Source organism: Plecotus auritus (genome assembly GCF_963455305.1).
Source record: "Plecotus auritus genome assembly, chromosome: 1".
Lineage (NCBI taxonomy): Eukaryota > Metazoa > Chordata > Mammalia > Chiroptera > Vespertilionidae > Plecotus > Plecotus auritus.
In genome coordinates, this window is record NC_137770.1 from 216,459,323 (window position 1) to 216,591,560 (window position 132,238).

Sequence of the window (132,238 nt, forward strand, 5' to 3'; positions counted from 1 at the left end):
ACCTCCCTCCTAACTTCCAGACTCACATTCTGAACCCCAATGCCCAAATTCACATAGATCCTCCTGAGACCTAAAATTCATTATTTTCCTTCACAATTATGATTTCCCATATTCTTTTTATTGGTCAGTAATATCATGACATCCATGCAGCAAGACTGGTTAAAATTTTTTACTTATCTCTGACTCCTCTTTTTTTTTTTTTTAAATATGTTCTCCCATGCAGTGGGCTTTCTTGTTGTTGTTTTTTTTTTCTTCTTCTTTTTTTAAAAATATATATTTTATTCATTTTTTTACAGAGAGGAAGGGAGAAGGATAGAGAGTTAGAAATATCGATGAGAGAGAAACATCAATCAGCTGCCTCCTGCACATCCCCTACTGGGGATGTGCCCGCAACCAAGGTACACGCCCTTGACCGGAATCGAACCTGGGACCCTTCAGTCCACAGGCCGATGCTCTATCCCCTAAGCCAAACCGGTTAGGGTGACTCCTCTTTTCTATCCTATATCTGAGCAGCCTCTAAGCTCTATACTGTGGAAGTTCTGTATGTTGGATACAAGGGGGCATTTAGTATGGCAATCTGGAAGGGGCCAGCCAGTTTATGTTGGACCAGTGTTTGCATAGTAGATTAAGATAGAAGGTGATTGAGTTTGTGGGAAAGGCCTTAAGCATTCCCCAGTCCAACTGTTGGCATCACCACTAGTCTTACAGGATCTAGCTCCTCAGTAACCCTACTCTTCACCCCAAATAAGGCACATTCCTCACCTAACATCTAGATTATTTTAAGGGCTCTTTGTGAGCTTTAGTACTCTCCTCCCCTTCACTCAATCTTATATCCTATTCATCTCTCCACAACTCAAAAACCTTTGGTTGTTCCCCATTGCCTCTATGAAGATCAAATTCCATAGACACCTCCTACCTTTCCAACTTTATCTCACGACATTATCACTTCACCACACATTTTTATTCTGGTTTACATCATTTATGCCAATCATTTATTTCACTTATTTCCCCAAGATTTTGAGGCCTTCATTGGTCCCTGATCAATTCCCCACTCCATTCAAAATTACTATTTTGAGATTTCCTGTCCTTGAACTTTCACTGAGAAAATTTAGACTCTCAGAAAGAAACTGCCTCACTCCCTACCCCATAGCAGTACATGTTTTCCTAGTCATACCTATACTCACTCCTTCCCTCCAGTCCAAGAAGAAGTCAGAGTTATGAGGTCAAGGTTAGGCCCTCCCGTCTGCTCTTGGTGCAGTCCTGGCATGAATCTACTCATGTTTCCCATTCCTGCACTTCCAAGCCTTCCCAATCTAATGGCTCCTTCCCACAGGCTAAAAGCAGGCTCAAGTCCCTTCAATATTAAAATGAAAGAAAACACCACCCTGTAGCTCCCTCAGAATATCACCTTCTTCCCTCTTTATAGCTAGCATCTCACGGAATGGCCAGTGACTCGTTGGCTCTTCGGGGCATTGTGGCCAGGCTTCAGCTCAACTCTCCTGTGCCAGGAGACGTCACCAGCAATCTCTACTTGCCACATACGGTGGCCTTCAAGGTAACCTCTGCCGCATTTGTCACTGTAGATCACTCCCACTTGACACCCTGTTCCTGTGGTTTTGTGATATGACTATAAAGGTGGGGATCCCAGGAGGACACAGAAGGCAAGGACCAGGGATGGCTAGAGAGAGTTGAATGAAGGAACCACTTGGGAAGATCTGAGCAGGATTAAAACTAGCAAGGGAAGGGGAAGGACCTAAGGGCGCGCAACAGGGAAAGTCTTTCCCACCCTTAGGCCCAAAAAGGCAAAAGAAATTGCAGCTACGGCGCACAGCAGGAACTGTGGTCTTTGGTGGAAGAATGTAGCCACGAAAGATCTGCAGCCCAGCATGAGGAAACCCAGAGAATCATCACCCGGCCTCTCTTTCTCTCACCCTCCAGTCTTTCTACAGCGCCCCCCAGTGGCCAAGCCCTGGAAGCCAACAGGGAAGTCCACAGAGGTGGGCCTCCAGGCCACAGAGCTGGGCGGAGAAGGGTAGAAAGTAGACTTGGAGGGGCAAATAGAGCCCATGTGGCACATGCTTTCTTTTGATTCTTCTGCTTCTCTGGTCATCCTTCCTCGGGCTCCATTTCCACCGTTTCTTTCTATGTTCGCGTCTTACATATCTGTGTTCCCCAGGGCCTGGTCCAGGAACCTCTTGCCTTTTTACTCAGTTCACGTTCGTTGTGTGAGCCATCAATTGTCAAGGCTTCCACCTCTACCTAAAAGCTGATGTTTTCCGTATCTGTAACTCCAGCTTTGAAATCTTTCTGGCACGTTCCCCTCCCATCCAGCTGCCTGCTGGGTATCTCTACAGGCACTTCAAGTTCAGTGAGTCCAAAAAGAAACTCATTGCTCCCCCTAGCCCTCCCCACCCGCCAAATCCGAGCCTCTGCATCCCAGTCCACTGCGCACCCATGGCTCCGTCCAGAAACCTGGGAGTCATCCTTTTGACTCCCCTCTCCTCACTTTCCACATCTAATTCTGGTCCCTAAGCATTCTAGCCCCCAAATAGCTGTCAAACCTGTTCCCTCCTCTCTATCCACACTATCACCCCTATAGTGCTCACCTTGACACTCCCACCAGGACTATGGTAACAGCACACCTACTGGCTCTTTACCTCCGTCCTATGTGCCTGTATGATTCCCATACAACAGTGGGGTGTGGGGGCGGGGGGGTGTTCTGAAATGCAAATATGATCGTGTGGCACCCTAGTTAGAGCCCACGCGTAGGCTACAGGCTTCTCTGTTTCTCCAAAGCTGCACATAACCTTTGCTCATGGCACTGGCCTGAAATGTTCTTTCCAACCCACTCAACAGCCCTCCGCCAAACAAGCCCTCCTCCAGCTCCTACTGAGTTCTCAGGTGAATCCCACTGCCTCCGGGAACTCGCTTGGACTCCAGACTGTGTTAGATTTCCCCATTACACCCTCCCACAACACAAGCACTCTCCTTCACAGAGGAGAGCTTTCACCGGTAAATTAAATAATGACGTGTGTGAATTTTTGTTAAATTCTGACCCCTTTTTATATGAGAAGCACCATGAGGACAAAATAAAAAGTGCCTTGCCATCCCAGAGCCTTCACCACATAGCTCGTTTTTGTCTGTGGGCTGTCTTCCCCCGAGCCCTTGTCTGTCAAGTCCCATGCATGCCCTCAGCCGAGCGGGCATCCTACCCAAGACGGTGACCGGGTGTACTCTGTCCAGGCTCTTTATTGAGCTTTATTGATTCCAGATCAACTTTTACATCAGTTTCACAGCTTGTGGTAAAGGTCTGAGAGCAGAGAGAGTGAGGTCCCTGCAGAGACCACTGCTGTAAAGTGGGCCTTTGCCCGAGAAGGGGGAGGGGACACAGAAAGGAAAGGACCAACCGGTGAGACAAGGTTAGGATCCACCGTGCTGATTGGCGAACCCAGTGCCTGTCACAGAGGGAGGCTAGTCCTCCTCCACCAGCACCTCTTTCCCAGCCATCGATTTGCTAAAGGTCCAGGGTGCTTGTCCTGCAGAGTGGCCTACATCCTGGGCCTGGCAGCTTGCTTCCTCCCTGTGTCATTTGTATTCCATCTAGTATTGGATCTCGTGCTGCTCCTGTGTCCAGGAATCGAGTCTCCCCATTACATGCCTGGGGATATCCACCCACGTTCAGGCCCAGGCTCAGAAGCGGCCACCACCTTCCTCTCTCTGGGCTCTCTCTTCACCTTGGACTTCTGTTTGGCCTTTACTTCATTCTGCTTTGAACCACATCGTTGTCTGGCATAGCTGAGTCTTGGCAGAGGTCCTGGATAGTTTCCTTTGGGAGCCTGCTCTTCGCCTAAAACACCAAGACTTCACCCTTGCTTTCTTTAGGCATCAGATGTCCTCAAACGTCTTGAGACAAAGAGCTGGCTGGTGAAACCTGGTTATTAACTAGAAGTTTAAATTTAGGCCCCCAAATTATGTATGAAATGTATGCCTGGGACTAACTTTTTGCCATAGCTTTTGAATAGGAAGGAGTGGCGGGGGGCGGCGGGGGGGGGGGGGGGGGACTGGCGATTGTACCAGGGCAGCCCAGGCCCTTGAAGCTGGCCTTTCTTGATATGGGTCAGGACTACACCACTGACCCTATGCTGGAAGCCAGTTCCAGCATGTCATAATTGCAAGAGTTTCATGGAAAGGTTGATGGAACTTGGGGACTCAACAAGAGCTGAGTCACATATGTTATCACCTGCTGGAATGGCTAAAAGCATTTCCCCAAACCTAAAAAGGATGCATTAAATTGATTGTTAGCTGCCAGAGAGCTCAGGGCATCTTAATCTACATGTTATTGCCTCCTACTGGCCAAACACCTGAACAGCCGTAGGCTATTCCCCAATCTGACAATGGATTCTGTATGAAACCCTACCCTATGAAGTGTATATCTCCACCTTGCCTTAGGACAATTTGTGTTAACAAAAAGCAAGGGGTCCTGAGACAAGGAGAACTTGGTTTCTTTAGCCAGGCTCCTCTGCCTACCCCAATATGCCTTTCAAAATTATGTTTCGTCTCTGGACTCTTATTTAATCTACGCACAGCCCTTTCTCCAGATTGCTGAACCCTTCTAGATGCCAGATCAAGACCACCAGTGTTAAATGTCGCCCAACGTCAGGCAACCCTATATACAAGGAGGGCCTTCTGGCTTTCTCCACGGGGAGCCCAGGCAACGGGGCAAGCCCTGGGTACCACAGGAGACTTCTGGCTGTCAGAACAACTCCTCCTCCCTCTCCTCTCTGACACATGCTGTGTGCCACCCAGAGGAGCTGGAGAGGCATCAGAGCTCATGTTGCTCATACCTCGTGGGGCAGCATAAAGATCCACACTTCATAGAAAAAACAACAAACAAAAAAACCTGTTTCTCATTTTGTCCTCAGAACTAGAAAGTCAGTCCTTAGACTAACGTAATCTGTAAGCTCATTGAGAGCTAGAGTCATATTTTGACATACCTCCCACCCCTATATTCCAGTTCCAAATATTGAACAGAGCTTACTTCAGGAAAAGCCACATTTCAAATAATCCTGATGTGGAGAATTATTTTATCAAAATAAAATAAACAGAGTTGACTCCTCAGCTTTAATTTAAAAAGTAGCTGCATGTAGCTAACAAACAAGGAGAACTGGCAGAGCCAATTTTGCATGGAGCTTTGTAACCCATTCAGTACAGATGTAGCTGCAAGGAGGGGCCCACTCCTGCAAGTGTTACCTAGAATCTGCTGTAGAAATTAAAAATGTTTTTTTTAATCCTCGCCTGAGGATATGTATTTACAGATTTTATAGAGAGAGAGGGAGAGAGAGAAACATCAATTGGTTGCCTCCTGTAGGTGCCCCTAACCAGGGATTGAACCTGCAACCTTTTGGTATATGGGACAACACTCTAATCAACTGAGCCATCCAGCCAAGGCAGACATGCTTTTCAAATTAAATGTAAAGTTCTAAAATGAACAAAACTGAAAATAACCCCTCAGTGGCATTCATGTAAAAATCAAGTCTTTCTCTATACCTAATGCCCTTAATAACTAGTATAAATATTGCAGTCATTTCTTATATCTCATTGACTTAATAGCTCATTTCCCATTCAAATGGCATGCTTTGGCCACTTAAATAGCAGTTACCGAGACTTAGATAACTCCTAGAGTTACATACACTTTCTTTGACTATTTTTAGATTCACTAATTAACGTTATTGCCATGTTTGCTTTTTGGCACTCCCTCTATGTAAACATATATACATTTGTGTATGAATGTATAGCTACAGGGTGTGCAAAAGTAGATTTACAGTTGCAAGTACAAAAAACACAGTTTATTCTTGTGTTATATTTATTATGTTCCATACAAACAGCTGTAAAACTACTTTTGCCCACCCCTGTATGCGTATATACAATATATATGTATATAGTGTAAACAACATTTTATCTGATGTGTAATAATTTTATATGTAAAAAATCAGGTAACTATACAAGGTGTCCATAACATCCAGAAACATAGGTTAATATACATAATGTTGTTACCAATATCTTCAACCTGAGAAAAAGCAGTGTTATCTGTTTTCAGATTCTATGTGCACCTTGTTGATATCACTATAGATATGTCTATGTTTTTCTTCAGCATCAATTTACGAATGTTTATAGCATTCCCTGAACGCCATCCACACACCCATCAGTAAGAAGAATGCCCGTCGGAGGCGGGATGCTGAGAAATAATGCTGACAATTATGCAGGGAATAATAAATCTGGCTTCCCCCTCCCCCCCCGCTCCCCCCTCCCCCCTGGGCAACTTGTCATTCTGCTCTCTCGTGGATGATACAGGTACCGGGGAGGCATTGTTGCAGTTGGGAGCCGTTTCCAGAGCAATGAGATCCGAGCTGGAAGGCCCACCATCTAGCCCAGCCTTGACCTGCAAATGGGAAGCTGAAGCACAGATCAATGCATTGGCGTGCCCAGGTCACCCAGCTCCTTGTTCCTGACCAGAATGCATTGCCAGGCAGCTGGGACATCTATGGCACAGCCCCCTCAGTGAGCCTGCTGGTGGCCTCCCTCTGGCTGGCTGGTCTGATGAGGAGGCCCTGCCACCCAGGAGATTTAGGAAACATTCTTTCTAGGATGTCACAGCAGCTTCAGACACTCCTTCCCAAGAAAACGGGCCGCCTGCAGCCAACACCTTGCCGCCCTGCGCCAAGCCGTGGTCCTCACTGCTCCGGACGGGCGGTACTGCTGGCTTCCCACCGTCCCAGCCTGAACTTCCCCTTCTTGCCATCTGTGCTGGGCTCTAGGCGCCAGCTTTGAGGGGCAGGGTTGCCACGCTCTCGCTTTCCCTCGCTCCCTCCGACCAAGGGGTGCCCTGCCACCTCCCTCTCCCACCCCCGCCCCCAAAGCCTGCCCCCCCCGCCCCAGGTTGCCTTGGTGCCTGCTGCCAGGCAGCTGGGACATCTATGGCCACCAGCGACCTCGATTCCTTCTCCTACTTCATTTATTACTTTATTTTGTTTTATTTTATTTATTGTATTATTATTATTATTATTGTTATTATTATTATTTTCCACATTTCAGCAGCTGGGGTGTTGTTCATTCTGGACCTGTTCTGCTGTGGACAGCCCTGTCCCAGCGGGTGCGGCCCCAGTTCCCTCTAAGACCAGCCTCCTCCCAGCACCACACAGGGCTGCAGGCTGGAAGCCTCGCTCCCCCTAGGAGGGGAATTGGGGGTAAGGGGGGGCGGACAACTGGGCACAGCCCAAGACCTTAAAGAAAAGAGAAATGTTCCACTCAACGTCTCCCCATTTACAGAGGGACAGTGCCAGCTGGCGGTGCTGGCTGGCACTGTGAGTTCAGTTAGGGCTGCCAGATTTAGCCAATAAAAGCACGGGACACCCAATTGAGTGTGCCTTGCAGGTAAACAACACTTTCTTAATATTTAAGTATGCCCCAGGCAATATTGGGGGTTTATTTATAGTAAAATGCTATTTGTTGCTTATCTGAAATTCAGATTCAACTGGGTAACCTGTATGTCCCCTGGCAACCCCATTTTAGTGTTCAAATACTAAAATGAGCTGGAAAATCTTCCACGGAGGGACTGAAAGGGCCCGCCACTGGAGCAAACACGGCTGGGCTCCATTTGTTGCGGCAGAGAAGTGATTAGATGTCTGGCATGGTCTGCATTAGGCATCAAGCACGTGCCATCCATGCCTGCAAAAGCGCCTCCCTCAGAGCCTGGGAAATGATTTACAAAGCAGTAAACATGGAAATTCACTCACACCCAAATCCAGGAGCAAGAACACCCAGAACAGCAAGTCCTGCCTGCAGTTGCCAAGGAAAATCAAAATAAACTGTGACAAACCAAAGAGTGCGAAAGTGGTTTTGCACGGAAGCAGAGTTACTCGGAGGGAGAGAGGATGACCTAAAGCCGCGTTGTTGTAAGGAGAGGGTCCTGAGAGCCTTGCGCTCTGTAAGCGACCACCCTGCTCACACGCACACTCCACCCAGGCCCCATCTCACGGCTTTAACATGCACCAGCTTTGCTTTGGCTGACTCGGCAGCCTGGAGTGAGTTACTTCCAGTTAACTCGGGAGCACATTTAAAAATCCTGTAAGTACTCCTGGCCGGAGGCTCAGTGAGGTGGGCATTGCCCTGGGCACTGAAAGGTTGCTGGTTCAATTCCTGGTCAGGGCACATGCCTGGGTTTCAGGCTCGATCCCAGGTTGGGAGCATGCAGGAGGCTGCTGATTGATGTTTTGCTATCATATCAATGTTTCACTCTCAAAAAAACCAATACACAATCTTTTCAAAAAATACTGTAAGTACCACCTTGGCTAGCTAAATTGTACATGTATATGCCCAGAAACATTCTTTTATTTACCACTCAATTGAACTGAATGCCTCATGAGCAAACTGCTGTGCAGCTAAGGGGTGAGGGTGGGATGTGGGGTGTGAAGGAGCATGGGGGTGTGGGCTGGACCACACAGTACTGCCCTCAGAGCGCTTAGACTCCAGAGAGAAAGACTCACAAGGAGAAGCTTCCGACACCAGAGGTACCTACAACTGTCTAGAGCAGTGGTCGGCAAACTCATTCGTCAACAGAGCCAAATATCAACAGTACAACGATTGAAATTTCTTTTGAGAGCCAAATTTTTTAAACTTAAACTTCTTCTAACGCCACTTCTTCAAAATAGACTCGCCCAGGCCATGGTATTTTGTGGAAGAGCCACACTCAAGGGGCCAAAGAGCCGCATGTGGCTTGCGAGCCGCAGTTTGCCGACCACGGGTCCAGAGGAATCAGCTCCATGGTTGGGAAGGGAATGGTGCAGGCGAGGGGGTAGGAGTGAGAAGCTAGGGAGATGGGAAATATGCATATCATATCAAATATGCAAATGTCCATATCATAAAGTAATTTATGGAGGAGTGCAGAGGGAATGTCATGTATTATTTAGACCACATATCTAAATAATGGATTTACATTGAATCCAAAAGTACTAAAATGTAATGGGCTAGAGCCCTATGTGGGTCAGCAGAGGAAAAATACAATTTATAAATGCATGAGCAAGATTCAATTTACATTTTATGATGAAGGCCCAACCATTTTGGATGGTCTAAATCCGGAAGAACGTAGAAATTTTGTCTTTGAGTCCATAATGCTATGAACTGCAGTATGTAAGCAAAATTCCACAACCTGAAAGAAATGCTAACAATGCTAAATGCTAATAAATACTATGACCATTAAACAAAACATGATTTGTTTCTTTCATAAACAAAATGTGAACCCTGACCCAGAAGTGAATGCATAGTTTGCTCTTCTGTTATTCTCCATGGAAACATAGTTGGGACATACACAGTTCCCACCTGGTAGCCAGATCACATCGCTGTCCTGTTGAAAACCTTCTAAATCATCTCCATTCTCGGCCCACACCACCCGGGTGTCACCTACGCTGCCTCCCTCCCCAACAACCTCCATACCTGCTAGTCTCCTGGTTGGCTTCTCTCAGCGCCAGAACACACCACTCGTGATCGCGCCATGGAGCCTTTCTTCATGCTGCTTCCTCTGCATGAAATGTGCCTCTGTAATAAAGATCTCAGCTCAGCTCTCACCTCTGCAGATAGGCCTTCTCATCTCCTCCTGTCCAAAGTGGCACTGACACCCAGCCATAGTGGCTCGGTTGGTTGAGTGTTGTCCTGTACACTGAAAGGTTGCCAATTCCATTCCTGATCAGGATACATACCTGGGTTGGAGGTTCAATCCCCGGTGTGGCACTTACAGAAGGGAACCAATTGATATCTCTCTCTCTCTCTCTCTCTCTCCCCCCCAACCCTCCCTTTCTCTCTCTAAGCATGTCCTCAGGTAAGGATTTAAAAAATAATCCTATCTAATAAAAGAGTAATATGCAAATTAACCATCACTCCGCTACACCCACAAGCCATGCCCACAAGCCACGCCCATCAGCCAATCAGGAGCATGTATGCAAATTAACCCAACCAAGATGGCCGCAGCCATGGAGAGAGCAGGAGAGAGGCTTGGGTTTCCCTGGTGATGGAGGAATCCAAGCTTTCTGCACACCCTGGCCAGCCTAGGCCTCCGCTTAAGGCTACAAAGTTTCAATTATAGAAGATAAATAAATCCCAACAGAAATGGCTGCCGCCATGGAGCAAGCAGAAGGCTTGGCTCCACTCCAGGCTACAAAGTTTCAATTGTAGAAGATAAATAAACCCCAGATACCAGGGCCTCCACTTGGGTTGCCAGGGGACGTGGCCAGCCTGCAAACCACCACAGGCCCCTCGCCCAGGCTGCCCCACGCCCCAAGGGAACCCCCACCCTGATCCGGGACACCCTTCAGGGCAAACCAGCTGGCCCCCACCCATGCACCAGGCCTCTATCCTATCTAATAAAAGAGTAATATGCAGATTGACCGTCACTCCAACACACAAGATGGCTGCCCCCATGTGGTCAAAGATCCTGCCCCCATGTGGACACAAGATGGCCACCACAAGATGGCCTGCAGGGGAGGGCAGTTAGGAGTGACCAGGCCAGCAGAGGAGGGAAGTTGGGGACAAACAGGCTGGCAGGGGAGCAGTTTGACATCAATCAGGTTGGCAGGGGAGTGGTTAGGGGGTGATCAGTCTGGCAGGCAGAAGCAGTTAGGGGCAATCAGGAAGGCAGGCAAGCAAGCAGTTGGGAGCCAGCAGTCCTGGATTGTGAGGGGGATGTCTGACTGCCCGTTTAGCCCCGATCCTGGCAGTTGGACATCCCTCAAGGGGTCCCAGATTGGAGAGGGTGCAGGCTGGGCTGAGGGACACCCCCCCCCCCACCCGGCACAAATTTCATGCACTGGGCCTCTAGTAATAACAATAAAATAAAATTTAAAGTGACACGCACCCAACCAAAGCATTCTTTATCACATTTTGGTGCTGTCTTCATACCCTTTAAATTAACTATAAAATTATTTTTTACTTAAATGTTTCCTTGTGTTATTGTCTGTCTTCCCAATAGGGGAAAAATCTCATTTTTCCTGGTCACTAGAGATCCCTGGGCCAGTGCCTGGCACAGAGACAGCGCCTGGCACAGAGTGGGTGCTCAATCAACAGAAATACATTTCAACTCCAGATAGACCAGAAGCAGCCCTTTTTAACATACTTATATTAGAAAGGACACACATATTAGTGATGGGAAAGAAGTCCCAGACTGTGCACTTTTCAGAAATTACTAACAAAAAAATCATTTAATCTCTTCTAATAATGACCACATGTGATTTCCTGGAAAGCATCCCCATAAAACTTAAAACATTTTCACCACATTTCAATAGATAAAGCTACCAGGTTCTGGCTCTCTGACAATTTTCACCATTGGAAGATGGCTGCTTTGACCCAATTTTTTAATGCTTTGGTGAAAGGAAGCTCATCTGTAAGTGTATTTTTTAAACTATATTTTTATTGATTTCAGAGAGGAAGGGAGAGAGAGAGAGAGGTAGAAACGTCAATGATGAGAATCATTGATCCTCTGCCTCCTGCACACCCCACACTGGGATTGAGCCTGCAACCCAGGCATGTGCCCTGACCAGGAATCGAACCATGACTTCCTGGTTCACAGGTCAATGCTCAACCACTGAGCCACACCTGCCAGGTGGGCTATAAGTATATTTTTACCAAACTGGAACAGTGGGTCCAGGCCCCTACCATGGGCCTCCCTGCAGCTAATTGTGTGCTTCTGTCTTGTCACCTTGAAAAGTCTTTTCAAGGGCATGTATACAACACTGTGATAAGTCAGTTCATCTTAAACACTTTGATCGGAAGGACAGCTAATAGCGTCATCTTCCCCCAACTGATGGGTTGGCACACATGACAAATCACCCATCAGATGATCTGGAGCCAGGAAACCAGCAAATAGCTGCTTGTTTCTGGAAACAGCCAGCTGCTGGCTTTGACCTATGCAGGCTCCACAGCAGCCCTCCCACCCCAAGTCCTGCCATGGCCTCACCGGTGCTCACAGGAAACGCTGGGGAAGGTGAGAATGCTGTGTCATGGCCAAGGAGCACTGCGTTTAGGGACTCACCTCTTGTACAGCAAGCCTGCTCTTTGTCTGGGGAAGGTGGTACCTCACCCCTCAGTCTGCTCCCTACAGACACAACCCTGACAAGTGGCCAGAAAAAGGGGCGAGAGCCTTCATGGCTGGCACACCCAGTAGGAACTTGCAGGGACCCACATCCCCGCTCCAACAAGGTCAAGAACCAGGCTCTGGGGACCCAGCCCAGGGGTTCTTCCCTGAATAGGACTTGGACTTGAGGGCTGGAGGTTGTGAACTAGTGGAAGGGAAAGGTAGGAACCTGCCCCTCCTGGTCTTGAGGGATTGTAGGAGGTGACAGGAGGAAGCAGGAAGGGAGGAGTATACTCGGGGTCCATGTGATCAGGAGAATGCTGAGTGCATCAGGGACTCTGGGAGGGGATCACCTGAGATGCTCCCCCCAGGAACTGCCCTGGGACCCCCAGAGCCAAGCAGACTCCATGGTGTGGCCCAGTTAGGAGATGGGGCTGGAAGCCAGCTTTCCAGAGCTGCTCTTTGCACCATTGTGGAGTGGCTCAGACCCAGGCAACCTCACAATGACCCAGAAGGGGGTGAACTGGCCCTCATTTATCTGCCTCTGCAGATTCCCTTGGCCACGTGCTCCTGGGCCGCCGTGGGGTTGCTGCCATGAGCTAGCAGCACATCACTGCCGGTAAGCCTTGGTTTCTTCATCCGTGTAATAGGGGCAAGAATAGCATCTATCCCATTAGCTCACTTAACTGCCCATTGCCTCATGTGCAAAATGAAGCTATACCTACTCCTTTTTCCCGGTTTGACTGAGAAATAATTGACATAAAGAAACGTATAAGTTTAATGTGTACAGCATAATGACTTGACTTACATATATTGTGAAATGATTACCACAATAAGTTTTGTTAGCATTCATCGTCTGACATAATATTACCTATTTCAAATGACTGCTGTAAGGATGACACGATTTAACACATGTAAAGCGCTTCAAACAGCGTCTGGCACTAAGAAGTCCCATCTAAATGTTTGTTATTCGATGTCCAAGTTCAATTTGCTCCATCAAGCTTTCTTTGTGAAGCATCAGACTTAGGAAATAAAAATATTTAAGTGCCACAGAATTGCAGCCTTTTACGACTGGAGCGGATTTTTGAGAATTAAGCCCAGCCCTTTTGTGTTGTAAGTGACAAGCACAGGCTCCGAGCAGCAGACCCACGATGGCAGGGCTGGGACTGGCAGACACTGCCGCGCTCCTTGCAACCCGCCTCACCGTGCTCGGTGCTCATCAAACTCCGCACCCCGTGCCCATGCCACGAGCAAGCCAGCGCCTTTACTGCGGCCCTCAAGCTGCAGTAACACAGGCAACACAGAAGCATAATGAACTGATTTGGAAATGACCTCACCACCACCACCATCCCACTGTCTTTGGCTTTGCAGCACCTCTAGGAGCCTGACTCCAGGCCCACTCCCTCCAGAGCGGTCGTAGAGCCCGACCTCTGTGTGTCCCACCCCCTGTGTGTCCCACCCCCGGCCCTGACTGGAGTTCCAGGGATTCCCCAGGAAAGTCCTTTCTGTTCTTTCCCAGTGAACTCTGCCTCTACCACCTCTGAATTCTCCCTAAGAAGTCTGTTGTCCACAGGGAGTGTGTGTAACTGTCTGCTGAGGCCAAAGCGCTTGCTCTTTCAGTGGCTGGACATTAATTGGTCATTGGTTTTTGAGCTCTGGCTTTCAGACTGCTGGGCTGAAAAAAAAAAGGAAAAGCATTCATTCTTTCTCTTTTCCTTGCTGGGTGACTTCACACCCAGGTGCTATGGTGAAGAGGATAGTTTTGGGGTGAGGACGAGGTTGCATTAATGTGCAGGGAGGTGCTGTGGGGGGAAGTTACTTAACGCCTCTAACCTGAGACTCGAAAGAGCTGGCTCCACACAGGAGTGAACTGTGTGCACCTCTTCCCAAATCTGTGTTCGGTGACGTCAGGTTGATAGTGTGAAATCAGCCATGGCGAAGTTTTACACCATGGAAATGGGCCAACACCGCAAATTGTCATCCCTCTCCCTCCCCAGGCTGCATGCTACCCACTCACCAGCACATCACTGCCTCCCAGCCTTAGTTTCCTCATCCAGGTAATAGGGATGACAACAGTCCTCCATCAGAGGGTTGTTGTGAGTTAAATAAGACAAAGCATGTAAATGCCCAGAAAGCCTCAGGCACGGAGTGCTCTTCGCTGTTACCATCCCCTAGTCTAGTAGCTCCAAGCTACTTCCTTCTAACCCATTGCGTACTTACTCACTCAACCAATATTATTGTCAGCCCAGCCATGGTCCAGGTAAACCCTTCTACATCATTTTCCCATTCTTTCCTACTGTCTATGTTAATTTCCCCCAATCCCAACTACTAGTATATGGCTGACTTGTGCTGGATCCTAGGTTCTGAGAATAGGGGGAGAGGAGGACAGGGGATGTAAGAGGAGGAAAAATATAGAGTAAATATAGCACTGAATTCCTGCTTCCCTGCTTCAGGGACTGGATTTTATTCCTGGATCTTCCACTAATTCTTTGTTATCCTGGAAATGTAACATTCTCTCCATGCCTTTGTTTATGCGTCAGCAAAACCTGGGCAGACATACCTGTGTGTGCACACACACCACCCCGCCCCAACCCCCACCCCCACGTTAGTGTGGGAGGGCTCTGAGCTTTAAATAGTGATGGACAAACTTTCCCAATGGATGGTACCACCTGCCACTCAATTCCTCAGGGATGCCCTCCGGGGACTGTGCTGTCTTTTCTATGTCCTGCTTGGCTTTCAGGTGCTCTTGTCTGTCAACATCATCACCTCGTGGATGGTGATGGAGGAAAAGGAAGTTCACTGAGACTGTGCCCACAAAATGCCAAAAAGCTATGGAGCCTGAATGTGTACCAAGCTAACTTCTTCCAGAACTCACTTGCTAGGTATTGGTCTGCTGGCTTCGGAAAATCTGCTCTGTGATTCGCTCTGAGCGCCAACGAAGTAGTGGGAGGAAGAAGAAACTATGAAGTGTCCTTACGTTTAGAGTTTGCAGGGTTAATTATTTAGTCAGGGTTCTGCACACTCCCTTGAAAAATGGGAAGGGAGAGGTGTTTTTCCACTACTCTTTCCAGCTGCTCCTTTCTGCCCACATCCTTACCACCGCCCTGATTTGCTAGCTGGCCTGCGGCTACCATCCCTCTTCCCTGACCCTCTCACAAGCCCACACACCAGGTCTAGGCCACTTTGCTTCCCCTTGCTAGTTTGCACCAGATGCAGACAAATCTCCTATTCAGTTCAGTACCGCACAGTTGGAGTGTTTTTACTTTAAGAACCTAAAGGGCATTGAGCTGGCATTCACCAGTATGATCCTCCTGATTATTAAGATATTGAAACATTGCAAATGACATGATCTTCTATATTAAACAAAAAAACCTGTTAAAAATAATAAATAAAATCAACATACAAAAATCAGAAGCATTTCTATAATTTAAAAAACCATTTAAAAAAGAAATTAAGACAACAATTCCATTTACAACAGCATCAATAGTAATAAAATACTTAGGAATAAATTTAGTCAAGGAGGTGAAATATCGGTACACTGAAAACCATAGAACACGGATGAAAGAAATGCAAGATGACACAGGTAAATGGAAAAATATCCTGTACGTATGGATTGGTATTTTAATATTGTTAAAATGCCCGTACTGCCCAAAGTGATCTACAGATTCAAAGCAATTCCTACCAAAATTCCAATGGCATTTTTCACAGAAATGGAAAAACAATCCTAAAGTTCATATAGAACCAAAAGACCCCCAAATAGCCAAATCAATCTTAAGCAAAAGAAACGAAGGTGGAGGCACACACTTCCTGATTTCAAACAGTATGGCACTGGCATAAGAACAGACCTGTGTTCCAGCCCAAACCTGGGCTCCCTCCCAGCTGCATGAGGCCTCCTGGCCCAGTGATTCTCAAATGGCCACTGAGGATTAGTGCCCATCTGATGGGGAGAAGAATGAAGGCTTCTCTTATTTTACTTTTTACAAATTCCTACACAGGTGAGTCCCTTGGCCTGGCCGGCAATCGAGGCCTATCAGGGGGCTGGCCAGCTGGAGGGGGAGGGACCGCAGGAGGTTGGCCCGCCATGGGAGATTGGCTGTGGGAGCACACTGACCACCAGGGGGCAGCTCCTGCATTGAGCATCTGCCCCCTGGTGGTCAGTACGTGTCTTAGCGACTGGTCAACCGGTCATTCCGGTCATTCCAGTCATTTGGTTGGAACAGTCACTTAGGCTTTTATATATATAGATTGTGATGAAAAACATGTAACAAAATTTTCCATATTTTTTTCAATTATAGTTTACATTCAATATTATTCTGTATCAGTTTCAGGTGTACAACATACTGGTTAGACAATCATATTCTTTACAGAGTGGTCCCCCTGATATTTCAAGTACCCCCCTGGCTCATACAGAGTTATTACAATATTATTGACTATATTCCCTATGCTGTACTTTACATTCCCATGACTGTTCTGTAACGACCAATTTGTACTCCTTAATCCCTTTACCTTTTACACCCAGCCCATCAACCCCTTTCCCCTCTGGTAACCATCAGTCTGTTCTCTGTTATCTATGAGTCTATTTCTATGTTGTTTATTTCATTATTTAGATTCCACATGTAAGTGAAATCATAGGGTATTTGTCTTTCTCTGACTTATATCACTTAGCAGAATACCCTCTAGGTCCATCCATGCTGTTGCAAAAGGTAAGATTACACTCTTTCTTTTTTTTTTTTAATATATATTTTATTGATATTTTACAGAGAGGAAGGGAGAGGGATAGAGAGCTAGAAACATCGATGAGAGAGAAACATCGATCAGCTGCCTCCTGCACACCTCCCACTGGGGATGTGCCCGCAACCAAGGTACATGCCCTTGACCGGAATCGAACCCGGGACCCTTTAGTCCGCAGGCCGACGCTCTATCCACTGAGCCAAACCAGTTTCGGCTAAGATTACACTCTTTCTATGGACAAGTAGTATTCCCAAGTATCCATCAACAGATGAGTGGATAACAAAATTTTTCATCTTAACCATCTTTATCTTTAAGCGTGCAGTTCAGTAGTGTTTAATATATTCACACTAGAGGCCCAGTGCATGAATTCATGCACAGGTGGGGTCTGGCTGGCCCGCCCCCAATGGGACCCATCGGGGCCAGGCCAGTTCGGGGAGGGTTGCAGGAGGTTGGCTGGTCAGCCCCACCCCCGATCAGGGTATTGGGGGCCAATCAGGGGCCTGGCCGGCTGAGGCGGGAGGGGGCAATCGGGGCCCGGATCAGGGTGGTTGGCTGCCACAGTGTGCATCGTAGCCATGGGTCATTCTGGTCGTCCTGCCATTCTGGTTGCTGGGCTTTCATATAGATATAGATTGCTGTGTAACACATGCCCAGAACTGTCTCATGCAAAACTGAAACTCTGTACCAGTTAAACAACAACTCCCCACCTGCCTCTTACCCCGTTCCCGGTAAGTTCCACTCCACCTGTTTCTATGAGTTGGACTACTCTCAGCATCTCATGTAAGTGAATCAGACAGATTTGTCTTTTTGTGACTGGCCTATTTTACTTAGCATAATGCCCTCAAGGTTCATTTATGTTGTTCATTCCTTTTTAATATGTGCAGGGTAGGGGAAAGTAGGTTAACAGTTGTTCATATGGAAAATAATACAATCATAATAACTAATCCAAGAATAAACTTTGTGTTTCATGTATTCACAACTGTAAACCCACTTTTGCCCCACCTGTATATGATGTGGATTATCTATAATATTAAAAGTGTAATATGCAAATCGACTGAACGACCGAACAGCAGAACAACCATCAGGACAACCTTCCAGAAGACTGTGCTATGACATGCACTCCAAGGCAGGTGTGATGTGATTGGTTGGGGGACTCCACCATTGCCCCACAATTACCCCGCAGAGGGAGGCCCAGGCCACCTTCTGCATGGCAATCGATCACGGATCCCTGGCCGGGTGGGTGGAGCCTTACTCTGTGGGGTGATCGATTGTGGGGCTCCAAAGGGGGAGGACCAGGCTACCTGGCTGGCGGTGCTGTGGCAGGTGTACGGGGCCAGCCAACGATCACCCCGCAGAGGGAGGCCCAGACCAGCCAAGCAATGGCATCCATGCCTGTTGCCCTCAGAGGGAGGCGACTGGTGGCGGGGGAGGGGGACAGCGCTGCACCAATGGCAAGCAGTGGCAACAGCAGGGGTGGGGCCAGCTGCTGGCAGCCAGGGAAAGGAAAGTCCCAATAGGCCCTGATCACCGACCAAGCCTAGGGACCCTACCCGAGGGGTCCCGGATTATGAGAGGGTGTAGGCAAGCTGAGGGACAACCCCCATGCACGAATTTTGTGCACCGGGCCTCTAGTTTGATATAATATGTACCACCTTTGGTTTTTCCACTTATCTGTTAATGGACATTTAGCCTGCTGCCACTGTTTGACTATTGCAAATAATGCTGCTAGGAATATGGGTGTACAAATATCTCTTCACACCTTGCTTTCCATTCTTCTGGGTATATATCCAGGAGTAGAAAAGCTGGATCATAAGGCAGTTCTGTTTTTAACTTGTTGAGGAGCCATTCTATTGTTTTGCACCAACAGTGCACAAGGTTTCCAATACCTCCACCACCTCATCAAAGCCTGTTATTTTCTTTTTTCCATAGTAGCTATTCTAGTGGGTGTGATCATGTATGGTGAGAAAAGATAAGTCTATTCCATTGTCCTTTATTATAGAACTAGTGACCTGGTGCACGAAACTTGTGCACGGGGAGGGGGGGGGGTGTCCCTCAGCCTGGCCTGCACCCTCTCCAATCTGGGACCCCTCGAAGGATGTCCTACTGCTGGTTTACACGGATCGGGCCTAAACTGGCAGTCGGACATCCCTCTCGCAATCTGGGACTGCTGGCTCCTAACCGCTCACCTGCCTGCCTGCCTGATTACCCCTAACCACTCTGCCTGCTGGCCTGCTCATCCCCAACTGCCCCCCCTGCTTGCCTGCTCACTCCAAACTGACACCCCCACTGTCCTGATCACCTCCAACTGACCCCCACTGATGGCCTGCTCACCCCCAACGGCCCCCCTGCTGGTCTGCTTACCCCAAACAGCATGATTACCCACAACTGCTGTCTCATCCTGGCCTGATCACCCACAACTGCCCACCCCTCTTGGCCTCTAACCGCCTCTACCTCGGCCCCACCACCATGGCTTCGTCCAGAAGAATGTCCGGAAGGTCTCCTGGAAGGTCTCCCAGTCTAATTAGCATATTACCCTTTTATTAGTATAGATAGAAGCCTGGTGCACAGGTGGGAACCGGCTATTTGCCCTGAAGGGTGTCCCGGATCAGGGTGGGAGTTCCCTTGGGTCATGGGGCGGCCTGAGCAAGGGGCCTGTGGTGGTTTGCAGGCCAGCCATGCCCCCATGGGGTGAGGGTCCCCGCTGGGGGGTGTGTGGCCAGCCTGGATGAGGGGCTGAGGGCTATTTTCAAGCTGGCCACACCCCCTTCAGGGTGGGGGTCCCCACTGGGGTGCCTGGCCAGCCTGGGCGAGGGGCTGATGGCTATTTGCAGGCTGCCCAAGCCCCCCAGCAGGGACCCTCACCCCATGGGGGTGTGGCCAGCCTGGGTGAGGGGCTGAGGGCCATTTACAGGCTGGCCACACCCCCTTCAGGGTGGGGGTCCCCACTGGGGGGCTTGACCAGCCTGCAAACAGCCACCAGCCCCTCACCCAGACTGGCCAGGCACCCCAGTGGGGACCCCCACCCTGAAGGGGCTGTGGCCAGCCTGAAAACGGCCCTCAGCCCCTTACCCAGGCTGGCCACCCCCCCATGAAGTAAGAGTCCCCGCTGAGGGGCGAGGCCAGCCTGCAAAGAGCCATCAGCCCCTCACCCAGGCTGGTCAGGCACCCCAGCGGGGACTCCCCCACCCATGGGGGTGTGGCCAGCCTGGGTCAGGGGCTGAGGGCCATTTTCAGGCTGGCCATGCCCCCCGGCGACCCAGGCTCCCAGCCCCTCTTTTTTTTCTTTTTTTTTCAGCGCTTCCTTGAGCAGAGGCCAGGGCCGACTGGAAGCAGATATCTGGGATTTATTTATCTTCTATAATTGAAACTTCGTAGCCTTGAGCAGGCTAGGACAGGCAGGAAGCTTGGCTTCCTCCATCGCCGGGGGGCAACCCAAGCCTCCTGCTCACTCCAGCTCCGTGGCTGCCACCATCTTTGTTGGGTCAATTTGCATACTTGCTCCTGATTGGCTGTGGGTGTAGTGGAGGTACGGTCAATTTGCATCTTTCTCTTTTATTAATGTAGATTATTATTTTCAATCTCAAAGGTTAAAATCTACTTTCTTTCATCAAATGATGGCCATCACAGATGCTTACTTTGTTTTAAATATTCTTTACATGGAAAAATTATAAGTTGACATCGCTGTGTCTGTCCCTGCAATGAAAAGAAAATGTTCAGACCATGCAATCCAAGTCTAGAAACCTACTGGGCAGGAAAGAGCAGTAAAAGCACCAATGCCTGCTTGGGGTAAGAAGAGAATGTGTTTAAAAAACAAAAAGAAAAAAAAATAGATCATATCACATGTGCAACACAGTTCCTAACAGCTCGCCCACCTAGCTCAAAGCCAATGCCACAAGCTCTAATCTAAGTGGGACAGCAGATGGATATCAGAAGCTGCAGAGTAGCACTTGCCTCACCCACCCCATTCCGGGGAGGGGGGGGGGGGACTGGTTTTATATGGCAGAATTTACAAGGGATTATATCCCAGCATGGATCAAAATATCCAACCCAGGTAAAATGATATAAAGCCTTATATTAGAGGCTGGCTTTTTAACTAATATATTAAATGTGAAAAGATGAATTGGTGTGTCCTTTTAAATGCTATTACCTTGAAGACCATATATGTATTTTAATGATTTTTGGACACATTCTTTTGAATGATTCCCCAGGCAGTAATCGCCATGCATTCAGAATGGACATGATTCCTGGAAATAACTCGAAGTGATTCAGAGCCGCATCTGGTGAAGATGATTGGCATCACGCGGGGAAATGCTAGCGTCATCAACAAAAAGAGATATGGCCTCAAAATAATAGAGCCGATATGTAAACTGTCTGAAGGCAATTCCAAAAGAGGAATTCCGAAAATATTTTGAGCAATGGTAAAAGTGTGTAGGTGTCCAACTTGACTCTTCTGAAGGAAAACCTGCGAGTTTAAATTCTGCCATGAATATTTTGGGGAAAATAAAACAGAGGCAAAAACATTGCTTTCCAAGGTCACCTCATTCTCTTGGAATGCCCAACACAAGCTAGTCACTCGCAGGCCATGTCTTGGACCACACTTTGGTTTTCTCCACCTTGCAGAGTCTTTTCTTAATACTCTGGGGTATTGCCCTGGCAGGTATGGATCTGTGGTTAGAGTTTCGGCCTGCAAACCAAAGGGTTGCATGTTTGATTCTCTGTCTGGGCACATACCTGGGTTGCAGGTTTGATCCCTTGCCCCAGTTGGGGCATGTATGGGAGGCAACCAGTCGATATGTCTCTTTCACATTGATGTTTCTCTCTCTCACTCTCTCTCTCTCCCTCTCCCTCCCTTTCACTCTCTCTATAAATCAATGGAAAATATATCCTCAGGTGAGGATTGACAACAAAAATTACCCTGAATATTTACATTGGGAGATTTAAATATTTTTAAATCTCAATTTCTGACCAATCATGGACAATCAGCAGAATTGTGCTGTCATTCTCGGGCATGCTCTGCAGCCAGATTGCCTGAGTCTGAACCCCGCTCAGCCACTTACTTGTTTGACCCTCAATTTACTGACCTCAGGACCTTAGCACTCAGAGCAACTCATTTTCCTCATGTGAAGCAGGGATAGTGACAGTCCCTCCAGCACAGGTTATTGTGAGCCTGAAATGAAATAATTGATTTGTCTCATCTGGGAACACTGCACCCTCTCCTCTGCGGCAGCTGAGCCGTGGGTGCCCAGATTAGGGGCAAACATTCTCCACTTTAACACAGTTCCCACCTGAGCCACAGTAGTGCTTCCCACTGTCTGTCCGTCCAGGGCCATTTCTAGTGTTCCTTGGACTGTCCCTGTAATCTTGGCAAAGGCTCTTCCCCTCTCACTCCAGTAAGAATCACTCACTCACACGGCACGCAGCCTTGCAGAGCAAATGGAATTTCTTTCAGCTATAACTGATATTCTTCCCAGGAGAGCAGAAAAATATTTCTCTCTCTTCCAATCTGGGCCCTTCTTGCTGTTTAGGGTTTCAGTCTGTTGAAAATTAACTGAATTCTACCAGGACTGGTTTAAGGAGTTTTCTTGGAATGACTTCACATCTCTGATTCTGGTCTCATCTCCATTCTGCTCCTCGGGTAGGTGTCTGGGTGTGTGAGGGCCACACTCTGTCTTTGAGGCTTTGGGGAGAGAGTCCTGAGATCGGGCTTTGCGGGGGGTGCTCCTAGACTGCCCAGGGGCTGCTCATTGTCATTGTCTGGCTGTCACTTGTCTTGATGACCCGCCCGAACTGACCCACCCTACCTGGGCTCTCACAAGCACGGGGTCTGACTGACGCCCCTGCACACCCATTCCTATAGCCCTGCTGAGGGCCGCCCTGTCCCCTCTCTATGATCCTTTTTGACAAGGTCCCCGGGCAATCCTTCAGCTAACCTCCATACCTGCTGCCTGAGCCCGGGTCCCTGGGAAGACTGTCCGCAGTAAAATGTAAAAGTCAGTGTATGATGGGTAGAGGGATGGGAAGGAGCAATGCCAGGGGAGTTCGAGGTAAAGGTACCTGCAGTAGGGGGCGAGGGAAGGCAAATACACCAGGACGCACAGGGAATGACTGGTGGCTCTGGCACAGGGACACCCCCCGAGAGGCTGCATGGAATCACTGAGTCTTAGAAGAGGCAGGAGGCGGGAGGCGGGAGGTGGGGTTGAGGGAAGGGGAGGAAGGGGAGGAAATGTTTCTGCTCGTTTCTTCCTAGTTCCTGTCTCTCTCTGTTCAAACATCACCCCACCAACCAACTCTTCTGTACTTCTGGGCCGTGTTCCCTGTCCCTCCCAGCGACACTGGGAGAAGCCCAATCCATCCCGTGGCCCCGCATCTGAACTTGAAGATCCTGGGCTCTGGCTTCAGCAGCAATATTTCCCTTAGGGCCACACTGCGGACAGTTAGAGGGTGAGGTCACCAGCACAGCCTGGGCAAGGGGCATGCTGCAGACCGGCCAAGTCGTCACAGTTATTGTCCAAAGTGCCTACAGTGAGTCAAGAGCAGCAGCAACCCCATCACCGGGCCCAGGAGCACGTGGCCAAAGGAATCTGCAGAGGCAGATAAATGAGGGCCAGTTCACCCCCTTCTGGGTCATTGCGAGGTTGCCTGGGTCTGAGCCACTCCACAATGGTGCAAAGAGCAGCTCTGGAAAGCTAGCTTCCAGCCCCACCTCCTAACTGGGCCACGCCACCGAGTCTGCTTGGCTCTGGGGGTCCCAGGGCAGTGCCTGGGGGGAGCATCTCAGGTGATCCCCTCCCAGAGTCCCTGATGCACTCAGCATTCTCCTGGTCACATGGACCCCGAGTATACTCCTCCCTTCCTGCTTCCTCCTGTCACCTCCTACAATCCCTCAAGACCAGGAGGGGCAGGTTCCTACCTTTCCCTTCCACTAGTTCACAACCTCCAGCCCTCAAGTCCATGGGCAGAAAGGGGGTCTTCCCTATTCAGGGAAGAACCCCTGGGCTGGGTCCCCAGAGCCTGGTTCTTGACCTTGTTGGAGCGGGGATGTGGGTCCCTGCAAGTTCCTACTGGGTGTGCCAGCCATGAAGGCTCTCGCCCCTTTTTCTGGCCACTTGTCAGGGTTGTGTCTGTAGGGAGCAGACTGAGGGGTGAGGTACCACCTTCCCCAGACAAAGAGCAGGCTTGCTGTACAAGAGGTGAGTCCCTAAACGCAGTGCTCCTTGGCCATGACACAGCATTCTCACCTTCCCCAGCGTTTCCTGTGAGCACCGGTGAGGCCAGGGAAGAACCTACAAAGGGAGCAAATTGTAGGGCTTCATGGGGTTCTGTACTCTTAGGTTAGTCACACTCAGCCTTCAACAATTCATTAAAAATTTTGGTTGAATTCTTCTTACCAACCTGCAGGGCATGTAGAGGCATCTACCCTGGCCAAGCAAGTGAATGCTCACAGCCCATTCCTCCTTGGATGTTCCTGGCTTCCCTGGACTTTGGGTTAGTTGGTTACATGCAATCTCAGCTCTCCAACAGGTTCAAGAAAAGTTGGGAATTTGCAGCTCTTTTGGCAGATTATCACTTATTTGATTGAGGGGGAAAATGATGAACTAACTGAAGACAATGACTCAGCAGTAAACAGATAAGCTGGAAAGCAAACAATCCAATAACAAGAGAATTCTCTTGGACATTAAAAATACAGTAAGGCGTGACCTGAGCTGGGACCGAGTACTGCAGATGACTGCTGATCTTCATTAGAATCCTCTCTGAGTTAAGCAATTCACAACCACGGCCATGTGTGGCTTTGAGAAAAAATATTTTTAAAGCTACACAATCTTGTTGACCGCTAAGTCGTGAGCAGTAAGCGAAGCATCCCAAGTGTATGTGGTTGGTTGTTGCTCTAGTTTGGGGACACATCAAAACCACAGAACCCAAATCTGTCCCACTGAGAGAATTTGAATCAGCTCCTCTCCAAGAAACAGAAATTAAAGTTTGGGGAGCCCTGGCTCATGGTAAAGTTGGCGTTTCTATGACTTGTCTTCTTCAGTGACTAAAGAAAATTTGAGTTGCTTGTAGCACCAAGTCGGCAACCAAGAGTGTCCTTAAAATTAGTATCAGATAATCCAACTGCACGTGAGGAGCCGGGCAGAGCAGGCCTCACATGCTGAGGTCACCGCCCAGACAAGCCGAGACACTGCAGTGGCTGCAATTCAACTTGGCTTCAGCCGAGCTTCATTCCAGTGAACAAGCCCGCTGCCGTCTGCTGACACCCACAGTTGCCTGGGTTGGGACCACAGCGTTCCCAGACAGCCTGGCACCCCAACACAAGCTGAGCCAAGTCAGGGTTCTCCTCCTTGTCTTCTTCTGAAGCTCTTGCTTTCACCAAGGATTTCCAGAATCACGTTTACGGAAAAGAAATGAGTCATGGGAAATGATGTGTCATGTTTTAGCTGCTAGTGAATTCCTTGGGCCCCTTCCATTTAGTGGCTTAGAACCCAATTTGAAGAAGTAACTGGCTTCCGCTTACTATAAGATGAAGTCGGGTCAAGCGGAAATGGAAAGTTTGTGTTCTCAACAGCTTAAAGGAGGGAGAGGGAGGTGTCAAAATCTGTGTGGCCTGGTTCCCACATGGGCCCAGTTGCTCATCAGAGAAACAAATAATAAATTCATATACGTTCATGTACCTTCAAATCAACAGATAAATAAAAACCAAGAAGCTCTGACCCCTCCTCCCCAAATACCGAATGGGGTCCCAGAGAAAAGAACTTGGTATTACAGTATGATACGCAGTCGATAATCTTCCTTCTTCCTGGGGAACTCATGTTGGAACCTGGCAGGGTGTTGAGCAGAACAGGGCTTTGCAGAGAGAGGACTCCTTCTGCTTCCAAAAATGGGGAGCTCCTCAGTGTCTGCGCCAAGCCTCCCAAGCTCAGAAGCATCTTCTCCTTGGTCAGCAGCCCCCCTCCCTCTAAGCTGCCCCCAGGACTAGGAGCAGTTCTCTTTTGCAAAGCTGCCAAAGCAAGGCCTCTTCGCACGCAGAGCGTTTCTAACCACAGCCAGCGGAGCCAAACAATGTATTTTCTTTGGGTGGGAAGAGCATTCCTCCCGAGCATAAAGAATAGTGTTTTCTGTGCCATCATTGAGCCACATGTGCCGGAGCCGTTTGGAAAGCTGCTGATGAGCCTTAAAGCTGTGAGGATAGAAGTGAAGAAGCTGGGAAATTTCATGCCTGTTAATTCCCTGTGAGCACGTATTAAAATTTGATTTTCTGTTTTTAAAAAAAGGGGCGGGTGGGGGGGGGGGGGGCGGAAGAGTATGGACTCTGTGGCCAGATGGCCTGGGTTCAAATCTTGCCTCTTCACTTTTTAACTGTGTGGCCCGGGGAGAAATGCGTAACCAGTCTGTGCCTCTGCTATTTTCACCTGTGTGATGAGAATAATAAGGTTATAATGAGGACTAAGTAAGTTGTCTGCAAAGAGCTTAGGATGGGCCTGCCTCATAGAAAGCACTGAGATCTTACCTACGATTATTTTGGTGGCAAACTTTCCACGTCGCAGTTGTGATCCATGAGGCGCCCTCTACGGGTCAGCAGAGGAGGAACATCTGAGAGGTCGCGCGGGTTGTTGATTCACTGAGCCTTCTTTGAAACTCTCCCCATGCCTTCTTCTATGCATCTCTTCCACCTGGCTGCTCCCGTATTATCTCCTTTTATGATAAACTGGTGATCTAGGAAGCAGAATGTTTCTCTGAATTCTGTGAGCCGCTTTAACAAATTGATTGAACCCCAGAAGGGGTGTGGGAACCTTCAGTTTATAGCCAGTTGGTGAGAGGCACAGGCAACAACTGACTTGCGTGGCATCTGAAGGGAGGGGGCACAGTCTGGTGGGACTGAGGCCTTAACCTCGGGGTCGAGTGCTCTGCCAGGCGTCCTCAAACTGCGGCCCGCCAAGGACATTTATCCGGCCCACCAGGTGCTGCTGCCTGTCCTGCTTAGCAGCCGACTGGCCCCGGGCCCGCAGTGCGCATAGGAATTTGTTCATAGTGTTTTATTTAAACTATAGTCCGGCCCTCCAACGGTCTGAGGGACAGTGAACTGGCCCCCTGTTTAAAAAGTTTGAGGACCCCTGCGTCTAGGCAGTGTCAGAGCCGAGTTAATTGTGTGGTACAGCTGGAAAGCACACAGGGCAGCAGAGTATGCCTGTGAGGGCCTGCCCCACACTTCCAAAGGTTGGCCAATCAGCAAGAGCCTCACTCAAGTGACCTCATTCCCTGGCTGAAGCTTAACCAATCCCTAAACATTCCCACTTCTGAAAACTAGCCAATCCCTGAACTCCACGTTTCCCCAAAACGATAAAATTAGCAGGAGAGCGACCCGGGTAAATCCACCAGAGAACCAAGCGGCACTCACAGGGCTTACACGCCTCAACCCTCCTCCTGGCCAACTTGTCCCGACCCGATGTGGCTCCCAGTAAAGTGCAGGGGAGGAGACATCACCTGAGCTTCAACCTTAGCTCTTCCACCACCCAGCCATGTGACTTAGGACAAGCTACTTAAACATTAGGCCCCTCAGTATCCTCCCTACCCTCCCCATGATTGCTGGAAGTTGTTCAAGGAGATCAGTATCAAGCACGTGTCCTGGCTGGCTGTCTTCTCTCCCGAAAGGAGCTAAATGATATCAATAAGCCACTAACTGACCTCCTTGACTGCATCCTCAGAACCCATTACAGCTTTTGGGCAACCGGCTCTCAAAAACAAAAAAAAAATCCATGGGTATGCACGTGACATTCATGTGCTAAAGTAGGAAGATGACCGTGTGGAACCAGAAAGAACTACGTCTAATTTTTTCTTGTTCAGTACCCTGAGTCTGTCACCTGCAATGTCATCTCATAATAGATTTCAAAAACACTTTGCCTAAAAAGACCCACTAAAGTCTGCCCCTTTAATTCCAAGTGTCCATGGAGGAAGAGGGAGATGTACTTTTAGTAGAGAGTTGGCTTCGGGGGTGGGGGTGGATGGCAAGGGGGCAGAGGGAACATAAGCAATGAAAAGCTGCTTAGCTGCAGAGATTTTGACAATGTAACTGCACAGAAAAACAAACGTTGCATGAAAATGGTGTCAATTCTGATGAGAGGAGAGAGCACAGGTGTCCACCAGCCTGCAAGCTCTCCCAGTAACTGAATGCTGGCAGCCAATGCCCCCAGGATGGGAGATTTGATGCAAACACAACATGAGCTTTCAATCTGTAAACATTAGTTAGCGGGTGAATTTCCTGTTCTCTCTGTCCTCCCAGCTAAGTCCTCTCATCTACACCTCAGCCCAGCGCACTGGTCTCTCCCCACTGTGGTTCCCCTCCACCGAGTCTCCCTGTCCCACACTGCCTGGCCCTTCTCACCTCCCAGCACCTACGTTTCCCACTCCCCTTCCAGAATCTTTGGGGTCTTCCTCCTATGGGTGAGCTCCCCTTTATAGAAGTGACTAAAGGCTGGGCCTAGGGAGGGGTGCTCCTAGAATACTGACCTTCAGCCCCCTTCCTGCAGGGAAGGAGCTGGGGTGCTCTGCTGGTGAATTGGCAGGCTTGGAGCAAAGTCTTCAGAAGGCAGCAGAGGTTAAACCCTTGTGAGAAGGGCACAGAGAGCATCTCCTGCCTGGAAGAACTTTGCTTGTGTGTGGGTGGGGTTTCAACTGCAGCTGGACACACCCATAGGGAAGCCCGGGGATCAGGGAAGCACTTCCTCCACCAGGGAACTGCCTATCACTGGCTTTACGCAGTTGCCTCAGTACATCCCACATCCTTTCTCATTAGAGTTCCCGTCTTTTCTGTTATCCTTTCATCAACTGTACTGCCATCTCTTTGCGCCTCTGTCGCTGTCTGCGTGCACTCTCTGAGTCCTACGTGGAGCCCCCGTCTATCCCGTGATGCCCTTTTCTCCAAAAGAAACTCTAAGCTCCTTTCTGGTCTACTATCTATAAGTGGCTAATGCCACTCAAACCTGACAGGCACAAGACCTTCCATTCAGAGGGCCTTCTTAATTCGTCAGTCTATTTTCTAGCCACTCCAGCCCCCTCTCTGCAAGTTTATCATCCTTAATGCTCATGTTTCCTTCCAATTTCACACAGGCATTCTGCCTCACACACAATTAAAGTTTGTTGATACAATGGTTACACGGAGAATCTGAAAACCAACCCTGCTGTAGGAGGATCAGGGCTTGAAGGATTTATGGGCACCAAACATGCAGAATAGGTTGCTATAAGGCATCTCATAATTTACTCAACGATTTTGGGGTATATCTGTGATAGGATGATAACCCTTGTCCAAGTCCTACTCTCAAGATGCGAGTATTTAGGAGCCACCACAGGTGAAGGAGGAGGAGGAAGTGGGGGGAGGAGGAGGAGAGAAGGAGGAGGAAGAAGAAGAGGAAGAAGAGGAGGAGGAGGAGGAGAAGAGAGACAAAATACAGTGGCTTCAATGTATGCACCACCAAGAGCAGACCCAAACTTTTCAGTGACTTAGTTCAGTGGTCGGCAAACTGCGGCTCGCGAGCCACATGAGGCTCGCGAGCCGCCGTTTGCTGCTCTGTTGACTAATGAGTTTGCCGACCACTGACTTAGTTCATTGGCAACGTACAGCTGCAGCTCTTTATCCTCATTTAGGGAAAGACTTCCAGAGAACACCAGTTTGAGTTTCACCTACTCAAATTCAGGCAATTCTGAGCTGCCCTGCTGCAAAGTGCCAGAGGGAAGAACCACCCTTGCCAGCTCCCTTCCTCCCTGCCAGCGCTCATGGACCTCAGTGCCTGCAAAAGAATCTCTTTCAAAGGACTGAATACATTTTGTCAGGAGAAGGGATTTACATTTTAAATGACATTTTTAAAGAAATTTCCACTTAATTACTATAGTCAACTTTCATGTTGGTTCCCAATTACTATTCTCAGCATGGTCTACTTACCATAATTTCTAAGTAAGTACTTCTATATACATGGGGTTTTATTTTTTGTTAAGGCAATTGAATATAAATGCCGAAACAAATTCAATGGGGGGAAAAAACACCAAACTAGTTTCTGCTGAACCTGTCAAAAGTGGTCAGCTGCCCTGTTTTGGATTATTTTCTGCCCTACATGCTTAGATAAGTAGAAAGGGCAGGAGAGCTAGATGTATCATTTCTATTATTTCCCCATGTGAGGTTTTTTTTTTCTTTCTTTCTTTCTAGCCATAACAAAGTTCCAAAGGCAACTCTTTCTAAAGGAATCATAAAAGCTCTACTCTGATCTTCTGCATAAAAATTATTCTCCACATCAGGATTTGGGGATAACATTCCAATGAGTCAGCTACATACGCTGCAAGGCATTACAGCACCATGGAGAACATGTCCTACTTCTGTAGGTTCATGCCAATCTAGAAAGTGGCTGTCTAGAAAACAGTAGCTGATTATCCTCAGTCCTGTAGCCCAGGGCTGACCAAGGATCTTCCTTTTCTGTGGGTAATGTTTTTCATTTCTCAGTTCACTTTCCTCTTCACCCCATTATTTCAGGACCCTATCTTCAAAAATGCCCTTCCTGTAGCGCAACCTTCCTGTAACCGACACCTTGCCCCTCGGCTGGGATTTTTGTCTTGTGCGGACACAGGCGATTTGTTCTCTCCCAGGTCCAGTTACATTGCTGGGGAACTTCAACTCTTGTTAATTTTTATGTGAACTCTAAGTACTGCCCAGAGAATACACCTCTTGTTCCTATTTTCTATTACTGAGTAATATAAATACACAATAATAACAGTGCCTTTGACTTTCTGCTGCGCTGTAGCCCAGGCTAAGAATCCCGTCTATAAGAATCCATTTGTCACTTCCCTCTCCTTTCTGGCAAGTTAGGATTAAGCCTTTTCCTTTATCTCCACCCACCACCCACCTCCTCTCTTCGTGGGTGTCTGAAAGAGGACTTTCCTGGCTTGATTATCAGCTTTTGGCCCCAATTAGAGTTGAAAGAACCACCGATGTAAACAGTGTGCACCTGGATTTCGGATTCTGTTTTTCAGGAATTTTGTTTTTACCTTCTTTCTAAAAATCTGAGTCTGCATCAGTCCTTCCTGGGTTCACCCATCTTTACATGAGGTTTTCAGGTACTGACAATTCCTTGCCATGTGTGAACTGTTACCTGCTTTCTTCCACATACATGTGCTGGGCATCCCCGCTATGCCAGAGTTCCTTTTGGCAGAGGCCAACGTTCCAGCACAGGACAACTTCAGAGAGTGGGCAGCAGGGCTGACACATATACAGACTACCTGGGTGGTGTTAGGTCTGGTCAAATAATTGAATCAATACCACCTCTCCTGGGAACTGGCCTTTAGGGCACTTCACAGCGGACATTCCCTTTCACTTAGACCACATTCCACTTGCTGAGACCATTATCCTTCCCCTCCAGACCTTCTCAGGATCTGGACCTGCACAGAGAATTCTCCATCCAGAAAAAAGCCCACCTAGGGTCCTTTAAAAACCTCCGACTCCCCCTCTTTGGGTGCTGGAGCCAATTTGGGGCTCAGCCCATTAGGTATCCAGATGACCTAATCTATCCTATGTAATAAAAGGCTGATATGCAAATAGACCGAACAGCAGAACAACCAAACAACTGGTCGCTATGACATGCGCTGACCACCAGGGGGCATGTGCGGAACATGGCGGGTATTGGCCGCGGCGGGACGGTGGAGCAGGTGAGCAGAGGCACCAGACCAACGCAGGGCGCCTGTCGCTGTCATCGGGGCGAGCCTCTGGTGGTTACTGAAAATTCTTTGCTCTTGTGCGCCATGGTCCTGCCCAGCTCTCGCACCTGCTGCTGGCGCTGGCCCCACTCGCACCCGCTGCCGGTGCTGGAGCCGCCACTTGTACCCGCTGCTGGCGCCCGGCACTGGTCCCAATCGCTTGGCGCTGTCAGTGGGTGCAAGTGGAGGCTACTGGCCCCGATCACCCCCGAGGGCTTCTCCACCTCCCCCTGCTCCTGAGGGGCGATCGGGGCAGCAGCTGCCGCTCGCACCCGCTGATGGTGCCAGCCCCACTCGCACCTGCAGCCGGCACCAGCTCGCACCTGCTGCCAGTGCCCAGCTCCAGTCCCATCAGTGCAGGGGAGCAGCGGTAGCAGGAGTGGGGCTGCCGGCAGACAGAAGACCAGGGGCCATGGTGGGAGGGGCTGGGCGGGGGCACAGAGGATGGGCCAAGACCCGCCCCTGTGCCCACTGCAGCCTTGCAAATTCATGCACTGGGCCGCTAGTCCTATATAATAAAGAGGTAATATGCAAATTAACCCTCACGCTGTAACGTTGTCATAAGATGGCGGCGTGCACAGCAGGGGCGGGGCTAGCTGCTCTGTGCGCCTGCTGCCGCAGTTCCCATGGTCTCGCATGGGGGCAGCCACTCTGCGCACCTGCCGCCAGGGTTCCCACAGCCACGCCAGGGGGTGGGCCCGGCAGCAGGCGCGTGGCTTCCACTGGAGTTCCCTCAGCCCTGCACGCCGTGGGGGTGGCTCTGCAGGGGGTCCTGCAGCTCCATGTGGCTTGATGCTGCATTCCATCTGCGTGGGCGCAGGCAGGTCTGGATCTCACGGGATTTTGGGCAGGGACTTGACTCTGGGTCTCCCAGCGCAGACCGACTTGATGCTGTGTCCCTGTGGGCGCCAGCCCACACTCTGACAGCAGGAAGGAGGGAGTCCCATCCCCTACAGAATCAGCCAGAATCAGCCATTGGTCAGCCAGCTCTCAGCGGCCTGACAGCCAGGACTCTCATTCACCTGCATCTCAAAGCCTGACGGCAGGGAGGTGGGAATATGTCTAAAGAGCAACAATTGACACAACGTAGCTCTGCAGCCGAAAGAAGGCAACTTCATCAACAGAAAATGTCTAAAGACCAATATGCCTCTCACGTGGAAAGAAGGCGGCAGCGACGACAGAATGTCTAAAGAACAGTCATCAACAAGTACTACCAATACTGGTAGGAGCTGCCTGCTCAGCGAAAATGGAGTACGTGAGGATGCAATTCTCGAACATAGTTGCGGTGGAATGACTGTTAGATGTCAATTTTGCCTATCACTAAATTTCTCTGATAAAAAACCATCTGATGGAAAATTTACTCGATGATGCAGCAAAGGAAAAGTTTGTCCAAATGATATACATTTTCCAGAATACCCGGCATATTTAAAAAGATTAATGACAAATGAAGATTCTGACAGTAAAAATTTCATGGAAAATATTCATTCCATAAATAGTTCTTTTGCATTTGCTTCAGTGGGTGCAAATTTTACATCACCATCAGGATACAGGCCATACTGTTTTAGAATACACGGACAAGTTTATCACCATACTGGAACTTTACATCCTTCAGATGGTGTTTCTCGGAAGTTTGCTCAACTCTATATTTTGGATACGGCCGAAGCGACAAATAAAAGATTAGCAATGCCGGAAAACCAGGGCTGCTCAGAAAGACTCATTATCAACATCAACAACCTCATGCATGAAATAAATGAATTAACAAAATCGTACAAGATGTTACATGAGGTAGAAAAGGAAGCCCAATCTGAAGCAGCAGCAAAAGGTATAGCTCCCATAGAAGCAACAATGGCGATTAAATACGATCGTAACAGTGATCCAGGTAGATATAATTCTCCCCGTGTAACCAAGGTTGCCATCATATTCAGAAACGAAGATGGAGAACCTCCTTTTGAAAGGGACTTGATCATTCATTGTAAACCAGATCCCAGTAATCTGAATTCCACTAAAAGGAAACATATCAGTATCCTGTTTCCTACATTAGATGCAATGACATATCCTATTCTTTTTCCACATGGTGAAAAAGGCTGGGGAACAGATATTGCATTAAGACTAGAGATGACAGTGTAATCGACAATGATACTTGACAAAATTTAAGGACACAAGTCACACAAATGCAGTATTATGGATTTCATCTCTCTGTGTGGGACACGCCAATCCTATTTTAAATGCAGGAAAATTAACAGTTTATTATGGATTCATATTAAAAAAATGGAGGCCAACTGGGTAAATTTCATTAAAGCAAACCAATCTAAGTTGAGAGCTGAAAAATATAGTGATTTGATGAATTATCTCACATCTAGATCTGAAAATGACAAGGTGCCCATTGGTAAAATGATAATACTTCCGTCGTCTTTTGAGGGTAGTCCCAGAAATATGCAGCAGTGATATCACAATGCTATGGCAATTGTAACGAAGTATGGCAAGCCCAATTTATTCATAACCATGACATGCAACCCCAAATGGGCAGATATTACAATTTACAACACTAGCAAAAAGTTGAAAACAGACCTGACTTGGTAGCCAGAGTTTTTAATATTAAGCTGAATGCTCTTTTAAATGATATATGTAAATTCCATTTATTTGGCAAAGTAATAGCTAAAATTCACGTCACTGAATTTCAGAAACGTGGACTGCCTCACGCTCACATATTATTGATATTAGATAGTGAATCCAAATTACGAACAGAAGATGACATTGACCGTATAGTTAAGGCAGAAATTCTGATGAAGACCAGTGTCCTCAACTTTTTCAAATTGTAAAATCAAATATGGTATATGGGCCATGTGGAATACAAAGTCCAAATAGTCCATGTGGTCGGACATCCCCAAGGGATCCCAGATTGGAGAGGGTGCAGGCCGGGCTGAGGGACACCAGTCCCCTGTGCACAAATTTTGTGCACCAGGCCACTAGTCCTATACAATAAAGAGGTAATATGCAAATTGACGGTCATGCCCTCGCACAAGATGGCCGCCCCCATGTGGTCACAAGGTGGCTGCCACAAGATGGTCGGCAGGGGAGGGCAGTTGTGGGCGACCAGGCCAGCAGGGGAGGGCAGTTGGGGGGGGACCAGACCTGCAGGGGAGGAAGGGCAGTTGGGGGGGGGGACCAGACCTGTAGGGGAGGGCACTTAGGGGTGACCAGGCCAGTAGGGGAGGGCAGTTGGGGGGACCGGGCCTGCAGGGGAGGGAAGTTGGGGGGACCAGGCCTGCAGGGGAGGGCAGTTGGGGGCGAACGGGCTGGCAGGGGAGGGCAGTTGGGGTCAATCGGGCCGGCAGGGGAGCAGTTAGGCATCGATCAGGCTTGCAGTGGAGTGGTTAGGGGGTGAACAGGCTGGCAGGCAGAAGCAGTTAGGAGCAATCAGGCAGGCGATCCCTGTGGGATTGGGCCTAAACCGCAGTCGGACATCCCCTGAGGGGTTCCAGATTGGAGAAGGTGCAGGCTGGGCTGAGGGACACACCCGAGTGCACAAATTTCGTGCATCAGGCCTCTAGTATACATATAAAAGCCTAAGCCAGTGGTCGGCAAACTGCGGCTCATGAGCCACATGCAGCTCGCGAGCCATGGTTTGCCGCTCTGTTGACTAATGAGTTTGCTGACCACTGCCTTAGGGAAAAACACTTAAAAAAAAACCGTTTTAATAATGTACTAGTGTCTTTAACCTGAAGTCAAAACTTCTGGGTAAGAGTAATGCCTTACACAGTGGTTGGCAAACTCATTAGTCAACAAAGCCGCAGTTTGCCGACCACTGGCCTAAGCGACCGCAATGACCAGTTGCTATGATGTGCACTGACCGCCAGGAGGCAGACACTCAATGCAGGAGCTACTCCCTGGTGGTCAGTGCACTCCCACAGCCAACCTCCCCCGGCTAGCCAACCTCCCGTGGTCACTCCCCCTGGGCTCCGGGCTGGGACGGGGAACCAGGGATGGGTGATGGCGGGTGCAGCCCCTTTCCCAGAGGGGCTGAGGGCCGCCTCCCTCCTTGGGGCTGGTGGCCAACCTCCCGTGCCCTGTCCCCCCCCCACCGGCAGGCCCCGATCAGCCCGCCTCCTGCCCGCCACGGCGGCGAGGGAAGGAGGGGGGAGGTGGGGAACCATGCAGTGGCGGGGCACCGATGGCGGCAGCAGCTTTCGACATCCTTTCCTTCTACACCCGGCCCGGTGACCATTGCCTCCTCTCTGGCCTGGCCCTGATCGGCCTGGGCCCAATCGGCCCTGATTGCCAGCCAGGCCTACGGACCCCACCCCCCACCCATGCACGAATTTCGTGCACTGGGCCTCTAGTAAATTCATAATCCCTCACCACTTTGGCCTTGTGCGTCCTTCCTTCAGCGACCCTAACAGGTGGTGGCCATGGAGGTAGTAAAAATGGTCATTTCTGCACAGCTCCTGGCACACAGTAAGCACTCAGCTCAATGTTTAGAAATACACAGCATGTGCTAGTATATTTTTTTAAATCACTATTTGGCAGAGGAGTGTTTGTACTGAATCTGGAACTGGTCTAGATGAAAAGAGGCATGACCATTAAATGCAATGCTTACCCCTGGATTAAAAATAAAATAGCTAGCACATAGGTACAAAGGGGGAGATTTTAATCTAGACTGTGTGTTGGGCAATAGCACTGGATCAATGTTAAATTTCTTGAATGTGATCATTATATTGTGGTTATAAGAATGCCCTTGAGTTGGAAATATTAGGTATATACTGTGAGAATATAATTTACTCTCAGGTGGTTCAGAAAAAAAAGTATATCTTATTTATAGAGAGAAATACACTCAGAGTGGTACAGAATGATAGCAAAAGGTTAAAAACAGGAAAACCTAGGGGGTAGGCATATGGATGGGCGTTCGTTATATTATCCTATGCTTTGAAATTTTTCAATATAAAAAGTTTAGAAAAGAAAACAAATAAAAAACGGAACACTTTAAATCTACCGTAAGCAGTGTTAGAAGAAAAGCCAGAGAAGAATAATTCACATTCAGTTCTGAAACCAAACACAAATACTTTTTATTTATGAGATATCATTTTACATCAATTCCATTAAAACCTAAAACCAGTTTGCTGTACTCAAGTTAGGTGGCATAACAGTATCTGAGTTAAGCTGGGAGTCACAGGACTTGCACACGTTTATGAATGTAATGCAAATACTGACGACACGAAGCATTCACAGTTATAGGTTAGCTGCTGTTCATTTAACAGTAGCCCCCAAGAGAAATTATAGAAATTATTTCATGAAAAAAAAGCAATCCACGTTTTGGTCTCATTTACAGACACCCAACATTTTAGTTGGTCAATGAATTCTATACATTTATTATACAACATAACATATGAAAGAATAAAAGATAAGGCTTACAGAGGTATTTTAGCAGTTGTAAGATTGAAAACCAAGGGCACAAAAAAACTTTTAAAGCTTTCCGTATAAACCTCAAAAGCACTAATAAAAGGAGACTGAGAGGCAACAGAAACCTGCTGCTAAACCAGAAGGTTTATCTAGTCAAATTTAGAAAAACTTAATTCCGAGTTCATGCTTCAGAAGAGCTGCAGGGAACATTACAGTGGGTGTTTATGGCAAATCAAATAATGAGCTTTCTGACCTAGTGCAGCAGTAAACATCTAGAAGTTGTAGTGTCCGTTACGACAGACTATTGCAAGGTGGAGGTCAAAACAGTGGAGAGAGAGAAAGGATGTGGACGTGGCTGATAAAGAAAAACCAGAAGGCACCCTAATTTATTTAACATTAGCCAGTAAGTGTTTGATGATTGCTCAATTTTATGTAACTTAGGGATGCTTTTAAGAAAAGGTACCTGGAACAATGCCAAAGCACTGAAGAAAGAGACGTATACCTGCCTCCTTCTGACCTCGCGTTACCATCAGCTGCTTGTGCTCTCGTCAACATGAGCACCGTGAAGCAATTGACTATAGGAGGTGGAATATCTATCACAACCACCTGCCTGCTAGCAACGTTTCCAAACCTTTACACTATTCCAAATAAACCCTTCGAAAAGTATGTCCACGCCGATAGAGGAAAGAAAAACTCTCAAGGAAATATTGTGAAGTGATGCCCAAACGACGTGGAGGTAGAGAGCGAAGCAATCAACATCATCGTCAAAGCAGCTCTTGCTCTTGCATATTATATTGTGAGAAAATCACAGCAGAACCCCATGTCGCAGATCACCAGAAGGTTCAACGCACTATACTCCACTCTATTTCCTACTACACAAGCTCCTGTTGTAGATCTTGACCCTGCGTTTGGCTTCCGTGAAACAGCGGCATGGTTGGGCTCAAAAGGACTAGATCTTGCAATCCTAAAAGCATTGTTATTCACAGACGATGAAGACTTACCTGGACCAACAGGGAGAGCCTTTGTGGCACAATTAAAGTTATTCTCTGCATATGCTGAGATGACTCCATACCTAACAATTAGAGCCTTTATAGATGAAGGTTTGACAAGAGCAATGTTCTTACCAAAAGTTGGAGGTGAAATCAGGAAGTTCTTGAATGCAGAAGCAGCATTACAGCGTCAACATGGGGAAGAGCTATTTCCCTATATCAAGGTTCTCAGGCTCAAAGGCCATGAAACCTTGGCGCCAGTATGTTTCCCTAATCTGTGCAAGGTTGCAAACACTCACAAAAGATGCCTTGACGGAACATTTAGGGATTATAAATCAAACAAGGAATCCTTGTCACGCCTTAGTGATAAAGATATGGAAGAAGCTGTAAGTCAACCTCCGATTAAGAAAAGTCGCTTAGACCAAAATGATTTTGTCAGCCTTAAATCAGCCTTCCGTTTGACTGAAGACGAGTTAACACAAGCAGTGGCAGAAGGAGAAAAAACACCTACATCTTTACTGAATACACTTGAAATGTTAGTCAAGAATCTCAACGATGCAATTGCAAGACTACCTCATAGTTAAAGGAATGACATAATTAGATAAAGCAATAACCACAACAACAACCACTCAGTAAATTAAGAAAAAAGAAAAAAAAAAAAAGGTACCTTATACTGTCTGACCCCTTTTCCTCCCCTTAAAATAACTGCATAAAGCCAAGGAAACCAAGGGCCAAAGAGATTTATTTTTCAAGGGAGTTTAAAGATTTGGAATTGTCTACATATGCAAGATTATCTCTTTAGAATACTTTCATATTATACACCATGAAAGTTTCTAGCTGGGACTTCCCCCATCATCAAAACATTCTTGTGGATGAAATGTAACATCTGCCCGGTAACAGTCCTGTACTTACTTTAGGATTGACTGTGCTTAGTGTTTTAAAACAGCAGTCGCCCACCTTTCGGACCTCACGGACCACCAGTTGGCGACTGCTGTTTTAAAAAGTCTCTACTCTTTAACAATAACTTTTAAAATACTCTCATCTGTGATTTATTTATATTTATATATACATTTCTGATTTACTGACCAAATTTAAGAACTGTTGACTTTACAGTGTTTTTGTTTTTTGTTTTTAATTCATGGGATACCTCTGAAAATGAATCAAGTTCTCCACAGATCTGAACCTATGCCAATTGCCACTAGAATGACACCATCGGAACCGAGCCCCTTTCAACACATTGGCCTCATGGGCTGTTCTTGCCATCAACATCTCCAATTCTTTTCAGGTATTAATTTGTGCAAACTGGTATGAATTTATAGGGTAGAAGTGACTCTACAATTCCTAAACAAGGAATGATTAAGTATGCTTAATCACTACAGGGATTTTCGAACTTCTGGTTTATTTCACAGCAAACCAAACCTTTCTAATTGGTAGAAAAAAGAATTCTACCAGATCATGATTTTGTTTATGTGCACACACTGTATATACATACAAAATTTCTGTCTTTGGTGGTTCAGTTAGAGAAAAAAATAATATGAAAATCTGAACACTGCTTGCAAAGAAACTGTGAAATAGTGGTTAAGAGTAGCATTGTCTGTGTGCTTCTCTCATTGAATGCCATTTAAAGGTTCACATTTAATCCAAAAGATTTTTCAGCCAGATTTTGAAATAATCCAAACCTCTTCCAATCATGACATGTTCTATCATGAATCTTGCTCACACAGTAGCATTAACTGGTTCAAATGCACCATTAGCTTTTTACTTGGTTTAAATCATTAGACTTTTTTGTTTTCACAAAACTTTAGGGACTAAATTAGTCATTCAATAGCACCAGATAGTTGAGGGGAAAACATGTTATCTACACATTTCCTAAAGGGTAAGGTAAGGGGAGGGAAATAAAAAACATAAAATACAAACCTAAAAGTCCCGTCCTGTTTACAAGTTCCTCATCCACATAAATAATGGCTATCACCTTTCTGTACAAATGACCCAGGTAACAACAAGCGGCCTCTCAAGGGAAGGTCCTACCGTGTAACAGAGTTAGCTCAATGCTGGTGGTTTCATATCCACTGCCTGCAATGGACATTCTGCCAGGAAAAGCCTAGCATGAAAGAAACAAAAAGGAAAACAAAACACCTCTCACTTATAATAAGAGTTCTTTAAAAAAAAAACAAAAAAAAAAAAACTAGAAAATTAGACACCATGAAAGCTTAACTAAAAATTCAAGCCACAACTAAAACTGCTCTGCAATTATCAAATGCCAGTAAACCATTGGGTTTCCATGAAGGAGGCAAAACCAATTTCACTTAGAATGGCATAGAAGGCATCAGCAGACCAAACACTGACAAGAAGAATGCAAAAGAGAAAGAAAAACCTGCTAAAGCAAGTTTACTAGAGTTCATAACCATTCTATTAAAAAAAAAATGGTGTAATGTTAATTTATTCATTTGTACCTATATTCAAAGTACTACAGCTTTTTAACATTAGAAAAGAAAAACCTATACCTTGCATGGTGGAAATGATTGATGACATGGTTGGTACATGTCTATATGTTCAAATAATTATAGTTTTCTCATTTAAAAATGCTAATATCCAGGTAAACCAATTACATTTGGCATATGCCTATGCAAAGTTAGAACTCCCACCTCCTTCCAAAAGTTGGCCTCTTGAACAATAAGGTGAATTCTGGCAACATTTACTTATGGTAAAATTCTTCTGTTTTCTGAAATGCTACATTTGAGACCAAGTAAAGTATAATTGGTTCATTTGAAAAAAGGGACTAGAAATATGCCACAAAAATTATTTTTACAATACATTTTTGCAGAAATAATCTCTAGGTGAAGCTTTTTCTTTTTATACACATATACAAAATTTAAACAGCAATATACACATAATCACAGTGAGGACGTTGGCAAATTCACCAATCTGTAGTGTAAATACAAACTGCAAAAGCAGCCTCCCAAGAGAATAATGCTACACAGCAGGCAGAGCTGGCCCATTCAATAGCAAACACCAAAAACGTCCCTGCAAAAGGGAGACAGTGCAAGAAAAGCAGCATGCGCTTTGATACAAACAGCAATTTATGGCTAATGGTTGACATAACTGTGGTAACAGTGACTCTCGCGCTGCTATGCATAAAGTCCTAGGACATCTGCTTGTCTTTATACCACTCCACAAACTCGTCCAACAAAACTGGCCCTGGAGAAAAAGAAAAAACAAGACAGCTGAGAAGGACATGCGAGTGTGCAACGATGTGAAGAGTGAGAGGACACCCAGCGCGGGTACTTACATGCTCCATCTTCGTCGTAGTTGCTGAGGTCAAGGTTAATTGTTCTGCTAAACTCTAGCACATTGCACCACTGGTCTTTGTTAATAACTTTATATTTTGATTGCTGATGGAGGGAAAAGTAATAGGAATTACTGACATAATTAACAAATGGGACGGTGTCAATTGCTGATGTATCAACTTGATACAGTTCATAAAGGTTAACTCTTTTTCCATTGGGTTGTTAAGTACCAGTCTAGGAGGACTGTGAGAGAGAGCAGGAGTAGAACTTAAGATGACAACTTTCATTACAAAAATATTATGGGGCCCAACACAAATGACAAGCACATCAAAGAAACACAATTTTATATACCTAGAAGTGAAATTTCTAGACTGAAAAGGCCCTTTTACATAAAATGGGGGTAACATTTCCTTCATAGAGATGTTGCAAAGATTAAGAGATAATTTAGGTAACTTATGTAAAGCCCTTCATTCATACTTGGCACACAGGAGTGCTAAATAAAGCGTAGCTCCATGAATGAGCCCTGATATGACCAGGATGTACTCTGTCAAGCTCTGAGCTCAAGTACACACAGCAGTCAAGGAGGAGGTCTCAGACTAGGTGCTCTAGCCACTGAAGAAATGACTGTTCTAATAAGTCAAAACTTCAATCTGATCATAAAAGTAATCGGAGTAGATTCCTATTCCTCTTAGACAAGAAATATGCCATATGTGCATTTTAAAATACAGTATTCATGTGTAAACATTTGAAAATAAAAGCTAGATCCAACAATTTTTTAATCTTAACCACTAATACCAGAAACACTGGAAAACAATACAAGCAGACAAAAAGCAAAGAGTTGAGCCAATAGTTTTGAAGATGCAAACACAAGAACAGCTGAAAATGAAAGGATTACTGTCTCCTTTTAAAAGAAAAATGCAAACTAATAACAGAATAAAGCAGATTACAAGTTTCACTCTCTAGGCACCTAAAAGCAAGAACCAGCTGGTGGGGCTCCTGGAACTGTGCAAAGTCAAACTGGCTTCAGGCAAGGTCCTAGGGCTAAAGGACCCTTCGCACTCAGGCTAATCCCGCTCAACTCTCTGAGAGCAAGAACCTATTTCTACTCATTTTCCAAATAAAGCTAACACTTCACGGGATTTGCAGAGAAATTAGAACAGATCACTTGTAGTGTGAACTGTCATTAAACAAATACTTCTTACATTAAAACTAGTTTTTATGCCTTTCTTGAGGAGTTCCAGTTAGTAATGTTACAAGCAATCCTATCTAATAAATGAGTAATACGCAAATTGACCATCACTCCAACACACAAGATGGTTGCACCCATGTAGACACAAGATGGCCGCCACAAGATGGCCAGCAGGGGAGGGCAGTTGGGAGGGATCAGGCCAGCAGGGGAGGGCAGTTGTGAGCGATCAGGCCAGCAGGGGAGGGCAGTTGGGAGTGACCAGGCCTGCAAGGGAGGGCAGTTGGGAGTGATCAAGCCTGCAGGGGAGGGCAGTTAGGGGTGACCAGGCCTGCAAGGGAGGGCAGTTAGGGGCAATCAGGCTGGCAGGGGAGCAGTTAGGCATCAATCAGGCTGGCAGGGAAGTGGTTAGGGGGTGATGAGGCTGGCAGGCAGAAGCAGTTAGGGGCAATCAGGAAGGCAGGCAGGCGAGCAGTTGGGAGCCAGCAGTCCTGGATTGTGAGAGGGATCCCAGATTGGAGAGGGTGCAGGCTGGGCTGAGGGACACACCCCCACCCCCCATGCACGAATTTCATGCACCGGGCCTCTAGTTTTTAAATAACAGTCCTCAAAGAATTGTATCAGTTGGAAGTTTTCCCAGACAATTACATAAAGTAAGTTGTAAGAAAGATTATTTCAAGAGTGAAGCTAGAGTCAGGATAAGACCCAGGATTTCCTCAAAGACTCAACACCTTTATCCTTTCAAATAGTGGACATTTTCAAAAGGGGTTTAGGGCAAAGAAAAAAAGGGAAGGGGGTTTGGGGCTGGAGGACAAGAAGGATGCTATCTATATGACATCCCTAGTAACTCAAACCTACATCTCAGGTACTTCAAACTTCTACAGTATTACATTACATCAAAACCAGCTCCCCATAACCAGCAGCTCAAAGTTATTTATTATTTACCCTTAAAGCAAATTAACAATGATGGGGTCCAGTGCTGGATTTTTTTCTAATACAAATGTGAAGAAAAATTAAACTGAAGGATATTTTGTCAGTTTGCCTAACACTCAGATTAAGTCATGGTCCCCAAGTTATTTGGAGATAAGAGTAAAGACGACTACATTACACACTTCTTTTAACAAGAAGGCCGATGCTTATTTTTTTTTCAATGCTTATTTTTTAATCTTTGCTTAATAAAAGTGGAAATTCACCTAAAGCCACAAAGGAAAGGAAATCTTGTTTTACTATTGTTATAGAGAGCAGGAAATCTAAACAAAAGTAAAGCTTTTAAAATGGGGACAAGAGAGGAGCAAAGGACAGAGCTGTAGCTGTTTCTGATGCATCTGTACCGGGAGCGATGCAACACAATAAATTCACACAGACACCCGCAGAGAGAACAGGTCGTTGCTGATTGACAGCAGTTATGTCACCATAATTCCTATAGGCAGAAAGTATAACAAACAGAAAATTACATAAAATGGTTAAATAAAGTATACTTGGTAATTCTAAGCAAGCAAAAATACATTCCATAAAATAACAATTTGGTACCTCTAAGAATTGGTGAAAAACTGGAAAAAGGGGCCAGATTTTTCCTAATAACAGTCCCAACATGCACTTGGCAGTGTTAATGTCTAGGCTGCGCTGGTCCTTTTCCTGTTTAACAAACAAAAACAAGGATGAGCCAGATGCCCCAAATAATAAATTCCAATAATCCAAATTTCTATTTCATGTCAACAAGACATTAGTGAACAGCTCATTGACCATTTATCATACACCATAGAATCCCTGGGTCACGCCTGAGGTGGGGGAAGGGAGGCAGTCAAACAATGGAAGGCTTGCTCACTGTGGTACTATAGAAACATACTATGAAAAGACTCATGTCACTCTAAATGATCACTCTAATGCAAAAATCAATTAGTTATGTAGTAACAGTATCTACAATTATTTCATGGGATAAATAAAAATCTGTAATTTAATCACTTGCTGTTTGACATTTATGATAATTACCAAAATCATAATTGCTCACCTCAAACAAAGCCCATAATTTAACTAAATGTTTAATTTAACTAAAGGTTTCAACTTTCATGCTTAGGAATCAGATTCCTTAATAAATATCGTTTTTCCAATAATTTATTTTGTTGGTAAATGTTTTTCTTGTGCCTAAAAAGCATTGGAATTAAATTCAGCTCACAATAAAGGTTGGGGCTGTGGAGCTTCTCTCCAACTAAGAGAGTGTATTCATCCACCCACTCGGGGAGAAAATAGTCTGTCTACTACAGTCCTTCTTACCTTGGATTTGTTGGACATGAACTCTCCTAGCAGAATACCCCTAACTAGCAACCAAGGGAAAGACAACATTTCATAAAGAAACCAGAAAAAAAGTAGTACATAAACCTGAAATGGGCAGGTGAAGCTCATTCCACTTATACTTGCCATTAAGGATCCTAATTTCTCATTCTCCACTTTCTTACAAATTTTCATTCCAGGACTACAAGTGGGGCATTTCTACGTAAAGGGACAAAGGACCTGGGGCCATAAGCCTTACATAGATCCAAAGCTAGCTTCCATGCAGTATCTCACTCCAGTGGAAATTTGCAAAAGTACTTTTCTACAAAGGGAGAAAGTTCCTGGCTATCCCATCTAAATGTTCACACTAAATTAAGGGATGACACTGTGACCACCACTGTCAGCAACATATGCAGCCACATGTATCTCCCGATAAAATACAGCACTAATTCAAGGACTCTAGCAGTGAAGTCCCTTTAGTACACAGAATTTCTGGCCTTGACACTGAATTTAAAAGTGAAGGATTTAAACAATACAGCAAATGTAAGGCCTCATTCAACAACAGCAAACACGGTAGATGAAGATACGGGAAGATGTGCAATAGGTCTGTCCTTTGGTCCCAGGCATACAACTTACTGACCCTCACCAACAGACCAGGAAAGATGGCTCCACATCACCCTTCTCTCTTCCAGGCCACACAACTTAAGTCTGGTGACAGTGGGGGTGCCCCAGTTCCACAGTTCAATGCAAACAGGTGGGGCATCCTTTCCAAGCGTTCTCTGCCTGTCCTTTGGCCATGCATCATAGTACTTAGTCCTGATGGAGAGGAGGACAAGAGAAAAGGTGCTCTAGAGACTGTCCACCTTTTGCTAATCAAGCCTCATTGGTTTGCTGCACTGCCAAAGGCTTCTACTTCTGTGACACACTGTGCAAGAAATGGAAACTTCCTCTTACCCTGTAACACAGGTGTAGCAGATGGCAACAGCACACCATACTGTGAAGCAATCCACATGAAAAATGAGTACACTGCTGAAAACACATGTGGCACCACAGGACTGGGCCAAAGTTCACCTGTTGAAAAACAGTCCATGCAGCACCGGGCTGACGGCACTGGTGCTTGGGAAAAGCTTTCCCTTGGAAAAGTTTGTAATCATTCACTAAATCTAAAATCACTGGTCTTGCCATGATACATATTGTGCCTTTTCCCCCATATCATCAACGCCTATGTCCCCATCACAATGGACATACACCAAGGTGACAAAAAGAAAAAAAAGATACAAAAGACCTGGACAAGACTCTTTGCAACAATATAATCATCTGACAAACTGGTGATCATGAAGGACTTCGATGTATGTTTGGTTGGCAGTGATGCCCAGACAGGGAGAAAGGCATCAGACTCACAGGACCGGAAGCTGAACAGCACTCACTCACTCCTGCTCTGCAAGGGTGCCAGCCAGCAGCTCTCAATCACTAACACCATCTTCTGCCTAGCAAATAAGAGAGAGATATTATGGATGCACTCAAGATCTGAACAGTGGCAACTCGCTGGTAACCAACGTTGCCGGTGGGTAGACTGGAGGCTACCTGAAAATGTCCATAATTGGAAACACTCAAAATTCCTAGGAACAACACAGTCGAGAGACCCCACAACAAAAAGCTACTGAACATCAACACGGAGACACGCCCGGGGGTTCTCTGACAGCAATGACCCTAATGGCATTCTCTGCCAAGGAGTTCCCAATTAAGTTACATGAATCTCCCACAATGCTATGAAGCAGGGCATTTAAAAAATGATAATCACCATAACTAATTCAAAGAGTACAGCAAAGCCATCTAGAAGCTCCTCGCAAGAAATCGCAGTAGTGTACTGCAACACTGACCCCGCGGGCAGGCGCCTGCTCCCAGGTCAGTCTAAGCCAGCCTTGGGCAAACTACGGCCCGCGGGCCGGATCCGGCTGTTCTATCCGGTTCTCTTGCTCTCCCCTCCGCTCCTTTACTTTGAATTTATATTAGTTCACACAAACACTCCATCCATGCTTTTGTTCCGGCCCTCTGGTCCAGTTTAAGAACCCATTGTGGCCCTTGAGTCAAAAAGTTTGCCCACCCCTGGTAAGCAGAAAGAACCTTGAGACAGGCTGTCAAGAGTCAATCAGCATCCCCAGCAAGCCCATCAAGGTCAAAGAAGACATGGAACTTTTCTCCCTGTCCAGCTCTTGACTCCAGATGTGCTGGTATGTATTTCATAAATTTTAATTTACATATGAGATCAGGCCTCTCAGTGGTACAGCTATAAAACCAAAGGATCCTACTCTGAATATTCTAAGAAGTTATGTTTTGTATATGGAATAAATGCACTCCTCCAGCTAAAGACTAGTAACAGCTAATGTACAGAGTAATGATGTTTTACTAAGGTCTGATTTGAAGTTCTAATATGAAAAAAAAATTACTGCCTTTGTTTATGTAAGGCTATTCCAGTATAAGTCTTCCTATGATACGTGAAAATTAAGCATTTTTTCTTTAAATGGCGCAAATGACTTAAGAAACAATAAATGAACAGGTAACTGTATGTATGCAAATGTAAATATTATAAAAATAAATCTCTAACCATCTAGGTCAGTGGTCGGCAAACTCATTAGTCAACAGAGCCAAATATCAACAGTACAACGATTGAAATTTCTTTTGAAAGCCGAAAACCGACTTCTGCGCATGGGCCACGAAGTTTCAATCGCACTGCACGTGTGCACCCGCACGTGGTATTTTGTGGAAGAGCCACACTCAAGGAGCCAAAAAGCCGCATGTGGCTCGAGAGCCGCAGTTTGCCGACCACTGATCTAGGTATTCAGATATGCTATTCAGAGGCCCCCAACTATTTGAGATTACCTATTTCCAATTTTCACAAAGCTTTGATAGCTTAAGACCTGTATGTGAAAAGGGGGACATTTAATGATTAAAATCGTTAGGAAAAAAATCTTCAACAGGAAAAAAAATTCCTAAGATTTTCAAATATTAGTTGTACTAAAAAACAAAACAGAACAAAAAACATATAAGCGACCATGATTCACAAACAGTGGCAACCAAGTCAGAAATTGATATGTGAACTCAAAAGGACTAAAATGAAGACCTATGACATACATCATAGAATTCCATCTGAGACCACAGGGATTACAAAAAATAGCGAAAATGCAGTTCTCCTTAACACAGCTACCTAAGTCAACAAACACAGGTAAAAATAGCTCTATCTTGAATCTTAAATAATGTGATTCAGTTTATAAAATGGAAAATTTATTAAATCAGTTTTTTTTAATTTTTAAAATATATATATATTTTTTTATTGACTTCAGAATGGAAGGGAGAGGGAGAGGGAGAGAGAGATAGAAGTATCGATGATGAGAGAGAATCATTGATTGGCTGCCTCCTGCACACCCCACACTGGGGATCAAGCCCACAACCCAGGCATGTGCCTTTGACTGGAATCGAACCCTGGACCCTTCACAGTCCACAAGCCGATGCTCTATCCATGGAGCCAAACCGGCTAGGGCTAAATCAGTTTTTTTTTTAATGAGAGCTGGTTTTTTTTCCTTTTTAATATACATTTTAAAAAAACCACACAAGTCATAAAACCCAAGAGTACCATCCCACTGGGAAAAATGAATCGAAATAATTACACTCTTAGAACATCCCCAGCATTATTTACAGATCACACTGCTTTCAAGGTAATTAATTAAACTTACCTATTTCCTTAACAAAAGAAAAAAATCTTTCCTCATCATTTTATTTGGTAGAGATTCTATTACTAAGCATTACTCTTGAAAAATAATGAGGTTTTGTGTAGGCACCTAAATAATGTTAGTGAATAATAATTTGAACAACTATTTCTAATTCTATGGTTAACTTTTATTGAGAATTTAACCTGAGCCAGAAATTGTTCCAAGTGCCTTATACTTAAATTCATTTAATACAACAACCCTTTTAGGATAGGCATTATTATTAGCCCCAATTTATAAATAAGAAAACTGAGGCAAGGGGATTAAAATGATAGTAAGTGGTAGAGCTGGGACTTGAACCTGGAAGTCTCATTCCAAACCATTGTGGACCACCTTGCTTCCCTGAGAAGTGATGAGGAAAGAGAGATTTAAATATAAACTCACATAGTCCAATTAGCTTTACAAGTAATTGCTGAGCAAATCTGTGTCTGTAATAACTAAGAGTAATTTTTTAATTGAGGTATAATTGACATACAATATTGTATTAGTTTCAGGTGTACAACATAGTGACTCAGCCTTTACATACATTATGAACAAAGAGTAACCTTAAAGATAAAACTGCCAAGGTGTTCAGGGTAATGGACCTGGGATTAGATGACCATATTCTCCCTACTCTTGTCCTCACCTAACCTACTTTTTCTTTCCTTTGTAATTTCCAATTAAAAATATGAGAAAAAAGTAGAGAGCTGTGTGTGTGGTGTGTTGCGGGAGTTGTGTAGAGAGGAAAACAAACAGATTGACAAATACAGTAGTTAAGAAGTGAGAAGCTGACTCCAATTAGAAGAGGATGTGAGTCAAAATAGTCACAACAGACTGAGGTTAGAGTCAGGCAGAATTCTCTGATGTACAGAAGACCCAGCAGATTTTCCTTAGCAAATTATATGAGTATAGTAACAGCCATAATCACTTCTAGCTTAAATGGAAATGACTAAGCTATTGTTTTACTTAGAGAAAGAAAATTCATTAACTTTAATATGTGTGAGCTCTTCCATCTTCCAGAAACACCTCCTCAGAGACAGTAAACAGAAGCAGCACTAGTACCTAGTGCTAGAGAAGTGAGCACATCAAGGGATGGCCAAATTCTGCCTCCAGGGAGCCCTGTTTACAACTTCCTAAAGCTTTGTTTCAAGGAGAAAGCAAACTCCCTGCAACCCACAGAAGTCTCCCATTCTCCTCTAGCTCACCTTGAAGTCCTCCTTTCTCTCCATCTATCAGCTTCTCCTAACGTCACTTCCTCATTTCATTTAGATCCCTCTCAATCTCTCTAGGAGGGCTCCTCTCAACTCGCCTCTGCCCTCCAGCCCACACACTTCTCCCTCTCAGTCCATCCCATTATTCTCTCCTTTCTGCATCGAGCTGGACCACACCATTAGAGCAGCATCACTATAAATTCATGGTGTCTATTCTTGGCCAGGCCAAGATGCTGCTGCTATCAGCCCAGCATTTACCCTTCTCAAAATTCCAAGTGTCAACTCTCTCCGGGAGTTCAGCATAGTACCTTGCCTCTAAACATAGACAAATCAAATTTAACTGATATTTAACAATTATCCCCAGATCAACAAAAAAAAATGCTGTATTTACTCTTTATATCATTCTCTTTGTCCATTCTTAAAACTCTCCAGTTCTTTTCAAAAAGGGAAATCAAGAAAAAAAATGGCTGCCCTAACTGGTTTGGCTCAGTGGATAGAGCGTCAGCCTGCGGACTGAAGGGTCCCAGGTTCGATTCCGGTCAAGGGCATGTACCTTGGTTGCGGGCACATCCCCAGTAGGAGGTGTGCAAGAGGCAGCTGATCGATGTTTCTCTCCCATCGATGTTTCTAACTCTCTATCCCTCTTCCTTCCTCTCTGTAACAAATCAATAAAATATATTTAAAAAAAAGAAAAGAAAAAAATGGCTGTTTTATTTAAATGAATTCATACAATATTTATTTATATAATAAATAAAAATTATATTGGGAGAAAAACCCTATGCATAAATATATTGAGACAAAATTCCACTTGATGAGAGAACTGGCCATTTCAGCCCTGGAATTTATATCCCACCATCTTCCTCTTAACAAGATCCCACAGGATGGGGACAGCTGTGAGTCAGGGAAGGTGAGGTGGGTTCTGTGCAGAGGACACTGGCCTGCACCTCAAGGACAGAGCTCGGGCCATGCTGTCCCCTCCACTCTGGCTCTGTTTATCCATCTGCATAATAACAAGACTGGACCAGATGACTTCTTATGGTTTCTGTTAGCTGCAAAGTTTCATGAGTCTATGATATCCATAACACTATAAATAAATTCAAGTCAAAATATATTAGGAGAAAAAGAATATAACTTGATAGCCAAGTACTATTTTTAATTGGCTATAAAATTTGAAGGCGAAGAAAAAAAAAATCACACCCTTAGGACTACAATCTGGGTAGAGACGTTAAAGGGGTCATTTTATCATTTTCTGGTATTGTACTATAGTTTCTTTCCTAGTATATTAAAGCGTAATGTTTAATGTATGCCATTCTTATTTCCAATAGACAATTATTTAGGATAGTGAAACTATCGGAAAGTTTCATTTCCATTACAAGTTTGATTTTCAAAGGTTATGTTATTAGTTACCACCTTTAGGACTAATTTTTGTAGAAAAGAGATTGGGGGGGTGGTAAAAAGCTGAGTTCTGCTTCTAACCAAGATGGAGTTAGAGAAACTAGATTTCCCTTTTCACTTCACACAGTGGACAACAGGCAGCACAGGACTGTGACCCCGAGAAAAAGGAAACATAAGGTAAGCCCTACAGTGATACCAGCTTACTGTGTGGAGGTGGTCTCGAGTCCACAGCACATGAAGAGGGAACCCAAACCTAGCCCAGCAACCTTGCTGAGTTGGAAAAGACAGAGTCTGAGTGGGTGAAGGTGACTATAATCTCTGGGTCAAAATACCAGCAAAGTGGGAGCTGCACAGAGAGAAATCCGGAGCTCTGCAGTGTCTCCCCAATCTGAGCCTGGGGAAAGACCACTGCAAAAGAGTGAGCAGGAACTCCCAGAGCTCACACAGGGCTGCGGACAGTTTGTATTTCCACGAGCCAGAGTGGAAAGATCTCCTAATCTCAGGGCCTTGAGCAGCAGAATCCTCAAAAGGGAACTGCTTTCCGAGTGAGGCTCAATCTTCCTTAACCTGCCCTTTCAAAGAAATAAACAGATTCCATGTAACTTAACTATACACCAGAAAAGAGTTAAATCCAACGCTATTTAAAAGAATGAAAAAAGACAAATCATTTATCATATCCAACATCCAATCAAAATAGGAATGCAAAGAAGCTATAAAATATGACTCATGGCCAAGATAAAAATTAACCAATAGAAAGAGACCCAGAAATGGCAGGGATGATAGAACCTGAAGACAAAGTGGTTAATACACTTGTAATAAATATGTTCTGGGTGTTCCAGGAGGAAGAAAATATTATCATGATGAAGAGAGAAATGGAACAAACAAAAAGAGACCCAAATGGAACTTCTAGAGATGAAAAATAACAGTATCTGAAATGAAAAATATACTGGTTAGGATTAATAGCAGATTAGACACTACAGAAGAAAATATTAATATTAGAAGACAAGTAAAGATTTTTTAAAAATATTAGAAAACATCGTAATCAAAAATACTAAAGAAACAGAAAGGGAGGAAAACCTGAAAAAAACTGAACACGGCATCAGAGGCCTATGGGACAATATCAAGCATCTAACATAGGTATAACTAGAGCAGAACAAGAACAGAAAATATATTGAAAGAAGTAACAACTGGCCCTAGCCAGTGGACTGAAGGGTCCCAGGTTCGATTCCAGTCAAGAGCACATGCCCGGGTTGTGCGCCGGATCCCCAGTAGGGGGGTGTGGCAAGAAACAGCCAAACAATGATTTTCTCATCATTGATGTTTCTATCTCTCCCTCTCCCTTCCTCTCTGAAATCAATAAAAATATGTTTTTTTAAAAAAGAAAAGAAAAAAATACAGCTGAAAAATTTCCCAATTTAACACAAACTATAAGCCCACAGATCAAAAAACCTCAACAAGCCCTAACCAGAATAAACATAAAGAAAATTATGCCAATGCACATTGTAATCAGCTTGGGAAAAGCAGTGAAGAGAATAAAAGCAGTCAGAAAACAAGACGTTCTGTTCAAAGGAATAATGAACAACACTAAGACTTATCATCAGAAGCTACCCAAGACAGAAGACAATAGAGCAATATCATTAAGGTACTAAAAGAATATTCCATCAACCTAGAATTTTTAATCCAGAGAAGTACTTTTCTAAATTGAAGGCAATATAAAAGCTTAGAGAATTCATCATCGGAAGATCTGTACTATGAGAAATGTTAAAGAAAAATTTGGGGGCAGAAGGCAAATGATATCAGATAGAAATCTATATCTATACAAAAGAAACAGAGAGCACAGAAATGATATATTTTTGGGTAACTATAAAAGACATTTTTACCAAAATGATAATACATGCTATGGTCTATGTTTGGGACAAATGGGGAGAGGGGATAGCAAGATAAGATATATAAACTTAACCATACCATAAATTACATTAAATGTAAATGGTTTAAGCATCTCAAGACAGATATTGTCAGACAGACTCAATTATATGGTATCTATAAGAAATTCATGTTAAGTCCTAGCTGGTTTGGCTCAGTGGATAGAGCATCGGCCTGTGGACTGAAGGGTCCCGAGTTTGATTCCAGTCAATTACACATGCTCAGGTTATAGGCTAGATCCCCAGTAGGGGGCATGCAAGAGGCAGCCAATCAATGATTCTCTCTCATCATTGATGTTTCTACCTCTCTCTACCTCCCCCTTCCTCTCTGAAATAAACAAACATATTTTTTTAAAAAAAGAAATTCATGTTAAAATCCTAATACCCTGAGTGATGGTATTAGGAGGTGGGGTCTTGGGGAGCTAAGTAGGCTCTGCCCTCATGAATGTGATTAGTCCTCATATAAAAGAGACCCAGGAGAGACCCCTCCTCCCTTGCAATATTGTAAGGTTACAGCTAGCTGGCTCTCACCAGACATCTAATCTGTGTAACCAGTTGGTGCCTTTGTCTTAGACTTCCCAGCCTCCAAGAACTGTGAGAAATAAATTTCTGTTGTTTATAAACTACTCATTCCCTGGTATTTGTTAGGACAGCCTGAATAGACTAATATAATATATTGTCAGATTTACAGCATAGGTATAAGTAAAACGTATGACAATAACAGCAAAAAGCATGGGAGAGCAAAATAAAAGCATACTGCTGCAAAGGTTCTTGCATTATACATGAGGTGGTAAATTATTATTTGCAGAAAACTTCTGAAAATTTAAAGATCCATACTGTAAAGCCTATAGCAGCCACAAGAAAAATGAAACAGAGAGATATATAGCTAACAAGGCAATAGTGGAAATCATAAAAAACAACCAAAAAAAAAACAACAACACACAATCCAAAAGAAATCATGAAAAGAGGAAAAAAGGAACAAAAACCATATGGGACAAATGTGTGTGTGTGTGGGAGAAATAGCAAGATATGAGATATAAACTTAACCATACCATAAATCACATTAAATGTAAGCGGTTTAAGCATCCCGAGATGCTATCTATAAGAAATCCACTTTAAATATAAAGACACAAATAGGTTAAAAGTAAAAGGATGAAAAAAGACATATCTTGCAAGCTTAAACAAAAGAAAGCTGTAGTGGCTATCGACTTCAGAACAAATATTACCAGAGACAGAGAGACATTTCATAATGGGCCAATTCTTCAAGAAGACACAATAATACTAAGTGTATCTCTACCTGAAGACACAATAATACTAAGTGTATCTCTTTCTAATATCTGAGCTTCAAAATACATGAAACAAAAAATAATGGTAGAAGTGACAGGAGAAATATTATAGTTGGAGAGTTCAACATTCCTTTCTCAGTAATTGATAGAACAAGTAGGCAGAAATCGATAAGGATAATGAAGACTGCGCAACACAATCCACCAACTTGACCTAACTGATGTCTATGACATGCTACGCCGAGCAGCGAGACTATTCCTTCTTTTCTGGTCCACATTAAACATTCATCACAGCAACCACATTCTGGACTATAAATCAAGCCTCCATACACTTAAGTGGACTTAAATTATACAGGGCATGCTTTCTTGCCACAATGGAATTAAACTAGATATCAATAATAAAAAAAATTACTTGGAAAATCCTAAAAACTTGGAAAAGAACATAAACAACATGCTTCGAAATAACCAGAGGGGAAAAAAAAAAATCACAGGGGAAACTATTTTTAACCGAATGCGAATGAAAATAGTGTCTCCAAACGTGCGAGATAGAGCTAAACAAAACAAATCAAAAAAGGGGTTCAGTAACAAATTTATCTTATAGCATAATTTAGTTGAATAGTGGCTGTTATTCATCATTACGTAAAGCAGCTTAATTCACTGATATTTACTGATCCTCTCCTTAAAAGCAAAGAATTCTGCTGGCTGTTACTGGGGATAGTCCCTTAATTTGGCAGATAAAATTAAAATTAAGGCCTTTACCTAAAATCCAAAGCCAAGCTAGATAGAGGAGATAGAAATGCCATGTTAAGTGAATGTAGCGATCCCTCCAGTACAAGGAGAAGCAGGCAAGGCTGTGTGAAAGTGGAAGCATGTGGCTTGGGTTTAGAAGCCTCACAATACAGAGGGCTGAGTGAGTACAAATAGGGCTTTAGCCAGAGGTGTAGTGGGACAAAAAACAGAAAGCAGAAAGGCCAAAAAGGCAGGTGGCAGGTTCAGTGAACCAGCAGCTAATTCAACTTCACTACGCAGGCATCGCCTAAGAGAGGAAGCTTGGGACTGGATTGTTAAGGGCCTGGAGTGACCTGAAGACTGGACTTGAAGCCAGACCCTGGGTCTACTGTTGATTAATAATGGGGCCATGGTCCCATTTCTCCATTCTCTGAAGCACATTTTCCTCCTCTGTGAAGTAGACTGAGAGAATCCCTGTCTGTCACTCAGAGTGCCGTGGGAGCAACTGCACCACACCATGGTGAAGCACTAGGCAACACAAAGGCAGAGGGAAGGTACTGAAGGCTTCTGTGAGCCGGAGGGTGGCCGAGAAACCCTGGGCTGAGGAATAGCAATGACACCCTCCTGATGTGAATGCTGGATGAGAAGAATGTGAAATAAGGCTAGCGTAGCAGTGCAGACAAGGAGTCAGTCACAAAGGCCTCAACCAGTGAGGCTGTGGGAGAAGCACCTAGGAAGAGGCAACCAAGGAAGAGGAAGAGGAGCCCTCAGGAGATGGGCCCAGAGACTGACTGAGGATGGGATGGGAAGCCAGGGAGGAATAAAATGGAACCTGGGTCTAAAGCAGTGGACACGTGGGAAAAATTGACCCCCAAACAGGGAAGTTAGAAAATAAGCCCTATTTTCTAGTTGTAATGCTTCTAAACAAATTTTGACCTATACAATAAGAAACAGCTGGCTATGGAAGGAAAATAAAATCTCATGTAAAAAAATATTTAATCCTAGAAACTATGCATCTATTCTAAAAGTATCTGGTAGCAAATCACTTCTATATACAAATGTTATTCAGTAAAACATTATAGCTGAATTTTACCATATAACTTCTAGCAAGAATTTTTAAGCATATTGTCATTTTATTTGAAGGTTGCAATAATGCAAAAATTTACAAGTGAAGACACCACAGGAAACTACTAAAGTATTGTAGATGCACCAGAATTCACCACCGAATTCTTTGGTGTTGAATTGGCAATGTCAAAGCAGGTAAAATGTGAAAAAATCAGCATGGTGGGGGGGTGCATCATTTTTTTAACTGAGTTTTCTGCTTTAATAAGAAATTCATTTAAAAATGTAATCAGCCCTGGCCCATATGCTCAGTGGTTAGAGCATAGGCCTCTGCACGCAAAGGTGGGGGTTTGATTCCTAGTCAAGGGCACATACCTGGATTGCAGGTTCAATCCCTGGCCCCAGTTGGGGTGCCTGTGAGAGACAACCAATCAATGTATCTCTCTCACATCAATGTTTCTCTCTCTCTTATTTTCTCCCCGCTTCTACTCTCTCTAAAAAAAAAAAAAATCAATGGGAAAAATATCCTCAGGGGAGGATTAACCAAAAATACAAAAACAAAAACAAAAAAGTAATCAATCAAGAAAGCCTAGTCACCTGAATCCACTGAACACACAAACATAACAGAAAACACCATCCTTAAATACAGTTGAATGAGCTGTGGATTGTGTGTGAACACAATGCTAACTAGTGACCCAGAATTCTACCTATGGTTATCAGGCTGAAAAATAAAACCTTATTTCATACCAAGAGAACCACTGTCACATACTTGAACCTGATAGACTATGTAACAATATGATCACTTTTCAAAATTACGTTTGAATAATAGGTTAGGTTTGAATTTTTTTTAAAAGTCAAGTGATTCCTAAAACAATATAGCACCCAAAATAAAAATAGATTAGGTCTAATTAGCTCATTCCAATAAACTCAATCGGTGAAGGTTTGTTGTTTCATGACAAGAGCTTTTCCAAGCTTATTTAAGAGATACTTAGAACAGTGTCTACTATCTATTACATTCCCATTTACAAATTGTGTCTAAGACAATCGAAAGAGCCATTAAAGGTCTGCCATTTCAGTTTTGTGCTAACATACTATATTTGTGCTCAGAATCAGTTAGTTTAGAAAGTGTACATGTAGAAAGAATTTGTAACTAGCGTTCTGGGAGTAATACACTTAACTTCTTAGCTGTAGTATGTAAAACAATCCTCAAAAGGCAATCAGAAGGGGGAGGGAGGAGAGGGAAACATCTGGATAGGCTCCAGAGAACTCACCCGTGCAAAGTCAAATGCATATCTGTAAATAAGTTTAAAGTTTGTAGAATCATTTAATAATGATCTTAAGTAATCCAAAGTATTTCTGAGTTTTTCTGTTGTATCACATCTAGAAAAACAGAATAAAGGCAAATTATAACCTGAGTTTTTTCTTAATTGGGGCAGTGATATAAAAACACAATACCAAAAGACAGAATAAAAACTCCGGAGTTGGAACACATCCACAATGACCTATTTTTCCTACACTTTTTATTTTTAAAAATTTCAACTGGACAGGAAAGATGAAAGAACAGTTAATAAGCACCCATATGCCCATCCCCCTGGTTCACAATAAACACTCACACTTGTGCTCTCTCTCACATACACACTTTTTTTCTGAACCATTTTAAGCAAATTGTCAACAAAATGACACCCTAAACACTTAAATCAGCACACTTAATATCCTATCAATGTTAACTTTCTTAGCTAATATACAACCCACATGGTCAATTTCCCAATTGTTCCCCCAATTTTCTTTATAGCTGCAGCTTTCTTTCAATCCAGGATCCAATTAAGACTCATGCATTGCTTTTAGTTGTATCTCCTTAGTCTATGGAAGGGTGTCCTGACTTTTTGCTGTCTTTCTTGAAAATGTCATTTTTTTAAAGAGATCAGACTAGTTGTTTTATAGAATCTCAATTTGTCAGATAATTTCCCTATAGTTATATTTAGGTCAAGCATGTATGATAAGAACACTACACATGATGTCCTTCCTGGTGTAGCCCAGGAGGAGGCTGACACGTCACTATGTCCCATCACTGGTGATACTGGGCTGATTTATTTGGATAAGGTGGTGTCCACTAGATTCCCCATGTAAAGATACTTTTCCCTCTGAAATAGTACACAGTCTGTGGGATATCTTAAGACTCTGAATCCTGTTCCTCAAAAACCTTCACTTGCTGGTTTTGCCATCCATTGATGATAGCTGGCTGAATTGATTCTACATTTGAAGGTCCAAATCAATGATTTTTCCAACTCTATCATGCTTTTATTCTTATGGCTGGAATTCTTCTCAAAAGAAGAGCTCTACTCAATACTTTTCTTATTTTTGGGGGGGGTTTAAGGATTTTTGCTTTTTATTCAGTGTTATAAGCTATTACTGTCTTTATCCTTTTTGATGAACAAACTGTTCTCATTTGGGCTATGGCCCCTTCAAGCTGGCTCCAGTGTCCTTCTGACATGCGCCCATCAGTCTTTCAGTACATCCTCACTTTCTGGCACAAGATATTCAGCTCACTTTGTACTTTTCCTACCTTAGACTTGAAATCAGCTATTTCTCTAGAAAGCCCTGATGGTGATAACCTATTTTTACAGGGAAGTGACACACTGTTTACTTTTTTCTAAGCAAGTACACTAATAGGTTATTTTTACAAACTACTTTTCTGTTTATAATATCTAGCCCTTAAAAAATGAGAACCAAAGAGTCCCTGTTTTCACTGGCAATATTCAAGCTTTTCCTGTTTCTCTGTAGAGATTTTACCTACTACTAAGTATAGACCATACATATAACAAGTATTATCAATGTAAATATTGTGAATTATTTATAAGTGAAAATATAGTTCATAATAGGACACACTGATATATTTTTAGCAATACATTTGTGAAAGCTAAATATAAAAAAAGCCCTCATGATCTATTGAGATAAAATATCTAAAAGCCAAAAATGAGTAAATATTTCACTTATGAGTCTACAACAAAACAGAATGTTCTTTATTTCTTGCTAATGTTTGAAAACTAAGAATATATATACATATATATAAATCAGACTATTTTAGAAGTCAGAAATGGCTTCTTTAAGGAACTAACATGTACATTGAGAGCTAAAAGAAGAAATTCAATGTTTTTGGAGAGAATGGCTTTCCAGATAAAAGGAACAGCATGTGCAAAGGTGTAGGGGTAGAAGGGAGTGTAGAAAGTCCAAAGACGAAAAGAAAACCATTGTAAGTAGACTAGGTAGAGTAAGAGGGGAGGTGGTACAAGATGAGGCTGAAAGGGAAATGGGACCAGGGATGGGCAAACTTTTTGACTCGAGGGCCACAATGGGTTCTTAAACTGGACCAGAGGGCTGGAACAAAAGCATGGATGGAATGTTTGTGTGAACTAATATAAATTCAAAGTAAAGGAGCGGAGGGGAGAGCAAGAGAACCGGATAGAACAGCCGGATCCGGCCTGCAGGCCGTAGTTTGCCCACGGCTGGACTAGACCATAAAGAGTTTCTGTGGCCCACAGTGTTTATTTTTTAACTGAGTCCCTGAACCACTGGAAGCCACCTCCTACCATGGGAGACACCAGGATCAGGCTTGCATTTTGAAAAGCTCACTCTGGAAGGAAGGGGGAGAACTGATAGCCTAATTTGAGATGTAGGGCCAGAACCCAACTGAGGGACAATAGAGGATAAAAAGAGAGGATACACAAGAAAGCAGTAAGTGGGAGCAGAGCTCACTTTGCATTGGGCACTCCACAGTATGGTTTTATTTATTACCATGTATATAAATAAACAATATTAATAATATGGGACTGGTCAATGCCAACTCCAAAGCATATAAGGTCGAGGTCCCTGCTCTTCAGTGGAAAGGAAAGTTAAGTATCAAAGCCACAGGAAATTGGCCAGATTTTGATCAGTGATTTAGTTCAGTCCTGCTCAATGAGAAGAGGAGCAATTGTTTGTTTCAACAGATTCAAAGACAGGAAGCACTCATTTAGACAACTGCTACACAGTTAAAAGGAAATAAAGAAGCTCTGAGTCTTTGGGTTAGAGCTGCAAGGCAAAATGTCAAGTTCTGCAGCATGCCTGGGAGTGAGTCCAGCACTCTGGCAAAAGATGTCCCTATGTTTCAAAGACCAGAGAGCTTGTCTGGAGTGTACAGCACAAAATGCCCAAAGTAACATTTCAATTTTATATATCTACTAGAGGCTCGGTGCACAAAATTCCAGCCTGCACCCTCTCCAATCTGGGACCCCTTGAGGGATGTCCGACTGCCCGTTTACAATCCAGGACTGCTGGCTCCCAACTGCCCTCCCCTGCAAGCCTGGTCCCCCCCAACTGCCCTCCACTGCTGGCCTGGTCCCCCCCAACTGCCCTCCCCTGCAGGCCTGGTTCCCCATCCCCCACCCCCACTGCCCTCCACTGCAGGCCTGGTCCCCCCCAACTGCTCTCCCCTGTAGGCCTGTCCCCCCCGCCAACGGCCCTTCCCTGCAGTCCTGGTCCCCCGAAACTGCCCTCCTCTGCTGACCTGGTCTCCCCCAACTGCCCTCCTCTGCCGGCCTGGTCACCCCTAATTGCCCTTCCTGCTTGCCTGATTGCCCACAACTGCCCTCCCCTGCAGGCCTGGTTCCCCCCAACTGCCCTTCCCTGCAGTCCTAGTCTCCCCCAACTGCCCTCCCCTGCAGGCCTGGTCCCCCCCAACTGCCCTTCCCTGAAGTCCTGGTCCCCCACAACTGCCTTCCCCTGCAGGCCTGGGTCTCCCCCAACTGCCCTCCCTTGCTGGCCTGGTCTCCCCCAACTGCCCTCCTCTGCTGGCCTGGTCACCCCTAACTTCTCACAACTTCCCTCCCCTGTGGGCCATCTTGTGGTGGCCATCTTGTGTCCACATGGGGGCAGCCATCTTTGACCACATGGGGGCAGCCATCTTGTGTCTTGGTGTGATGGTCAATTTGCATATTACTCTTTTATTAGATAGGGTCCTATAAAGAATAGTTACCTGGGTTAGAGATATTGTCAACAAAGAATTTAATCTGCTTTAAAAAGGACTTTGTCAGGCAGACCCTCTGGACCAACCACTTGGGAAACAGGCCACTGAGTTGCCAGGTCTGAACCAGAGGTTGCCATCTAGTGGCCACTCAACAAGATCATCAGCAAAGGTGTCAGCTCTTACAAAGGGCCTGTGAAGAAACAGGCTTGGAAAGTAAGCAACCAGTGGAGATTTTTCAGGAAGCAGCCACATCTTCAATCCCTTTCCCCCTTCTTTTCTGTGTACCATGTATAAGAAAACACAGATGTTGCAGAGTAACAGTGCCACACTACTACCAAACAAAACATACACATACAGTGGGATCATTTCTTAAGTTTCACTGCCATAAACACATTCGCAATAAACATAAATCAAGACAATAATCCTCAAAAGTTTTAAAATCAAAAGGACGTTCTCCCCCATTGCATGGAAAAGGCCTTCACCCCTTTACTCAGTCAACCCAAAGATATTTTCCCAACCCACCATCAGTTCTATGTAGTTAGCTACCACTCTAACACACTTCATTTTGTTTTTAGCTTAAACATCTCTACAAAACAGCAATTTCAACCTTTTGCATCCCACGGCACATGTAAACTAATGACTAAAATTCTGTGGCACGCCAAAAATTATATTTTTTCCCAACCTGACAAAAAAATTAGGTATAATTTTGATTCATTCACAATGGGCAGCTATTGTTGTATTGGTTGTTGTCATTTTTAAATCTGATAATCAAAGGGAAAAGAGGTCAGTGCCTCTGACTAAATAGTCAGATATTGCATGTTTTCAAAATTCTTGTGGCACACTGGTTGAAAATTGGTGCTATAAAGCTTAATTCATCAGCAGTAGCCTTAACGCATGATGGAACAAGGCAATAAACAAACCATCAATTAAAACAGGAGCTGTGCCTTCCCTGACTGAGAATGGCGGCCTAGGGAGCCTGGGGACAGACATTCCCTATCAGCTGCTGTCATTTCTTCCCAACCAGAGAGGCCACACCCACAACTCTGTCTCACAGTGTCAAGGAGACAAGTCAAGGCTAGTTTCTTAGTGCCCAACTGTATGCCACATTTCTTCACTTCACCTTCCTAGTTTTAGAAATGCTACCAGAGACACCCAGGAAGTGGCCGAATTAATTCAAAACTATCTGATTCCAAAACCCATGGGTTATTTCTAGCACACTTCCACTATACAGTAACAATTTTTTTTAAAAAAAGCATTTACATCAAATATATACTAGTATATAGACACTATATATATACTATATCTGTGACTATATATTTTATCATATACACACTTTAAATCCAATTTGAGTGCAATAGTTTCCATTTAGAGCATATGACTGGCTTGAGTTTTTTTATTTACTGAGTGTGCACACCTTACAAATACAGAACTTATTTAGTTAATTCAAGTAGCATAAAGAGAACTAACCTTATTACTTTTGCCTGAACATTGCTTCTAAGCCCCAACCCTGAATGGGCTTCGTCTTGTTCATGGGTTTTGTTTCCCCAGAACCTAGAACACTGTGCTTGGCACATCACTATCATTCAAATATTTGCTGAACAAATAATAAATCTAGGGAGGCTGGAAGGAGGGAGAGGGGTTCTTAAAACATGAAATTGGTCTATTTTTGAACTACAAAGAACCTTACAAATTATTCTGAGTAATTATCTCCACCTCATTGATGAGAAAACCAGTCTCAAGAGTTTCCTATCACAAAAAGAAAGCAAATTCCTCAGCACCCTTAGAGGATCAGGCTTGTCACGACACCCTGCATTTTATAGGAACCCACCTGCCACCAAGCAGAGTCCTCAAAAGCCTGTGAAGTGCTCCCCACCCCCAACATACATGTAGGCCTCTTCCAGGAACTGCATATTTCACTTCCCAGGTGGTGAGGCCTTCAAAACACATGGGCAAGGCCTGGCATCGTGCAATATTCTTTTGTAAAGGCAAATGTAAAAAAGAATCTAAAGCTATATAAAAAAATGGATATTATACTCTCTTAAAAGAAATGAACCTGGCTGGAGTGGTTCAGTAGTTGAGCATCGACCTATGAACCAGGAGGTCACAGTTCGATTCACGATCAGGGCACATGCCCAGGTTGTGGGCTCGAACCCCAGTGCAGGAGGCAGCTGATCAATGATTCTCTGTCATCATTGATATTTCTATCTCTCCCTCTCCTTCCCTCTCTGAAATGGATAAAAATACATTTTTTAAAAATAAAAAAAAGGACAAATGAGCAGCCACCACGTACTCTATTCAGAAAGCCACAAAGAAAGGCAGTGAGGAATACAATGAAAGAGTTGAAGGCTTAAAATCATAAGGAGTAGTTTGCCAACATGACAACACAATTTTAGAGATTTCAGAGACTTAACCCTAAAATACTAGAATATTCTGAGAGGAAAGTGTATTTGTAAAAAGGTGATTTGGCTTTTACCTAAAACTCATTTGCCATCAGCCAACAGTTGTTAGAAGAAGAATGTGACTTCAGAATCAGAAGTATTGGATTTTCTTCTCATTTCTGCCACTTACTTTCACAAATCATGTATTCCCTCTGAGCCTCAGTTTCCTTATTTGTAAAGTGCACAAGGCTTAAGCCTGATCTGTCCCCGTAGCCACGGGAAAACAGTGATAAGGCTTCATAAACTACTAACGTGCAATGCTAATAAGCATTATTATCAATAATAAATGGACAATGATACTAAAAGTTGACAAAAATTCCAAAATTACTTAAATAAAACCACTTCAACTCCAATTTCAATATAATAAAAATTGAAGTCTTATTCCCAGTTAAAGTGAAAAGGAAAAGAGAAGTTACTCCAAGTACTCTAGATCACAGCTATGTATCTTCCAACCATTTGAAATGTTTAGTCATCCACCTCAACTGTATCCTTCAATGCATAATGTAGAATAATAATTTATGTTTTCTTGAATGAAACTCTCAGCAAATACACACACATACATCCACAGACACACCACACACACATACACATAAGCACAAAGGGAACACATAAAACCACTGATTTTTTTCTTATTCTGGGCCAGGTAACACAAACAGAATCTTTATTATTACTACTTTTTAATCACTAGAGTAATAAAGTTCCAATTTTGCCCTAAGCTAACACAGAATATATAAAATAGAAGTTATCAAACATTTTCACTTACAAGTTACACTCTTCTCAACTTTTTCTCACTAACTATAAACCAGATTCTAATAAGCCTTTGCTGTTTAAGCTCTACCCCTGGGCTGTTCAATCCAGTAGCCACTAGACACATGTGGCTACTGAGCACTTGAAATGCAGCTAATGCAAATAGAGATGTATCATAAACGTAAAATACGCATCACATTTTAAAGATTTAGTATGAAAAAAGAATGTAAAATAGTTCATTGATTTTTAAACTATTTATTACAAACTGGAATGATAATAATTTGGGTTAAATAAAATATATTAAAATTCATTTTACCTGTTTCTTGCTTTTTAATGTGGCTATTGGAAAATTTTTAATTACATATTGGTTCACATATACGAGAAAAGGCTAGTCTATTTCCTACTGGGTAGAGCTGCTCTAGAAGAATACGAAAATAAATAATATATACTCACATAAAAACTTTAATTGCTAAAATTCAACCATAAAGCCCTCCTCAACACATAAAAATGACCCATGGCCCCAGTAGAAGTCTGCCCAGATCAGCTGGCTTTCATCCAGTCACCCAACCCAGGCTCCCTAAGATATCAGGGAAGAGGCTGCCAGCTTGGGAGAGTAGTGACCCCCCAGTACAGTCTTAGGACTTACTGTAGAGAAGTCATTCCTTTTAACCATTCCTGTAGAGTAAAATAACCCATATTTTGTGCATCCAATTTCCAAGCTAGGACAAGCATAACTACCTGTTTAAAAAAAAAAAGAAAGCCCAATCAAATCAGAACAACAGACCTCAGCAATTAAATACATTAACATCTCGCTAAATGCTTCTGTTCATGGTAGTTTAGTCACCGAAATATGAACAGAATAACTTCAAAAATGAGTTCTAGATTGGCAAACATCTAGAAGTTTGATAATTCAGTCTGCTGATAAGGGTTTGGAGAAACATAAACTCTTATGATGCGTGCTGGTGAAAGTGTAAAGAGATTAACCTTCCCAGAGGGCAATTTTGCAGTGCCTATCAAAACTAAAACCAGTAACTGACTCGGCAATTCCACCTATGGAAAGTTATCTTATAGCTATACCTGCACATACACATTAACGTGTACATTCAACAATGCTGACCACAGTACTATTTGTAGAAGCAGAAGATTGTAAACAAACATTTATAAATAAGGGACTAGTTATTGCATACTTCTTTGCTAAATACATTCCACATAAAGGAATACTATGCCCCCATTATGACAAAGTAGAGCTATGGGTACAAATAGGGAACAATCTCTAAGATCTATTAAATGAAAAGAGCAAGGTGCAGAACAGAGTTAAAAAATAAAAAGGTGGGTGGTAGGACACACACCTGAGGCACATACAGTGGAGCTGTATCACAAATACATTAATGTTTGTAAATTCAACTGTATAGACTGGGGGAATTATTTTAAAGTAGCCCAATGGCCCACATCAATAGCACTAATGCTTGGACTGAGCCCAGGAGGAGCGGCAGAGCCCTATCTTTTCTGTGGGGCACCATATACTAGTAAACATATCAAACAGCTGTAATATGATGGCAGGATTAAGTGTACTCTTTCTGTTTAAAATTTCCTTTCATCAAATATTAATTAAATCAGTACATATCAATTTTTAAAGTCACTAGGTGTTTTAGATTTCGAAAATCTAGAGTACTAAGTAGATTATGAGGACTGATTAGTAAGCCAATGCTTCTACATTATTATGTACATCATCACAAAATGATTGGTAAATAGGTTAAAAATAGTAACGTAAGAGACCAATGGGCTATTTAGAACTATTTCCCCAAAAGAAGAAGTTACATGTTCTTTAAAATATTTACACATTAGAGGATTTTCTCCTCCTCTCTTGAACTAACCACATTTTTAAATTCAAATTTGGTATGTTCTCAATATCTATATTCAATCCTCTATTAGAACGATTTTTTAAATTCCACATAAACATGTTAAAAAAATGGTGAAGGCACAAGAACACAGACAGCACACATGATATGTGTCTAAACTGCCAAAGCGCACGTTCGCCATGGGGATTTCTTCACACAAAACAGACTTTTTCTTTTAATAGCTAATAAGAAAGCTAACTACTTAAATAAAGGATCTTGCTGTTACCTTAGTAAATGAAAGCAGGCTTGAATTTTACAACCTGCTTAAACTCTGTAAGCTATAAATATCAGGCAAGGTGAGAGTTTTAAGTACTTTAAGGTGCTTACTCATTGATGCAAACGGCGTTTTAAAAACTATTTTTGCCACTTTTTCAAATGTTAATATTTCTGAAATTGTAATGTATCCCCAATTAATGGCATGTCTGAGCTTATTTAGCAACATTTTTTCTTTCTTAGTGATGATACAACTTATATAACTTCTATTAGTATCATCTTAGAATTAAAGTACAGTGATAAATATTTAAAATATTCTAAATTCGGTCTTTCAGTCTTCAATGTACATGATTCAACATTTCAAGACTATTTTTACAGAAAGAGAGCTAAAGGACTCATTACTGCCCCAAAAGGAGTAATAGAGCAGCTCTCTTTTATTGAGTACTGGTATTTGGAGGTGAGGAACTTTGGAAAGCTGAGGACCCCCTTTTTCAGTCAGAGCCAACATCAGCACTCCCTCACACCCTGACAGGCCTTTCCACCTCTGAGTATAAATGCTCACACAGTCCCTTTCACACATGCAGCCTGACCCCAGCCTCCTAACCTCCTCACCGCTGGCCCTGCTGCCCATCCCTCTGATCAGACACTGATGTCCTCTGGTGGAATCTCTGTAGCACCTCTCAAGCCTAGCTCACTCATACTGTTCGAAAAACACCCTGCCCGCCTCCACCCAGCTCTCATCAGGACACGTCCTTCTTCAAGTCGGGGAATGTTACTTTCTATGTCTATGAGTGTCTTTGGACCAGATCAGGCAAAATACTACTGACCCAGTTGTCCCTAAACCTTTACGCCAAGCTGAATAATTTATCTAGATACCTGACCTAGATCACATTAAATTTTAAAATACAAGACAAAAATCCATGTAATAAAGTTAAAAACATTCCAAAGGCTCTTTAGAAAATTGAAAATGTTATTAGGGGGATGTGGAGGAGAACAGAGGCACAGAAATGGTAAGGATAAAAAAAGAAAAGTTTTAATAAAAAAGTGTGAAGTCTCAATTCCTAGTTTTCTTTAAGAGCATGAACTATATGCATGGGCACCAGATATCCTGCAAATAGTCTGAGTGAAGGGCATGATCTTGAGATCGCTTCCAGGTCATAAATTCATTTAGGATCTAAGGCATATTTGTTAAAATTGGAGGCTAATGTAATATTCAACTGCACAGTTAGTGATCCAGGGCATTTGTATGAGCACAATTTTTCATTTTAGAATAAGAGAGTAGATGTGGGAACAGGAAAAAATATTCAACAATACATGGTGATAAGAATTAGGCAAAAATAAGCATATAAAATAAATTCTAATTAAACTTTTTAAGGGAAGTACTTAGGGCCTTTACACTAAAAAGCAATCACTTTCTGAGGTAAATTAAAATGGAAGTGAAAGAGCTATGAAAAATTGTTGATAATTACAACCTACTCAAAACCCTTATTCAAAGTCTTAGATAAACTACACTAGGCTGGGACAACTAGGAGGGAGACAAAGGGACACATGCTGTGCCTCGGTCCCTGAGCTGATCTGTCACTGTAGGTACACATGCCCACACCACTTTTTAAAAATCTAGTTTAACTACCTTATTACTGTATCTTTTAGATACAAGAAATTAAACATGAGAGAAAAAATGACTGTAAAGCATACCAACAAAGAATTTCACTTACAAATCAAATTAGAATTGAAATCTATTTCTTAGATTGCTTCATAAAAACTAACACACCATTACTTTTTTATTGTTGCTTTATTTGTCAAGGGACAAAAGACTTAAGAAAAATAATCAACTGATTGACTCGACTTAATAAGTTAGACTTACATTTTCTGGTTCAACACCAATGTCTTCACAAAATTTCTCCATGCCTTCAGGACCTACAACATCATCAGTACCTGTGGTAAAATGCAATCTTATATAAATTAAATCTAACCATGTGCACTATTACTACTGTAATAGTATTATATTGTCAATTTATTATCCAAGTAAACTAAAATCAAATAACAATTAAGGGCTAGAACTCCTTTCTTAAGAAAGAAATCATCAAGTATAAATTGAAAAATATTCTGGCATATCTTTAAAGAATTCTACTCTGCACAATCATTTAAGTCAAATCATTGCCATGTCCCTCAACCTATGGACATATGATAGACATAATTTATGTGTAAAGATAAGGTTACCTGCAAAGTCACTAATAACCCCCTAGTTGTCAAATGTACTAGGTGTAACAGTCCATCTTTATGTTACTGGACTTTTCTGTGATACCTGACCATTTGAAGCAGCTCTCACTTCACAAGACTTGCCTCCTCCCATGACTTCTGGAAGTGCCCTCTCTCATCTGGTTTTGCTACCTCTCCTCCTTGGCTTCTTTATGGGTTGGGTCCTTTGCTTCTCCCAACCTGTTAAATGTGATGTGCAGAGTTCCATCCTTAAACCTCTCCTAATCCATTCTATATACTCTCCCTAGGAAATTCCAACCTACCTGAGGTTTCAAGTACTACTACCCAGATTTCTTTCTAGCCCACACTTCCCCCTGACTTTTGGGCTGTCTATATCACCTCCTCTTTAACTAACACAACTAAACTCATCTTCTGCCCTAAACTACTACTCCTGCATTTCACATTTTCTACTACCACCTCATTGAGCCCATCATCTCTACAGGCCAAGCCTGCTTATCTTCCTGTATTCTATCTCAACTGGTGGCACCACCAGAAATAGAAACCTGGGAGTCATCGTGGATCCTTCCCTTACACACTTTCCACATCCAATCAATATTCAAAATCTTTCCTTCCAGATATGTCTTAATTGGACCTATCCTGCACTGACCTATTCAGGCTCTGTCCTTTCACTGAGGTTACCCCAGCAGTCTCTTCAGGATCACCCTAATTCCAGAGCCTTGTCCCCCTCTGACCTTTTTCTAGTAATTATTTTTCTCCTTTTATTTTAGATATTTTTCTATGTATTCCCAACTTTCTTAATTTAATTATTAGAGGAAAAGTTATCGTATCAAATAAAAGTTTACTTAATTTTTAATTTAGTTATTTTTTGCTACATTAACATATAAACACGAGGCAAAATCTCATTTAAAAGTGAAAGCGAAAAATTAAAATATTTAAAAAGCAAAAGTTTCCCCTTTAATCCCTCCATACTCTCCAGAGACAACCATTTATTAAAGAATCCCTTTAAGAACCCTTCCCAAACCAAGTTTCTACATACATTTTTATTTGCTGTTTCTAAATTTGTCCAGGCAATTCTCTTTGGCTTTCCAGGTATACAATAATTTAATAATTTCATCTCCAACAAATGATCATTTTTGTCTCCTCCTTTCAATATTTATGCCCCTTCTTTCTTTCTCTTATCTAACAACACTATGTAATAACTTACAAAACAATGGAAAAAACATTTATCTCATTCTTGATTCAAATGTGAATCCAGTTAGCATTTTTATCATTTGATACCTTGCTAAGCTTTAGGTTTGAGCCTAAATGCACACATTCATGTATATGTTACACCAAGAAGACATTAGTATGTTCACATGGTAAAATGTTCAAATAGAGAAAGACTAAGTAAAATACAGTAAAAGAGAAAGCCTGCCTTCTCCCTTTCCTTATTAATTAGGTGTGTATCCTCCCAGACCTTTCTGTTATATATTCATGTATGTGCAAATACACAATAAAATGCAGTTTTAAATTTATCTATACACTTGGGTTCATGCTATATCTATAAATTCTACATCTTCCTTTTTTCATTAAGTATGTCTGATAATCTTCCTGTGAGAGTACCTATGCATCTACTTTGTTCTAGTTAGCAGACATTTTCCATTACTCCACTGTATGTAATATGTGTATGTTCATCATTCTACTACTATAAAATACTTAGGCTGTAAGGTTAAAGAATAATTATTCTCACAAGAAAGTAGTCATCTGTCCCTATTTTGCTAAGAGGTTTTGTTTTTAGGAAAAGATGCCTTTCTGTTATTTACCAATAGGACTCACTGAAGGTGGTTGCATAGAGCCGAAAATAAAAAGTTACTTTTTAATTCTTTTTAGTCTCTTTGGTTTCCATTTTTGCAGATTTTATAAAAGCTCTTTCACTGTAACCTATTCTTGAGCCTGGCCAGCCCGTGCCTGGGCACTAGGGCCTGGGAGTCTCCAGCCTGCTCTCCACCTCTTGCTCCCTCCCTCCTGGTTACTGCCTCCCACTCGGTCAATACTCATTACAAAGATGATGCTTCTTAGTTTGTCCATTTGCCACACTAGAAAATCAGCACAGTGCTTCTGTTCACTGCACCCCCGAGCCTGGCACATGGCAAGCCCTCAAAGAAAGGTCTGCTAATGTACACTGTGCAGGAATGTTAATTATCCATGCTCTTCCTTTTTTCCACATTTTATGCAATGCCACTGTCGTATTAATTGTACACATTTGCACTGTGTGTTTTGAAAGAGCAACAAGTTTTCAACAGTAGGATTTGCAATGGTATGACTTGCCAAAAGTAATTATTTTATCCTAAAAAACCTAAAATATAGCTTGTCAATTAACATTAAAAAGCTACCCATAATCCTGCTATCTAAAACAACTTCTTCTTTCATCTCATTAATCTTTCTCTTGGACTTATTTAGATCTATCTGTAATCACATTGTTCATTGGGATTATTGTTATATTTATACTGAATTTATCAATTCCCTTGTAGAATTGAGCAATCACATTCTAACAAATATGCCACTGACTAACACAAAGTGGGTTAGAAGTGGGGTTTGAGGAAGATGGTTTAAAAAACCATTATATCTAAAATAAGCTATGGAATGCCCAGGAGACAGATACTGGAGATATATTTGGAAGGCAGACATACTGACAATAATCTAGAAAAAAGTGGTCCTCCCACTTTCCCTCCCATTTTAAAGTGATTTAGTCCACATCCTAGAACGTGCTGGGGTTAACTGGCCAGGCAGGAGCTGGAGAGCAGGGCTCAAGCTGCAGAAGCCACGGACAGCAGTCAGCAAGGTGAGGAGTGAAACGGACAGCTCAGGAAAAAACTGAAGGTCCATCCATTTGAAATAACTGCATACCAAGGCCCCTGCTGCCCCTTCACTCCTCTCCAGATTAAAGTACAGGAGTCAGCCCAAACCAGCTGGCTGGCTCCTAGTGAAAGTGCACACACCACAGGTAGTAAAGCCCTACTCATTCCAGGGAGCTGTGGCCTCACAGATGGCCTCCCACAGACTCACTCTGCAGCACAACCTGTAAGTCATCCTTGAATAATACTGACCTATAGTTTTTACTCATGTAATTGGGATTTTAAGTGAAAAAGATACCACTTGAAGCTTTTAATTATTCCTAATTTCAAACCATTTTCCCTACTGATAAGATACAGAAGAAGAAGGAAAAGGAAGGAGGCAGGTGTAAAAATAGAGCTAGCCACACCCCCAGAAACTCCTTTTGAATGGACTACCAGGAACCAGCCAGCCAGGATCTCAGGGAACCTAAAGAATGTGGCTTAAGCTTTATCCCAAATGTCATCTTTCTGGGCCAGAGAAAAGCAAACAAGAAGGAAAACTGTAGCCTGCTCGCTCTCTTTTTAAGTATAAGAGAGTAACTTTTTAAAGAAAACAGAAGTGGGGCTTATACTATGGAAAAATTTATGCTTACTTGTAAAGGAAGACACACAAAAAAATCCAAATAGCTGTGCTATGATGGTGGGATTAAGTGTTCTTTTTATGTTTAAAATATCCTGTTTATAATACATCTCATAACAACAATTATGAGCCAAGAAGGAAGCAAAAGATCTTCATAGTCGAAGTGATACAAATATCAGAAAATTCTTCATTCATTCAGCATCCATGTACCAAACACCTGGAAAAGTGCCTTTTTTTTTTTTTTTTTAAATCCTCACCAGAGGATATTTTTTCCATTGATTTTTACAGAGAGTAGAAAGGAGAGAAGGGGACGGGGGAAAGAGATGTGAGAGACACACATGGATTGGTTGCCTCCTGAACACACCCCAACCAGGGCAGGGTCAAATCTGCAAAGCCAGGTATGTGCCCTTGACCAGGAATCGAACCCGAGACTCTTTGGTGTGTGGGCTGCCACTCTATCCACTGAGCCCAGGGCTCAAACACTTTACTAGGAAGACAAAATGTCTTCAAGAGATTCATGTTCTTATGTCATAAATGTGAAAACAGATAAAGTCTAACATTAAGTAAGTTTTTGTACTAGTGTCCATGCCCTGCAAACAAAATCTAGCTGAAACTAGTTCAAGTAACGAAGGTGAATTCACTAGAAAGACATTGGGGTAGCTCACGAAATTCCAATGAACCACAGGAATCAGGATCACATCCTTTCCACACCAGAAGAGAAAGATTCTTCTCCCAGTTCCTAATAATCCCAGAACATTTTGCCTGATTGGCCAGGCCTGGATTATCTGTCAGCCCCTGGAACAATCTCTGTGGCCAAAAGGGGCAAGGCTCTTACCAGAAAAAGGGTAGGGGGAGGGGGATCAGGCCATGGGAGGAATCCTCACAGAACTAGTGATGAACAATGTCCTGGAGAAGTACAAGGGCTATTAGGCTAATTAGGGGGCTTTATAGTTATAGAGCATCTTGTCAGATGGGAAAATGGAGAAAAGCACTCCAAACAAAGGGCTGGCAGGGAACTAGTTCTTTTATCCCAGTAGCAGGTTTTTGTGAAGTGGGGCGGGGTGGAGTGGAATGACAACAGGAATGTTGCTTAGAAGGATGCTGGGATAGAGAAGTTGATAGGAAATAAGTTAGAAATAGGAATGATAAAAAGAACCTCCAGCTCAAACTTGTCTGAAAATTTTTCTTTCTCTCTTTTACACCACACACAGCCCAAAAACAACCAAACCTTAGATTTCAGTATTACACCAGCCAAAATAAGTTGCAAAACTGGGACTGAATTTAACACATTTAAATGACAAAACAAACATTTTCTGCCAAATGATCTTTCAAAATAGAGACACTTAATATAAGAAATTCTGTTGCATTGCATAATGGTTCAAAGCAGCAAAGCTTATTTTAACTTCAATGTGTAAACCAAATAATCACCCATTACCAGCATTTGAATAGGTTTCCTAGCAATCCAAAGTACTTCTCCCAAGTGCATTTCATCTTTTCAGTTTGCTTCTAGTGTTCTGAATTCTTTGGCTTAGCTGCTGGCTATAAATAGGACATTTGATGATTTGTTTCAATGATGTTCTCTTCCTCAAACAGGGACACACACACACACACACACACACACCAGATTTGAAAAGTACACAATTCCTAATCTCCTCTATGGTTGTCCCTACTTTCAGGAGGATCAGTCTAAGAGGATATAAGTGATTACCTACCTGCATATTCATAGAACCACTCTAAGCACCTCTTACTTGAAAAAGCTTCTTCTTCAGTCTTTATTCTAGTTGAATCATATTTTCTATACATGCTAGAAATTGAGAAAGCAGTTTTAAGTTATTTAAAGTAAAGATTCTGAGTTCTTTTTAAGTAGCAGATAGATTTTATTCACTTATCCAAACCACACATCTATTTAATCAGTATTTCAAGTATATTTTAAGTATTTTACTTCCTGAATTTAGAAGCTTAAGCTTTTATAACTACAGTTTTAAACACAGTCATACCCAATACAGAATTAAATGGTAAGTACTTAACAAAAGTTTTTCTCTGATTAACAAATCATCAGTAAGAACTGAATAGAACAAGTATTTTATAGATCCCCTTCTACCTCACTAGCCAGAACTAAGTACAGAATGACAGTGAGATACTGCAAGAAATGTCTACAGTGTTTTCTTCAATTGATGACCCTACGACTCACTCCTGTCTCACACTAGGTTCTCCTGACTTCTGTGCCTTATGAGTCAGGCTGGGCAAAGAGCACAGTGTAAGAAAGAACCTGTCAATATTAGATACCTCAAGGGAACATAAGAAAATGAAAAGAAACATCAAACTATGTTCAAGCCTCCAGGAAAAAAAAAGAAGGTGTATAGTTGATCACACAAAGTCTCTTGAATGGTTTCTTCATTAGGATAACCTTAAAAACCTCAGGAGAAATTTAGAGAAGCCCTGGCTTCTGCCATTCTCTCATCATTCCCTACTACTGTGGAAACAGCCAACATAAGCTGGAAAACTAAACTTGAAAGCACAGCAGCCTCCTCCTCCAACCTGTGATCTTTGGCAAGTAGTTCTTATTTCATAATGACCTGGAGCTGAGGACTGGAATATTCCCTACTTGGGAAGGGAAGAGGAGGCAGTATCTTTACAAATAGTGATTTGGAGAGAAAAATTATGAGTATATACTTTTCTTATCCTTCATTTATATATAAACTAGAGGCCCAGTGCATGAAAATTCAGACACTGAAGTCTGCCCCCTCTCACAGTCCGGGAGCCCTCAGGGGCGGGAGGCGACCCAGCGAGCGATCAGGGGAAAGCGATGCCCCGTCACACCTCTGCTGCTGCCACTGCCGGCAGCGCAAGCCTCGGCCAGCCCTTGTTACCTGAGCCTTGGGCAGCCCTGGGCAGCTGGGCAGCCGACATCCGAGGCTTGCCTGTGCCTTGGGCTGGCCCTGGGCAGCTGGGGGGCTCAGGGGACTGGGGGACTCCGGAGGCAGGCGCGCAGAGCAGCCAGGCCCACCTGGGGGCAGGTCCGGCCTTGCCATGCGCCTGCCACCGGGGCAGGGCTGAGGGGACTGGGCGCCACCATCTTGTGGCTGTGGGCGCCACCATCTTTGAAGGCGTGGCGGTCAATTAGCATATTCCCTCCTTATTGGCCATGGGTGCCGCCATCTTTGTGACACCATGAGGGTCAATTAGCATATTCCCTCTTTATTAGATAGGATTGCCTAAACAGGTATCCTATCTAATAAAAGAGTAATATGCAAATTAACCATCACTCCGCTACACCCACAAGCCACGCCCACCAGCCAACCAGGAGCGAGTATGCAAATTAACCCAAACAAGATGGCTGCAGCCACGGAGCGAGCAGGAGGCTTGGGTTTCCCCGGCAATGAAGGAAGCCAAGCTTTTCACACACCCTGGCAGGCCCAGGCCTCCACTCAAGGCTACAAAGTTTCAATTATAGAAGATAAATAAATCCCAACAAAAATGGCTGTGGCCACAGAGCAAGCAGGAGGCTTGTCTTCGCTCAAGGCTACAAAGTTTCAATGGTAGAAGATAAATAAATCCCAGATACCAGGGCCTCTGCTTGGGTCACCGGGGGGTGTGGCCGGCCTGCAAACGACCACAGGCCCCTCACCCAGGCCGCCCCACGCCCCAAGGGAACCCCCACCCTGATCCGGGACACCCTTCAGGCCAAACCAGCTGGCCCCCTCCCATGCACCAGGCCTCTATCCTATCTAATAAAAGAGTAATATGCAAACTGACCATCACTCCAACACACAAGATGGCTGCCCCCATGTAGTCAAAGATGTCTGCCCCGTGTGGACACAAGATGGGGCATGGGGCGGCCTGGGCGAGGGGCCTGTGGTCGTTTGCAGGCCGGCCACGCCCTCCGTTGACCCAAGCAGAGGCCCTGGTATCTGGGATTTATTTATCTTCTATAATTGAAACTGTGTAGCCTTGAGCGGAGCCAAGCCTCCTGCTTGCTCTGTGGCCACAGCCATTTTTGTTGGGATTTATTTATCTTCTATAATGATGGCCAGCAGGGAAGGGCAGTTGGGAAGGACCAGGTCTGCAGGCAGGGCAGTTGTGGGTGATCAGGCCAGCAGGGGAGGGCAGTTGGGAGGGACCAGGCCTGCAAGGGAGGGCAGATGGGAGCAATCAAGCCTGCAGGGGAGGGCAGTTAGGGGTGACTAGGCCAGCAGAGGAGGGAAGTTAGGGGCGACTGGGCCTGCAGGGGAGGGAAGTTAGGGGGGACCCAGGCCTGCAGGGGAGAGAAGTTGGGGGGGACCCAGGCCTGCAGGGGAGAGAAGTTGGGGGGGACCAGGCCTGCAGGAAAGGGCAGTTAGGGCCGACCAGGCCTGTAGGGGAGGGCAGTTAGGGGTGACCAGGCCTGCAGGGGAGGGCAGTTAGGGGCAAACAGGCTGGCAGAGGAGCAGTTAGGCATCAATCAGGCTGGCAGGGGAGTGGTTAGGGGGTGATCAGGCTGGCAGGCAGAATTGGTTAGGGGCAATCAGGAAGGCAGGCAGGTGAGCAGTTGGGAGCCAGCAGTCCTGGATTTTGAGAGGGATGTCCGACTGCCTGTTTAGGCCTGGGATTGGGCCTAAATGGGCAGTCAGACATCCCTCAAGGGGTCCCAGATTGGAGAGGGTGCAGGCTGGACTGAGGGACACACCCCCTACCCCATGCACGAATTTCGTGCACTGGGCCTCTAGTATATAAATATTAATGAATATAATTTTCATTTACATAGTATATAAAAATCATGTAATTCTTTTTAAATGAGCATTTATTCATGACCCACACATTCACCAGAATATCTGTATATACCTCTAATTAGAGATTCTGAGTTTCAATACCAAAAAAAGGACATGGTTATAGGATGGGAAGATATTTAAACTGCATACCACCAGTTTTGTTTTCTTCAATAAAAGGTAGCCATAATACCTGGAAACAAAGACGGACACTGTCCAAAGGTTCAAATAGATATGCTCCTATCCTAGTCCTGAACATTCCTCTCTCAACTCAAAGTCTTTAATTGGTCAATAGTCTAGAGATCTGTATATGACAAAGTTTGAATTGCTTAAACATACTCTACATAAAAAAGGGTAATGAAATACCACTCAGCTAATAAAATTTTAAAAAATAGATATATGCTATAACATGGATGAACCTCAAAAAACATTAAGCTAAATGAAAGACGCAACACACAAAAAGACCACTTATATAAAATGACTAGAAAAGGCAAATCTGTAGAGCTGGAAAATAGATTCATGATTGCTGGGTTGGGGGTGGAAATAGGGAGTGAGTGTGAATGGGCATTGAGGATCTAACTAAGGTGATGGAAATCTTCTAAAACTGGTTTGTAGTGATTGTTGCACAACTCTTAACAACTTAGTAAAAATCACTGAATTTGTACACTTAAAATGGATGAACATTATAGTATCTAAAAAAAGGTATAAAAAAAAAAAAACACAAGAAAGAAATTCAGATAATGCTACAGCCCCCTCTCCCTTTGGTGACCATGGAAATGCTGTCAATAAGAGTCTCTCACACCTTTTTGCAACTCCACTAGCAGTTTTTAAATGGCTTTATCATCCTAAATTTTATTAGGCCATGATGAAAAAATAAACACCATATATAGTCCCAAAATGCAATGTGATTATTAGAATTTGACAATTCCTTGACAATCACATTTACACCACTCAGAAGTATAAAGTAACCTGGCTTCGTAATGCTGAAAAGCATTGGTCTACATATTGTTGGTGATTATCTTCTAACTCACTACTACCTTATTTTAGATAATATTTTCTACTCATTTGGGATATGAATAGTGACATTATTTTCACATTTTCAGAGTCCATCTCCCTATCCCTCCAACTGAGGTATAGCATTTAAGTATCACAGCAAGAAAGAAACAAAGTCTCATCTAATCTCCTTGATTTATAGATGTGAATTCAGGCCCTTTGGTGAAATGACCTACAGAGCTAGAATAAAGGAAGATGGAAAAAGGCAGAAAGGATTAAAACTGATGTTTGTTGACTATTTTAAAAAGAGAAGAAAAATTATGCCTAAAATAAACAAGTCTAACAGACCTTTGGAGTTACCAAAATTAACAGTTCACTTGTTTGAAAGAGAAGTGGTTGAAAAAAAATTATCTACCAAATCTGTTTCTAACAAATCCTCACTCTTCTGAGAATAAACCTCAGGTCAGCTAATACTCCTGGCAGGCTCAGAGCAGTCAGTGCAGTCCGCCTTCCGGCTACTCAGCCCTGGTCCCCTGCAGAGGCAATTACGGGATTCCTGTGGTGGTGTTTAGTGAAACACATACCAATGCTGAGGTCCTCTGCAGGCACACACAGCAAGCCCGTAAAAGGCAAGGAAGTCGACACCAGTTTTGGTGGATCAGTGGATTAAGATCAAACTGTAATTTCTAAGAAGTCAAATTACCTAATGTGTTTTTTTTTATAAACCCACGCATAAAATAAGTGACATGAAATAACTACACCTTGAAAGTTTGCCACCCAGAACCAAAACAATGTTCCAGTTGGCATTTGTACACTTAAGAGACCCACATGGATGAGTCAGCATTGTGCTTCTATGACACCAGTGTCATCAATTCTGACCTACTGTCTGCACCATACCTGTCATGTCTACTTTTCTTGGCAGATAAATCATCTCCAGAGGCAGGTCTTCTCTTTTTCCTTGGCGGCATCACTTTACTGAAGCAATCCGAAGAACTACAAGACCGCAGGCTTCCTACAAAACAAGGAGTCAAAGGGCACGAAATTAAAGTATGCCATATCCCAACACTTTTAAAATAATACCTCTGCCAAACTAGGAGTTTTTATGGCTGGCACTGTAAATGGTTTAAATTTTATCTGTAAATGCTATGAGATAGAAAAAAAAAAGCTTTTAGTATCTCTTTGAGAAAATGTTATAGTCACACAAATAAGTTAATACCCCCCCAACCACACCAGAAATAGAAGTTATCACAACTTCAATTTACTCCCCCAAAGCACTAATAACATAAATCATCTAGGCGTTCAGCTCCTCCTGCATGGCAGTGTTCCTTAGAAAGGAACTGCACTGCTATCTCCTGCAAGCACTTCACTAAGCAAGGCCAGGCCAGCCAGTCACCTTGATTCAAAACACACACAAGAGGCATCTGGGTTTGGGGTTTAAAAAAAACAGGATTTGGATTTGGGGGGAAGAAGCCTGACATGATCTTGAGCAAAAATTTCCATATTAATGTTTAGTTTGTTCCTGCCCTTTCACTCAGGGTTTTCAAAAGCATACCCTTCACTTTGTAAAATATATTTAAATGTAATAACAGACAGTAACAACATGGAACACTTATTAAGACCTTACTGTGAGCCAGGTCCTGTTGTTAACACTTACATGTATTAACTCAAACTCTTAACCTCATAACAAGCTTATAAAAAAGAACCATCAATATTGCCAATGCAGATGAGAAAATGGAGGCAGAGGGAGTTAGGTGGGTTGCAAAATTGGAATTCAAACCCTGACAGTCTTGTTTCAGACTGTCTTAAACATTACAAATTATAAGATAACTAGAGGCCCAGTGCAAATTCGTGCATGGGTGGGGTCCCTTGGCCTGGCCGGCGACCAAGGCCCATCAGGGCCGTGGGAGATTGGCTGGCTGGAGGGAGGGACCACAGGAGGTTGGCCAGCCACAAGAGGTTGACTGTGGGAGTGCACTGACCACCAGCGTTGAGCATCTGCACCTGGTGGTCAGTGCGCATCATAACGACCAGTCAACCAGTCGTTTGGTTGTTTGGCCGCTTAGGCTTTTATATATATAGATTAAAATACTCCATCTTGGCACAAGTGCTAGCAGATATATTATGTCAATAACCCTGAATGACAGCAGGGCAGAGGTAATTATCTCTACTTGACAGATGGAAAAACTAAGACTCAGGCATCCAAGTACTTGTCACAGTCTCAGAAGTGCTAAGTGTCAGTTCTGGACCACAAATCTTACTCATTCCACTGGCACATTGGTAGAGGCCCTGGGCTCTCAGTGACCCAAGAGGACAAGAACCAAGGGGTGCTGGTTTGAATGATCCGCAGTTAATGAATGATCTCCTACTCTTCACCTACCTATGTGGCTCAGGCAATCATTGACCTAGTCTGGGTCTCTGGTGTGTTATTTGAAGAATGAGAACTGTGGCCCTCGCTGGTTTGGCTCAGTGGATAGAGCGTCAGCCTGCGGACTGAAGGGTTCCGGGTTCGATTCTGGTCAAGGGCACATGCCTGAGTTGCGGGCTCAATCCCCAGTATGGGGCGTGTAGGAAGCAGCCGATCCATGATTCTCTCTCATTGTGGATGTTTCTATCTCTCCCTCTCCCTTTCTCTCTGAAATCAATAAATATATATATATTAAAAAAAATAAGAATGAGAACTGTGGTATACATCCATTCAATAGGTTCCAAACATTGTGTGTAGATAGATGGTGGGGATATAAAGAAACATGTTCCAAGTGATATAATGGAGGTATGCCCGTGGTCTCAGGCTGGACCTCAGTGCTCAGTGGATCCTCACAACCCTGCAATGTAGGAATTTGTTAGCATGCCCATTTTTACAAATGAAGAAACCGAACCACAGAGATCAGATGACAGACGGAAAGCAGTAGGTGAAGTCAAAGGTCAAACCCAAGCTCTCAGCAGCAAAGCCCAAGGTCTCCGCCACTACTTGCTACCACCTCCACTAAACCTTAAGAGCAGAGGCTGAGAAGCAGAGAGAACTAAGGACAGAGCTCTGGGGAGTGTGGAAAATCAAAGGGTGGAAAAAGAAAGTAAAAACCTGGGCAGGGAAAAAACCTAGGTGAGGATAATGTTCTAGAAGCCTTAAGAAAGGAGAGTGTTTCAAGGAGTGGTCAACTGCACACCAAAGTCAGCTCAAGAAGCAGTAAAGGCACCCACTGCATTCAGCAATGAAGTCCAGTAGTAATGGGTTGGTGATGGTGAAGGCTAACTTGCAGTGAGCTGGGAAAGGATGTGAAGTGAGGGAGTAAACTTACTGAATGTGGACAACTCTTCCTAGAAAGCTATTCGAAAGGCAGGGACAGCGTGTCAGTAGCTAATAGTCACAACCCCTGTGGTCAGGACTAGAACCTAAATCCCAGTTTATACTTGGGCTTCCACAATTGTGCTAAGTTACCAGGATAATATGCTTCAAGAAAATACCAGCCAAAAGCACTATTCTGTTATAAAACAAGACTACAGCCTGAATGGGGTGCCTGCCCAGTGCCAGGTACTGGGCGACACATATGTTCAAGGATCCTGCTTGAATGTACGAAGGTACACCTTGGTTTGCAGGGTCCCGGTTTGGGTCACCTCTGCACACACAGCAGCTGATAAAGTATCTTACTGCAGTAATAATGAGATACATGTACTGAGAGTACTACAGCAGACTCTCAATGTTTGTTGAATGTTCCTAAAACATGTATAAATCAAATTCTGCTAAAAACAAACAAACCAACAAAAAACACAGTACATTTCCAGAGAATTAAAACACTTATGAATAGATAAGACACCATAATTTCAGATTTTTTTCCATTTCTCATTAAAACAAGCACTTGACTTTAAGTTTCTTGGCAGGTAGGGTGTTTTAAAACATAGATTCTAGAATGTTTGCATCTTAAAATAATTCTGTGATGTCTTTTTATAATAAAAATACTTAAATCTAAGTGAATGTTTTACAAATTTGTATTTATTTGTATAGTTAAATTTAGACTTTATTGTCTCAGAATTTGCATCACAATCTACTTCAATTAAACTGTCTTTAAACTTTAAAAAGTTTAATAAACAAATAAAGAATGCTATGGGATGTTTATCTTCTTTAAAGAATGAAGATAATTAAAATGTAGATATTTTAATCCTTTAAAGTATCTACTTGAGTACAAACAATCTGACATTACAGGCAAAGGCAAAATATTAAGGCTGACATTTCAAATAAAAGCAATTTACTAACAAACTTTAAGAAACCCAGAAATTCATTTGAAATTATCAGAGCTACAAATTTTCATTCTCCGACAATCACCAAGGAAAAGCAGTGATAAAAAGGTTTTAGGGAGCTGCCTTAAAGCTGGTAAGAAATGTTTGGCAGAAACATATGAAAGAAGAAAGCCTCTTTGTAATAATAAAGAACGAGGAAGATGAGAAGAATAATCCCAACTCCTAATTCCAAACTATGATTCAAGCCCCTTAATATTACTATCTTGATTGATATTCTGGTGTCCAGTCTAACTATTTCTATATTATATGAAGAGGGATTGAAAACTCTCCCAACTCTCCCATCATTAGAAGCTCTTTCTTCATGCTTTCCTATTTCTGTGATCCTTAGAAAGGCAATATAAATTGTTTATATTTTTCACCCAAGGGCTATAATCTGAGTTCAAGTTTATTTCCTTTTGGTTCAGTGTTCAAAGAGAACAAATAAATTCTTCTATTAACCAACTTTATTTCAAATAAATCAGGTACTGAATGAATATAGCCATTCTTCCCACATTAAACAATTAGAAATACTGCCAACTTTTTCCAACAGATCTATTCTAATATTTGGTCCCAGAAAATAATTTTAAAGAGCAACTTGAGTTTACCTGCATCAAACCAAAGGCCCTTTAGTGTCTACTACCCAGCTTGTTGTTATGATAATGGTTTAACTAAGCATGTTATTCTCAATAAATGCTAGCTAAGTAGTTACTCCACTGTCTCTCTCTCTCTCTCTTTTTTTAATCTTTTCACTTGTGGGCCTCAAATAAAAAAAGTCCTGTTTAGAATTCATTTCCTGTAAAACACATAAAATTATGTGCCCAATTTCTAGTCATCTCCAAATAAAAGGTCTATAAAATTAGAGAATTTTTCTGAATTTCCCAAACAGTATAAATGCATGTTTCAATATAAAAATCTTACTGTTTAATTTTTCATTTTAGTGACTGTTGTATCATAGAGCCTTTTTCACATAATAACATTTTACATGGTGCATTGTGCCACTTCAATACTTTTTAGATAGCTATTTCAACCTCACTTTCAACTGAACAATGTCACAGACATAGTAATTTGAACTGATAAATCGATTGCATTTTTAGACACCTTACCAGTACCTAATATTTTATTTCATTTTCTTGAACAGATCGTTGAACTACTTGCTTGCTTGAGTAAAACTATTAGTGTCTAAATGAGCAATTTTTATCCCACTATTTAAGGCAAAAAAATCCCTTTCTCTCTTAATCAGTGGTTCTCAACCTTTTTAATGCCGCGACCCTTTAATACAGTTCCTCATGTTGTGGTGACCCTCAACCATAAAATTATTTTCGTTGCTACTTCGTAACTGTAATTTTGCTACTGTTAATGAATCATCAAAATTACAGTTACGAAGTAGCAACGAAAATAATTTTATGGTTGGGGGTCACCACAACATGAGGAACTGTATTAAAGGGTCGCGGCATTAAAAAGGTTGAGAACCACTGCTCTAAATAATATTGATTCTGACAGGTATCCTCTTCCTTCATCATTTTTTGTCCTCTCTGGCTTTTTTTCTCATTCCCAGTATTTTGGGATAATTCTCCAACATTAACTCTGTCTGTCTGTCTGTCTGTCTTTTATTTTCTTGGTGGGAGGAAGATTGAAAGCACCAAAGAAAAGTGGCAGAGGAGACAGAGCAGGGAGATGCTAGCCTCTTTTGCACTTAAGAGTTTGGCTCTTCCACGTACAGTTGTTATAGCTACTGTTCAGACTATTGCTGGGCCAAGAGATTTGAACAGACATTACAGTAATTAACTTTCTCAGATTTCCAAACAGTATAGATTTTATGTTGTTTCATTTTTAAAGTACAGTCATTATAGGTATGGTAATCACAAGTGATGCTATAACCAGATGGAGAAATGTTAATGAAATTGGCAACTCTAAGAAATTACTAACACTAACTGACATTGACAAGCACTTACGAGGTACCAGGCACTGCACCAGCATGTCATACATCAAACATCAGACATATCACTCTGCCCACTGGGCGAGAGAGGAGGCATGCGGTTAAATACACTATCCACTTTCATTTTCCTTATTTTAACTTACAGTTATTAAATTGCCATATTCAGATTAAATATGTAAATGTGAAATTACTATAGAAACCACACTCATTTTAATCCAAAGTTCAAAGTTAACTATATAATGTACAAGATTCAGAACTTAGAGGTTTTATTAGCTTAGCAAAGGGGGGACAACCTAAAGACTTTACAAAGACAAAATTCAGTTTTAAAAATCAAAACTATACTAACTCTTAAGTTTAACAATATCCCCAAAGCCTACCAACATACTGTCCCAAAATAGGGAGAGAAATGTGCTTTTTCTCTTAACTATTAAAATTGGCCCTGAAATTTTTATTTCAGCATTACTGGTCATAGCTAAAAGTTGAACACACTTAAATGTGTATCAACAGAAACATATCATGATATATCCATAAATTAGAAAACTATGCATTAAAAAATAAAGCAAAAGCTTTATAAATGTGCTACAGTATATCTCCAAGATATACTGAGTGACAAAAAACAAGAGGCACATAAAGATATACACTTGTTATTTGGGGTAAAAAATATCAATATCATCATCATCACCATCTAGGAAACAGATATAAGAATGTAAGAGTTACCTCTAGAGAGTCAAGTGTGTAGTAGTAGTGGGGATGAAAAATGGGGTAATGAAATGGGACAGAAACCTTCATTTTTTTGTTTTATACCTTTTCGACATTTCTTTTAAAACCGTGTGCATACATTGCTTTTCAATTATTAAGAAAACTGCTTTTGACTGTCTTTTAATTGATTTGTATTTACTGAAACAAAGGGACACTCTGGCCTGCCTTCTAGAACACTCCTGGCAGTCTCTGCCCCTTGTCTCACTCCTTCCCAGGAAGGAGGAGTGTGTGATCTCACTGGTGATCCAGGGATGAGGAACTGACCTGAGGGGCCCAGCCCTTCTGAGCCCCTTTCAGATGGGCCTGCCAACAGAAGTCCAGCCCCTTCCACTGTCACAGTGGGGTTTAGAGAGGAAACATAGGGGATGCTGGCCTGTGCTTATCTCATTGTGGCGGTGATTGATGTAAGACTAGTATATAATTCAGGTATATAAATACTGAAAAGCCTCTGCATTTTTGCTGCACAACTAAGCTGTTTTCCAATGAACTTGTTACTTCAATCTCCATCAACTGAAAATTATCTGAAGTGATTTTCAATTGATTCTGAACCAATTTGGAGGGGAGGATGGGGAGAGTTCTAAATCCCAACAACATCAAAGATACACGGCTAAATGAAAAAAGAATGATACTGTACTGTACAGTATGTACAGTATGATTTCATTGATGCCAAATTAAAAAAAAAACCACTACTATAAAAATTTTTGCATGGATAAAAATGTCTGAAAGAACAAACATTAAACTGGGGGAAGGCTGGATTGGGAGATGTGAGAGTACTGTCACTTTTTACTTCTAAATATACTTTTAGGCTATTCAAAATTCTCCAACAAGCATATAGTCATATATTATTGTGGTAATTCTCAAAAAATTTTTAAATATACTTTCATTTGTGCTGGAAGTTTTAGAAACTACAGATCAAGTGTAAGTTCTAAACTTTATGATTTAGAGAAGTGGTTCTCAAAGTGTGATCTCCTGCATCAGCATCTTCTGGGAGCCTGTCGGATATGCAAACTCTGAGGCCCCACCTCAATCTACAGGATCAGAAACACTGGGGGTGGAATCCAGCAATCTGTTTTAACAAGCCCACCCCGAGTGATCAGAATGTTAACAGGGCTAGAGAATCATAATAGTCAAGTTTCAATTTTCCCATTCATAAATCCTCAGGACCTGTACAACACACACATACTCCCTACCTACCTATCAAATCATTTTATCTCAACAAACATTATGGAATACCTTTCAAATATATTACTATAGTGACTTTTTAGTATAAAATAAAATACTTCAGTAGAGAAATGACATCTTGAAACCACTAGGGAGAATCCTCATCCCGTTTAAAGGGCCGAAAGTAGTCTGTCATAGCCAAGCCCCAGAACAGATTTCCCACTGAGAAGAAACTGTAACATGGCTGCCTCACACACAATGGAAAAATCCTCAACCAAGTAGCAACTTGTTAATGGAATGTATTACAATGTTGAGCATTTCCAGCTAATATTTCTCCTTTGTAACTTTATATTAGGAAGGTTATTTAAAATTAAGTAGTATTAGCATTTACAGATACCTGTTTGGTGATCGTCTTGACCAACGTCTTCGGTTAGATTCTGCAAGAAATATGTTCACTATTACCAAGAAATCACACCATCACAACAAGTTTTAAAATTCAATATTTTCCTAAGTAGCTGATATCTTAATATCCATAACCTAACTTTTTTTATCAACTACATTTAAAACTATTTAAACAGTTGGTAGTTTTGTCATTAAAAGATTGACTTACTAGCTTATTAAGGGTGTGGTAGATCTTATGAATATTTGCCAGTGTTGAGAGATGAGAATTCAGCTGAAAGTCTTTAAAAAAGAAAAAGAGGAAAATTCAGTGTCATTTATTTCCCATACTGCAACGACTATAAAAAGAAGCTCAGATGTAATGATAAACAAATGTTTTGAAACAACTGAATCTCCATTAACTTGATACTTATTAAGTAAAATACAACATGCAACTACTGACCTATCCTCCTAGAAATAGTCCGACAATCAAGTTAAGTTCCCAACCAAATGTTCATGAAATTTTCATGTGAATTGTAAGGTAAAACAAAATACTTCAATAGTGATAAAATCCTACCAGCAATGAAACTAAACTTAATAGAAAAATATCAACAATGTTAGCAAATTAAACAAGTTATACAAATAGAAAACAGATCTCAAATGAAACGTGTTCACTTTCTCTTTCCTTTTCTCTTCCCAGAGTTACTAGCAAAATACCAAGCACCCAACAAGAAAATAACAAAAAAGCATCTCAACCATTCAAGTTCTTACAATAAATTTCTTTTCTTGGCTCTAATACAACAGAGAAAGCAAAAAGAGGAATCTAAGCCCCTCCCCCTCCTATTAATCAAACACAGACAAACCAAAGAATTATCCTGCAAACTCTGAGTCTGGTAGGCTGAGCCCTGTGATGGAATCTATGGTTACTTGTACCACAATATTCAATGTGCCACAGAGACAGAAACCCAGAAGCAGAAATCACACTCAGAGAAACATAGCCAAAGCAAAGAATGCATCAGCTACTGAATCATCTCCAACAGATGCAAAATTACACTCTAAGTCAGACATACAAGAAGAATTAAGTTGCTCCATCTTGGAATCCTGCACAACACAAAACTTTCAGTTAACCGTTGGGCTTTTGAATTTCTAATGTCAAATGATTTTTATAAATTATGCTTGCATACATATTAGGCTATGTAAAAGTGAGTTAGAAGTCTATAAATAATTTCATATTTGAATAAGCATCAACAGATGTATTTTCATAAAATATCAAGATTTACATTAGTTGCTTGTCTTTACTATCATAAAGGTTAGTCTTGAACGTAACCTTGAAAAAATACTGTAACTCTCCAAATTATGCCATTCTGATAAAAAAGAAAAAATATCACCCTTAATATTTGTAGCCTAAATTTCTTATCAACCACATTTTACTTGGGACATGTATCGGATGCCAAGAACAAACCCAAGAGAAGACTACAATACAAGTTGTCTGTGCAGGGGGACTGGACTCTGGGCAGCTGCTTTGAATCTGGAACACAAGCTGATTTCCCTGCCAGTATTTAGAAAGCTTTTTCTAAGTCATGGCAGGAATCCAGGTCTTGGCTGGCCTAACAGGGCAGAGGGGCCAGCAGGCAGCAGAGCCCTGACATTCACACTCCATTGTCAGGAGCAGCCGGCCATACATGGATGCTACACATGTACTGCTCCGGCCCACCTGGCCACAGCCAAACACCTAACACCACAGTCACAGCCAATGAGAATGCTCCACAAGAGTTTTTGGCTGAGAGACAACCAGAGCAGGGCCTCAGGCTCTAAATGGGTTTCAATACAGACAAGTGTTAATTGTATGGCATCTAAATAGCTTCGCCATATTTAAAGTAAATGGTGACAGAATGTGGCACAGAACCTTCTCCATCTTAGTGCATTGCACAGAGAAGTTTTAAAGTATTGGGTGTGTGGGGGTGTATGTATATGTATGTGTGTGTATTTACTTACTTATGCTTATATTTAATAAGCATGGATAGAGATCTCTAAAGCTAGAAACAACAGCTCTCTCCTGGCCTGTAAGAGGCAATGGGGAGCTTAACCATACACCACACCCTCCCCCCTGCATCTACTACTGAGCCAAACCCCCCTTTTTATACTCCCAATTTAAAAACAGGAAGACAAATGATACATTCCATTATCATCTTGAACTTAAATCCTGAGTTAAATTCTTGCCACCCCCCCCCCAAAAAAAAAGAACAAAAACAAAGACAGAAAACTCAAGGATCTGGATTCTTTTTTTTAACTGAGGCCTCACAGGAGGGAAGAGAGAAAGGGGCTTGCCAAAGATCATAGAGCAATGTGGCTTCCAGCCCCCCAATCCATGCTATACTTTTTTCACCACCCTGATGTTAATTCAACTGTCAAAATTCACATGAGAATCTAAACAAAATCGCTAAATCCTTCTACACATACACACACATACATGTAAACACACACACACACACACACACACACACACAGTTCCTACGCAAATACTACTGTGCTTTAGTACCTCTGTCTGGACTCTGACAACTCGTTTGAATCTTAGGTCTACCAGTTATTTAACCTAAATTTCGATGTCCTAGTCTGTAAAATGTGGTTACAAAGCTTAGGTGTGACAGACATTCATTACAATGCCTGGACCATACTAAGTGCTCAACAAAAGATATCAATTACCACTATATTTGTTTATACCATTTCCCACACCACACAGCTATCTAAAATGGTCTCTAATTTCCATAGGTCCAATAAAGCCCCATCTCAGAAACCCCAAAGTTGGTGCTCTCTCCTCTGTGAATGAGGCACATGGCCTGATACATCTCCACGGCTTTGGTGGCAATGCCATATTCACATACCATGAAGTTCATAATAATAGTCAAAGATAATCTCCACAACAGTGGGAAAAATATACAGGAGCATTTAAGACCAGGGTCTGTACATGAAGTTTCACTTTACAGGCAAGGTGAGTAACAAGGTTCATTTCACAAATCACAAAATATGTGTCAGCAATTCTCCACCTCCCTATCAGATGTCAACTACCATCAACACCTTGTCATCACTTTACACAAACACATACACACACACTAAAAACAAAAGGAACCAGCAACATAAAGAAATTTTCTTTAGTTTCATGAAGGAGGATACACAAATTCAAGGAAAAAAGACAAAAATGGTATTTAAAAATAAATCCACAAAGGTTAACACATATCAAATTTATGGTTCATCTGTTCAGTGCTCAGGGCAAGTAATAGACCTTAAAATCTAAAACAGATTTCACATCCTGAAGGAATAGATGTTAAGGGTAAAGAGCAAATGCTTTACAGAGAACATACTTAGGAAAGCACTAACTGATTCATAAAAATCTCCAGCTCATATTTCTATTCCGAAGGATAATGCTAGGCTAAGCCAACTTTATTCCATGATCAAATGGCTCTCCACAGGAAAGCAGTGACTGGGCTTGACTCTCCTGTGTGACAAGCAAACTCTATATTCTGTATTAAAAGCAACAAATGACTCTGTAAAAAGGCAAAGTCTGCTTGATAAATAGCTTGCCTAAATTATTTTCTGGGTATTTTTAAAATATCCAACAAAGGCTGACTGGGCATAAAGTTTCTGGTGCTTGTTTGTTTGCTTATTTTTATTACCATTTGCTGTGATCTATCCTATGTAATAAAAGCCTAATATGCTAAGTGTCCGGTCAGCCATTCAACCAATCAAAGCGTAATATGCTAATGATATGCTAAGGCCGCTCAACTGCTCACTATGACATGCACTAACCACCAGGGGGCAGATGCTCCAATCAGTAGGTTAGCTTGCTGCTGGGGTCCGGCCGACCAGGACTGAGCAAGAACGGCTGGACACACCCTGGAGCCCTCCCGTGGTCTCTCCCCAGCTGGCCAACTTCCTGTGTCCCTCCCCAGCCCCGAACGTGCATCAGTGGGGTCCCTCGGCCTGGCCTGCACCCTCTCACTACCTGGGACCCCTCGGGGGATGTCGGAGAGCCGGTTTCGGCCCAATCCAGCAGGCCAGGCCAAGGGACCCCACTGGTCCACAAATTCGTGCACCAGGCCTCTAGTCTATCTATATAAAAGGCTAATATGCTAAGTGTCCTTCCCACCTTCCAACCGGTTGCTATGACACACACTGACCACCAGGGGGCAGACGCTCAATGCAGGAGCTCCCAAGATGTGCACAGAGAAACGGCACTGCGGACCTGGCGCCCACAAAACACTTGGCTTGCCCCAAGTGGGACACAGGCCCTGCCACCACCATGGAGCGAGAGCCCACCAAATTGCAGCCAACACTGCCATGACCCCATGGCACAAAATGCAGCCCACAGCCCAGCCCAGCCACAGTCGCTTTGTGTGCCGGATAATGACATCACATAGCAACACCCAGCTTCCTCTCCCTAGCGACTAGCCTCCTTGCAGTTTCTTCAGCCCAGGAACCGGACTTGCTTTATAGCCAGGTGGAAACAATTACACTTTAACCAAATGTCTGTGAAACATTTTCCCATGCCTCATCTCATTTGATCCTCACAGAAGTCCTGGAGTAGGTAGATAGGAGACTTGGTGGAATCCTATTTTCTTTTCATGAGCTGGAAAATGGGAGATTTAGAAAGCTTAGAAACTTGACCCGACTGAAAAGAAGTAAGAAATGGTGGACCTTGAAAATGACTACAGGTTTTTCTCACTGTGCAGAATATAGTCAAATACTGCTGCAGTTAAATATTTTACCCTTTGTTCTCCCTGCGTGATCTACAATAATAATCTGCTTCATGTTGATATTTACTGCTGTGTTGCTGACAATTACCTGTAAGAGCAGTTGGGGTGCTTCACTGGGCTGGAAAAAGTTCAGCTAAATCAGAAAGCTGGTCTAATTAAGCAAGTTTATTCTAAATCTATAAAAGGCTAAGTTGAGTTGCACATGCACGATACATATAAAGCTCTCGCTGGAGCCAATCGCATGCGTGTGTTTCCGCCTGTCATTGTCAATCATGAATTTGGTTGACACTTCTATTATAGAGAAAGGGTGAATAGCGATATTAAAAATATTTATTCTAATTAATTTCCTTTCAACGTGTACGAATTCGTGCACCGGGCCACTAGTATAATATAAAAGAAAAAAAATGAATGCCACTGAAAGGTCAAAGTCCATTCCTCCACAGTAACCACAATATAGACAGAGATATATTCAAAATTAAACAATTATGGGTAAGTTCAGACAATGACTGTCAACCAAAAAAACATCAAATTTAAAAATTAACACTCCTAATAGAAGTTGACTTCCATAAGAGGGTCAGAAACAATTTGAATGCATATAAAATCAAAACCTTTCCTTAATACCATAGTCACTTGTAAGATACAGCTGGGAGGTGATCTCAATTATAACAGCAACAAGAAGCAATAATACATGTAGGAATAAACTTAAATATATAGAGTCAAATGAAGAAACAATGAAAGTTTGCTAAAATACATAAATGTAGAGATATTATATTCTTGAAATGGAATGACCCAGTATTATAAATCAAACATATCTCCCTTTACTGACCTACAAATTAAATGCAATCAAATTCCTATTCTTTGTGCCTCCCAGTTCCCCACCCCAAGAAAGAGGTGGGAAAAGGGAGGGAGTCAGACAAGCTTGGCAGATTGGTTCTAAAGTTCATCTGAAAGAACAAACATGCTAGACTTGCTAAGAAATTGTTGAAAAAGAATGAGGAAGAACTTGCCCTATCAGATATCAATATATAGGATAAAGCAGAGGTTGGTAAACCCTTTATAGAGGGTCAGATCATTAATATTTTGGACTTTCTGGGCTATATGCTCTCGGGTGCAACTACTTTGCCATTGTAGATAAAAAGCAATCATAAACAATACACAAACAAATGAGCATGGCTGTGTTCCAATAAAACTTTATAAAAAACTAGGTGGTGAGCCAGATTTGGTCCAAGGGCTGTAGTTTGCCACTGCCTGATATAAAGGTACAGTAGCCGCCCCCCCCCCCCCCCCCCCCCCCGCCGCTCCCCTGCCGCCCCGCCGCCTTATCCATGGTTTTGCTTTCTGTGGTTTCAGTTGACCAAAGTCAACCACAGTCCAAAAATATTAAATGGAAAACTCCAGAAATAAAACTGGTAAGTTTTAAGTTGTGTGCCATTCCTAGTGTGATAAAATCTCATGGCTGCCTAGGATGTGAACCATTCCTTTGTCTAGTGCCGTGGTCGGCAAACTGCAGCTCGCGAGCCACATGCGACTCTTTGGTCCCTTGAGTGTGGCTCTTCCACAAAATACCACGGCGTGGGTGAGTCTATTTTGAAGAAGTGGCGTTAGAAGAAGTTTAAGTTTAAAAAATTTGGCTCTCTAAAGAAATTTCAATCGTTGTACTGTTGATATTTGGCTCTGTTGACTAATGAGTTTGCCGACCACTGGTCTCGTGTATTCACACTGTATAAGCTGATGACCCGTTAGTCACATAATAGCCACCATCTTGGTTATCAGATCATCTGTCCTGTACTAGTGTATCACAGTACTAGTGTTTAAGTAATACTTATTTTACTTAATAATGGCCCCAAAGCTCAACATCAGTGATGCTAGCAATTCAGATATGCCAAAGAGGAGCTATAAAGTGCTTCCTTTAAGTGAAAGGGTATGTATGTCTAAGATAAAACATAGCATATACAGGGTTCGGTATTATCTGCAGTTTCAGGCATCCACCAAGGGTCTTGGAAATTATCCCCCATGGATAACAGGGGACTACTGTATAGTAACTAAAATGTATGGTATGTGTGCAAGAAGACAAACCAATGGAAGAGCATTGATAAACATGTATGTATGTATGTATGTATGTATGTATGTATGTAGAAGCACACGATCAATATATGATAAAATTGCACTTGAAATCAATGGGGAAGAAATAATTACTCAGTAAATACAGGGGCAACTAGCTAGCATGTGAACAAATTAAAATTAAATTCCAATTTCACCCAAAAGTTACTGATGGAAGGGGAAGGCATTCAAGGCAAAAGAAAAGTCCTTATCATGGACTCAGGGCTCTGCACACTCTGCCTCTACCCCATCTATCCAATCTCATCTCCTACTCTTCTTCCCCTCGCTCACTCCTCTCAGTCACAGTGAGCTTCCTGCTGCTGTGAGCACTCCAAGCATACTCCTCCCTCAGGAACTTGAACATGCTGTTCTCTTTGCCTTGAGCCCTGTTCCCTCTAATAATATGGCTTGTTCTCATACATCATCAGACTGCCATTTAAATAGCACCTTCTTACAAATTATTGCCACACCCAACAAACAGGAATCCTTCCTCACTCTTTTATCATTTTACCATGCTTTACTTCTTTTTATGGCACTAGTTCCAACTAATATGATAGTATGTCATATATCTGTCATCTTCCTCTACCAATAGAATGCAAGCTTCATGAAGGACTACTGTATCCCTAGTACCTAGAATAATACTTGGCACATACTAGGTGCTCAAGGAATACTCAATGAATAACTGAATGCAGACACAAAGACACCAAGACCTAAATTCAATGTTCATAACATTTCAGCGCATCCACACCATTAGAACTTCAAATGTGAGAAGCAGCATGGTGATAGAGGAGACTCAAAAGGAAGGCGAAGGTAAGGAAAAAAAAAAAGACACTGAATCCTGCTTCAGAGTTTAGATTTAATCTCCTACAGACCACCACAGGATATGCAAATGTAACCGATAAACATGGCACATTCAAGAAGCAGCAATTCTACTCAATGATAATTCATCTACAAGAGTTTTACGTGAATATGAAAACAGAATAATGGCACAAGATTTTGAAGAAATTTCACCACACTGAGCTAGCCTCCCAAAACCCTGAGTGTACTTAATCCACAGAACCTCAGCCTTAGCAGAAGGCTGGTGAAAAAGTTTGAGAAGCACTGCTCTAGGTCTGAGTACCATGCATATTGCTGTTTAAATCAGGAGCATTTTAGGAAGATCATTCTATGACAAATGTGTGACATAGGTGATAGGTGGCCTGGATTTAGAATGGCCTTTCATGAAGACTACTGGAAGTGATTGAAGTGGAAATAATTAGGGCCTTAAGTTAGACAGTGGCAGTAAAAGTGGAGAGGAGAAATCCTAAGTACAGTGAAACTACAGAATATCCACATTCAACTTATACAAATTCAACTTTATTCACTTGGCAACGAAAAGGAGGGAGAGAGACAAACAACATGGATCCCATAGTTGCTCGGTTTCCATGTACCAATCACATTTTGTGCATCTCACAACATTATATGAGTCTAGTATTTAAAGATGTATTTTTCATAAAATGTGGTCCCTAAACCCAAACCAGCTGCTTCAACTGGTGCTCCACTGAAGAGCCAGCAATCTATTCCAATGCTGGAGGAAAGAACTGACTGTGCTGGATTTATCGGAGACAACCTCCAACGGGGCTCCTTCTGAAAGTATTCCCAGGGATATTTCTAATACGGATGATTTTCACCTGACATACAGACTTTAGAACTAACTTGGATGCCAAATGTGATTGCACTGTAAGGGAACCACTAAGACTACATTCAGGAGATGAGAGAGAGGAGCTGTGTTGCATATCCTTTTGTCCACTTCTCATTTTATTAGCTCAAGTAGGTCAAACAGCTAGCTATGGCCAAGCTGGGAGTAAGTCACATCTAATTCCCAATCCAAAGTCCACTCCTCCACGCTAGCTTATTTCTAATCAGAGCAAACACTGATCTATTTTCATGCTCCATAAAGGGAAAAAAAGCAACAGCATTTCCCACCCAAAGATGTTAATAAATAAGCACACAAACTTAGGGTAATTTTTTTAAGTTACAACAGGCAAAATCTAAAACAACCTACCATCTTTTTTTTTTTTTTAAGAGATACCATCAGTAACACCAATATATTTCTATTCAAAGTGCACTTCTTTCTTCTGGTCTCTAAAGATTGATGGAAATATTTTATTATTAGCTAAACTCCAGCTGACCAATCAGTGAGCAATGCTCTCAGGTATAAAAGTTTTTAATGAAGCAATATGCACAGGTATGTACTTAATAACTGCTTTTTGATGACAATAAAAATGATCAAATCAGTAAAGGCTTGGGAGTGAGGTAGCCACTGGACACTGAGATAATGAGAGAATAATGACCACATTATTGCCAAAAAAGTCAAATAGAATTGGACAAAATTAAAGATTATCAAAATCAGCACCCAATTCTAAATGTTTTTGAAACAGAACAAGACATGATCTAGTGTAGTAGGGATAGGCCTCTCTTACTGGATGGGATTCAACATGGAATGCTTAGGGATTCTCTAAGCCCTGGGTGACATGGCCCATCCTCCAGAAATGCAATTTTACTCAGCGATACAAAAAAGGAAAATAATTTGTTGTTAAAGCCAAGGGTGTAGTGCAGTTGAGAGCCACTGTTTAGGTTTGCCCTGTCTCCTTCCTTCCAGAGAACAGTAGCCTCCTTTCCTATGGGCTTCAGATAAACAGAGGATGAGAATGTCAATGATGTCAAGTAGAGGACCCCGCCCACCTGCAAAGGACGTTTGATTTCAATCAGAGATTTTGGAGTTGTTACTGCAACATAAAAGAAAAGAATCCAAGTCTTCAGCAAGTCCTTACAAAGCCCCACATAACCTAAGTTATCTGACCTAAGTCATCTCACTCCATTCTCGCTCACTCCATTCCAGCCACACTCCTCCTTGCATACTCAAATGAATTCCTACCTCAGGGCCTTTGCATTTAACGTGTCTTCTCTCTCCATAACCTCTGATGCTCACAAGACCTGACAGGTTATTACTTGGTTGAAATATCTACTCAAATATCACCTGGTCAGAGAGGTCTCCTCTGACCTCCCTATCCAAACCAACACCTCCATCCCCCACCAGATTTAGATTATTACATAGCACTCGCTACTTTTTGATGCTTTTTAACAGTTTTATTGAGATATACTTCACAAACCATACAATTCACCCTTTTTTAAAGTACATAAATCAATGGTTTTCAGTGTAGTTCACAGAGTTGTGCAACCATCACCACAATCTAATTTTAAAATATTTTTATCACCCCATTAGTAGCCACTCCCCATTTATCCCCTCCACTCCTTCAGCCCTAGGCCAACATGAATCCACTTTCAGTCTCTATAGACCTGCCTATATTCTGAACATTCTATATCAATGGAATCATATAGTTTGAGGTCTTCTGTGATCTTGACATTATTATTTTATGTATATTTACATATTTAAGCTTTGTCATTCTCCCTTGAGCTCAAGCTCCATGAGGACAGGGGCTTTCTTTTGCTTTGTTCTCTACTGTATCCCAATACATAGAATAGCAAAAGCCTAGCGCACGATAAGCAGGGGGATGAATGCTTTAAAAGTATTCAGTCACTGGATTTAGCAAGTGGGAGTTACTCTGTAATCTTGGTGAAGATTTTGAAGCCAGAACTGAGGCCAGAATGAAGTGAGCTGAGGATCCAGCAGTGGGGGAGGGAACAAACTACGTAAAACATAAAAATTTTGTTCCAGAAGTGTTACTGTGAAAAGGAGACTAGAAATGCACATGGGATTGAGAGAGTGCAGATTTGGGTTTTATGACGTAGAGACTAGAGCATGTTTAAAATGCTGGTATTAGATTTGCTTAGCATTCTGGAAGATGCTTAGTATCCTAGAAGCCGGAGTGTAAAAAGCAGGTCAGATCACAAGTCAGTACAGATCTGCATATGAGCTCAAACGTGTGATTTTAAAAGAAAAGCACAAAAAACAATTTTAAGTAATAAAGATTATTAAAATTGAGTTCTACCTCAAAATGACTTGGAATATAAAATCTACCATAAAGTGAAGCCTAGTGTTTTGTTTTTTGACACTATAAAAAGTAGTGTTTTAAATGATTCACAATACCAATTTACATCTTTGCATACCAATTGATAGTCATTTAGCTATATGAGATGGAACAGGTATACATCTCATTTGTAGAAACAAATGTATTCCTATTTGAGGCTAAATTATTAAAATACAAAGCTGTGAAATGTTTTCCACATTGCAAAAATAGGAAGACCCAAAAGCTAGGTTTGTGGGTCAGCTTCACTCAACCCTTGAATGTGGGAATCTATACTAATAAAAGGGTAATATGCTAATTAGACCGGACGTCCTTCCGGACAAAGCCATGGTGGCAGGGCCAAGGCAGAGGCAGTTAGGGGTGATCAGGCCGGCAGGGAAGAGCAGTTAGGGTGATCAGGCCGGCAGGGGAAAGCAGTTAGGGGGATCAGGCTGGCAGGGGAGAGCAGTTAGGGGGATCAGGTCGGCGGGGGAGAGCAATTAGGGGAATCAGGCTGGCAGGGGAGAGCAGTTAGGGGGATCAGGCCGGCAGGGGAGAGCAGTTAGGGGGATCAGGCTGGCAGGCAGGTGAGTGGTTAGAAGCCAGTGGTCCCTGTGGGATCGGGCCTAAACCAGCAGTCGGACATCCCCCGAGGGGTCCCGTATTAGAGATGGTACAGCCTGGGCTGAAGGACACCCCACTCCCATGTACAAATTTCATGCACCAGGCCTCTAGTCTCTTTATAAAATGGATGATAATGGTGCCATCCCCATAAGGGTTAAATGTGCTGCAATGTGCTTAGAACAGTGCCTGGCACTGGGTAAGAGCTATCTGAGGGCTGGCTGTGATGTCACATGGTGAACAGGAATGGTCTGCACTCCCAGCCCAGTGCAGGGTCCAGGAAGAGCTGCTGAAGCTTTGAGCCCTCTCCCCCACAGTTCAAACCAAACCAAACTTACTAATTAAGCTACTTAAGACCAATCCAGTGACTGCACATCAGAATCACCCTGGGAGCTGGAAAAAAATGCCAGTGCCAGGGCCCCAATCCAGATCAATAAAATAAGTGGGGGGCACACACTGATCTTTTCTCAAGCAGCCCAAGTAATTCTAATGTGAAACCAGAGAGTTGAGTTCTGTTCCCACCCTTGACTCAATCCCCAAACCGCTGGCAGCCAATATATTCCTGGAACAACGTCACCACAAAGCAGACAGGAATCCAACTCATTCACAAGTGTGTGTGTGTGTGTGTGTGTGTGTGTGTGTGTGTGTCGGGGGCGGGGGGGGGGGGGGATCAAGACTCCGGAAAAAGATTACAAAGCTGAAAAGCCAGGCAAAAATGAAAAGTAACGAAGTAGCAGTGATGAAGGTGTTAACGTCACGTAATTGTCATCAATAAATATTTGCTATTTACAAGGCGCAAAGCCCAAAAGGTACTGGAAAGGGGAAAATCACTGAAGAGTGAGAAGCAGGTCATCTTAGGTGACTCAGCGTTTTCCCTGAACACAAGATCCAAAGTTAAAGCCATCCAAGCGCACCGCTGCTGGTTTTTTCCTAACTCTCTCACAGGACCCATAAAACAGGCTGGGAGGAGAAACCATCGCACCCTATCTTCCACCTCACAGCCTGTGCCTGCAGCAGCCATCTCAAAGGAGTCGGCCACTTCAGGACACCCAGTCTGGCTGCACTCCAAATGTGACAAGGTACAAAAGGCCCTAGATGTATTCCCTTCACCCCACTCTCCCACTGAAGAACACAGAGCCACTCCATAGTTCAGAGTAAAAAAAAATCATCCTTTAACCTCACTAATGTTACAAGAGCCCAGATTTAGGTTAAAGAGTGCAGCTTTGGCATCAGAAAGCCCTGGATTAGAGTCCCGGCTCTGGGGCATCCTAGTTGAGTGACCCTTCCCCTACCCAACCTCACTGTGTCTCAGTGTGCTCATCTGTTCAGCTGAAATAACAGGACCCTCTTCACAAGGCTATTGTGAGGATTAAATTAGACCATGCATGCCAAGCATTTAGCACAGCACTGGTCCATTCCTATGCACAAATAAAGGTTCATTATTTTAATCCCTATTATTATTGGAACGTGAAAGAGCCTAAAACAGACTGAATCTAGAAGGTCAAAGAGTAAAGACAGTGGCTGGTGTGCGCAGTGGTTAGAGCGTTGGTCCTCACACCAAAGAGTCTCAGGTTCAATTCCTGGTCAAGGATACCTGCCTGGATTATATGTTCAATCCTAGTCGGGGCGTATGCGGGAGGCAACCAATCAATGTCTCTCTCACATTGATGTTTTCTCTCATCCCTCCCTCCTTTCCACTCTCTCTAAAAAAAAAAAAAAAAAAAAAAAAAAGTGCCCTAGCTGGTTTGGCTCAGTGAATAGAGTGTCAACCTGCAGACTGAAGGGTCCTGGGTTCGATTCCAGTCAAGGGCACATGCCAGGTTGCAGGCTTAATCCCCAGTAGGGGGCGTGCCAGAGGCAGCCAATTGATGATTCTCTCTCATCATTGATGTTTCTATCTCTCTCCCTCTCCCTCTCTGAAATAAAAAAAATTAAAAAAAAACCTTTAAAATAAACTTAAAAAAAAAGAAAAAAAGTAAAGACAGGGCAGAAGGTGACAGGCCTTTAAAACACTGACTTCAATAACCGGGACTTGAATGTACAACTATCTTTCTCAGCTTCCTGTTTAATGAAGAACAAATAATCTAATTTTGGGAATGGCATTTGTAGAAAGAGATCTTAAAGGGAAAAAAAAAGATTTAAATTCACCCTCAACAGAAAAAGAAAAAAATGTTACACAAAAACTACATTAGTAGCTCTACCAAAAGGCAAGTTTTACATTTTCTGGTTTTTCTGAAATGTTGTTCAATATCTATAAAATAAATGTAGGGCTAAAAGTGAGTTAAGAAAAAGTATGGAGCCCTAGCCAGTTTGGCTCAGTGGATAGAGTGTCGGCCTACGGACCGAAGGGTCCTGGGTTGGATTCCGGTCAAGGGCACATGCCCAGGTTGTGGCTCGATCCCCAGTTTGGGGCGTACAGGAAGGAGGCAGCCAATGATTCTCGTCATTGATGTTTCAATCTCCCTCTCCCTTCCTCTCTGAAATCTATAAATATATATATATGTATGTATGTATGTGTATATATATATATATATTTTTTCCACAATTAGAATCCACCTTTAAATGCCCACTGTCACGGCAAATAAGATGCCTGAAATGAGAAAATGAAGAGGAGAGAAAGAAGGAATTCATCCTAGACCCTGATCCTGTTGGGACCCATTCCAAGAAGAATAGAACCAAAAGCCAAATGTAGATAATATCAACTGGCTCTGCTGTCATCATTCACAGGCCTGTGAGAAAATATGAAATTCCAATATACCTGCAGGTTTACCACAAGGATTACACAAAAAGCACAAATAAAATGTTGAGTATTACTTCACTGGTAGTGGTGGGGCATCTAGACCCTGGAGTCAGAATGCCTGAGTAAGAATCTCAACCCACCATTTACAAGCTGTAAAGAGTTAACCTGAGAAGGTTAATTAACCTTTCTGCACCTCAGCTTCCTCATCTGTAAAATGGGGATAATAATAGTACACAACTTACTTCAGAGGGTTACTGCAAAGCAGTTGAGTCAGCCCAAGAATAATCACCAGTGCCCATACCACTTTGTTCCTCCTCTCTCCCTACACCCACCTTCTGACCTCTCTCTTCCCTTCTTCTCTCACTTCCTGGTGCCTCTTTTCAACCCTCTCCCATGTAGCTCCAGCCCACCCTTCCATCTCCTCTCCCCTTCACTCAGTCTCCCAAACTCTCATTCCGCAGCCACAATCCTTGGTACTCTCACCCATGTTGCTCCCTCTACTTGGAGAGCAACCCTCCACCTCACCCCACAGCTGCACACAGATCCTTTTCTTCATATAATAAAACTTCAAAAACTATACCCACATGACAGCTGCTAACCCTTCTCTGAAGTCTAATTTTAATGACGCCACATTTATTCCCAGTACACCCTGGCACTCATCTAACCCAGCAGCCATAGCTCCATACTTCCACGGTCCATTACTTCTCTGCCTCTACCACTTAACCTCCTAGAAGGAAGCTCCTTAAACACAGGGACCACCCAACTCAGTCATGTCTGTTACAGCAGTGCCTGGCAACAAGAAAAACCTCAAATGTTTGGTGAATGGCTGAGTGAGGAAATGCCTCACTTGGTGGTTCTTACATCTCTTTTCCTCTCCAGGCTCTCCTTTGAAAGCCAAAAAGGAGGCTGTCATTACCCAGGATCATCAGCAACAAAAACAAAAGTGCCAAGCACTTCTCTAAACACTTTTGAGTTTTATTTCCTTTAAGCCTTCAGATCACTTTTGATCTTTCCTCCTCCTTTCTCCTCAGTCCAACCCCAACTCCGCTCTAAGCACACCAGCTTCTTGGCTGTTCCTTAGTAGAGGCCTGCTCCCCTCTTAGGGCCTCAGCATGTGTGTTCCCTCTGCCTGGAATGCCTCTCACCTCCATCAGGTCTTATCTTAAAACCTTCACAGTGAGGCCTTCCCTGACCATGCTATTAAAATTACAACACCAGTACAGATATTTATCAAAACTTATCAAACTGTATATTAAATATACATCCAATTTTATAACATGTAAATTATACTCAATAAAGTTTATTAAAAAGCTACTAGAACTATCAGATAGGAATTCTGGCTAAACAAATATTCCTCCAAAAAGCGCCACAAATGTTATTTCCACAGCTAATATTCTCAAGTCAGATGCGAAAAGATGCTCAAGAAGTTATGCAACACACAACCTCTTTTTTTTTGGGGGGGGGGGGGAGGAAGATGAGACAAAGACATGATTAGGGAAAGACAGCAACAAAGAGTTCCATATGATGACATCCAGTGGGGTGACTGATGTGTCGCTCTGAGTCCTGCCTGATCACCGCCAGCAAAGGCATCCCCACAAGTGACATCGCTTGTGTGCTCCTTCAGTCCTAAGTCACCTGGAGCCAGGACTAGTAGACTCTGAACCAACCAGGCAGATCACTGCTCTCCACAAGGGCCTCTACTGGGAATTGACCAATGACAGGTCTGGATTTTGAGTTTGTCAGAAGTCTCAGTTGTGAGAATCAGAAATCAATTAGCTAATTTAAACTGAAAAGTGATTTGTTTTTCAAAGGCTATTGGACAGTTCACAGATTTTCTAGGAAATCCAGACAACCAACTACATCAGCTACACAACCAAAACAATGCCTAAGGGCACACAGCAGAGTGCACCATCTACCCAGCCAGGGCCAGCCTGGCCCCTGGGACCACAGTCTCCAAAGACTCTAGAAATAGAAATAGCAATAGCACAGCTGCCACCACTGTCCATCATCCTCTCCAAATGGGCTGTAGGTACTCCCTGCTTCTTCCCATCACGAACCTCCAGCTTCAGATTCACACTGGGGTGGGTGTGTCTGTACAGCTCTGCTGGAAAAGGTAAGAATTCCCCAATCAGAGGAAGAACCAGGTCCAGGGCCCACCACAGATACAAATGGATGACACACCATCTCTTCGAATACTGCTGATATAGATCAGCAAGTAATGAATGGTTCTCAAAAAAAAAAAATATTCACAAGGAAAAAAATACTCAAAGATAGAACTAAAAAGAATCATACTCAGAGATAATGCTATTTGGGAAGGGTGGGGTTTTTTTTCATACTATTTAGTGTTTTACTCAGTATAGTAATTAGTTTCAAAAACTACAAGCTTACCTTCTAGTTTGAATATAACTCATTAACAACGTTTTCTAATTAAAAGAAAAAATTCAAATCTGAAGTAGCAGATAGCTCGTCTGTTTAAATACTGAAACAATATGAAAAGCATCCTTAGAGCTGAAATAGTCATGCAATAATTGCTAAAATACATGATTCTATTTAAAATGTAGAATTTTAACACCTTCTACTAGACGCAGGGGTGGGCAAACTTTTTGACTCGAGGGCCACAATGGGTTCTTAAACTGGACCGGAGGGCCGGAACAAAAGCATGGATGGAGTGTTTGTGTGAACTAACATAAATTCAAAGTAAAGGAGCGGAGGGGAGAGCAAGAGAACCGGATAGAACAGCCGGATCCGGCCCGTGGGCCATAGTTTGCCACGGCTGTAACTAGAGGGAAGGGGGGTGGGACTGGGTAGAGGTGGGGGGGAGGGGAAGAATGGGGACATCTGTAATAGTCTAAACAATAAGCCCTGGCCGGTTGCTCAATGGTTAGAGCATTGGGCCTCAGACTGAAGGGTCAAGGGTTCAATTCCGGTCAAGGGCACGTACCTGGATTGCAGGCTTGATCCTGGCCCCAGTTGGGGCACTTGCTGGGAAGCAACCCATCGATGTGTCTCTTTTACATTGATGTTTATGTTTTCTCTCTCTCTATCTCTTCCTCCTCCTCCCTCCCATCCACTCTCTCTAAAAAACAAATCAATAGAAACAATGTCCTCAGGTGAGGATTAAAAATAAAGTAAACAATAAATAAATAAATAAATAAATAAATAAATAAATAAATAAAATGTAGTGTTTTGATACCTTCTTCTACTTAAAACATAAGCCACAAATTATAATCTCTTTTATAGCCACAAATATTTTTAAATGTTCTGCTTAAAAGACTAATTCTCAAGAGGTACTTCTAACCTGAATCTCAGAATAAGTAAAAAGAACAAGCTATGAAAAGCCAGTAACACTAATTCAAGCTGATCAACTATAAAATGATATCAACATTAATGTCAGATTCTCAGAAAATTCATTTCCAACTAAGAAAGTTTACTTTCTAAATGAAGAAAGCCTTTCACTGACTAAATGTATTGTTAATATTCAGAAATAAAACCTTAAGACCAGAAATAAAACCTTAAAAAAGAGGGAAAATGCAGAAACACTCTAGGCCCCTAATATCAGCTCTGTCAAGCCCTGCCTTAGCCTTCTCCACACCGGACCTTTCGATGCCAGATCTGAAATGCACACATGTACTTTACCATGCAAACTCCTGGTTCCTCAGTACATTCGCTTTTTATTCTCTCTTTGAGAATTTCTCCATGCCATTGACTTTCCTCAAAACTGATATATGCTTGCATTTTAAAAGAAGTATCACTTAAATTGGTTTGCATATGGCTGACTTTGTCAAAAGGCACAGATAAATGAAAGCTAGCATTCCCTGAAGAAAAATCTGAAGATAATGAAAGATAACTAGAAGCAGACTGGAGAGCAGAAGGAAGAATTAAAATTTTCCAGATAATTCACAAACTATTCAAGAGTTAACCAGTTTAATTCATTCAATACATATATAATGACCTAAGGAAGATATCACGCTGGACAATCAAGTTGATACTAAGACATAGTCCCAGATTTCAAGGGAGTAATAATATAATTGGGGAGGGGAACAAAAAGTAAACAAGCAGCTATTGTTATATAAGATAAAGTTGAGAAGTCAACAGTACTTTGGAGATTCAGTGGAGGGAAGAGAGTCTTACTAGATAAGGGAACAAGGAATACAATAAAGTTCCATAAAAAGTAGCACTGAGGACAGTAGGCAGCAGAAATCCAGGGGGAAGAAATAGTTTAAACTACAGAAACTGGTTCAAACCCAGGTTTTGATGAGTCTGTATTTCAGTAAGCAACTGGGAGCCCTCAAGGTTTCTAGGTAGGGGAATCGAAAGGACAAAGATGATTCAACTGCTGATAGAAAAGATAAATTTACAGGAGGCCGAGCTGGGCAAAAGGATTACTGGTTATCCTATATCCTACATAATAAAAGGCTAATGTGCAAATCGACCGACCAGCAGAACGACCGATCGATATGACGTGCACTGACCACCAGGGGGCAGATGCCCAACGCAGGAGCTGCCCCCTGATGGTCAGTGCGCTCCCACAGGGGGAGCGCTGCTCAGCCAGAAGCTGGGCTCACAGCTGGCGAGCACAGCGGCAGTGGCGGGAGCCTCTACCGCCTCCACTGTGCTAAGGATGTGGGGAGCAGGCCTAAGCTGGCAGTCAGACATCCCCCTAGGGCTCCCAGACTCTGAGGAGCTGAAGGACACTGCCCCCCAGTCCAGTGTACGAATTTCATGCACCGGACCTCTAATTATAATATAAGAAAAGATGGATCAGATAGATCTAAGTTGATGACAACAGATAGGTACCAGAGGGAACGGGCATGGGAAGATATGCAACCTCTTTTCCAGTACTGACCATGGAAAGAGAATAAGAAATGTCTAAGTTTCTAGCTTTTGTTATTAAATGAATTGTAGTTACATTACCCAAATGAATAAAATTGGCTTTGTTTTTCTCTTTGTTTTGCCTACTAAGAAGCTCAAAGCCAAATACATATATGTTATAATGAATATTATAATATATGGCCTATTTCTAATATATGGCAAGCATTTATATGCAGCCTGTAAATCTATAGTTTATTTTCTTTCTCTTAACAGGATTTTAATCTATATTTCGTAAGTCACGTCTAATTATTTTAGAATGAGGCAGAAAATAAATTAATAGATAAAAAGACTGAGACCAAGCCACTGACAGTTAGACAAAGTAGCTGGTTCAGGGATATAACCATTAGGCTGCCAACCCAGGGCATTCTCCTCAACCTTCTTCCACCCTACCAAAGGCCATATCCCATGAAAGAAGCTGAAAAACACCAGATTTCACTTTCTCAATCTCCCTCACAAGGAGCAGTGGCATGAAATCCGTACTAAGTAAAGAAATTGAAGAAGTCTCCAAGATGACCTCTGGAAAAGACTCCTCTCTGTTAAGAGGAAGTTGTAAGTAGATAAACTCCTTCCCCACCTATCTTATGTAGGCATGTCCTCTGGTGCTGCAGCAACCACTTTGAAAACATGAGGCAATGAGCCTGAGACTTTTGATAAGCCAAAATACTAAAAATAGAGGAAGAAAAAGATGCAAAGCATATAGATTCTTAAGTTATCATTAAGATGCTGCACCAGCCTTAGAACCTAGACAAGAAGATAAGTTTTATTGCTAGACTTCTTGCTACTGGAAAATAAGCTCTATTATTCAAGCCATTTTTCATTGAGTTGTGTTACTTGCCAAAGGCATCCTAATTGAAAAAGAGGTCATCACAAGGTCAATTTCTGACAGGTTGATTTTTAACTGGTGAGTTAACAATATTATTATTATTAAGATGAGAATAACCCAAACATACTACGGTCAAGAAGAATGCAATAAGCTAATAAAAGCTTCTGGAAGCAGCTAAAGATAAAAACAGAAAATTATTAATAACATTTTAAAAATGTGATCACGTGTTAGTAAGGGCACTATTTAGAGGCAGGAACAGAGAAAGAAAAGCATAACTGTACAGAAGTACTCTAAGGTGGAGAAAATTAGGGAAACTTTCTTTTTTGGCAATGTTATAGACAAGGTAACCCCAAAATCCTTCCCAATATAAAAGAGTCCAAAAAGTCTGGGTAAAGTGTAAGAAACATCTGTTTAAACGCATAGCTAAGTTCACAAGAAAATAAAGGACCTCTCAAAGGGCCAAAAATCAAAGAGTCTAAAAACCAGAGCAGAAAGTGTAAGCTGATAACGTACAGAAACCTAGAGTTTGGAGGGCTAGGGTAGGGGGTGGGTTGTATGTGTGTGTGTAAAGAATGCCTGTGCCCTTTGGAATGTAATAGAAAAAGACAAGAGGAAGGAAATGACTAACACAATATTTTCTTTAAAAAACACCATCTTGAAGACAATTATAACTATTGTTTTCAACCTCTTATATTTTACCCTTTATGAGAGCAATTTCCAGGATTAAATGTACATTTTAAAAAACATGTCTATATTACATATTTACATATCACAAAGGATTTCCTGGATATTTCACCACGAACACAAAAATATAAATTATTTCTCCCCATAAAAACGCACATTGACCCATTTTTCAGCCATTATGAAAAGATCCATCATTAAATCAAGTACTCAAGTCCCGTATATTTGTAACCATACTAAAAGGTTTCCAAATCTTAGGACTTTTTGGTAAAATTTTTATCATTAGGGTCATTATAATATTTTCTAGTGACTATGTTACCAAAGGTTTCAAAAATATCACATAAGCTCTGGCCAGTGTGGCTCAATGGTTAGAGTGTAGCGCCATGGACTGTTTTTAGGGTCGTGGGATTGATTCCTGGTCAAGGACACATACTGGGTTCAGGTCTGGATGTGTGCAGGAGGCTACTAATCAATGTCTCTCTCTCACATGTTTCTCTCTCTCTCCCCCTCCCTCCTTCCCTTCTACACTCTCTAAAAAGAATCAATGGAAAAAATATCCTCGGGTGAGGATTAACCAAAAAGATACATCACATAAAAATGATCTGTCAAAAAAAAAAAAAAAAATGATCTGTCATCTCTGAGCTAATCTTATAGGCCTCTATATTACAGATTTTTTAAATCATTGCAAGTAGTAAATGGTAAAGGGAACCTGCAAAGGATGTACTGTTTGGGGAGTCTACCGACTAATATGGTCTCATATTATAAAGGCAAGTAAAAGAAATTACAGGCCACAGCAAAAAACAAAACAAACATGAAAAGCTCTGAAGGTCCTCCACAGAGTTTACCTTCCTCTAGTCTCATTTGCTTCAGCTTCTTTGAAAACAGAAGGCATATTCCCTTTATTTATCTTCACATTTTCATGCTGGTTTTATGAATGGGACCACTCAATTCTATTAAGCCACCTCCATCACTCAATTCAAGTTCATCTTTTTTCAAAAAGTCTCCATCCGTGGACAATCCAAACAACCCAAGAAATACAAACATTATATATATATATATAATGGTTATAATATATATAACCATCACAAGGGTCACATTTGTCTCCAGTGCATTCCCACATTTATAGAAGACTACACCTTTTAACCTAGTGTTTACACACAATCATCCTAAATGCTGCTTTTATTGCGTTGTATCTGGAATGTATCTCCCACAACCTATGTGCGATGGTTCAAGACTAGGCATTTATTCTACAAATAAGGCCACCACATGCAGGGGGGAAATAACCAAGTGTCCGGGATCAAGAATCCAAGTGTGAAAGCACTGCACTTGCTTGGTTCTACCCCTCCCACTGACAAAGGGAGAAGGTCTAGTGAGCCTTTTCTAGTCCCAGGGGACAGAAGAGCCTCCCGAGAGCACTCTGGGGTCCGCTGGGAATAAGGCACGAGTTAGCAGAGAAGGGAGGCTCCGAGGGGCGCGCTGCATTCTGGGACTCGTTTCCACAGTTACCCACGTGCACCCAATCCAACCGCGACTAGGACTACAAGTCCCAGAATTCCATAGGACCGCCTTTCCCCTTCACACCCGGCAACTGGAGCCAGACCCTAAAGGAAACCCCTAAAGCGCTGGGGAAGGTCTCGCCTCCCAGGCACTACGCGGGGTCTCAGACCCTGAGCTCCCTTGCAGGGAAGCGGGTCCCGCGGCACCAGCCTCCACACCTGACGACCAAATGTTAGAAAAGTGCGTCACAGCCTGCCAAATCCAGGGACTGCCAGGGACCTCGACACCTCCCCTGCGCAAACCACCCTCCACCGGGCCTCCAGGGCCCGACCTCTCCGGCTCCGCCGCGCCCCTACCCCACCTCCCAGTCCTGCAGCCGGAGCCCGTGCCAGCGCTGACCTCGCTACCCGCCGCTCCAGGGGAATCGCGGCCAGCGCCAACCTCGGGGCACCTCCCCCCGCCCCCTCCACCTTACCCCGCCCCCTTCTCTCTCCACACCCCGAAGCTCACTCCAGAGACCCTTGATGGGGGAGGGGGAGGAAACACCTCCCCAAACTCACCTAGCCCACCCACCCCCAAGCCCTGCACCGACGGAATCTAGACTTGACAGTCCCACCCCCTGCCCCGGCCCCTCCCAACCCCCATTGCCTCCCAACTAGCTCTTCACCCACACCGCACCTCTTTTACCCCTGCCCCCATCCTGTACCCCAAACCCTGCCGTCCTTCCTCTCCTCTTACTCACAATTACTCTGTCTTCCCAACACCTGCTCCATCCTATTACCCCAAGGTGCCACTCCCAGTTACCCACCAGCCTTCCAATGCCCCTCCGCCCGCCGGACTCCCCAACTATCCCATCACAACCCAATCCCTCCCACCATCTCGCTCTCCCGTTACATCAACCCTCATCTCTTTGCCCGCCCTCCGGCCCCGCTTGGCCGCTGCCCCCATTCCCCCACCCCATTGTTCCCCCCCACCCCCGCCAACCAGCCCTTCTTCCCATTGTCCCCGCCCCCGCGCTCCCCCGAGCACTCACCCGCCTTTCACCGAACCGCCGGCACCGCTCAGCTCAGCCCCTAGGAAATCCTCACCCCTGCGCCCCGCTCGCTCGCTCTCTCACTCCCCCTCCCGTGCCACCCCCAGCCCTGCCTGCTAGCGCCCGCCACCGCTTCCACCTCCATTCACCCCAGACACTCCGGTCCCGGCCCTTCATCTCACGTCCCGCCCCCCCTTCCCCCAACACTGAAATAGAGCCAGTCCCCACCCCCCTCACCTCCGCCCTCCCCTAGCAGGCCGGCCCCTTCCCCCCACGCCCGCCCCCGCCCCGCGCTGCCCAAGGCGGCACCGCCCGCCCCGGCCCCGGGAGGGATAGGGGTGGCTCTCGGGCAGGGGCTCCCCGCGCGTTTCAGGACAGAAGGCACAGGCACTGCGAGACCCGAGTGGAGAGTGTTGGCAGCCACCCGGCCCCAACCCGCTTTCTCGCTCTCTCCCTGTTACTCACTGACAGCGGCAGCATCCGAGTGCATTTTCGGACAGCTCACACGCCGCTAGCCGCCCAGGATCCCGCGCTCGCCTCGCGGTATCCCCACCGGCTCGCCGCACCTCGGCTGGGAGCTGAGGACCCGCCGCCAGGCACTCCGGCCCCGCCCACCTCGTCTCCTCCATTGGATGAATCTCGGCTGAGGAACCGCCCCTCCGCGTCTCTCATTTGACGAAAGGAGTGTAGAGCGCGCCGTTCTGGAGCGGTCAAAGAGGCCCCGCCCCCTGAAGTCCAATACGATTGGTCCGGGCGCCTCGTCCCCCTAACGCCCCTGGCGGAGACCACGCTCTGGAGTATCAGGTTGGTCCTGGCTGCTGTCACTCAACCCGGGGGGTCTGAAAGCGCGTGTAGGGGCGAGGCTGGGGAATTGGTCCACCTTGACCCTGAAGCTCCGCCTCGTCGCGGGCCGGATTGGTGGAGCTGCAGACCAACCAAGAAAGATGGGTCGGCGTCTGAAACAAAGCACGCGAAGTGTTCCCAGAAAAACCTAGAAGGGGAGGCGCAGTCGGGGCAGTTTGTGTCTCGCTGCACTAAGTAGGAGAGGCAGCCCGTCCTTCGTGCCTGGCGCTTCGCGTCGGGGTCTCCCGCCTGTCACGCACGCCTCGGAGCGGCTCTCTGCAGGAGCCCAGTCTGCGCCGAACTTGGACTTCTCTTGCAAGCTGTTTCCTACAGCTGGAAACTGGATAAAGAATTGCCGCGTCTTCATTTCCAGCAAACACTCTGGTGAGGAACAAATTCCCATTTCTTGTACAACAGTCTATCTCGCCGTTTTCGAGTGCACTTCTTTTCCAGAGTTAACACACTTCTTACCCCTTCGTCATAAATGGGCTGTTCTGAAGGCTTCGGGTGTTGCGGGCATCGTCCGTCATACATCTGTCTGCAAGCTTCAGACCGCATAGCCGTAGAGGAAACCAAGGGCCACGCTCTGAGCCGCGGACGCTGTCCGCACCTCGGCAGGTTCCCAGCCCTCGGAGGACAACTCGCGGAAGCCGAGACAGCCCAAGTCATTGGCGCCGGGAGGAGATCCAGAAAACAAGTTGGCTGTTACTTGGCAGAGGAAGACGTTAAATTTAGGTGACTTCTGACCATTGAGTTTCCTAAGTCAAGAATTTGCACCATTTTCATGAGTTCCGACCAGTTTTTTCAGTATTTTCAAACCAACTCACCACACTCACATTATTGTAGTGAGAAATATTGTTTTGAGGTATTAATGGAGGATCGCTACCTCCTACCCCAATCACTGCACATTGTACACCACCTCCCGGTATCCCAAGGCCCTGCCCCAGCTGTCACCAGAGCATTCTACTGATCCTGCCTCAACAGAACAAAAGTCGTTTTGGTGCTAGATTTCTACAGCCAAGGTTTCAAATCAGGGCATAATGTTACACCAAACACCAGATATTTGAAGAACGGAATCCAAACAGTTCCCCTGTCCCACACCACTGGCATTGTAATACAGTAATGTCTCCTTAATAAATTACATCCTTGTTTTCTATAATAATAAAAGCTTAATATGCTAATTAGACCAGACAGCCAAACGACCTTCAGGGGGGAAGCAGGGAATGCAAGGGCCAAGCCCCTTGCATGAATTTCGTGCATTGGGCCTCTAGTCCTATCTAATAAAAGAGTAATATGCAAATTAACCATCCGCTGCACCCACAAGCCATGCCCACAAGCCACGCCCACAAGCCAATCAGGAGCGAATATGCAAATAAACCCAACCAAGATGGCTACAGCCACAGAGAACAGGAGGGAGGCTTGGGTTTCCCCGGCAATAGAGGAAGCCTCGCTTTCCATCTGCCCTTGCCCGCCTAGGCCTCCACTCAAGGCTACAAAGTTTCAATGATAGAAGATACATAAATCCAAACAGAAATGGCGGCAGCCACGGAGCTGGAAAGAGCAGGAGGCTAGGGTTGCCCGCGGAGATGGAGGAAGCCAAGCTTTCCACACACCCTGGCCGGCCCAGGCCTTGCTTAAGGCTCAAAGTTTCAATTATAAAAGATACATAAATCCCAATAGAAATGGCTGCTGCCACAGAGCAAGAAGAAGGCTTGGCTCCACTCCAGGCTACAAAGTTTCAATTGTAGAAGATAAATAAACTCCAGATACCAGGGCCTCCACTTGGGTTGCCGGGGGGTGTGGCCAGCCTGCAAACCACCACAGGCCCCTCACCCAGGCTGCCCCACGCCCCAAGGGAACCCCCACCCTGATCCGAGACACCCTTCAGGACAAACCAGCTGGCCTCCACCCATGCACCAGGCCTCTATCCTATCTAATAAAAGAGTAATATGCAGATTGACCATCACTCAAACACACGAGATGGCTGCCCCTATGTGGTCAAAGATCCTGCCCCCTTGTGGACACAAGATGGCCACCACAAGATGGCCAGCAGGGGAGGGCAGTTGGGAGGGACCAGGCCTGCAGGGGAGGGCAGTTAGGGGTGACCAGGCCTGCAGAGGAGGGCAGTTAAGGGCAAACAGGCTGGCAGGGGAGCAGTTAGGTATCAATCAGGCTGGCAGGGGAGTGGTTAGGGGGTGATCAGGCTGGCAGGCAGAAGCAGTTAGGGGCAATCAGGAAGGCAGGCAGGCAAGCAGTTGGGAGCCAGCAGTCCTGAATTGTGAGAGGGATGTCCAACTGCCCGGTGGGATCGGGCCTAAATGGGCAGTCGGACATCCCTCGAGGAGTCCCAGATTGGAGAGGGTGCAGGCTGGGCTGAGGGACACACACCCCCATGCACGAATTTTGTGCACCAGGCCTCTAGTAATTTATAAATATAATCTATGGTATTTCTATCATTCAAACACTTATGCTTCTATGAACATCTAATCATAGAATTTCTTAATTAAACCTGAACTTATCCACCTCAGGTTCCTTCTCAACACAGGAATATCACCCATATTGGTGACCTTTAACCTGACAGAGCATCAGCTGGGCCCTACTGAGAGGGGTAGGTACCTCTGGACTCTGAGATAGGCCATCCTGGTCCCACAAATTAACTGCAAAATGTCCTTACTCTCAGCAGCAAAGGTGCTCCTGCATTCTTTATCCCATTAATGTTTTCAACCTGTTATACATCTAGGAAATAAATAAATTATATATAGTTTATACAAGTTCATAACATTTTGTATATGTAATATTTGTATGGTCTTTAACTGCTCATCATCATACTTCAAGGGCTGAGACACATATTATTTTGGGAAAATTCAAATAAGCCCACAATTAATTTGTCTTAGGTAGCCATTTGCATACTAGATTTATTTGCAGCAAATTTTGTAATAATGTATGTAACCAACAATTAAGCTACATGAGGGACCTGCCGGCTACTTGGCCCCTAACATCCAGCACTCATCTGGCACAGAGTGTCCCTAAAAAAGTATAGAATGTACAGCCTCTGTTATTTTTTTTTCAGTTAAGTCAGTATGATTATTTTCAAATAAAAAACAGATAGTAATTGACACAAATCTTTGTAGTGGGTCAGCTACAGCCTGAAGATTGAGCGGCAAAGCTCATTATTGGTCTGCTAAACCTCTCTGACCCCACCCACATTTTTGAATAATAAGACAGGTATAAATGACTACATAATATTCTGTAAATATTATCCCATGGTTTTAATAATCCATAAGATTATAAACCTTTGAGGGCAGGAAACTTATTACATTTAGTTTTATGTCCCTAGTACCTCGTACAGTGCTTTCAAATAGTAGGTACTAGTTAACTGTTCCTTAAAGTGAACTGAATGTTGACTGTAATGTGAAATTTTAGATCTGGAAGGAACCTTGGAAATTATCAGATCTAAATTCCTCATTTTAAGAATATGAGACTTGAAGTCCAAAAGAGTTAAATGTTTAATCCAAGTCACTCAGCCAGTTAATAATAAAGCATTAATTAAGTTTAATTTTCCCCTGCACCACACTGTCCAATCAATAGCAAAGCTTCAAATTCCAAAGATGTGTAAATTGCTCTCCCTTCCCATTTGGAAGTTATTATATCAATCTAATACAAATTCTATACTTCAGAGCTAGAAAATTCAGTAAGAATTTTTTTCAATATATAATATATTTCCACTTTTTTCTCATTGGTAGCATTCCCAAATAACTTGATCCCCTGTGGGGATGTTGACCAAAATAAAGAGTTCCACTTCTGTGTGTTTATATTCAAATCCTTGGAGAAAATATTAATTGTCTTGGGACTGTGATGAGTAGAGATATTTGGGGTTGCAGTCTCTCTGCCATTTTTGCTTCACCTGCTTTAAGGTAATTTTAAACAAGTTACCTTGTGTCAACTGATACACAATTTAATTGGATTTTTCTATTTTATTTGTTGTACAATATTAATTTTAATCAGATATATTTTTAAATACCCTAAGCCTAAATTAAATTTTTATATGGAAAAGTCTAGTGAGATAAAGAACAACAGAGATCTAAATCAAATTCTAAAACTTTTCCCCAAATTCTACAAATTCCACAATAGCATGGTTTTCTTGCAGGTGTTAGGGTTGGGGATATAGAATGAGGAATGGCATAGTCCTCAAGACTGAAATAACATTGGGCCTGCTCAGACAAATAGGTAAATGTGCCCCTGGTAAGATTTGAAGAGAGTGAGAAAGAACGTAAGCCAAGGAGGAAGTAAAGACAGTTGACCCTTGAACAACGCAGGATTGAGGGGTGCTGATCCCACTCACAGTCGAAAATCCACATATAACTTTTGATTCCCCCAAAACTGAACTATTAATAGCCTTAGCGAAAACATAAACAGACAACACATATTTTGTACGTTATCTATATTACAAACTGTATTCCTACAATAAGGCTAGAGAAAAGAAAACATTAAGAAAGTCATAAGGAAAACACATTTACAGTATTTATTGAAAAAAAGTCCATGTATAAGTGGGCCCATACAGTTCAAATCTGTGTTGTTCGAGGATCAACTGTATAACCATAGAAGTCAACATAGTTTACTTCTCCAAACTCATAACTAACTGACAGTTTGCCAACCCAAGTAATGATAACGTTTTTTAGTGTTTCCAAGGTGACGGGCACTACCCTTATAGTGCTTTGATTGTAAATTATTCCACCATCCCAATGGGGTACTAATATCCCCAATTTATAGGTAACTTAACAGGCTTAGAGAGCTTCAGTAAATTGCCACTCAGATAATAGGTAACAGTATCCCTATAATGTTCCCATGCTGGACTTCAGTTCCCTCCCTCTTATTAATATTTGCCCTGAGAGATTGATTTATAAGGTTACAATAATATGGATGTGAATCTGTTTTTATTGTTTTTTATTTTTATTGTTGAAAGTATTATATATGTCCCTGTGAATCCGCTTTTAAAAGATAGTGACATCTGACCTCTTTCTTGAGTTGGATATCTAACCACTGTCTGTCTTTGTAGACATGTATTAGGAAAAGTATCAGTCAGATTATTTCCAGGTTACTATATCTTTCTTGCCTATTTTATCCTTTTGATCTTGTTTCAACAGTAACTATCTACTTCATGGTATATTATGAATAAGACTAGAGACCCGGTACATGAAAATTCATGCACTGGAGGCGGGGTCCCTCAGCCCGGCCTGCCCCCTTTCACAGTCTGGGAGCCCTCAGGGGTGGGAGGCGACCTGTCGATCAGGGGAAGGTGACACCCTCATCACACCTCTGCTGCTGCCACTGCTGGCAGCGCAAGCCTCGGCCAGCCCTGGTTACCTGAGCCTCGGGCAGCCCTGGGCGGCTGGGCAGCCACCATCAGAGGCTTGCCTGCGCCTGGGGCCCACCCTGGGCTGCTGGGCAGCCGACATTATTTATCCAGAGTCTCTAATAGGGCTCTGCTGAATACTCTGAAAAATACTCAAATACTCTGAAAAAAATCAGAGAGAGGGGGCAGCCTCTTCAGCCTCCTGGAATTCAGCTTTTAACCACTGAGGCCCATGTCAATGGGAACCAGTTTCAGCTCTCAAGCTTTCAATTACAAATGGCTGTCACTGTAACATATGTTGCTTTTCACATACATACATAGAACAGTTTTGCTAATAGCCACTTGCCAGATGCTACTAGGGTTATAAAAATGTTGGTTTAATTTTTCAATACCTGCATACAATCAGATCTTAACTATCAGGTTAATAGGGAAAAGCACATAAGTAGGCATTTACCTCCGTGTTACCAGTGTGGACAGCCTCTCCTCAAAACTGGTAGTGATTGACAACCTATAAAGATGGCATCATTTGCCTGCCATCTTGTTTTACTACACTTTCTCTTTTATCAGCTTCCTTTTCCCCTACCTATCTTACACCAGAGGTCAGACACTGACAAACACAGCAACCTCTTTATAATCACGACAAGCTACTTCATAGAATTGTTATATTCCTGTCATGTGGGCACATTCAAGAGACTTCCATTTTTTCATCATCCTCCTTTGGGGCTATGGCATATCCCCCAATATAAAAAAAAAATTTTAACAGATGGAACTTTCCATTCACACTGGGCATTTTAGCCCTGGGAGTCCTTTTGCCATTTTTTCTGAAGCATATGAAAGCATCCTTCCCCAGGACATTCCACCAATGGGAAATTAGCCTGGTTTGGAATTGAAATGTGAGACTTTACACATAAAGGAAAAAATGAGTAACCACTATCAATGCTGTGTCGTTCAAACTCTTTGAAAATGAGCTGAATAAGGATTTATTTATACTAGAAGTTCAAATGGATATAGGAAGTTCCTGTGGCTATAGAAAGATGGCATCCTAAACAAGTAAACAGATTGTAATAAATTGCAGGAGATTCTACATGAATAGAGACAAATATTGTGTTCCCAGAATGAATAATTTCTCTTCCTTGTACTTTGAAATAATGTTACCCTTCCCTGAAAGCCACAGTTACTGGTATAAAGATTTTTAATCTACCATCCCAGAGGCAAAGGCAAAATGTCTTTAAGTAATACCTTGCACCAGGCTGAATTAAGACTCAAAACCCTACCACTTAAACCCCTGAGCAGGCATTGAACTTGTCTGGAGCTTCACTTCCTTCATCTATAAAAATGTGAGCTCTACCTTCAAGGACTAAATAAGGACTAAGTAAGATAAAATATGTAAAAGCATTTATAAAAGTAGGAGAGGGAAGCAGGAATGAATGCATGAGCACCAATTATGTGATGCACATATTTCTTTGTGAACCTAATGGTATCTTGAGCAGTGCAGTTGGCTAATTTTTATGCTTGGGACTATTTCAAATAAAAAGGAGTCTGTATTTTTAAATATCTAGAAAATCCTGTTTTTGTCTTTCTAAAGCAGCCATTTTAAGGATCTCTCAGTAAAACTAAGAATTGTCCATTCCTCTGACATTTTATATGAGTGTCTCAATTTCATTTAGCAATGAATTTTTTGTTTCCCCTAGATATAGAGAAAATTTAATTTATTTTTAAAACTATTTCTAACTTCCAAGATAGCATTAATAAGGCCTTTTTTCTTTTTGCTAATCTTTTTCTACAGCCCAACTATAGAATACTTAAACTGACATTTATTTTTCCCCCCAGGGCTTTCTTATTTTATAAGAATCACACCTGCCTACAGATTTAACAGCGTATTCAAACAAAAATGTATTTATTCATTACCACATGTTCTTCCCTGCATTGGGTATTTTCACCTTATTCGCACTGAGCTAATCAAGTCCTAACGGTGTCGCATTAAATCGATCTCAGAAGGTATAATTTTCCAATTGAATCTAAACAATGCATGACCTTTATAGTGACTTTCAGGAACATAGCATCTCTCCAGTTACTCCATCTAGCAGGGAATGGACAAAAAGAATAACCATTTTACTTGGACAATGGCTTCTGTGTGTTGTCAGGCTTTTCATTCCTCCTCGCCTTTTCTAGCCTGCATCCATGAATACAATGTCTTTTAACATCCCTCTCAGGGCAGTACAGGAGGCCCCATCCATCTCCAGACATTGGTGCTGCACAGCAGCCGAGCATCTCATTATAGCAAAATGAAGCATTCTGGGAGAGTGGATGGAGCTGCAGACAGCAATTGGAAATGGGGGAGGGAAGAGGATGGGAGCTGGGGAAAATATATGCTCACTTCCTTGGTGATGATACCATATTATGGAAGTAAGAACTTCCTGTTTTAGAGGAAGAGGATGTAGGATGTCAGAAACCTGTGACTAAGCAGATTCTACAACTAAACCTTTACCTGCCTCAGCTACCCCATGCCTCCTGACACTCACACTTGAACCCCTAATTGAAGCAACCACAGGAGCCATGTGGATGGGAGAAAAACAATGAATCCAAGCATCTAAAAAAAAAAAATCTGTGGTTCCAAAATAAAAAAAGAAAATAACTTGGACATGCACACACATACACAAATCACTAACAGAATTGAAAAATATTTTCTTCCAACTAGGCTAAATGCCATCTTAGTTACACTGCCTTAACCAAAATAGATTTAAGCAAGTGCCCTTAAAATTTTGAGTTACAGGCTCCTTTATAAACCATTGAAAATGATGACTCTGTCAAAGGCCTGAAACCTGCCTATTCCCATCCCATAAATTAATAATTCCTACATTAGATATTCATTTGCCTTCACAAGTAAATTATTTTTATAATCCAGGCACTTTAGGGACTAGTCAGTGGCTATCGGTAATTTGGTTAGTGACAGATGAGTTCCACGCTGTTAGTTTTGCTCCCAAGTCAGGCTAACATCTGAGCCTGCAAATAATGGGAATTTTGTTAGGGCACTGAGGGGGTGGGGGCACAGTTTCAGGTTGTGGGCAGTGAGTGGGAGAGGAGGAAGGGCTTGGCTCGGGAGTAGCATTTTGAAGGCAGAATGGAAGTATTGGATATAGAGCAAGAGAGACGTGCTCTCTGGAGAAGAGATGCCAAATTTAAACTTCATCTCTTTCCACATTTTGCTCACCTTTCCTTCCAAACTGGGTTACAGTCTAACTGCTTTTTCTGCAGTCACCCACACCCTGACTCTCGGTTCTACTCTGCCCACAGTTGCCCTTTGCCTTCTCTCTCATTGTTTCGTCCCCTCATCCCCTGACCCCAAGCCCCACTGCACTCTAGTCTCCCCACCTCCTCCCCAGCCACCTTGTCCCCACCCCCAGAGACTGGTCAATTTGAAAGTCCAATCTTAAATCCCTACAACTGCTTCCATTTTATCTTTCATGCCTCCATCTGACAATCACTTTTCCTGGCTTTGAAGTTCTCTCACTCCAACCTTAGTCTATTCTAAGCCTCCATGCAAATTTTCGATAACTTTAGCTTTGGGAAACATTTCAAATCCACAAACAATACATTGGGGGATATAAATATTGGCAAACACTCAAGTCCCATCACTTGGCACCAGATACTGCTCTAGTGCTCAAATTAACTCATTGAACCCTCCCAACAATCCCAAGAGGTAGGAGTTTTTGTTAAACTAATTTTACAGGTGAGGAGACTGAGGCACAAGTGGGTAAAGTAACCTGTCTGAGGTCAACAGCTAGTAAGTGGCAGAACTGGGAGAATTAGCGCCGAGCCAACCAGCTTCAGATCTGTCTTTTTTATCACTGTGCTATACTGCTGTGTTGTTTAGCATTTTACAGAGGGCTGCTTGCTCACCCATTCCCCCAATACACACTCCAAGCCCATCACTGCGGAGACTGTACTTATTGATTGTCCTAGCACCCACGGACAGTCACACCGAGCCTAGTTCTAAGGCCCAGGGCAAATGCCCAGCGTTCTCTCTGCCCACCATCATAGCAGCATGAACACAGTTTCCCCAGTTCCAGAGAATGTGGAGCTCTATTCTCTTCCTTGTTAAACAGATTCAAGGATCCAGCAACAGGAGTACATGCTGGGTTATGTACGTAGGCCCCAAAGTAGCAGAGTGTGGTTACAGGCAATGAGCTTTAAGGATAGCCACTGCAGGTGGTCTAAGCTGTACCACTTGGCCCCTGCTCCCATTTCCCCTTGGTGAGCCTTCTCTCCCTCTCCCAGCTCCTCTTCCAGGCGCCCAGGCTACCAAAGTGGTGCCCGGTGGGTAGCCCTCCTGGACAGACCGCTTCCCTTTTCAGGATGAGGCCCATCCTTGGCACATGAAGGCAAACCTCGCTGTTCCCCAGTAGGAACAAGATTGAAGAATGTTGAAATGAGCTTAACAAACATCCTTGAGGAAAGCCACAAAGGGGTAACGTGAAGAATTGGAAAGGGGACAGGTCCTGAGAGGTTATTATATTTAATGATCATGGGAAGGGTTAGGGCCAGTGGTGTAAGGGATGAGGGACCCTTCTTTCTTCCATGCCTCCCTGAGTCACTCTCCTGCATTGCAGCAAATCTCTCTCCTCCTTACCTACCCCCACCCCCCAGCACACATGCAAAATGTACATAGACCCCACACTGATCCACTAAATGATACACCCTCCAGATGCTTGTACCCAGGACCTATTTTGATGATCAAAAGTTACCTGTCCAATGTCTCATTCCCTCAGATCCTTGTGGATGACCAGCTTGCTGTTCTGGTATAAGCTAGTTCAGGGGGAAATGTAGATGAGTTAGTAGGGCACCCCTTGCAAAGATATTTGCATTAAAAAAAAATCCTAACAAACAAATGGTGCCACCCCAACACCTAGCATACTTGCCCCAGCCAGACCCTCCCCCTGAAAAATCTCCCCTTCTTCCTCTCTGTCTATCCAACAGCGCCTCAGCCTTTCCAACTCATCTTAAAGCTCACCTCCATGAAGACTCCCTAGACTGAGGCTGCCCACAGTCATGTCTTTTTCCACTAACCCCTGCAGCACTAGAACAGAATCTGGCAGGAAGAACAGAACCAGAACAAAGGGGAACAGAACACTGGGCTGGGTGATCTCAGAGGTGAGCTCAGCACATTCCCCCATGGCAGGTCAATGGCAGTGTGGGGACATTTGGAGTGTTTCTGCCCAGTCCTCCCCTCTTTCGCTAGGAAGAGCCCTCTCTTCTTTGGGGGAACTGCTCACCCCACCATTTATTAAACAGGGCTTTGCTATGGGGTGCTAATCAGGGTGCCTCCCACTCCTAGTAAGCTTATGTTCCAGCTGGGCCAATTAGCACCCTTCCCTGGCATTTTCAAAAGGAGAATTAAAATCTGTCTGAGGACTCATATAAGCTGCAAGCAACGGTGTCTCCCACCTCAGAGGAAAAGCCAGTCCAAGGGAAATAAAGAAACAAGCACTCATTTGCTTGCTCATTCATTTATTCATGAAACATTATTTGTCAAGGGCCTTCCATGTGCCAGATACTGCTGGGCTCTAGGAATAACATGTTGAGCAAAAACAAAACCAGTTGCTGCCCTCGTGGGACTTAAAAGCTTGCAGAGGAGACATTCCTTAAACAATCATGCAAGCAAAGTAAAACTGCTATTTTGACAAACAGTAAGGAGAACAGTATACAATCTTCTGAGAGCATACAACTGGGGATCTGACTCAGCTACCTGTACAGTTGTACAGTGTGTGCTCTGCACAAAGACGCACAGCCGAGCGGGCAGGGGCACGGAAATCCCACTCACCGTCCTCTCACCAAGCCACGGGGCCCCTTTTTCTTCACATGCTGGCACTGTCTACCCAAAAGGGTCACCTTTTTTCTAATTGGCCCCAAAGTCTTTTTTTTTTTTTTAATATATTTTATTGATTTTTTACAGAGAGTAAGGGAGAGGGATAGAGAGCTAGAAACATTGATGAGGGAGAAACATCGATCAGCCGCCTCCTGCACACCTCCTACTGGGGATGTGCCCGCAACCAAGGTACATGCCCTTGACCAGAATCGAACCTAGGACCCTTCAGTCCACAGGCTGACGCTCTATCCACTGAGCCAAACCGGTTTCTGCGGCCCCAAAGTCTTGAACTGTTCAGCCAGGACTCTGTGTCATACAGTCAGACAGAGGAGTGGGGGAGGGGAGCCCTCCCAGCCTCCCGCTGCCTGCCCGGGAGGAGGTGACTGGAGGCCCATGAATAATGAGTAGTAGGTATACTAAGAGGGCGGGAAAAGCTTTCCAGACCCAGGAACAGCCTGGGCAGTGGCCTTGTCTTGATGGCTATCTAGTCCTTGGTTCCAGTGACTCTGTGGCCTGGCTGATCCCCTCCCTTTCCAGGGGATTGGTTTCAGGACAATACATTTTCTCTTCGTAATTCATATTACGTTTCAGTCACTTGCAACCAGGAAAGTCCTAGCTCATAAAGCCAAGTTGGGTGCAGCTCTTTTTCTTTTTTTTTTTTTTTTTTTTTTTTGTAAATCCTCACCCCCAGGATATTTTTCCTTTGATTTTTTTGGAGAGAGTGGAAAGGAGAGGGAGAGACAGAGAGAATCATCGATGTGAGAGAGACACATCGATCGGTTGCCTCCTGCACCCACCCCAACCAGGGTCTGGGCACCTGCAACCAAGGCAGGTGCTCTTGACTGGCATTGAACCCGGGCGCTTCAATACAAGGGCCAACACTCTATGCACTGAGCCAAAGCATCTAGGGCAGTGCAGTTCTTCTTGTCCCACGTCCAGTGGGCCTCCCCACTCTGCCAGGCTGCATCCTTCCCTGTTAGAAACCTGCAGAGCAAGAGCTCTGTCTTTGATGATCTTCTAGCACGTAACCCAAACTCAGTTCACCTTTCATGCACCAAGAGTTAATTAGTTCTTTGCTGATCTTTTATCCACCACGACTAAAGGAAGTGAAGTATCAGAGGGCAAAGGGGCTTTCCTGCACTTCTCCCCTCACCCACCAAGCGCATCCAGGTTTCTACTGGTCTTGCACAGATGCAGTCTCCAGCTTATCCTTATGTTAATAGATGGTTTGAGGCATCCAGAATTAGGCTGTGGAGAGCTAGTGGGGTTGATATCATAAGGAAGAGTCCGTGGCTTCTATTCTGTCTCTGCAATGCTGAGGGCCACTGGGCCCAGAAATGTGCCCATTTCACACGCTCTCCAGATAGTTCTTATGAACACCAACTGGGAGTGCTTCCCAGGGCTCTTAGGGAAAAGCGATGGCCAACACTTTTCGCCGGCTCCCATGGACTAACTCCGCTGGAATCAGAGGCTACTTGCTCTGTCAAGATAAGCAGACATGGCTTTTCCGAGCTGCTCCTCCCGACAGTATGATATTGAACTGCTCCAGTCTACAGCACCACGGGCACGGCTGTTCTTTGCAGCTTGGAATGTCAATGGAAAATTACATGCAACTCATGGGAAGGGAAAATATGTTGAATAAACTCATTCACTGCCCTCTCCATCTGTCATCATTGTCGAGGCTCCACAAAGTGTAATAGACCAGGTTTCAGCCTGTAGACTATAAGAGATTTTGGGGGGCTTTCCTACATGCAACATACTGATGTGTTTGAGGACCAACGGATCTGCCCTAGCAGGTGTAACTTATTTCACCTGCTGATGCTGTGGGGTCGAAAGCTGTAAGGGGAAAAGAACATCTAGTATTTTGGCTCAGGGCTCACTATGTGCTTCTGGTATACACAAGCTCATTTAACTCCCATCACAGTCCTGTAAGATAGTAACATCTCACTTTATTCTCATTTTCCAGAGTGATTAGCGACTTCCTTAAGTGCACCCAGAAAGAAGAAGAGGCTAAATGACTGCCCCACCCCAGAGTTAAGTACCAAAATAGACAAAAAGGGAAGAAGAAATATGTGCTTCTTGAGTCAGCAAGTTTCCACCACAGCATCAGCTTTTGTTTGAGCATCTCATCAGGAAAGACTTCTGAGTGCATTGCCCACATGTGTAAATTTATTTATAAACATGATATTCATTAGAAACCAGTTTGCTCTTCAAATTTTACTGGGTATCAGAATCACCGGAGAGCTAGCCTAGGCACAGGTTATGGGGCCCACCCCCAGTGCATCAGAGATTCAGTAGGTTTGAGATGGGCCCCAAGAATTTGCATTTCTAACCGGTGCCCAGGTGATCCCCATGCTGCCTGGGATGGAACTCCCTTTCATCACTTTCATTGCTATGTAAACATAACCCCAAAACAAAAATTTCAAACAAGAATGTGGAGTAATTCTAACTCATATTTTCCCTGCACCCCAGATAATGGTCTTGAGCAGCTGCAGTAGTCCAAGACCCCATTTTGGAAACCACTGCACTAAACTGAGCCACACCAGCTTTCTCTGCTTGAGAGGCAAGCTCGGTGGCAGGCACTTCACAAATCACAGAAATTCCCCAAGCTTTCAACATCGCGAATAAAGGAGACGATAAAGGGACACATCTGATGGGCACCGCTCACGGTCCCGCTAATCCTCCCCCACAGTGCTCAGGCACTGTGCCTTTCATTTCCGGCTAACTCTGTGGCTAACTCTATTCCTAGCATCTTTCCTCTGCTTTAATTTCTTTCCCTTGGTGATAACAGCTCTCCTCACTCGTAGGTATTGCAATCTAGCACTCCTGTTGTTCCCTTTATGGAAATCCTAGCCACTGCAAGTACACGTGGTACTTGATATCCACAAAGCAAAAATGTTCCGAGTGAACGACGCTTTGATTGAACTTCAATTCTGCTGTGACTTTGAAGTGCCGACTCGGGGTAAGGGATGTGCCATGCAGCACGGTGACATTCAGAAGCACCCGGAGGGGGATTTTCCCTGCTCACATACGATGTCGATTTCCAAGGGGCTTTTGCTGTTTGGTGAAAAATGAGGCAGATTTAAATGCAGTAAATAAAACCAATCCCGGAATTTGGAAAGAGGAGAGACAAAGTGTTTGCAAAGACTTGGCACATAAATTTAAATCTAAAGGATACTATAGCAATAGGCCATTATAGCAATACAATGATAACATAAATAAAATAATATACCATTAATAATCTATAATCATATAAGCATAATATGCTAATTAGACCAGATGTCCTTCCGGACAACCTTCCGGACGAAGCCGGGGCTGCGAGGGCTGAGGCAGCCACCACCGCTGTGAGGGCCGGGCCCCTTGCGTGAATTTTGTGCATCGGGCCTCTAGTTATAATATAAAATGATATTATATAATGTAGCAATAGACCCCACCATAATAAGAAAAAAGGAAAGGTTTAGTATAGCCGTTGCTTCATTAGAAGAGAAAAGAGGCATCTTCTGAAATTTTGAGATAAAGGAAAGTGGAGGCATAGTTTATTGGTAAAGATCAAGTGTCAGACATAACCCCAGGATTTCCTGTGACCAAATCTGAGCAATAGAGCAAAGGTCGTGTCCTGGGAGGTGCTTCGCAAAAAGCCATTTGTGGTGTACAGAACAACGGCTTCGAAACACGCTCTGGCTTTTGTTGAGTGATGCCTTGGCTTAAAACCAGATTCCAAAGGGCTGATTCATATTGGTCAACGAATGGCTCGGACTTACTGCTTCAGCCCATAGCTATTTATTACCTGACTAGTTTCCCACCCCCATTAATTTCAAATGAATGTGCTTCTTCCATGGGTTCAGCCCTCTGCTTGCTCAGAACTCAGTGTTAACCCAGCAGCATCCACTAAGCAGGGCAGCTGGTGCCACTCCAGTCATCCTGTCCCCCAATTCTTAGAGAAAGTCTCCCCCATCTTCCCTCTCACCCCCAACCTCATATGTGCTTAGGGGAGGAAATGGGTCAAATGGGAAAAGAGGTGCTGGAACCACGTACCATCAGAAACATAGACAGTTAAGGGCCCATCTGGACCCTCAAATGCCCTTGTCTCTCCCAGTAACTTTTAAAAGAGGAGGAGTGACCTCACTGGTTTGGCTCAGTGGACAGAGCACTGGCCTGTGGACTGAAGGGTCCCGGGTTCGATTCTGGTCAAGGGCACATGCCCAGGTTCCAGGGGCGGCAAGTGCAGGAGACAGCCAATCAATGATTCTCTCTCATCATTGATGTTTCTATCTCTCCCTCTCCGTTCCTCTCTGAAATCAATAAAAAAAAAACAACTTAAATAAATAAATATAAATGAATTAGAAAATAAGAGTTAACTTAAAAATAGAGAGAGAGAGAAGGAGGAGCAAAAAAGAAACAGTATTAGCATATTGTTCTTCAGAAAATATTTGAGTCCAACAGGGTGTCCAGCACCTTGGAATAAGCAGCCCTGGGCAGTGCCCGCCTTCCCCGCTTACTAGATGTGCCACTCTGGGCAAGTCCCCTACTAGTCTGAGTATTCGTTTCCTCATCTAGACAATGCAAATAACACCTCCTAAAATCTAGCTGTGGCAGATTAAAGATGGCCATATACTTTTTGGCATTGTCATATGAGTAAAGCCAGTTTGGACTCTCTGGTCCAGTTCAGCCACCATCCACATCCCAGCAAATGACCCCAGTCAGTGCCACATGAGACAGAAGGATTGCCCATCCAAGCTTTGCCCAAACTTCTAATCCATGAAATCCTAAGACATCATTTATTACACTATTAGTGACCCGGTGTACAGATTCATGCACATTGAAAGGAAATTAGAAGGTGGCCGGCGGGGCGGGACTGGGTGAGCTGGCTGGACACACCCTGAAGCCAACCTCCCATGGTCCCTCCCCAGCTGGCTGCACCTGGGGTGGCACCGAGGCTCAAAGGGTGTCTGTGGAGTGAGCAGGGTCCCTCCGGCAGGTGGGTTCCCTCGGCCTGGCCTGCAGGGATCGGGTTGAAACCGGCTCTCTGACATCCCCCAAGGGGCCCCGGAGTGCAAGTGGGCACTCTGCAAAGTTGCTGTCGTACATGGTGTGGAACGTAAATGCAAGTGTGCAGTAAACCAGATTCAGGGCTGACAGTGCCCCAGCAACAACATAACCCACAGCTGAAGGTGGAATCGCGCAACCCCGCGAGCAATCGGGCTCCCTCCTCTCTGGTTATTGGGTGCATCACCTGAGAACTGCTGCTGCCAAGTCACTGCAGCTTGGCAGCTCCTGTGTTGAGCATCTGCCCCCTGGTGGTCAGTGTGCGCCATAGCTACTGGTTGGATGGTCGGACACTTAGCATATTAGCCTTTTATATATATATTAGAGGCCCAGTGCATGAAATTCGTGCACGGGGGTGTGTGTCCCTCAGCCCAGCCTGCACCCTCTCCAATCTGAGACCCCTCGAGGGATGTACGACTGCCCATTTAAGCCTAATCCTGGTGGGATCGGGCTTAAACGGGCAGTCGGACATCCCTCTCACAATCCAGGACTGCTGGCTCCCAACTCCTCGCCTTCCTGCCTTCCTGATTGCCCCTAACTGCTTCTGCCTACCAGCCTGATCACCCCCTAACCACTCCCCTGCCAGCCTGATTGATGCCTAACTGTTCTCCTGCCAGCCGGTTTGCCCCTAACTTCCCTCCCCTGCAGGCCTGGTCACCCCTAACTGCCCTCCCCTGCAGGCCTGGTCACCCCTAACTGCCCTCCCCTGCAGACCTGGTACCCCCCAACTGCTCTCCCCTGCAGGCCTGAGTACCGCCCAACTGCCCTTTCCTGCAGACCCAGTCACCCCCAACTTCCCTCCTCTGCCGGCTGGGTCACCCCTAACTGCCCTCCCCTGCAGGCTTGATGGCCCCCAACTGCCCTCCCTTGCAGGCCTGGTCCCTCCCAACTGCCCTCCCCTGCTGGCCATCTTGTGTCCACATGGGGGCAGGATATTTGACCACATGGGGGCAGCCACCTTGTGTGTTGGAGTGATGGTCAGTTTGCATATTACTCTTTTATTAGATAGGATAGAGGCCTGGTGCATGGGTGGGGGCCAGCTGGTTTGCCCTGAAGGGTGTCCTGGATCAGGGTGGGGGTTCTCTTGGGGCGTGGGGCAGCCTGGGCGAGGGGCCTGTGGTGGTTTGCAGGCCGGCCACGCCCCCCGGCGACCCAAGCAGAGGCCCTGGGATCTGGGGTTTATTTATCTTCTACAATTGAAACTTTGTAGCCTTAAGCGAGGCCTGGGCAGGCCAGGGTGTGTGGAAAGCTTGGCTTCCTCCATCGCCGCGGGCAACCCTAGCCTCCTGCTCTTCCCAGCTCCATGGCTGTCGCCATTTCTGTTTGGGTTTATGTATCTTCTATCATTGAAACTTTGTAGCCTTGAGTGGATGCCTAGGCAGGCAAGGGCAGGCGGAAAGCTTGGCTTCCTCCATTGCCAGGGAAACCCAAGCCTCCCTCCTGCTCTCTGTGGCTGTAGCCATCTTGGTTGGGTTTATTTGCATATTAGCTCCTGATTGGCTGGTGGGCATGGCTTGTGGGTGTAGCGGAGTGATGGTTAATTTGCATATTACTCTTTTATTAGATAGGATTAGAGGCCCAGTGCACGAAATTCGTGCACGGGGGGGGGGGGGGCCTCAGCCCAGCCTGCACCCTCTCCAATCCAGGATTCCTTTCACAATCCTGGACCACTGGCTCCTAATCGCTCACCTGCCTGCCTGCCTGGTTGCCCCTAACTGCCCCCCCCCTTGCCAGCCTGATTGCCCCTCACTGCCTCTGTGTGCCAGCCTGGTTGCCCCCAACTACCCCCCTCTGCCGGTCTGGTTGCCCCCAACTGCCCCTCCGCCGGCCTAGTCACCCCTCACTGTCCCCTCTGCCAGCCTAATTGCCCCAAACTGCCTCCCTGCCGGCCTGGTTGCCCCCAACTGCACCCCCCTGCTGGTCTGGTTGCCCCCAACTTCCCCCCCTGCCAGCCTGGTCACCCCACGCAGCCTGCTTATTCAGTCATTTGGTCGTCCCTCAGGCCGGCCCTGGGTGGCTGGGCAGCTGACATCTGAGGCTTGCCTGCACCTTGGGCTGGCCCTGGGTGGCTGGGGGGCTGAGGGGACTGGGCGCTGCCATCTTTGAGGGTGTGACAGTCAATTAGCATATTCCCTCCTTATTGGCTGTGGGTGCTTCCATCTTTGTGAGGGCGTGATGGTCAATTAGCATATTCTCTCTTTATTAGATAGGATAGAGAATAGATCATCAGAACATTAGATAAAAAGGAAATTGTGAGAATCAAAAAGAAATTGTAGGTGGAAAAGAATTTGTAGACTACAAAGCAGCATGTTTTGGCCATACCATATTATATAAAGCAGTGGTTCTCAACCTTCCTAATGCCGCGACTCTTTAATACAGTTCCTCATGTTGTGGTGACCCCCAACCATAAAATTATTTTTGTTGCTACTTCATAACTGTAATTTTGCTATTGTTATGAATTGTAATGTAAATATCTGTGTTTTCCAATGGTCTTAGGTGACACTGCTAGCAGAACCGCTGCTATAGAGCCTAAGACCATCGGAAAACACAGATATTTACATTACAATTCATTAACAGTAGCAAAATTACAGTTATGAAGTAGCAACAAAAATAATTTTATGGTTGGGGGTCACCACAACATGAGGAACTGTATTAAAGGGTCTCGGCATTAGAAAAGTTGAGAGCCACTGATATAAAGGAAGGAATATAGGCTCTGACCACAGTTTACAATTATTAACTTTTGTGGCATTTGCTATTAGTGTTTAGGGAGGCAAAATCAATTGCCATCAGGTGACAACGATGGAGATGAAGAGAAATACATACGACTTTTTGGCCTGTACTTTGATGAGGGCCAGCGCTTTGTGAGTTAGGGATACGGCGCAAACGATAGCTGAGAAAAGCAGATGCCATTGGGCTTTATTTATTTCATTAAGGAATTTGGAGCCGTGGTTTTGTTTTTGTTTTTCCCCTATGACTATATTCACCTTAGAGTATTTTGAAATAGTAATCTCTGTTAGGAGTTTGTCCACCGTAAAGCAGGGGAGAGATTTGGATGTTTCCATTTACTCCCAGAGGACTCTGTCTTCCCCAATCCACAGACCACCCCACCCCCAAGTTTGGTGTCACTGGGTTATCTTAGTAACCCAGTTCTCTTAGCCGGGCTGCTGTAACAAATTACCATAGATGGGGGCTCACACAACAGACCTTTCTCACAGTCCTGGAGACTGGGCGTGCAAAATCAAGGTTCCAGCAGATCCAGTGTCTGGTTTGCAGATGGCTGTATTTTCCTTGTATCTGCACGTGATGGAGAGCAGAAACAGAGAGAAAGTTCTTGCATCTCTTCTTATGAGGCAACTAATCCCGTTCATGGCAGCCCCATCCTCATGACCTGATCACCTCTCTCAAAGGCTCCATCTGCTCCTACATTACTTGGTAGGATTTTAACATATGGATTTGAGGAGGCCCACAGACTCAGTCCATGATACCTGTCCCCCTGTGGGCATACGCAACAAACAAATAACTTCTCCTCTTAAATTTAAAAGGAATATGGAAAAAAAGGAAAGAAAACCTGTATTCAACATTTTGCTAACTAGCTAAACATTTTAAGGAGGAAAAAATCAAAGTGGAAAACTGCCAGAAATGTTAGAAAAATTGTACAAAGATATTGCTAGAAAGTTTCTTTATGGCAAAACAAACAAACAAACAAACAAACAGAAATGTTTATAGTGTTTTACTCTTCTAGGAAGAAGCACAAACATAGGAATCTATACAGCCCTTCTCTGCAAAGTAAGCTGGAACTGAAGGGGATTTAGGCCCCCAGAATTCCCAATTATCCTGGATGGAATTATAGCATATAAACTCTGGTGTTATCATCATTAACAAGAACCTCACATTAACATAGAATTGATTTAATTTCTAACCTATAGGTTTCCCCAAGAAGCTTACAAATAAGGCAAGCTAAGAGTATATTGTATTTTTCTGGATTGACATAACATACCAGTTTTCTAATCATTTCAAGTTCAGCTGCATTGTCAAAGTCTCCCACACAGTGCCCTGTTCCCAGAATGGCAATGTACCCTTCCCAACAATGTACCGCAGACTTTAGCCTCCTCCTCCAAGGCAGTCCAATGCGTCTGCTCAGAAGGGCCCAGCAATCAGCAAAACTGTGGTCAGCTACACCCTCACTCCACCCAAAACATCATGGCTTTTATTTTACCTCAGGAGTCAGCCACAGCCAGGGTGTGCCAGGCTGGGAAGGTTAGAGGAGCTATGAATTACTGTGCTTGCACTGGAATAATAGTCATCAGGTTAAAGGGTTTACGTAATACCAGGGCTCCAGGTGCTTTCTGTTAAGACTAGTAAAAGGTGTATACCTTGATTTGCACAAAGCACACTACTGTATGATGGCATCATGAGATTGTTAAATGTGTTTATATCTCTGCTACAAGGATAGTGTCTTTGCAAATATTTAAAAGATGCATTTGAATTTTCCCCTTATTTCTATTTCCCGGGAGCCTTCCATCTCTACAACTGAGTTTCTTCTGACCTATCTTCCAGTTCTTCCGCTATTTGTCTAATCTGATGCTAAATGATTTTACTGAATTCTTACCTTCAGTTACAGAATTTTTGAGAATTCTAGAGTTTTTCTTTTTTTCAAATCTGCTGTCACTTTTTTTTTTTTATAGTTTTACTTTCCTGACAGAATGTTCATGCTTGGCTTTTACATCCTTGAACAAAAGAAGCATTTTTTTTAAGTCTATAGCTAAGGAACCTCACACCTGAAACCTGTTTCCCTTGTCTGTTGTTTTTGCTGATCATGGCTTATGGTGTCTTATTACTTGTGTGCTCAGTAATTTTGGATTGTGTACTGGACATTGTGTATGAAAAAATTATTTGTAAAAATAATTTGAGATCTATTATCTTCCTCCAAGGAGGAATGTCAATTGTATTATTTTTTTTAAATATATTTTATTGATTTTCTATAGAGAGGAAGGGAGAGGGATAGAGAGCCAGAAACATCAATGAGACAGAAACATCGATCAGCTGCCTCCTGCACACCCCCCACTGGGGATGTGCCCGCAAACAAGGTACATGCCCTTGACCGGAATCGAACCTGGGACCTCTCAGTCCGCAGGCCAACGCTCTATCCACTGAGCCAAACCGGTCAGGGCTCAATTGTATTATTTTATTTTATTTATGAAATTTGGGCAAGAGTAGGCCTTCCTTCCCCCAGCTGCTGGCACCGGCTTCCCTCTGGCACCTAGGACCCAGGCTTCCCTCTGGCCGCCAGCAGGCACCCAGGACCTGGGCTTCCCTCGCAGCCCTGGCTTTGGTCTAATTAGCATATTACTCTTTTATTATTATTATTATTATTATTATTATTATTATTATTATTGATTTTCCAGGTATCTAGTGATAGCCAGAATCACCTTAATCTCACAGTTCAGGGCTAGAGACTTTATATCCACCAAGATCAGGGCCTCTCAAACTGACATCACCTGTGTGTGGATCTTGTTAAAGTGCAAATTCTAATGTAGTAGAACTGAGGCAAGACTTGAGATGCCACCATTTTAACAAGTCCCCAGGTGTGAAATCACTGAAATGTGTTAGTGATGGAGCATTTTATGTCTCAACTTGACTGGCCACTGGTTGCACAAATTAAACATTATTTCTGGGTGTATCTATTAGGGTGTGTCTGGATGAAATTAGTGTTTGAATCCGTAGATTCAGTAAGTAGAT

The 132,238-nt window shown here is 43.6% G+C and overlaps 1 protein-coding gene across 1 annotated transcript; it reads right to left on the minus strand.

Annotated features, from left to right (window-relative positions):
- Positions 1–39,102: 39,102 nt before the first annotated feature.
- On the minus strand, positions 39,103–110,020 carry DCUN1D4 (defective in cullin neddylation 1 domain containing 4; the record flags this gene model as incomplete). Its single annotated transcript, XM_080665605.1, is given in 12 exon segments — positions 39,103–41,163; positions 41,255–41,357; positions 43,969–44,073; positions 57,323–57,431; positions 64,885–64,976; positions 68,214–68,284; positions 73,735–73,826; positions 78,658–78,772; positions 86,286–86,325; positions 86,499–86,569; positions 109,857–109,902; positions 109,904–110,020. Coding segments are annotated over 12 exon segments (1,017 nt in total). The 3' UTR covers positions 39,103–41,107.
- Positions 110,021–132,238: the final 22,218 nt, after the last annotated feature.